This window comes from Budorcas taxicolor, chromosome 21 (assembly GCF_023091745.1).
Source record: "Budorcas taxicolor isolate Tak-1 chromosome 21, Takin1.1, whole genome shotgun sequence".
Taxonomy (NCBI): Eukaryota; Metazoa; Chordata; class Mammalia; order Artiodactyla; family Bovidae; genus Budorcas; species Budorcas taxicolor.
The window spans coordinates 72,546,098-72,688,409 of NC_068930.1; positions in this window are offsets into that span (position 1 = coordinate 72,546,098).

The following is a 142,312-nucleotide window of genomic DNA, read 5'->3' on the forward strand; positions in this document are numbered from 1 at the left end:
GGAGCTGAGATGTGTAAATTACATTCAAATCAGGATTAAATATAGTTCTCAGAGGAAGAGTGTATGATTTAAGTTGCCTAATTATTTGGGGGAAAATCTGTTCTCCAATAATTAGGAGAATGAGGATGCTTGGTTTGTTGGAGAGAAACAGAGATGAGAAATGAATATTCCTGGCCTTGAGGCTGGCGGTGCAGTCTCGGGAAGGGTCGTGTCCACACAGGCCAGGAGTGGGGTCTACACCAGGGCAGGGCAGGAGTGGTGCTCAGAACCAAGCAGCGTGGGGGCAGGGGCGTGGAGCCAGGAGCCCAGCGGCCCTGCCAAGTGGGGAGCAGGCGCCAGCTCCTCCTGGCAGGGCTGGCCAGCATATGAGAGCACCCAGGCAGTGGCCAGACGCCACGGGAGGGAATTTGGCAGCGCTGAAAGCCAGCGATCCATTAATTAGGTGATATTTCTTAAAAGTCACATGGGGGGAGGGGTGTAGACGGCAGGCAGCCTTCAGGAAAATATCCAAACTGTAGCAGGGCCTCCTTCTAGGATGAAGAAATGGTGGGGGTGGGGGACACAGGAGTAGGGGCTAGGCGGCTTCAGTTGGGGGGGGCCTCCGGGCCCCCATTGACAGGAGGCATGTGACCCCGGGCCGCTGCAGAGGGTTCTGACCCCCTGCTTCCTCATCTGTAAGGTGGGAACATTATCCACGTCTCTCTGGTCAGCACTGAGGGTTAGGTGTAGACGGCACGCAGCGTGGGAGTCAGAGTCTGGAGGCAGACCCCTGGCCAAGGGTCTCTGCTGTGTGCCCTTCACAAGCTGCTTACCCTCTCTGAGCCTCAGTTCGCCACCTGGAGAGCAGAGGTGGTACCTGCAGCTACCTCTCAGGCTGCCAGGACCGCTTCCACCAGACACTCCTCTCCCGGGGCTTGCGCTGTGTCTGGCACGCGCCAGGCGCTCTGCTCCGGCGTCTCACAAATACTTACCGCGCACCTGGGACTTTCCAGGAGACGATCGCGGTGCCAGGCGTCCTCAGGGAATGGCGGAGGAAAGACTCCTGTCTCATTCCAGTGCAGGCATCAGAGCACAAGGAGGAAGCGGAAAGTGGCGTGGGTTCTTGAAACAAAGGGTCCCAGGAAGGCCCGAGGGAGTCTGGGTGGGAGGGCTGCCTGCAGGTTGGGGGTCTGCAGGAGCCTCTTGGGGTGAGAAGGAGCCGTTCTGAGGGTGCGGGTGGGCTCGGGGCCGCGGGGGCTGCAGGGCAATCTGTGCTGTGTGGGCGCCCCCCTCCCCCTAGAACTGGACAGAACACAGGCCTGAGGGTGGGGGCCCTGGCCAGGGGCTCAGGCCTGAGGACACCGTCCCTCCTCTGCAGGCAAGGGTCCAGCGTCTGGGCCAGGCCTGGTGCAGTGATGGCTGCAGGGGAGCAGAGGGCAGCTGGCCCTGGGCACCTGCCTGTGGTTCCTGGAGAAGAGACTCGAAGCCCTCCGCCCCCTGCCCCCCCTTGACATGGTTGCCCCTCTGGGACCCTCACGTTCAGGTAGGATTCCTGTCCCACCCAACGCTGCCTCCCGGGGGCTCTGAAAGGGTGGTGGTCCGGGTCGCCCCAGGCAGGGTGTGGGTGGGTACAATATCCTGCCCCAGGGCCCGCTTTGGAGCTGCTGCCACTGGTGGGCCTTCTTGGGAGGAAGAGGTCAGTGTGAGTTTCTGGGCATGGAGGGGGGCTGCCCAGACCCCCCTCACAGAGGCCCTGAGGCTGAACTTCGAGGCTGGTTGGGGGCCCGGTCCTCTGTCTCAGACCCTGCCGGGCACACAGGCTGGGGGCAGCCGCTGTCCCGGGCTCTCCCTGGTCATGTGTCCAGAAGGTCAGTAGACAGATGTCCCTGGGACTTGGGACGCCTCGCCGGTCCTCCTGGTGCCTGCGGTCAAGGCCCGGGGGTCCCTGTGGGGCTCCTGCGGGAAGGAGCTGGTGAGGCAGCCATCCTCCACTCTGCTGAGGGGTAGGGAGGAGCCAGCCAGCATCCACAGTGACGGGAATGAGAGCCCGATGCCCAGGCCTGGGCCTGGTGGGCCTGCGTGTCCCTGTCCCAGGCCGCGCCCCGTGGGGCACCTCTGGGAGGGAGGCCAGGCACCAGGCCGCTTCCTGGGAGTCCTGACCCTGGGCAGGACTCGGACGGGGCCTCGGGCACAGCTCGGGGCGGGCCCCTGGCTGGCCCGGCTTCCATGGTTCTGTCCGTCTGCCCTCTGGGGTCCGGCTTGGACTCAGACCAGCCCCGCCAGCTCCACGGAAACCCCCAGTCACCTTCCAGTCTGGGCTGGAGTGGAACGCAACTCTTCCTGCCATCTCGCGGGTTGTGGGTCCTCTCAGGGACAGTCAGCTTCGGCCACAGGGGCGGCGTGTGTGTGCCAAGGCCCGCAGCCCCAGGACGGCAGGGCTGGCCGTGAGCAGAGGCACCATGAGTGTGGGTGAGGTGCAGCCTCCCAAATGCCCTGTTGCACAACAGGGGCGGTGGGCAGAGGTCTCCCCACTGCTGCTGGTGTGCAGTCTGGCCCGGCGGCCCGGGTCTGGGCGCAGAGCAGGTCCGGGATCCTGGCTGGGAACGCACTCACTCTTGGTTCAGAGCCCTTCGAGGACTTCCAGAAACCCCTGATCCGTCTTTGTTCTGGTTCTGCAGCTGAGTGTCAGCCACACACCTGCGTTTCCGAGCCCCGGAAAAGGCGGAAAAGGCCCCAGAGGTAACCTTGGCGTCGGGCCCTCCCCAGTGCCCCCTCCCCATTCACAGGGGAGACAGGGGTGGGCAGGGAGCCCGCAGCCAGCTGGCGCAGGTCACATTGTTCTGTGGAGCGCCTGGGCTTGTAAACCCCGGATGGTAATTGAATCTGGTCAGGAGTCCTTGACAGGGGTCGTTAAGTGCGCATGGCTTTTCGGCTCTCGGTCCCCAGCTCCTCTCCAGGAAGGCCAGCGCTGCGCTTTCCCTGGGACAGTGTGGGGGCTGGGGAACGGAACCTGGGCTCTCTCCATGTGTGGGTGGTCACTGGGCTGGGGAGCCTGCCTGGTACTGGCAGGGGGGTGCCCAGGTGGCTCGGACCCTGTGCCCACCTAGTGCACTGGTGAGCGAGGGGGGAGGGGTGTCCAGCCCCAGACCTTGCTGAACGCAGCAAGGATGGGGGTCTGGGGAGGACAGCAGAGGCCTCCGGGCGGGGGACAGGCCTGCACTGAGGCTGGAGGGCTGGGCGGCCTACTGCCCCCGAGACCGCGGCGATGAGGGCAGTGCCGGCAAGGGGGCTCGCACTAGGCCCAGGGAGGTTGGGAGACATCCCCGGGGGCCCCGTGCGCCCGTGGAGGGATGACAGGAAGGCAGGCATGCTTGCCTTGAGGACCGGTAGCCTGTGTCCCGCCCAGGGCCTCTGCTCCCGTGACCGGCCGCCCAGTGTCCTGCACGGGGCCCCTGCTTCTGAGACCGTGTGTCTATGGCCCAGCGTCCCGGCCAAGCCATCGAGGGGGATGCACTTGGCCCACCGGGCTGGGATGGCGGGTCGGGGGGCTGGTGACTTGTTTAGTCTTGCCAGAGGTGATGAGTTAGAAGCTAATTAAAAAAGCTATCTGCAGAGACATGCAATAAAAAAAGCGTAAAATTCCAATCTCATTTGTTCCACTCGGCTTCCCCGGGTGCGGGACGCCCGCATGCACGCCCCAGATCTGCGGGCAGCTCGGCAGGCAGGGGCCCAGAAGCCCAAGGCGGGCCTTCCGTGGGCTTCCGCCGGGCAGGTCACTCAGGCAGCCACCTCGCTGTCTGGTGACGGGGAGGGTCCTAATGAGCGGGGCAGGGGCCGACGGGCTGGGCTGTTGGTGGTGGTGGCTGTGGGGGCCCCAGGGATGCCTAGGCGGCTTCACAGCAGGGGAGTGGGCAGGTGACTCGTTCAGAGTGGGACCGAGTCCCGTGTTTTGCTTACGGGGCTTTGCTAGCCTGCAGGCAGGTGCTCCGGCTGAGGTTGCCGTGTCCTGCCTGATGGGCTTGGGCAGAGGTAGGACCCCCCCACCCCGGGGCAGGGGAAGGGCTGGGCTCACCCAAGAAGGGGCGGGGGCTCACCCCACTGGCTGAGAAGCGCGGCCCTGGCCTTGTCGGCACTCCCTGTACCCTCACATGCCTCCACTGTGCCTACTGTGTGTGGCTCTGTGCAGCCTCCTCTCCCTGCTGGGGGAGACCTCCTGGGAGGAGGGGTCTGAGGTGGGAATGCCTGCGTTCGCCCGTGTCAGCCCTGGTCACCCTCTGGACCGGGCCAGGCTGTGTGCCTGCCACCGAGGGGCTGAGAGCAGCCCCCTTTGTGCAGGTCCCAGCAGAATGTGGTGCAGTGGTCAGGGGGTGCCTTTGGGGAAACCGCTTTAGCTCAGAAGGATAGGCCCTGCCCTCTGGACCCAGACGCGGGCTTGGTCCTGGCTCTTCCCTCTGTTGGCTGCAGGCCTCAGTTTCTTCACCTGCAGAATGGGTTACAAAGAGCCACAGCCTCGATGGGCCATGGGGAGGGCGCAGTGAACTGGTTACCTGCCTGGTGCTGAGCACGGGCTCCCTAAGTGCCTTGGAAGCTGGGGCCTGTCCCCTGACTGCAGGTCACAGTGCCTGTGTCCTGGGGGCTGTGAGCCCTAACCACTCCAACAGGACGTGGTAGCTCAGAGAAGTGGGCCCCAGTGCCATTTGCCCTGCGGCCACAGGACATGAGGAGCCGCAGCCTGGCCATGTCCCTGTGAGGGGACGCAGGCTGCAGAGATCTCCCAAGCAGGACAGGAGGACAGCCAGGGGCAGACAGGCCATCTCCCGGGCGCTCCTGAGCAGCTTGGAGCCACGGTGGAGTGGGGGGTGGCCCTGGGTCAGTTGCACCTGGCCTTAGCTTCACCCACTCACAGGCGTGATGCACCTGCTGGTCACCGGGGTATGAGGGCAGCCAGTCACATCGAGAGGCAGGAGAACCCAGCGACTCCCAAACCCAGGAGCCCAGGAGCCCAGACTACTCTGCGGCTCCGGAGGCCTCGGTGGCGATGTGAGCGATGGCTGGTGTCTGGGGCTCACCTGGGCCCACTGTCCAGCTGATAACATCCCTCGTCAGCCAGCAGCTCGGGCCCTGTCTCGGATAACAGAAATGGCACGTGCCAGCCGAGACTGCAAGCTTCAGTCTGACCCCATCTCAGCGTGGAGGCTGGGCTTCCCGAGCCTACCGGCCTGAGTGTGCGGGGTCGCTGCCCATCAGGCCCAGCCCGCGCCTTTGTCTCCCAGCTGGGAGGCTTGGATGTTCCTCATTTGACCAAACTGTGCAGACACGAGGGGGTGGGAGCAGAGAAGCGACATGCTTGGAAGGGCCATTCCGTACTATAGGCGTCCCGGAGGGGCGGGCTGGCCCCCTCTGTCTATCCCCAGACCACTGGAGACCCAGCCCGGGGCAGGTCTACGGGGTGGGCCCTGGAGGAAGGCTGCTGTCACCTTGGAGTCTGTGGCCAGTGTGTGGGGGAGCAGTGAGGGCAGGTGCTGTCAGGAGAGCAGAGGGCGTCTCCCTGGACGGACACAGACGCGCCTGTGTGCCTCATGGTACTGCTGCCGGTGGGGTGGTTTCAGAGGAGCTTCCTTGGAAGGGGGCCACTGTTTCTTGTGCGGTTACCTGGGGCCCCAGGTCCTTCCAGCCTGGGCTCTGCCAGGCCGAGGGCCTCACTTCTGCCCATGAAGGGAAGGGGAAGTGTCGGGAGCCCCTGAAAATGCACTCCAGGGGCAGAGGGGCAGGTCATGAGGCGGGACGTGCAGCTGGAAGCAGGGGCTGTGGGCTCTTGGGGGGTAGTCTCCTCCTTAGGGACACCCATGGACAGGTGGCTGGGATGGGAGGAGGGCAGCACCCCAGTTTGTGCAGAGTGTGGCCAGGCTGCGCATCCCACACCGCCCCCCCCCCCCCCCGCCATGTACATGCCAGCACATAGAGAATGTTCCGGAACAACAGGCACCCAATACCCCAGGGAGGCCACTCGAATGGGAGGAGGTCACCCAGACTGACCCCTGTGCCTCTGCAGTTTGAATTTCCACAAGTTATTTGCATAATTAACCAACTGAAGTGGAGAGGATTCAATCACTGCACTGCGATGCAGCCTCAGGGCCGTGCTGGGGGCGCTGGTCCATCGCCTCCTGGGCCACCGCTCGGCCCCCAGGCTGGGAACGGTCCTCACAGATGTATTGTGATGATGCAGCACGGATTTTACAAAATTTGGAAATTCCAAACATGCCCAAGTGTGTCGCCTTTGTTACCCCATCCCGGGGCCGCCGGCCGTGGATGCTCGGGGTCGGAGGTTCGGGGGTGTCGTCCTGGGGCCACCAGCCATGGACACTCGGGGTCGGAGGTTCGGGGTGTTTTCCATGCACTCGGTTGAGATCGAGTCCCACACACAGTTTTTCAAATCGTGATCTTTTATTGAGAACAAGTATCTGCGCCAAACAGTCTAACGCCTGTACAGACGCTCCACTGATGTGACCACCTGTCCCTGGGTGGCCGTCTCTGGTGCCTCCAGGCCTCCCCAGCTGTGACAGCTGTCCTCTGCCGCCTCCTCAAGCATGGGTCCCAGCCTCTCCCCTCTCAGCCACCTCCTCCTGGCACTGCTTCCCTAGATGCCCCAAGCCCATTCCCAGCTCAGGACCTTCGCATGTCCCAGGAATGCTGGTGTGTCCCCTCCAGTCCCCACCGAATCCTGTCCTAATTGATCCATCACTCTCCTGGGGTCTTGGTCAGTTATCATTTCATCAGAGCATCCTCCTGACCCCAGCCTGTCCAGAGGCACACCCCGTCCTACCCTAACTAGGCTGAGTCCCATTCCTCCAGCCCCATTTTCGTCTTCATAGCTCTTCTCACCCTTGCTGTTTCCCTTGCTCCCTGCTGGAACTCAGGTCCCGAGTGTCTGACCCCTGCGTGCTATTCACGCAGACAGCAGTGTGCCAGAAATGCCGGTTCAGTGGACGAATGACGCCTCCTGGAATCCCTGCTGGGAGCTCCCCCACAGCTGCATCCTTGGAAGTAGGACTGGAGCCCAGTGGCACACACGAGCCTCCAGAGCAGGTGCTCCCTGCCCTCTCACCTGTGCCCTTCCCCCAGGCAGCGACCAGCGCAGGGGACGGGAGGGGGGGGGAGGGGGGAGTGTCTCCGCCTTCTTCATCTTTGTTGCCAGCTTTGTGAGCGATTGCTTCTTGTACTGGGATTCGTCTGGCTGGATGCGATTGTGCGTTTTCCACGCTTTGTGGTCATTTGTCCTTCTTTGGTGAATTGCCGCTCTGAGCTCTTTGCCCGTCTTTCTGCCCAGATGCCCATTTGTTCTCACTGATTTCTGGTTCCTAGCCCAGTGCGTGAGCTGTGGTTGCTGTGTCTGGAGGTTTGTGGGGTGTGTGAGCAGGTTCGGGGCATTCAGGAGGAGGTGGTCCTGGGGCTACAGGCAGGAGTAGGGGTCTTCCAGGTTGAGTCAGATGTTTGGGGGATGTCCGTGTGACAGCCTGCGTGAGGTGGGGGCTGGAGTTTTGGAGGGTCAGGGGAGGGGCTGCCAGGCCTCCCTGAGAGGCAGACGTGCAGGGCAGGAGGCTCTCTCTGTACTGCCCTGGGAGCCCAGCCACCCCCTCTTTGAAGTGGTTCCGGGACAGCCCCATGGCCCCTCTGCCTGGGGTGGCTGGTGTGCCTGCGGCTGCCAGTGGACCACTCTGCCTGCACACACATCACTTCTTTCCTAAACGGCACCCAACCTCCTGCGGTTCCCTAATAGCCCGGCTGTTTTAATTACTGATAATTGGTGTTTACCCAAAGCCTTCACAAACAGTTCCCGCTGAGCTTGGCTTCCTTATGCAGGCAGACCATGCAGGAGAGGCCCCGGCTTCGAGCTGCCCCTTTGGCCCATGGTCATTCCACCCTCCAGGCATCGTCGCAGGACCCCTTGGGCCACAGGAGTGCCGGACCCCTGTCCGTGCAGAATCCTCCAGGGGGCCCCTCCCTCCTTATCTGCAGAGCCTGGGTGGCTGGGGACTGGCAGCACCTGCCTGACCTGGACTGTCTCAGTGCCTCCCGAGCACTTTGTGAGCCGGCTCTGTCCAGGTTCTCCCCCTCCAGGCCCCGCCCTCTACAGGCCCCGCCCTCTACAGGCCCCGCCCTGTCCCTGGCCCCGCCCTCTCCAGGCCCCGCCCCTCAAACAGGCCCCGCCCTGTCCCGGGCCCCACCCTCTACAGGCCCCGCCCTGTCCCCTAGCTCTGCCCTCCATACTCGGCAGCGGTCAGGGACCCCAGAGTGTTACAGAGCCGGTCACAGGGCTGTTCCCTCTCCCACGACGGGATGAGGGGCCCTCCTGCTGCTGGTCTTGGGGTCTTTGAGCATCCTTTGGGCGATGGGTCCTGGGGGGGAGGAGGCAGGAAGGAACAGAAGGACACAGGGTGTGTGTGTGGGGGGAGGGGTCTGGGGTTCTGAGGCCAGGAGGCCCCCAGCCGCCCTCTGCAGCCTCGCCCTTCCATGCCGTTCCCTGCAGCGTGCAGAAGGTGCACTGCTTCTGGAGTCACCTCCGAGGGGCGAAGCAGGTGCTGCCCTGCTGCTCCGGGGAGAGCCTTCCCGACAAGCCAGGGTGCCCCAGGGATTCCTGCCGAGTCTCTGGCAGGGGATCTCTGGCCTGGCCTCTCCTGTCCCCCAGGCGCAAGGCCCCTGGTGTGGCCATGCCCTTTCTCAGGGGTCCTGGGACAGGGAGCTCCTAGCTGGGTGCCTCCAGGACCTGGGTGCCCTGTCGTCACTGTGGCCCGATGTCCTGGACCAGCTCAGGGCCCTTGAGGGGCGAGCCCAGCTCTCTGTATCTGCGGGCAGGGGTAGCCTGGCCGGCTGTTTCACCGGCCACCCCACTGGAGTCAGACACGCACAGCAGATGTGCGATGTCAACAGACGTTGACACTACTTGGAAGTCCCTTCAAGGGCCTCCTCAGAGCTACTTCGGGAGGGGTCTGTGGGGTTGGGATGGGGCCCTGCAGGCAGAGAGGGGAAGGGATCTCCCTGCCCTTCCCCAGGGTGGGGAACTGGGGCATCAGATGTCGGGGCCCAGGAGAAGCATCTGACATTCGCACAGCCTCTCCTATGATCTGCTGTCTCTTTCTGAAAATGGGGTTTTGTTCTAGCCAGCATCTGTGGTTTTTGATGGATTCTGAAACATTTAATAAATATTTGGCTTCCCGTTTCAAAATGTTCTGTGTTCTTTTTCATTTTCCTTATGGAAAGAGACTGGGATATGATTGCCTCGACTTCCGGGATCCTGCAAACCAGGGCGGGCAGGCTGGGTGTCTTGGACCCCTTGCCCCCAAACTGCCCAGTTGCCTGGTTCGGGGGTGAAGGCTCCAGATCAGAGCTGCTGATTCAGTTTCCTGAGCCTCGGAGGGGAATGGAGTCTGGGGTGGGGGGATTGTCTAATGCTGCTTTTTCCCTTGAAAAATGAACCAGTGCAGGGATGGGGTGAAGAGGGAAATGGGGGGTTTAGAAAGGAGGGGACATATGCCTATGGCCAATTCATGTTGATGCATGGCAAAAGCCCTCACAATATTGTAATTATCTTCCAATTAAAATGAAAAAAATGAACCCAGTGTTTGTGTTGATTCTTTTAGCAGTGAGTGAGCTGGGAGGGGTCTTGGAGCATGGGAAACCCCAGCCTGGGGGCAGGGCAGGTGAGGCCAGGTCTCTCTGACTCCCCTGCCCCTGCCTTTGTCCAGGGGCTCTTCTGGGACTGGTGGTTAGGTCCGAGAAGCCCAGCACCCAGGTCTGAATCTTGAGCCCCATTTTCTCACCTCTAAACGGCTCACGGAACAGCTGGGCACTGCAGGGTCCAGTGTTTCGGGTGTGGACTTGGCAGAGCCGACTGCTGGGGAGCAGCGCTGCTGTCGCCTCCCTGGGTGACCCTGAGCCGGGCAGCTACCCCTGCAGTCCCTGTCTGGGCTCCAGGCACCGAGGGACAGAGGAAGGTCCTGGCCATGGTCCCTCCCGGCCTGGGGGTCTCAGCCCTCTCTTCCTGAATCCCCCCTTTAAGGCAAAGGCACCCCACAGGGCACCACAAAGTACCCTGGTGTCCCGGGAGAGGCATGGGGCAGCTGGGCACGCTGGTCCTGCGAGAAGGCCCCCCCGTCCACAGCCATGTCCAGTTCCCGCGGGTCCCTGGACAGAGCCTGCCTCGTGCCCCAGAGCCGGGTGGGGTACAAGGGTGAGCAGAGAAGCCTGCAGAAGCGCCCTGCTGAGTCTGGTCACCAGGAGCGTGGGGCGTTTTCGGAGGCTTGGAAAGTTGCGGGGGGCGGGGGGGCGGCTCTGGCATTGTCCAGCGCCCAATGTCTCACCAGGGGCCGACTTGAGGTTGGAGGGAGGAAAATGAGGGCACTCACTTCCCCCAGGAAGCCTGCAGTTGTCCTGGGGAGCATTAAAGAAAAGTCTGCTCTGACTAGGGTGCCTGGGACACACCACTGGGGGACATGTTACTGGCAGGGGGACGGTAGGCAGCTTACGTAGCTGCATGTTTCTGGGCCAGAAGGAGAGGTGTCGATACGGTTAATTATGTGTTGATCCGACTGGGCCACGGGGTCCCCAGATGTTTGCTTAGTGATCCGGACGTGTCTGGATGAGATGAACGTTTAGCTCATGAACAGGGCAGAGCAGAGGGCCCTGCCCAGTGTGGATGGGCCTTGTCCAATCAGTCGAAGGCCCGACTAGCTCAGGGAGGCTGACAGTCCCCCAGGTAAGGGGAAGTCCGTCCTGCCTGGCTGCCTGTGAACTGGGACGGTGGCTTTTCCTCCTCCTTCGAACTTGAACTGAAACACCGGCTTTCCTGACTGCAGGTGGAGGGACTTCTCTGCCTCCAAAGTTAAGCCAGCTCCTTATTCTAAACCTCTTTGAATATATGTATCTCCATCCATCACATTGGTTCTGCTTCTCTGGGGAACCCTAACACAGGTAAGGAACTCTGGGCTCTGAGTCAGAGCCGAGGATCACTCTAATGGAAACGCAGGGTCTGGAGTGCAGGAGGTGGCTTCCCCCAGCTTCCTCCCAGGTCCACGACAGGTGGAGATGTGCCCGGTTCCCAAACTGGACTGTGAGAGACATCGGCTAGCGGAGTGACTGCCCCTGATGGAGCTGGGGCAGGGTGACAGGTGGGGACAGGTGTTTCGAGGTCATCCAAGCAAACATCCGGGAGAGGCTGTCCCTGGAGCCCAAGGGCTGCGATGAGGAGGAGGGCTGATCTGAGACGGCCCTGGGGTGGGTAGACCCCCACCCCAAGTCGGGGGCTCACAGCTCCCAGGGAGTGCTGAGAGGGAGGGAGGAGCCCCGTCTCGGGAAAGGGGGAGGGAGCAGAGAGCCTGCTACTGGGGGACACATGGTGAGGGGCACCCAGAGGGGTCCTTCCCAGGCCTCCGTGGTCACTTCGGGACCCCAGAAGCAGGCAGAGCTGGGCTCAACAAGGCCTCACACGGGCAGACCCAGCCTCTGGAGGTCCGGGTCCTAAGGGACAGGGCCTCCCTGCGCCAGGCTGCTGACGACTGCCCAGCAGGATGTGGTCCTGGCCTGTCTTGTAAATCTCGCCATTTACAGCTATTGACGGCGGCGTGCTCGGGGCAGCCCCGCGTGATGAATTGGCAGAACACCGACCAGGCTGTCTGACAAGCGATTGTTGCAGCTAAAATGAGAAATAACGATCAGGGCCAGAAGCAGATTATTAAGAAAGACTTCCAGCAACTTCGTACACTGTCTTAGCTGCTCTAATAATCAGGGCCTCACCAAGAGACACGTGCTTTTGGTGGCAGTATTTTTACTGGACAAGACGGGCCGGCCGTGTGGTTTACACGGACATGCCTGTGGAAGGGTGGGAGCTGGGCAGGGGCCCTGGCCAGGCGTTGGCGGGATTCTTCCTGACCACGCTCACAGCCCGGGCATGTGGGTGGGGTGCACGCTGCAGGGACTCACTGTGTTCGGCTTCTGGGGGTGTCCCTGAACCCTGATAGGCTTGCAGAAGTGGGGCCATCTGTGTGGTTGAGCTCCAGGAGAGGAGGTCATTCCTAGAGCTGGCATCCACTTGCCCTGGGGCCCCCAGGCCCAGCATTTTCTGTCTTCTCTCTTTTACTAAGATGGAAAGAGGGCAGGCGTCAGTGGGGATGAAGCCTCTGGACCCCAGGCTGCAGACAGACAGCAGTGGTGGGGTTGAGGGGGGGCGGCCCTGCTGGTCCCTGGGGAGGCCATGTGGGGATGGGATAACGGGGAAAAGAATCTGGGCCAAATGAGTGAATGAATGTATACAGGAAGGAGCCATCTGGACTAAATGAGTGAATATGTACAGGAAGGAGCCAGGGGAAGACCCCCAGACACATAGCCAGCCCCCTTCCTTCCTCCCATCCTCCCCGTGTTCCTGGAGCCCCAGGAAGGGTTGAGCCCGCAGCTGCAGGTCCTGCCAGGGATGCTTGACGCCTGAGAACCACCTGCTGTTGAAGGGCTCCAAGGCCGGGGAGGGTGTCTGCAGGAGAGGCCTGGGCAGTGGTCCCCCGGTGGCCCCTGGGCTGAGGCAGGAGTGCAGAGGGGTCACGGCAGCCCTGGCTCTGGGTCGTTCACGCCTGGGGACTGAGACACGGCCAGGGGAGGGTTAAGGCAGCAAGCAGGCTCGTCCAGCCCTGTTAAGAAAACGATGCTCTGCCGCTTGACGTCATTTTAATTCCATTTCAAGGGCATTTAATCTCATTTGCCGATGACTGATCCTTGGCTGCCGATGGATTAGCTCATGGCCCCTCCTCCGAGGGCAAGTGGACCCTTGCAGCCGAGACATGGCGCCATCACGTCCTGCTGCGCCCCGAGTGGGCGGGGGCGGCGAGGAGGACCTGACCCACGGCCTGGCATCTGCTCAGCCCTTGGAAGTTTCCAGAAGGGTGCTGGCCGGCCGTTTCTCCCCAGCCTCACCCTGGTGGGTGGAAGGTGCTCATTCCTCAGGTTCAGGGCCGAGTGTTGATAGGTGCCGGTGTCCAGGACGCGGCCCTTGCGGGCAAGAGTGGGGACAGCCCTCCAGACAGGGCTCCTTTGTTTCGGGGAAACTGTCACGGTGCCTGAGGTCTTTCCTTCCGTCCAGGCCTCCCCAGAGGCAGAGGCAGAGGCAGGCCACAGTGCCAGGAGGCCGCAGGCCCAGGGAGGAGCGGGGGCCGGGGGGTGGTGGTGGACGTGGCCTCCGGGAACCTTGCCCTCTTCATCTGGTTTTCCTCCTGCTGGTCACTCCGCACATCACAGAAACTTCTTCAGATTGCTCTAACGGCTCACCCTGGCCAGGACATAGCTGAGCTTTGGGGACCTGAGCCGGGGCTGTGTCCAAGCTTACAGGTGGTGGCATCCAAGTGAGGCCCACAGGCCTCGTGGTGCAGGGGCCCAGGGCTTTCCCTTGTGGTCTGGCAGAGGCCCATGGCCCCAGCACCCAGGCCAGGCCTTGTTCCCATCCGGATGAGCCTCTTGAGATCGGCACACTTGAGGGTGTGAGTGGGGGGCACGGCGTTGGACCTGGGGACTGAAGGACAGTGTGGTTCCCCAGGCTGGAGATGTTGGGACGTTGGGTTATGCTGAGAACGATGGATTGTAACATTTCAGACCCCAAAGCGTGGCCGATGTGGATGGCATGGGGTTGACCTCCAGCTTCTGGGCACCCTGGTGATGCCCCAGGCTGGGCGTAACGGTCCCTTCCTTGTCATCAGCTCAGGGATGCGAGGCCTGTTTGCTCGGATGCCTGGGAGAGTGGCACCAGGGGGGCTCGCCCTCAGCCGGTGGGGTGTGACTGGGCCTGGGAGCTTGTGTCTCGTGGCTGCTGTGGCCAAGGTCCACTCAGAGCGGCCCCCGCCTGAGGCTGACGCCAGTTCACGTGTCTGTCCACCCACCCACTAGCTCTTCCTCCCATCCATCCACCCCTCCCTCCTTCCGACATTTATTTGGGTCCTGCTGCATTCTGACCAGCATCTCTAGCACCCTGGGCTGTGGCAGAGGGTAGTTTAGGGGTGGGCATGGAGTGGGCAGCTTTGAGGAGGCCCCTGGACCCAGAGAGCTAATAACAACATTCTTCTCAAATGAATCCAATCATGAAATGTGCCATTTACCTGACATGCCAATCTTTCATGACTTTTCAGGTGAGTCACATTTACCAAGTAAGAAATAATCCTCTGCCAGAATCTTCATTTCAGTCTGGAAAGTAGCGATTGCGCAGCTCTAGGAATTTCTTAGAAGGTTCTTTGGAAGTTCTGACAACCATAACTGGGTCCCCAGAGATGGTCGGAAGCCGGAGAGATGGGAGCTCCATACTCACAAGAATTTAAAAAAAAACAACCACAAAAATGTTGTGAATCAGAACAGGTGTCCTGGTCCCGGAGGCGTGCTATGCCAAGCAACAGAGTACAGAGCCCAGAGCCCCCTGCTGCCTTCCTCTCTCAGCCCACCTTCCAGCTGTGTGACTTTGGGCAAGTGACTTGACCTCTCTGAGCCTCAGCTGTCTTTTTGGCAAAGGGGGATGCTAATTCTAGCTTGCAGGTGGCCCGGCCCAACAGGTGCTTCTACAGTGTAGCCGTGAGAGGCCCTCAGTCACCTGCTCCCTACTCTGGGGTCGCTCTGCCTGCAGGGGTCCCAGGAGACCCACCATCCCTCAGGGGGCCCCAGGTCCTCCCGGCTCAGGCCAGGAGCTGGCTCCCTTCCTTATTGGATTATCTCATTTGCAAACAATAAATGTCAACACCAGGAGACCTTGTCAGACTTCCCTTCCAGGATGCAAATGTAGCCTTTATCTGACTGTGCCCTTTATTAAGACAACCACCGAGCGGCGGCGGATAAACAAGCCAATTAAATGTAAATGAGGTCATCTCCCCCCTCCCACCGCATTCAGGAGGCGCCCAGGCCCTGGCCAGGCGCTGGCGGGAAGCCGGAAGAGGCCGAATCCGAATCCGATTACAGCTCAACTGAGAGGCAACGGTGACCTTTCGCTTTTAACGACTGACCCAGCACCCGAGCGAGTGTGACAGCTGGGACTCGCCCGCTCTGATTTTTACTGCGATTGCATTTAGAGAGTGAAGATTTACTGTCTCCTTGTAACGAGCCGGTGCTGATTGCACTGTGAAGAGCCCCGTGTGCTTGGGGGCCCGCGGTCCCCTCACCCTCTGCTCAGTGCTGGCGCGTCTGCAGGCCTGGACGGGGTGCCACCCGCGGTGGGGACCCAGCGAGGCGCCACTGGTGTCGCATAGGCAGGAGGGATGCTGAAGGCCGTGGGCAGGCCCAAGGGATCGCAGGGTCCTGGGAGGAAGGGCCGGGACGGAGCGCGGAGCCGAGGTGCGTCCTGAGACCCCGAGGGGCCGAGAGGACCAGCGGCTGCCAACTCACCCTGGGACCTCCCTGGCACGAGGACGGACGCCAATGATGTCACTACGTGGTGGGGGGAGTACAGCCCCACCCCCGAGTTTCTGCGGGGCAGGGGAGAGACCACCGCCCCTTCGGTCACTGCTGCTACTACGGCCACTACTGTTCTTACCCCGAGCACCTGGGGAGAGGCGGAGGCCTTAGCCCGCCGGCTGGGGGAGAGGCAAAGTGCGTGCACGTGGGCGTGCGCTCCATGGCTGTGCCCGGAGCAGAGTGCCTGCTCGTGCCCGGCGGTGGAGTCCCAGCCCTGTGGGCCTGTGCACTGTGGGGGGCTCCCACGCCTCCAGCGCGCTCGCCCCGAGCCCCAGTGGAGCTTTAGCGACTGAGACAGAGCGCTCTGTCTATGAAGCTTCTGGCTTTTGTGAGGCAAAGAGGAGCCCAGTGCAGGCAGGCAATGGCAGGTCCCTGGTGGGGTGGGGTGCCCACAGGCATCCTGGTCTCGCTCCTTGCCTCCCTCTTCCGACTCTGTCCCAACCGAGAGCCGTCACCCTGGCCGATCGGGCGGGCCCAGGACAAGCACTGGTTAGCAGACTGGTGCTCTGTACTCAGACGCCCAGGCTCCAACCCCGGCTCCGTGTCGGGCCAGCTGTGTGACGTCTGGCACGTCCCTTAACCTCTCTGGGCTTCCGTTTAGGCGTCTGTAAAGTGAGGGCTGTGCAAGGCCCTCAGGAGCTTGGTTCGAGGGTGTGTGCGCTGCAGCTCGAGGACAGGGCCAGCGGGCACACGGCAAGGGTTGGCATTTCTATTACATTACAGCAGACAAATGGGCCAGGATTTCAGTAACTGACATTAGATTGCAGTCAATTAAGCCTTCCCAGAGCTCCAGAAACACTCCAGCAGCACCAGGGAGAAGCAGTTCCATGTACCGTCAGGTGCTGCTAACAAGGAAGTGGAAGCTGGGCTTTCTGGAACGTCCTGTGCAACGCCCCCCACCCTACACACACACACACACACTGTGCTGTGGCCCAGTGGTCACGTTCCTGGTCAGATCATGAGCCCTGCAGGCTGGCTGTGCTTCATCCCATCCCTGGCCCTGACAGCCAACGGCCAGCCCCAGCTCGGCCCAAGGGGCCAGGAGGGTAGGCAGGTGGAGCCAGGCTGTATGTGGGGTGAGGCTGCAGGACATACAGGGGGTGTTGCTGCCAGACCCAGGCCGGTGAGTGCTGGGCTGGGAAAACCCATGGGGTGTGGGAGGGGAGCTGCTGGCAGGGTCCTGCTGGCCCAGGACCAGGGGAGGGGGAGCAGGACCTCTGAGCCTGGGCCCTGTGGGCTCTCTGCCTCCCTGGGAAATACTCGCCCTTCTGCAGGCTCGCTGCATGGAGCCTGACACTGATTTGCAGGAACGCAATTTCACATCAGACTTCTGGCTGCAGCTCTAGACTGCAGGCCAGCCCAGCACGGGACATGCGGACACCAGTCACCCCGCGCCGCACAGCCGCGCCCCGAGCTGGGAGAGTGTGTAGTCCAAATACCTGTCAGGAACTAAAAGGGGGCAGGGAGACCTTTCCAGAGAGCCACCCCTCCCCCCTCCCCCGACCGGAGGATCGTTCTCTGAGAGCCGCCACAAAGCAGGACCGCAGGCCGGTGGGCTTACGCACAGAAGCTGTTCTCCGGGTTCTGGAGTGGGGCCCACAGTCAGGGTATCATGGGGCCGGTCCTTCTGAAGGCCTTGGGGGAGTCTGTGCATCTTTCCCAGCTCCCTGTGGCAGCCTCGGGGACCCCTGGGCATGTGGGTCCACCACTCGGGTCTCTGCCTCTGTCTCCACACGGCTCTCCCTGTCTGGATCCAGATTTACCCTTCTTACAAGGACACGGTCATCCTGGATTAGCGCCCACTCTAATGACATCATTTTAACTCAATCACCTCTTCCGCAAATACAGTCACCTAACAGTGTATTAAAAAGCAGAGACATCACTTTGCCAACAAAGTTCCCTATAGCCAAAGCTATGGTTTTTCCAGTTCAGTTCAGTTGCTCAGTCGTGTCTGACTCTTTGCGACCCCATGGACTGCAGCACACCAGGCCTCCCTGTCCGTCACCAACTCCCGGAGTTTACTCAAATTCATGTCCATTGAGTCGGTGATGCCATCCAACCATCTCATCCTCTGTCGTCCCCTTCTCCTCCTGCCTTCAATCTTTTCCAGTATCAGGGTCTTTTCCAATGAGTCAGTTTTTTGCATCAGATGGCCAAAATATTGGAGTTTCAGCATCAGTTCTTCCAAAGAATATTTAGGACTTATTTCCTTTAGGATGGACTAGTTGGATCTCCTTGCTGTCCAAGGGACTCTCAAGAGTCTTCTCCAACAGCACAGTTCGAAAGCATCAATTCTTTGATGTTTAGCTTTCTTTACGGTCCAACTCTCACATCCATACATGGCTACTGGAAAAACCATGGCTTTGATTATGCGGACCTTTGTCAGTAATGTCTCTGCTTTTAGATAAACTGTCTAGGTTGGTCATAACTCTTCTTCCAAGGAGCAAGTGGGTTTTAATTTCATGGCTGTAGTCACCATCTGCAGTGATTTTGGAGCCCCCCAAAATAAAGTCTGTCACTGTTTCCACTGCTTCCCCACAGATGTGAGAGTTGGACCATAAAGAAGGCTGAGCACTGAAAAATTGATACTTTCGAACTGTGGTGTTGGAGAAGACTCTTGAGAGTCCCTTGGACAGTAAGGAGATCAAATCAGTCAATCCCCCTGAATATTCATTGGAAGGACTGATGCTGAAGCTGAAGCTCCAATACTTGGACCACCTGATGTGAAGAGCTGACCCACTGGAAAAGACCCTGATGCTGGGAAAAATTGAGGGCAGGAGGAGAAGGGGACGGCAGAGGATGAGATGGCTGGATGGCATCACTGACTCAATGGACATGAGTTTGAGCAAATTCTGGGAGATGGTGAAGGACAGGCAAGTCTGGTGTGCTGCAGTCCCTGGGGTCGCAGAGTCGGATGTAACTCAGTGATTGAACAATAATAACTGTGGCCCCAGCAGCAGGGGGTGAGGGAGCCCAGGGTTCCCGTGCTTTGGGGTCTCGTGGTGCCGAGGTCACCGTGGCACACCCCACCTCTGACGGTGCTGTCAGGCCCTGCCTGGACCGGATCCCTCGCACCTGACGCACGGAGAAGCCGGCACCCCAGCCCCGCCTCAGCCCTGCCTGCCGTCTCCTGTCCCCACCCCTCCTCTTAAGTTCTGCCCCCCGCCCCGCCGGTGCTTCGGCTGGAGCCGCCACTCAGGCATCGTCGTCCCCTGACGATGCCGGTTAGAGCCCCTTGGGGTCTCACCTGCCGTGGTCTGGCCGTGAACGCTGCAGGCGTGTGCCGGGGTCCTGAGTGTGAGGGCACCTCCATACTAACTGTCATGAGCGTTGGTTCCCAAGCTCCAGGCCGGCTCCTTGCAGCCTGGATCCTGGGGCTCCAAGCTCGTCAGTCCACCCTCACCCCACACCCCAGCTTCTGGGCTTCGCTGCCCCACATGCCACCCCCCAGTGTGAATCCAGAACAAGAAGGGGGGCCGAGGGTCTGGACGGGGGGAGGTTTCTATGTGAGGCGGGCGATGAGCGCAGAGGCCCAGGGCCAGGGCGTCAGCAGTGGGAAGGCCGCTCCTGGGAGATATGGGGAGACCCCAGCCCGCCCCGCGCCCAGACACTTGGCCTTCGTCAGCTCCAGCTGGCTGGGCGCCTCCGGCCGCCGTGGGGGGCACTTCCACAAGGCTCTGTGACTGTCCGCGCCACCCCTCGTGTGGGCAGAGCTGCCGCAGACCGCCGGCCACTCTCCGGGTGATGTCACCTGGAGGCCGGTCTCAGTTGGCCGACTGTGTGGGCAGCGGCCCCAAGACTTGCTCCCAGAAGCAGAGCAGGGGCTTCTGACCTCTCCCCACGGCTCGGGGTGCTGGAGTGGGGCCGGGCCAGCCAGGGGACGGCACCGGCTCCCGTGCCCCTCGTCCACATCCCTTCTGATAGAAGGCAGGGCGTGCCCTCGGTACCTTAGGACGGAGCGTCGGTGGGGGCCTGGGTTTCCAGACCTGGGTTGGTGGGGACTTCTGGGGGTTTTCATCATGGCGGTGCTGTGGGCAGGATGTGGGCCTCAGCTCTGGGCCGACATGGGTGCTCCTGACGCGGGAAGGCTGAATGCCTGGCCCCTCAGATGTGACGCCCAGAACAGTCTGGTCCATGCCAGTGGAGACCCCTGTGAGGTAGAAGGTGCTAGAAGCACTGGTAGGGAGGTACGTTTGGGATGGGCAGGCAGAGGCCCAGTGAAGGAGCGGCCCCCAGGAGGTCCTGGGGTGCAGACGGGTCAGAGAACAGCCAAGTTGCTGGAGGATGGGCACCCATGTCCCCTGGCAGTCCTGGCAACCTGGCGGAGCCCCGACAAGGCTGCCGGCCACTGGGGAGTGCATCAGGCCGGGGGGGAGGCCTGACAGGAGGCGGTGAGGCCCTGCAGTGAGGTGACCCCATCCGGCAGAGGGCTCACCAGCAGGGTGGGCTGTGGCATCTGGGTGGAGTGGGCCTGGGGGCTTCTCGCGGGACCCTGGAGGATGTGAACGGCCTCGCGGCCCTCAGTCTGCTCCTCTCTGAAATGGGGCCGTGACCAGGGCATCTGAGCAGGGCCAGAACGAGATGAATGGGCGGGAGTTGCAGCCGTCATGAGCAGATGGATGCTGCTGCAGGGGGCATGCGGGGTCTGGGGCAGTTGAGGGGGCTCAAAGCTGGAACTCCACCCTGGTATGGGGAGTGTGGGGCCGGGGGCTGCCCTCTGCACCCGGAGGCCTCACACTGGGTGGTTCCTGGACAGGGGCCCTGGCGGACACCCGGCCCGACACCTCGGGTTTCCATTCCGGCCTCTCCCTGGCTTCCTGGCCGCACCGCCTGCCTCTGCCCGCCCTTCCGTTGGCCTATCGGGGCTGGACCTGTTTATCCAGCTGGGCCAGAGGAAGCAGCTCCTCCGAGACCAGACAGGAGCGGCCGGTAGTCAGGGTGGAAACTGGAAATTACCCGAATGAGGGGACGGCCTCGGGGAAACACAGGCGTGAGGGCGGAGCGGATGGATCGGGGGCGCTTCCGGCAGCCGCTGGCACTGCCCCGGGACACGGGGCAAAGAATGTGGTCATCCACAAACGCACCTCCCACCTCGACCCAGGCTGACCTCTCTGGAGAGCTGGGAGCCACGTGCGCTCCTGTGGGGTCCAGGGTGGGTGGGTCTGGGTGCAGCCCCAGAGTGTGGGGACCCGGCCCCGCTGGGCATCATGAGGGTGGACATTTGCCAGGATCTTGATGGATGAGCAAGAGTTTGCCATTTGGGTGGGAAAGCCACTTTGGGGTGGAACTGCCCTGAGCAGAGACCCCTAAAGGAGGGGTCCAGGGTTCACGATGACATGGGCTGGGGCTCAGGACAAGCCTCAGATGAGCAGCCAATCCTGAGAAGAGCTGCTGATGGCCGCTGTTTACAGCCATGGGCCAGCAGCTGAGTCTCACCAGCCTGGGAGACCCCTGCCAGGCCCCGGCCACGTCCGTCACGGCCCTCAGTGGGGGCCTTTACCTGGGCCTGCCCTCCTGTGACTCTGCCCTCAAGCTGGCTCTTTCTGCCACCTGGCATGGGGACCCTAAGTCACACAGTGGCTCGTTCAGGCCACGTTCTGACTGAGGTTTGCCTGCCCAGGGAGGGCCCCCTGCTCCAGCAGAGAGAAGGAGAGACCTCAGGCTGGGCCTGGTGGCTGGGGCACCCCCTTGGGCACCTGCACGAAGGGGAGCAGAGGGCTGATGGGCTGGGCCTGCCACTTCCTGGGGAGGGACACCAGCCCTGGAGCCCTGCTGGCCGGGGGCTGGCCCCCTGTGGGGCTGCCCGTGTTACCACAGGGACACAGGGGCCGGCACCATCATTGCCACTCAGGGCACCTACCCAGTGGGCACTTCAGAGGGGCAGAGGCTGCTGTTGCTAATTGGTGATTCCATCCATTAGACATGGGACAGCTGCTGTGAGTGCTGGAAAAACATTGTCAAATAATTGGGTTATTCTCCTAACAGCACAGGCCATTTGCTGCCTGTCACATGGCGTTCTGGTTCCTGCCTTTATCCTGCCTGGTTGGCTAGAGGCTGGCTTGGGGGTGCTGGGCATAGAAGACCAGGGGGCACAGAACCCTCTGCGTCCCCAATAACGGGGCACCAACAGTCCGAGTGAAGACATCCCTGCTGGCCTGGAAAGCCTGGGCTTCCCCAAACCCAGACAGTCCTTGTCCATCCCCCGCCAGGCCAGTCTCCCCTGTGTCCCACCTGGGCCACGGCTGTCCAGCCCCCAAGGCCCACCCTACAACCCCCCTGCCCGGGAGCTCTCAGGCCCTCTGTGCACCGCTTGGCCACAGCCGGCAGGAACTGGCGGGCCAGCATAGGCTCTGCCATGTGGCATTCCTGGAGGCCAGAATCACATCTGCCTGTCTCCGTGGCCTCATCCTGCCTTTCCTGGGCCGCCCCGACCCCATGGGGAAATGCAGTCCTGGTTGAGAAGGTGCCTCATGCATGGGGTTTTGTGCACTGTGCTGGGGGCGCCCACAGGCCAGCAGCAGCCCGCACCTATGCTGGCAACCCACTCCAGTATTATTGCCTGGAAAAGTCCACGGTCAGAGGAGGCTGGTGGGTTACAGTCCACGGAGTTACAAAGAGCTGGACACAACTAAGCCAACCAGATGGGGTTTATTCTAGGGGTGCAGGGCTGGTTGATTTAAAAATCAACCAATGTGACTCCCTATACTAAGAGGCAAGGAAGAACTATCACGTGACGATACTAATCTACGGAGAAAAACAGCTTGGCAAAATTCAGTATCTATTCATAATAAACTCTCAGCAAACTGGGACGAGGGGGAAATTCCTCAGCTTGATAAACAACATTTACAGAAAACGACTGTGATCATGATACCTGATGTTATAACTAAATACGGGCTGAGGGTGGCCCTAGTGGTAAGAAACTTCCTGCCAGTTCAGGAGACATAAGAGGCTGGGGTTCAATCCCTGGGTCAGAAATATCTCCTGGAGGAGGAAATGGCAACCATGCCAGTAATCTTGCCTGAAAAATCCCTTTGGCAGAGGAGCCCTGTGGGCTACAGTCCATGGGGTCACAGAGCTGGACAGGACTGAAGCAACTCAGCACACACACTCGTGTAGCTAAATATATGGTCAACACTGAATCATCTCCCTCGAGGTCGAGAACAAATCAAGGATGCCCACTCTCACCACTCTGTTTACCATAGAGCTGGATTTACCCTACAGTGCCATTTACTCTATTTAACACCACTCTATTTAGCATCCTAGCCAGTGTAATAAGGCAAGAAAATGGAATAAGAGGCACAGACATCTGAAAGAAAGAAATAAGACTGCCCCTGTTTGCAGATGGCATTTGTCTGCATAAATAACCCCAGTGAATCTATGAAAAACTCACTGGACTAATACAGGGATTAAGCAAGACTGTAGGGTACAAGACAACCTACGGAAATCAGTTTTATTTCTACATCACTGCAATGAAACGTGTGGACACTGATGTTAAAAACGTGCTGCCAGAGCCTCCCTGGTGCCTAAGTGGTAGAGAATCCACCTGCCAACGCAGGGGAGGCAAGCGCGATCCCTGGTCTGGGAAGATCCCACATGTTCTGGAAGAACAAAGCCTGTGCGTCACAACCACCGAGCCTGTGCTCCAGAGCTGCGCCTGCTGAGCCCGTGTGCACAGCTACTAAGCCCCAGGGCCCTAGAGCCCGCGCTCTGCAACGAGGGGGGCACTGGCGTGAGCAGCCCGTGCTTGGCGGCTAGACGGCAGCCCTGCTCGCTGCACCTGGAGGAGGCCCGTGAGCAGCAAGAAAGGTCTGGTGCAGCCATGAAGAAATAAAATAGATTAAAAATACACTGCCATTCACGATCATTAAAAAATGAAACACTTAGGTGTAAACCTAATAAAACATTCACATGATATGTGTTAAATGCCACACAGCACTGATGGAGGAAACAGAGAGAGACCTAGATGAATGGAGAAAATAACTGCGTTCATGGATTGGGAGACTCAGCATAGCAGAGACGCCCATTCTTCCCAAATTGATGCACAGATTGAATGCTCTCCCTATCCATCTCAGCAGTGTTTTTTGTGGATAGAGACAAGATAATCACAAGACGTAGGTGAGAAGACAAAGGACCTGGAAGAGCTGAAGTGATTCGGAAAAGAAGAATAAAGGGGTCAGTCTCCCTGATTTTAAGACTGATCATAACTCTCTCCGACCCCGTGGACTGTAGCCCGCCAGGCTCCTCTGCCCACGGGATTCTCCAGGCAAGAATGCGGGAGCGGGTAGCTATTCTCTCCTCCAGGGGATCTTCCCAAACCTGGGTCTCCTGCACTGCAGGCAGACTCTTTACCGTCTGAGCCAAGACTGATTAGGTAGCCACATTAACAAAGACTTGAGATGCTTGGGGAGGGATGAACACACAGATCAGTGGAACAGACAGAGAACCTAGAAACAGACGCACACCAAAGTGCCTGCTGGGTTTTGACAGATGTGCAAAAGCACTTCAAGAGAGGAAAACGAGCCTTCAAACCAATGTTGCTAGAGCAACTGGACATTCATAAGTGAAAAAGAAAAAAAAAAAAAGGAAAGAAAGAAACAGAACCTTGACCTGAGTTTATAACTTTTCCAAACATTAACTCAAAGTAGACCTTAGATCTAAATTGTAAAACTGAAACTTTAAAAAAATTACTTCTTCCACTTTATTTTTTATTTTCTTACTTACTTTTGGTTGTGTTGGGCCTTAGTTGGGGTGAGCAGACTTAGCTGCCCTGAGGCATGTGGGATCTAGCTCCCCGACCAGATATCAACCCACCTCCTCTGCCCTGGAAGGCAGACGCTTAACCACTGCACCACCAGGGAAGTCCCTGAAACGGAACTGTTAGAAAAAGACATAGGAGAAAACCTCTGGGACTTAGGGATAGGCAACGAGTTGGAAGATCTGACATCAAAAACGTGGTCCTTAAAAGGAACCATTTATATTTGAGCTTCATCAAAATTGAAAACTTCTGCTCTGTGAAGAGCGTTGTTAAGAGGATAAATTATAAGCTACAGAGGAGAAGATATTAGAAACGCCTTATCTGACAAGTGACAGGATCTAACGTATATATAAAATTATCAAAGCTCAACAGTTAAAAGCAATCCAGTTCAAAAATGAGCAAAGGACGTGAGAAGATATTTCATTGAGGAGGATTTACAGATGGCGATAAGCAGATGAAAAAGTGTCTAACCTTGTTAGCCATTAGGGAGATGCAAATTCAAACCACAATGAGGTGTCCCTGCACCTCATCGGAACAAGTGAAACAAAACAGAGTGACAAAACCACATGCTGGTGGAGCTGTCGAGAAACTGGAGCCCACTCACACATCGCTGGAGGGAGTACAGGACGGCACCACCACTCTGGAAAAGCGTTTGGCAGTTCCTTAAAAGCTAAACACGCCACTGCCTTCAGCAGCAGTGACTGCGCACCTGGTCAGGGATCCCAGAGACACAAAGACGTGGGCTTATCCAGACACCTGTGCCTGAGTGATTATAGCAGCTTCGCTTATAATAGCCCCAGACTGGAGGCAATGCAGGAAACCCCGGGTTGGGAAGGTCCCCTGGAGGAGGGACGGCAGCCCGCTCCAGTGTTCCTCCTGGAGAGCCCCATGGCCGAGGAGCCTGGCGGGCCACAGTTTATGGGGTTGCAAAGAGTCGGACACGACTGAGCGACTAACACTCTCACTTTCTCAAACTGGAGGCAACCCAGATGTCCTTCAGGGGGTGGTCTGAAACTGTGCACTCACACCGCGGCACACTCCTCAGTCACAAGCAGGAGGAAGCTGGCTTCGTCCACCTCCGCTTCTTGGGGCCGCTGGCTGCCTGGCTGCCACCCCAGGGTGGGTGTGGGGTCTCTGAGGTTTCTGACCAAGACGCATAAGCGGTCCTCAGGGTCGCTCCCATGGCCTGTCCCAGCATTGCCCGCAGGTGGACCTCCAGTGGGGGCAGGAAAGGGGGTTGCAGAGAGAGGAGACTGCAGCCCTCTTCCGCCAGTGCCCAGGGCCTCTGAGACCCTGGGTCTCCCTAGACAGGCACAGGGTGGCTTCTGTGAGCACCCCGACCCCCCGGCGTCCAAGAGGGCACTGCGGCTATACCCAGCTTTTCTACTCGTGGTGGGGGTGGTCTGATGTATCAGGCTGCTGGGCACGGACGCCAGGCACTCGGTGTCCAGGTCAGCCTTCAGGCCCTGAGGCCTTGCCTGCTGGCCGCTGCCCTCTCCTGGGGCATTCTGTGCCTGCCCAGACCCAGCTGAGTGCAGAACCCCACCTCAGGGCCAGAACCGAGCGTCCTGTGGGGCAGTCTGGGTGAACACACCAGAGCGGCGGCCAGTGTGGTCTGAGCTGCCCACTGGAAGCCCACCTTGTCTAGTGGCCACCCGCTCACCTGGCCCCGGCCGCTAGGGTCTCTACCTGCTGTGGAACCGCCTGGCCACGCTGCAACGCCCGCCCTGGACGTTTTAATTGGAATGCCCTATCAAGGGCTTAAATTAAAAATCAAATACTCAAAGCGCCAGTGCCTTTTAGATGACTAAAATTAAAACCTAATTGAATTTTCCTAGGGAAAAATATCTTGTGGAAATTTAATTAAGGGAGTAAAGGACCAGGTTTTTAAAAATAGATATATATGGTTTTTAATTCAGGGTTATTTGCAAAGCAAATTAAAAAATAAAAAGAACTCGCTCTGTGAAGAGGTTGGATGCAGACAAAGAGGAGCTTGGGGAGGTCCCCGAGCGCCTGGTGGGCTGGGCGGATGCTGGGTGTCCTGCGAGGCCGCAGTGACTCTCCTGGGACGCTGCCCCCTTGCCCCCGGACCAAGCGTGGACGTCAGACTCGGAGGAGAAGCTCTGCTTGTTTGGTCTGGTTTTCGAACTCTAGAGTCCTTCGAGGACTGTGGACACCCTGCACCCTGAGGTCCCCAGGCTGGGCCCTCCCCACACACCCTGCCCTCGCCCTTCCCCCCACCCCCTGCCCACCCACGACAGGCCTGGGTGCTGCGTCTCTGTCATCCTTTCTTCTATTTGGGAAAGTGCCTTTGAAACACTAGAGCTCTATGCTGAGAACCGGCCTGCAGGATGCTGACTCCAGCGTCCGGCTCCCCCACATCCCGTCTCCCCATAGGCTGACCAGCCGAGCCGTGGTGGCCGGCACCCTGGCCTTGGGCAGCGCAGTGCCCATGTCCTTGGAGACGCAGGGTGGCACGCCCACCCAGAGCCTGGTTGGGATGCTGAGAGCGATGGTGCCACAGTCGCCGAAGGCCACGAGCGGGCCTGTGGCTCACATAACAAGGTGCTCTGGGCCAGCTGGTGGCCCTGCACGGCTCCGGCCGACCCTGGTGTTTCCTGATGGGTGGTGGGCGGTGCACCCTGCTCCTGAGGGGGTCAGCAGAGGGCTTTTCCTGGGCCCACCCCGCGGGGCGGCCCCGTGCTTGGGACTCACCAAGGATGCTTCGCCTCCAGGGCGCTGGAAGTGGCAGCTCCCCTCTCTGTGCTGGGCACCTCGCTGCTCCTGCAGGGAGGCCGCGGCCCCCGCATCCTCGGCAGGCATGGGCTCTGCTCCTGTGGGCCGTGTGACCACTGTGGGCACACGACTGACCTGCTCGGTGCCCTGCCTCACCTGCAAGTGGGCCCAGGGTGACGGCAGGGTTCAGGGGGCAGGGCAGACGCGTGTGAGCCCCGCAAGCCGCTCACTCAGGAGGTGAGCGCTAACAGGCACAAAGGAACGGGCAACAGAGAAACCAGTCTCCTAACGAGCGTTGCGTTGTCTAAAGCACCAACGCTTTCCTGTGAGCCACGAAGGCCCGACCCTGGGGCCATGCACACCGAATCCCTTTCTCAAGAGTCTTCTCCAACACCACAGTTCAGAAGCATCAATGCTGACCGTGTGGGACCCCCTCACCAAGGGTGGAGTGCAGTGGGTCCCCTGAGTTATTACAGGATCGAGCTGCTCCCTGCTCCCCATGGCTCAGTCTGGGCCCCTCCAGGCCCTGATGGAGTGAGACTCCTTCGTCTCCCCGCCCTCCTCCCCACCCCAGGGCGTCACAGCCAAGGCGCAGGGTGAGGCCTCTGGTGGGAAAGGGGCTCTAGTCCCCAGCCTCCCCCTCCCTCTGGGAGCGCGGTTTCCCGGGGCACAGCCGGCCGCCTGCCTGTGGAGCTGCGGGGGCCTGGCCCCTTGGCCCCCGCGCTGGGCTCCTGCCCTGTCGGTGCCTGTCCGCCTCTGTCCTCGCATTTCTGTCCCCCGTTCTTGCTGTGGCATGGGGAAGCCACAGCCACTTTGTCGCCGCCTGTCTGCGGCCAGGCCTTTGTTGGCTCGAACGGGACAGAAGGTGAAAAGCTGACACGCTGTAAGTGGATAGCTGATGTATCAGAAAGGCCTTGAGCGCCCGCAGAGCAGCGCCCATGTCCCCGGGTCCACCCTGCCTGTTGGGGGCCTGCACCCAGGGCCGGGAGCTTCCTCCGGGGTCTGGCGGTCTCTGCCTGCAGTCCTTAGAGCCCAGTGCCTCCAACTCCACGGGCACACAGTGAGCCCCTGTGGGCAGATCCCGGGTCAGAGAGAGAGAGAGCAAGCAATGGGGAGACTGAGGCCTGGGGAGGTGTGGGGCAGCCCATTCTAGGCGTTCTCTGAAGACCCCGGGCCCCCTGGCTTGAGAGCCAAGAGGGCCGCAGGCCGTGCAGGACAGAGGGGCCTGGTGAGCTCTGGCCATCCCCGGCCCCGGCCGTCCCCTCTGGAGTCCTCGGGTCCTCAGCTGGGGCCATCTCGGGCCTGACCTCCCGGCGGGGGAGCCTCCTGGGGTGCCTGGCTGTGGTCACTCTGTGTGAGGCCCCGGGGACACCCAGCTTCTGCTGGAAGGAGAGACGGAGGGCCCCCCTCCTCCTCCAGTGTCCTTGCCAGCCCTGCACCTCTCTGGGCACCTCTCCCCGCCTCCTGCCCAGGACCCCCCTTTCCCTCTCTTGGTAGCAGTTGGGCCTTGCTCCTGGGTGAGGCCACGTGGTGAGGGTTGGGGGGGTGCGTGCCGAGCTGGGCCATCTGAGGGGGCGGTCAGCTGGGGCAGGTGTCACCAGAGCGGGGGCAGCAGGAAACAGTACCCGCCTTGCCCACGCCCCACCGCCACGCTTCCCCGGTTCGCGGGGCGTGGAGACCCCGGGGAGGCCGGCCCCGCCCCCAGGAGGAAGGCGGGGAGGGCGGGGCTTACACCCCTCCACTCCGCCCCCAGGGCCCGTCTTCCTGGGGTCTCCAGCCGGCTCAGGGGCTCTGCTCTGCTGGGTGCGGAGTGAACTGCCCAGCGCTGCCCGCTGTGGTCTCTCCAGGAGAGCCGTGCTGGGCCCTGTGGGGCGAGGGTGGGTCAGAGTCTCGCTGTGGGGGGTGCCCTCCTCCTAGGGGCTGACGTCTCCCTGACCACCCGGCGTGGGTGGGGGGCTCTGCATGCCCTCAGGTCCTCAGCGGGGGTCTCCACGCCCGGGGTTTCTGCTTGCCTGCTGGGGTCCCGGGCTGTGCTGAAATGTGACAGCCAGACCTGTGTGGAGACCCTGGGTGCAGGGAGTCTGGGCGTGGGGAGACAGGTTCCCCCTGGCCAGGAGAATGGGAGACAGACCCCCCACTCCCCGCTGCTGAAGGAGAGTGGCTGCAGATGCTTTAGAATTCATCAGACTCCCCACACTTTAAAACGCACGCACAGGGGAAAGAATGGGTTTTAAATTAGTGAAACCTTTTTACAGGGGACATTTGTCAAGGATAATCTTTAATTGCAAATTAAAAAATAAGAAAAAAAAACCCACTCAGAAAGCTGGCTGTGTGGAGGGCGCTGTGACTGCTCCCGCTTGTAGCAGGAGATGGGCAGGGGATGGGGTGTCCGACTGGACAAGCGTGTCCTCCTCCTCGGCTCAGGGCCTGGCCCCTCAGCACCCAGAGGCCCGCCTTTCTGGGCTGGCTGGGCCTGACCCCAGACTGCTGTGGGTGTCAGGGCTGCCAGAGCCCAGCCCCAGGTGGCTTCCTTGGCAGTAGCGTGCCCAGAATGTAGGAGGTGACTGTCCCATTGGTAGCAGGGCTGCTCAGAGGAGGGAGGCAGGAGGTGAGGCCTGACTGCGTCCAGCGGGAGAGCAGGAGAGAGGTGATGCTGGCCAGGGGGCCTGCAGGAGGAGGAGCTATTGGTCCCCGGGGAAGGAGAGAGCCTCCCGCCACCAGGGGTGTGCGAGCAGAGGCGTCAGGCCTCCCCGGGCAGAGAGGTGGGGTTAAGTGCCCTGCTCTGAGCTGGGTCAGAGAGGTTTTGGGCAGGCCTGGGCAGGCAGGGGGAGGAAGGCCTGTGGCTGAAGGTGGTCCCTGGTCCCCGGCGGGAGGGGGGTGGTCTGTGCCAGTGGAGCAGCGGCTGGGTCTGGAGTGTTTCTCGCAGAGCCTGCCGCAGAGATAATAACACCTCTTAAAACGTGGTAATTAAACTCCTCTGCGCACAGTAATAAATCCACGAAGCACAACTTTCTTGTAAAAATGACCTTGGGAGATGATGTTTCCCAGCCGTGGGTTTTATCAGTATCGCACTTGGACAGCCCCCGGCAGGCCACCCGGGTCTCCCTCCTGTCTCCCTGGCCTGATGCCCGCCTCACTGCTCCCAGGCCTCCTGCCTCCTAGTTGCTGCTCGGAGGCCCGGGTGCCACCTCTGCCCGATGCCAGCTCCCTCTGCCCCCACCCCCTGCCCCGTGTGGGTCATCGGGCTCGAGCTCCTGTCCCCCCCGCTCACTGACCCATCCTGGGCTCTCAGCCCAGCCCCGGGACCTCCCAGGCTGTCTGGGGTCGAGGCATGAAGATTCCTCGGCAGGGAGCTCGGGGCCATGGACGCTGGTCCTCTGCTGACCGTGTCGGGGGAGAGAGGGCAGGACTGCCTGCCTAGCGAGGGAGCAACGATGTGTGTGCATCCTTCCGCCTGTCCCGATGGTGGTCACAGTTGCCGGGGATCGTCACCAGGAAGTGGGGGGCATGACTCCTCACAATGCCGTGCTGACTGTGGCTTCTCTCCCGTGGGCAGGCTCTGCACGGCCCTACTTCCTAATAACCTTTCTGGCAGGACCATGGGAACCCCCATGGCAGGCGGGGGGCCCGGGGCTCTGTGGGGCTCACAGACACATGGGTCATGTGGTGGAAGGGGGGGTCATGGGGGGGGTCACAGGGGTGGATGGTAGAGGTGGGAGTCTGCGTGGCCAGGGGTCCAGAGATTAGCCCCGCCGGCCCCTGGGGCTGCCCTGGAGGGCAAGGGCTGCCTCCGCGTACAGGACGCATCACTGCTATCAAGGTGGGGCCCGAGGACCCCCTTCTGAAGGAGGACTCTGCCTCCTGATTGCTCCCTGACCACCTGGAGCTCCCTGACCACCTGCCGCTCCGACCTCCCTGCTCTGTGCGCCCGAAGGCCTGTGAGCGGGAGGCTCCCAGACAGGACGAGAGGAGGCTCAGCAGGCACCGTCCCTGCACGTCCTCTCCCACCTCCAGACCGCCTCTTCTGCACCCTAAATCCTGTGCACCCCACACCGCCCTTCAGCCCTTCTTTAGAAACGGCTTTATTCAGGTGAAATCCCTGTACCGTGATGTTCGCCCAGGCACAGCGTGTGCGCATCAGTGGTTTTCAGTGGGTTCCCAGGCAGGTCCGACGCTCAGCTGTCCACCCAGACCCCTCTCTCTGTCCCCTCCCAGTCCGTGGCGGCCACCCCTCTGCATCTGCCTCTGTGGGTCTGCCGGGCCCACTCTGAGGTGAGTGGGGTCGCGCTCCGTGACCTGCTGCACCTGGTGTGAGGCTGTGCGCAGGCGGGGCTGTGTCTCTTCCGGGGCCGTGTCCCGTCCCAAGTGAGGACGACCACGTGGTGTGTATGCGCTGTCCTCCACGACACCAGGTTGTCCCCACTTGGGCGTGGCCGTGAGCAGCTCGTGCCCCACGTGGGGAATGACGTGCATGGACGCTGTGGGCCACGTGCCCCCGTGCCTGTGTGTTTGCCCCTTCCTGGGTGCACTCGGGACGAGGAATCCTGGGTGTGAAGCTCCCTGCTCCCCCCATGCAGAGCTCTCCCTCCTGCCAAGTCCTCGAGACAGACTCCACCATCCCGGGGGTGGGAGTGGGTAGCAGCCCCCCAGCCCAACAGCCGTGTCTGAGGCCCAGCGTTTGGGAAGCTCCCCCGCCCGGTCCCTCTTTGTCTTCTCTGCCTGGAGAACCCCTGCGGGCTTTTCAAGTGCAGTAAGAAAGCACGGGAGTTTAATGTCTTACAGGAACATAATTGTATTTTTATTGCTCATTACATTTCAAGTTAATTACATAGCAACCAGGTTTTTGCTTTATGATACCACAGCTAAATCAGTGTGCTCCAGCCTGGGCCTCGAGCAGGCTTCCCACCCCGGCACCTGGCGTTTGTCCCTGTCGCCGCCCATGGCATCAGGACCACCCATCTCGGTCCCCTCGGTCCTCTTCCTTCAGTGGGTCCTGGGTCTTGGGGGGGAAGTTGTATTCAGGATCCACCTCCACCTCATTCTGGAGGTTCTGCCCGGGGAGGTTCAGTGGGAATCGGAGCCCCACCCCCAGGTTTTTCGCCTAAGCCTGGACTCCCCACTGTGGCCCAGCCAAGGGGTCTTCCCTGGGTGAGCCCATATGTGCTGACTGCCCCCGCGGGGCTCAGCTGGGAAGCCTTCCAGGAGACAGGGCCTGCAGTGGGGCCGGGAGATGGAGACAGGACGGTGTCGGCCCAGGGGAGCAGCGGTTTAGGCTCCGAGTGCCACGGGGTTGCGGAACCCCCCCACCCCACCGTGGTCCATCCATTTAATTCTTGGCACAACCCCCAGCAGGTGGGCGCCTACTCGGTGCCCCAAGAGCAGTGCAGAAGAGTGGGTGCCTTCCTGGGCACGGAGCTGCCTCCAGAAGTCCCTTGTAAGAACAGAGCCAGTGACAGAGGACGCGCCTGGGATTTATCCCGAGGCCCTGATCAGAAAAACCAGCAAAAATGTACCTCCCGGGATGCCGCCTGGCTCGCTGATTAGAGAGCCCCGGTCCAAGGGGGCTGGTGAGGCTGGGCCTCTTTCTGGAAACCCACAGCCAGTACAGTTTCTGCCCTGGACGGGGGACAGCACCGCCCCAGCACGGGCGGAAATAAGGGGCTCTAATTCCCCCCGAAGCATCATCTGTTTCATCAAGAGTGTACACAGGTGACTCGGGGGGTCTCCCATCTGAGACCCCTGCCCTCCCTGTACCCCGAAGGCCAGCACCAGGGGGCTCCTGCCTCCAGCTGCTGTGGGGTCAGCGCTGTGGAGGCCCCCGGAGGGGGAGGCCTGTCCCTCTCGTGCTCCCATTCTGGCCGTGACCGTGGGTGTGAAGGTTGATGCTGGTGGCACTGGTGGCTGGAGCTGGGTGTCCTGCCCCAGGCCAGGGCTCTTGAGCAGAGCCGGTCCTCTCCTCCTCCCTTTAGGCTCGGGGGTGCCCATGGCTCCTGCTGTCACCCGGGGGTGTCGACAGCTGCTGCCCTACCTCGCGGCCCCTCCCAGGGATGTCTCCTTCACCCCTCCCCCTGGTGAACTGCATGTGCGCTGCTGTGTCCCGTGGGGGCCTGACACCAGACCCCTGTGTGGAGCATGAGTGTGCACCTGAGGCACGGTGTGTGTGAGTGTGCATGAGTGTGTGTGCACACACGTGGGAACATGCATGGGAGGAGACACACCCAGCGGTCGCTCGGTCCCCTGGAGTACATGGAGGAGTCCCGGGGTGCTCTCGCCTGTCCACATCGTGGGCGGTGAGACGGGCTCTTCTAGAAGCAGGCGAAGCCCCAGATGCCAGGCCTTCTGAGCCATGCGGTTCACGCCTCTGAGCAGCTTCTCTGGCCCAGAGCCTGGCTTAGCAGAGCCCTGCGCTCAGCACTGTGTGGGAGCCTGCTGCTGGGTTAGAAATCTCCAGAGTGCCTGCACGGGCATCTCCAGCTGCAGCTCCGGTAAGTCAGCTCTGCTCCGTAGCTGGAGGGTGTTGTTTTACAACATATCTCGTTTTTATTTATTTTTTTGAGCACTCTCTTATTTTATTAGCGCTTCAGGGGAGGCTTACACATGTGTGCGCAGAAGCGCTTTCTCTAGAGAGTTGAGCTCAGCAACGCTTAGCCCCCATCTCCTAGCTCCGATAATTCCCAACAAGAGGCCAGATTTGTTTCATCTGCACCTTTGACCCTGATCCCCAACTTGGTTACTGTAAAGCAAGCTGTTTCATATTTAAATTCCTCATTGTGCACTGCTAAGAGATGTGAAGTCTTTTGAAACATAAAACCGACTCTTTGCGACTCCATGGACTGAGGTCTGCTAGGCTCCTCCAACCATGGGACGTCCCAGGCAAGAATACTGGAGTGGGTTGCCATTTCCTTCTCCAGGGGATCTTCCCGACCCAGAGACCGAACCCTGGTCCCCCGCACCACAGGCAGACTCTTTACCGTCTAAGCCACCAGGGAAGTTCAATATTGGCTGACTCCAGGCTCCCTTCCAGCACACCAGCACCCTCCCATTAAAGAGATTTTCCTTGACAATGACTTAGCTTTCTTGAAAAATGGTTTGTCTAGAAAGGCAGGATCAACACCTGATTCTTTCCACTTAGCATAGTTCATGATATGAGATGGTGCCTTCAGTTCAGTTCAGTTCAGTCGCTCAGTTGTGTCCGACTCTTTGTGAGCCCATGAATCGCAGCACGCCAGGCCTCCCTGTCCATCACCAACTCCCGAAGTTCACTCAGATCCACGTTCATTGAGTCAGTGATGCCATCCAGCCATCCTCTGTCGTCCCCTTCTCCTCCTGCCCCCAATCCCTCCCAGCATCAGAGTCTTTTCCAATGAGTCAACTCTCCTCATGAGGTGGCCAAAGTACTGGAGTTTCAGCTTCAGCATCATTCCTTCCAAAGAAATCCCAGGGCTGACCTCCTTCAGAATGGACTGGCTGGATCTCCTTGCAGTCCAAGGGACTCTCAAGAGTCTTCTCCAACACCACAGTTCAAAACCATGGTGCCTTAGCAACTTCTAAAGATGGTCAAGAACTTGCTCTTTCATTTGGTGTCATTATGGGACTACTTGAGTTTGGCATCACTTCATTGCGGTCACATATGCACAGATGTATGTACACATAAAGCTGTAGGTTTCTGCTGTACAATGAAGTGAGTTAGCTGTATGTATCCCCATATCTCCCTCTCTTGGATCTCCCACCCCGCCCCCCGCAGACCACTCATCTTGCTTTCCGATATGACGAGTTGTTCCTGATTCATCTGGTGTATTTCTTTATCAAGATCTCAAGTTGGCCATTTCTCCCAGGATCTCTGGTTCCTTTTCTAGAGAATAGTTTTTTTGTGTGTGACAGTAGTGTGGGGACCAAAGAGGGGTCATAAGTACTGGACAAGTCATTGCTTGTAAACCTTTCTGTGGTCAAAACTGGAAAACACATTTTTTTTTCCCAAGAGAAAAGTACATAATGAGTTGATACCAATATTTCCAACTTAAATGTAAGTTTAGAGTGTTTTCACATAATTCCTCTGATTTTACATTTATTTCTTTCTCCTCTTATGCTGGGAACCTTGATTCCTAGTGACCTTTACATAATTACTTACTAGCTTTCTCTCACTGTACACGGTCTGTATAACTATCATGTATGGGGGTACATTGAGCTTGTACACACATTTTTTGGATCATCAAAAAAGCAAGAGAGTTCCAGAAAAATATCTATTTCTGCTTTATTGACTATGCCAAAGCCTTTGACTGTGTGGATCACAATAAACTGTGGAAAATTCTGAAAGAGATGGGAATACCAGACCACTTGACCTGCCTCTTGAGAAACCTGTATGCAGGTCAGGAAGCAACAGTCAGAACTGGACATGGAACAACAGACTGGTTCCAAATAGGAAAAGGAGTACGTCAAGGCTGTATATTGTCACCTTGCTTATTCAACTTCTATGCAGAGTACATCATGAGAAGTGCTGGGCTGGAAGAAACACAAGCTGGAATCAAGATTGCCAGGAGAAATATCAATAACCTCAGATGTGCAGATGACACCACCCTTATGGCGGAAAAGTGAAGAAGAACTAAAGAGCCTCTTGATGAAAGTGAAAAAGGAGAGTGAAAAAGTTGGCTTAAACCTCAACATTCGGAAAACTAAGATCATGGCATCAGGTCCCAAAACTTCATGGCAAATAGATGGGGAAACAGTGGAAACAGTGGCTGACTTTATTTTTCTGGGCTCCAAAATCACTGCAGATGGTGATTGCAGCCATGAAATTAAAAGACGCTTACTCCTTGGAGGGAAAGTTATGACCAACCTAGACAGCATATTAAAAAGCAGAGACATTACTTTGTCAACAAAGGTCCATCTAGTCAAGGCTATGGTTTTTCAGTAGTCGTGAATGGATGTGAGAGTTGAACTATAAAGAAAGCTGAGCACGAAAGAATTGATGCTTTTGAACTGTGGTGTTGGAGAAGACTCTTGAGAGTCCCTTGGACTGCAAGGAGATCCAACCAGTCCATCCTAAAGGACACCAGTCCTGGGTGTTCATTGGAAAGACTGATGCTGAAGCTGAAACTCCAATACTTTGGCCACCTGATGCGAAGAGCTGACTCCTTTGAAAAGACCCTGATGCAGGGAGAGATTGAGGGCCGGAGGAGAAGGGGACGACAGAGAATGAGATGGCTGGATGGCATCTCGGACCAGATGGACATGGGTTTGTGCGGACTCCGGGGGTTGATGATGGAAAGGGAGGCCTGGTGTGCTGCGGTTCATGGGATTGGAAAGAGTCGGACACGACTGAGCAACTGAACTGAACTGAACTGATCAAGAAGGAGAGTCAGTTTCCCCTGGTTTGAAGCTGGGCTGATCTTGTGATCTGGCCGAGGAAACGCAGTGGAGGTAATGTTGAGTGACTTCCAAGGTGAGCCCTTAAGTCTTACAGCTTTTTGCTCTCCTGGATCCTGGGACCACCATGATGCAAAGAATCCTGAGATGAGCAAGCCCACGTAGGGAGGCAGACCAGCTGCCGTATGCGCTCTAGGTTGGCCTGGCACCCAGCTGAATGCCGTGAGGGAGCCCAGGTGAGCCCAGCACTGTGAGAAGCATGAGTTGTTACTGTTTGACGGCACCACACATTGGGGTGGTTTGTTAGGTAGTAATAAATAAATTAGAAAGCAGAGACATTACTTTGCTGACAAAGGTCTGTCTAGTCAAAGCTATGATTTTTCCAGCAGTCATGTGTGGATATGAGAGTTGGACCATAAAGAAGGCTGAGTGCCAAAGAATTGATGTCTTTGAACTGTGGTTCAAGAAGAAGACTCTTGAGGGTCCCTTGGACTGCAAGGAGACCAGTCAATCCTAAAGGAAATCAACTGAATATTCATTGGAAGGACTGATGCTGAAGCTGAAACGCCAATACTTTGGCCACCTGATGCGAAGAGCTGACTGCTTGGAAAAGACCTGATGCTGGGAGGGATTGAAGGTAAAAGGAGAAGGCGGCGGTGGCAGATGTTGAGATGGTTAGATAGCATCACTGACTCAATAAGCATGAACTTGAGCAGACTCTGGAAGAGAGTGAGGGACATGGGAGCCTGCCGGGCATGGGCCGTGGTCGCAGAGTCAGACACGAGTCAGTGACAGAACGCCAGCAACAACAGTAAAGGACCCAGGTGTTGGCCCTGGGAGTCCAGTGGAACCTTAACAAAACCTGAAGTGCGACGTTGGCTTTGGAGGGGGCGCAAGCTGGGAAGGCAGTGAAGAGAAATGCTGGAGGCTGGAGGAACGGTGACCCTTGCCACTTAGGAATAAATGACGAATTATCACCTATGGTAGCTGCGAAGGAGAAACAGACTTGAGGCATGCGGCTAAGGAAATCTCTAAACAGAACGTTGACAGTACCAGCTGGCTTCTTTCCGCTGCAAGCGACAAGGTGCAGAAAGAGAGACGAGCCAGAGCGGGGGTTGTTCAGTTTGGAGACAGAATTTAAAGGCAGAAGGCTCAGGATTTGCTTGGCTAGAAAATGATTCTGTCCCTTATGCTCAGTATTTGTAGCTGGTAAAAAACATTCAAAGTGCAATGAAGGCCAAAGATAAAATCAAGTTAGTGTCTGCAGGTTGCCCATTAAGATTTTTCTAAGAGCTAAGGTAATGCTGAACAGACCCATTCATCCAGACAGAAGGGATTTGGAGAACCGCAAGGGTTTCATTTCACAACAGCTTCCCGTATGGTTCAAAACGGAAATCAGTGTCAGAAAAGGACTATGAATGTAGCTGTTGGAATATGGAGCAAATTTCAATTAGATTCATAGGAAATCCACAAAGTTTTAAACGGAGTTGTATTGCTGAAAACACCACCTGCTTAGATAAAGAAGACAGTTCAAAGTGAAAAGAGGTTTTTGGGAAGGAAGCAGGTTGAGAACAGACATTCAGCTGCCTATATGAGTCATTTCTTATGTACAAGAAGAGGTATCTCAGAGGGTTTAGCCAGGAGCAAAGGAGAACAATGATTAGACAAAACATCCTCAGAAAGGAAAACTGGACGCGATCAAGGAACTTTCTTAGTCCCTCGAGTCAGGGAAAGGGGATTTCATAACTGCCTTGGAGCAGAGACTACATGGGCTTCTTGTCACTTTCCTTTTGAAGGGGAGGGCCTATTGCCTTTGATTTTCCTGTTCCTGCCTCGCAGCTATATACTGGGTGTGTGGAGGACAGACAATGCTCAGAGTTTGCTCACAAGTTCCTGCATTAAGAGGAGCCACACTCCAGTCACTGCACACCCAGAAGAGCCGGATCCACATATGCGCCTCGATGCAACAGTCGGATGAGAGTTTGGAGGTCATGGGAGGGACATGGATCCCTGGGACCAGAGGGAGGACTATAGGAGGCTGTCATAGTTAGTGGCCCCAAAGAACCATATTTCCCTGGCCAAGTTTCTTTGAGGTATGACATTAACCTTCCCCAGCCTGAAAAGGAGATGACAAGGCTGAACATCAACATCTTAGGAATCAGTGAACTAAAATGGATGGAAATGGGTGAATTTAACTCAGATGACCATTGTATCTACTACTGTGGGCAAGAATTCCTTAGAAGAAATGGAGTAGACATCATAGTCAACAAAGGAGTTCAAAACGCAGTACTTAGGTGCCATCTCAAAATCAACAGAATGATCTTGGTTCATCTCCAAGGAAAACCATTCAACATCATAGCAATGCAAGGCTATACCCCAGCCACTGATGTCAAAGAAGCTGAAGTTGACTGGATATATGAAGACCTATGGCACTTTCTAGAGCTAACACCAAAAAAGATGTCCTTATCATCACAGGGGCTTGGAATGCAAAAGTAGGAAGTCAAGAGACACCTGGAGTAACAGGCCCTGGAGGACAAAATGAAGCAGGACAAAGGCTAACAGAGTTTTGCCAAGAGAATACACTAGTCTCAGCAAACATCCTTTCCCAACAACACAAGAGACAGCTCGACACGTGGGCGTCACGAAGTGGTCAGTACTGAAATCAGACTGATTGTATTGTTTGCAGCCAAAGATGGAGAAACTCTATACAGCCAGCAAAAACAAGACCTGGAGCTTTCTGTGGCTCAGATCATCAGCTCCTTGTTCCAAAATTCAGGCTTAAATTGAAGAAAGTAGGGAAAACCACTAGGCCATTCAGATACGACCTAAATCAAATTCCTTATGATTATACAGCAGAGGTGGCAAATGGAGCCAAGAGGTCAGATCTGGTGGACAAAGTGCCTGAAGAACTATGCACAGAGGTTTGTGACATTGTACAGACGGCAGTGACCAGAACCACCCCAGAGAAAAAGAAGTGCAAGAAGGCAAAGTGGTCGTCTGAAGAAGCTTTAACAAATGGCTGAAAAAAGAAAAGAAGTGAAAGGCAAAGGAGAAAGGGAAAGATACACCCAACTGAATGCAGAGTTCCAGAGAATAGCAAGGAGAGACAAGAAGGTCTTCTTAAATGAACAATGGAAAGAAATAGAGGGAAAAAATAGAATGGAAAGACTAGAGATCCCTTCAAGAAAATTGGAGATATCAAAGGAACGTTTCATGCAAGGATGAGCACAATGAAGAACAGAAACGGTCAGGACCTAACGGAAGCACAGAAGAATAAGAAGAGGTGGCAAGAATGCACAGAAGAGCCGTACGGAAAGGCCTCACTGACCTGGATGACCACGATGGTGTGGTCCCTCACCTAGGACCAGACATCCTGGAGAGTGAGGTCAAGAGGGCCTTAGCAAGCATCACTACAAACAAAGCGAGTGGAGGTGATGGAACTCCAGTTGAGCTGTTTCAAATTCTAAAAGACGATGCTGTGAAAGTGCTGCACTCAAAATGCCAGCAAATCTGGGAAACTCAGCAGTGGCTACAGAACTGGAAAAGGTCAGTTTCCACTCCAGTCCCAAAGAAGGGCAATGCCAAAAATGTTCTAACTACTGTACAACCGTGCTCATTTCACATGCCAGCAAGGCAATGCTCAAACTCCTTCAAGCTAGGCTTCAGCAGTATGTGAACTGAGAGCATCCAGATGTACAAGCTGGATTTAGAAAAGGCAGAGGAACCAGAGAGAAAATTGCCCACACCTGTTGGATCATAGAGAAAGCAAGGGAATTCCAGAAAAATATCGACTTCTGCTTCATTGACTATGCCAAAGCCTTTGATTATGTGGATCACAACACACTGGAAAATTCTGAAAGAGCTGGGAATACCAGACCGATGCAACAGTCAGAACTGGACATGGAACATTGGGTGAGCCCAAAACTGGGAAAGGAGCACGTCAAGGCTGTACGTTGTCACCCTGGTTATTTAACATCTGTGCAGAGTACATCATGTGAAATGCCAGGCTGGATGAATCGCAAGCTGGAATCAAGACTGCCTAGAGAAATATCAAAACCTCAGATAACCAGATGATACCACCTTAATGGCAGAAAGTGAAGAGGAACTAAAGAGCCTCTTGATGAGGGTGAAAGAAGAGAGTGAAAAAGTTGGCTTAAAACTCAGTATTAAAAAAGAGAAAGATCATGGCATCCAGTCCCATCACTTCATGGCAAATAGATGGGGAAAAAAATTCAAGCAGTGACAGATTTAATTTTCTTGGGCTTCAAAATCACTGTGGATGGTGACCGCAGCCATGAAATTCAAAGATGCCTTCTCATTGGAAGGAATGCTATGACAAGCCTAGACAGTGTATTAAAAAGCAGAGGCATCAGTTTGCTGAAGAAGGTCCATATAGTCAAAAACTATGGCAACCCACTCCAGTACTCTTGCCTGGAAACTCCCGTGGATGGAAGAGCCTGGTAGGCTGCAGTCCATGGGGTCGCTAAGAGTCGGACACGACTGAGCAACTTCACTTTCACTTTTCCTTTCATGCATTGGAGAAGTAAATGGCAACCCACTCCAGTGTTCTTGCCTGGAGAATCCCAGGGATGGGGAAGCCTGATGGGCTGCCGTCTGTGGGGTCGCACAGAGTCGGACACGACTGACGCGACTTAGCAGCAGCTTAGTAGCAGCATGGTTTCTTCAGTAGTTATGTATAGATGTGAGAGTTGGACCATAAAGAAGGTTGAGTGCCAAAGAATTGATGCTTTTGAATTGTGGTATTGGAGAAGACTCTTGTAAGTTCCTTGGCTTGCAAGGAGAGCAAACCAGTCAATCCTAAAGAAAATCAGTCCTGAATATTCATTGGAAGGACTGATACTGAAGCTGAAACTCTAATATTTTGGCCACCTGGTGCGAAGAGCAGAATCACTGGAAAAGACCCTGATGCTGGGAAGACTGAAGGCAAGAGGAGAAGGGAGGGTGGGCAGAGGGTGAGATGGCTGGATGGCATCACCGACTCAATGGACGTGGATTTGAAGAAACTCCAGGAGACAGTGGAGGACAGAGGAGCCTGGTGTGTTGCAGTCCACGGGGTTGCAAGAGTCAGACGCTACTTGGCGACTGAACAACAAGCCTGAACAGAAGAGGGATGGATCCTCATTTCCTGAATTTGGGCTGGCCTTGTGACTTGCGTTGACCAATATTACATAGTGGAAGGACAATGTGCGCTTTTGAGGCCAAACCCTAAGAGGCCTTGAAGCTGCCACCTTCGCTTTCTTGGGACACTGCTGTGTGGCTTAATGTGGGGACCTGACTCAAGCCCACTGCAGGGTAAGAGAGGCCCTGCTCCTGGTGGGCACCGGAGTGTAAGAGGCTGCTTGGAGTGTCCCCTCAACAGCCACCCCTTATTAGACGTGTAGAGTAGGCCATCCTGGGCCTTCCAGCCCAGCTGGGCTTGTAGGCGACCACAGCCACACAAGAGTCCAAGTCCAAGAGGAGGAGAACGGGCCATGCAACCCCCAGAATCGTGAGAGATAATAAATCACTGCTTTAATCCATAAAGCTCTGGGGTAGTTTGTTACACAGTAATAGATAGCTGACTCGTCTATCTATCTTACCATATATATATATGTATATATATACGAATATATATATATGAATGTACTTCCCTGGTGGCTCAGACGGTAAAGCGTCTGCCTACAATGCAGGAGACACAGCTTCAGTCCCTGGGTTGGGAAGATCTTCTGCAGGAGGAAATGGCAACCCACTCCAATATTCTTGCCTGGAAAATCCCATGGACAGAGGAGCCTGGTAGGCTACAGACCATGGGGTCGCAAAGAGTCGGAATATATATGAATATTTCTTTATTGCTATTTTTGTCCTTAGGGTATGTCCCAATTGGGATAGTCAAATGACCGTGTCTTAAAGTCACTCAGAATAAATCTCCTCTGTACGGTACAGCTACTGACTTGATACACAGATTCATTTCGTTTTCATTTTGATTTCTAGAGATTGCTTTATTATTACAATTTAATTTTTTGCATTTCTTCATTTTATTGATTTTTTTCTAACTAATAGACTTAAAAAAAAAGCTGTTTTAGGTTTACAGAGAAACTGATGAGAAAATACAGAATTCCCATGTACCCTTCCCCAGCCCCCATGATTCCCTGTTACTAACGTCTGCGTCAGTGTGGTTCATTTGTTATGAAAGGCAAACCTATCCTGACTCGTCACCGTTGCCCAAGGGGCAGAGTCTACAGTCGGGCTCGCTCGGAGCGGTCCGTTCTGCGGGCTCTGACAAATGTATGGTGGCAGGCGGCCGGTCTCATGGAATCCCACAGAACAGCTCCCCTTCCCCCAGACCCCCTGTGCACGGCCTCGGCACCCCCCTCAGCCGCAGCCCCAGTGCGACCTTTTCCCTGACTCTCTAGGTCTGCCTTTCCCAGAATGTCCGAGCTGGAATCGCAGAGCATGGAGCCTTTTCCGATTGGCGTCTTTCACTTGGCCACGTGCAGTGACTTTTCACGGCCTGATAGTTCATTCGTTTCGGGGCTGGACCATGTTCCATTGTTTGGAGGTTTCAGTCTGCGTATTCATTCACCTACTGCAGGCATCTTGGTTGTTCCAAAGGTCTGGCAATTAAGAAGAAAGCTGCTGTAAACACTGGTGCTGGTTTTTGTGTTAATGTGCGCGTTCACCTCCTTTGTGTAAACGCCGAGGAGCGTAGCTGCTGGATTGCACGGTACGAGTAAGTTTAGCTCCTCACAAAATCCGTGATTTGCCCTCCAGAGCAGCATTGAGCCCACAGCAGATGAAAGTTCCAGTTGCCCCGCGGCCTCGCCAGCGTCCGACGCTGCTGGTGTGGCGGGCGTTCGCCACTTTCGTAGGGGTGGAGTGGCGGCTCCTTGCCGTTTTACTTTGCAGTCACCTCACGACATAATATCAAGCATTTTCTCACGTGCTTACTTGCCACCTGTATATCTTCTGAGGAGGTGTCTACGTAGGGCTTTAGCCCCTGTTTTAATTGGGCTCTGTTTCCTTATTTTTATTAGGTTTTAAGTATTTTTTTCCTCTATTGGCTCTGCTGTGTGGCCTGCAGGATCTTATTTCCCTGATCAGGGCTTGAACCCGTGCCCTGTGCAGTGAAAGCATGGAGTCTTAACCACTGGACCGCCGGAAGAGTTCGCAGGTTTTAAGTATTTTTGTAAACAGTCATCGAAGATATCCACAGGGAGCTGGTTCCAGAACTGTCCCCCAGCCCCACCTCCAGATGCCTAAATGCATGGCCACTCAAATCCCTTCTATAAAGTGGTATCATATTTGTGCGCAACCTGTGACCTCTCCCCAAAGATGTGCAAATGATATGCACATAGGTGTTGGTGAGGAGCAGATTCATTCTTTTGCTTTTCAGAATTTTATGGAATTAAAACAACGAGTTTCCGATCCTGGGTTTGGGGTTGAATCCTCGGATGCAGGCCCTGTGGATGCCAAGGCCAGGCTGTATTTCTGACCGCAGTCTTTCTCGGGTGTTTTGCAAAGATTTCCTGTGACTTGACGTCTCTCTGAATGGCGTCTGTCACAGAGCGAAGTTCTGTGATTTGACTTTGGTCTTACAGTTATTTGAAATATTTACAAGATTCTGAAGTCCAAACGACAAGGAAGGGCACGTTTGGAGAAGCTGGGTTTCCCTGCCTACCCCCGCCTCCCCTTATCTGTGACTGTTTCCATTCAGTTTGGGTTTATTCTCCTGTTTTCTTGAATAAAGGAGACACAGGAATCTCACAGTTCTGCACCTTGCTTTTGAACAGACCTCAGCGGGATGCAGAGACCCTTCTCATTTCACATTTCTGGGGACGCTGTTCCATCCCGGGACACATTCTATTCAGCCACCAGTCAGCTCCCGATGCCGGGCGCGCGGGTGACCGCAGTCCTCTGCTGTCGCTAACGGCCCCTCAGAGTGTTGCTAACAGTCCCACGGCTCTGTGTGCCCCCCTGTGTATGTCTGAGGCAGATTCCTTGGAGCAGGTGGCTGTCAGAAAGGGTAATTGCATTTCGCAGCTTTGTCCGTCTCCCTGGGTGGGAGCTGGACCTTTTTGCTTCTCCAGCTTTGTCTAAGGGCGCCCCTCCCCACAGCCTCGCCAGCAGAGCGCTGTCAGCCTTGTGAATTTCCGCCGATCTGATAGGTGGGGAATGGTGTCCCGTCTGGCCTGCACTTGCTTTTCTCTTATTGTGGGGAAGTCACAGGGCCATTTGCATTTCTGTCTGTGCACCGTGTTCATATCTCTGACGCAGCAGATGTGTGAACCCAGAGGTGATATGAAGGCGAGAAGCCCCTGTCCAACTCCCAGGCCTGACAAACCGCTTTCAGGCCAGGACCTCCTGCATCTGAAGGAAATATAAGTCCTGAATGTGGTGGGGACGGGTTGGGGCGTGGGTGTGTGTGTGGGGGGGGGTAGGGGGTGGGGAGGATGGGGGGGTGTTCCTGAAAGCTGTTCTGATGGCCAAAGGGCAGAGTCTGGAGATGTGGGAGAAGCCTGGATTCCTTCCATAGTGGGTGCGGGGTGGGGGGTGAGTTTTGTCTCGTTGAATAAGAGAGAAAATAAGCAAGGCCATCGCGGCCCCTGGTGGGGGCAGAGGGCTGTTTCGTCCAGTCTCCACAGCCTCCTCTCTGACAGCGGGAACTGACTCCTCCGGGAACGCACAGCCACCCCGGAAGCTGGCTTGCTGATTTCGGGCCAGGCCAGAAGGGATTCCTTCATAGAACTTTCTGGGTGTTCAGACCACCATTGCTGGTGCCGAGGCAAGGGCCCTGCCCCAAGGGGCTCAGGCTTCCATGGCAGCAGGAGCAGGATGTGGGATATTTATCTCTGGAGCATCAGTTGGTGGGGGCCCGGGGTCAGCAAGGACTCTGGGAGGCCCACACACCAGGGGAGGCGAGGCCGTGCTGGGAGGTCAGAGGGGCGGCAGGGGGTGGAAAGGGGCCCTCAGTGCCGGTGCTGGTGGCCCGGGATTTGGGAAAAACAAGACAGAGGACGGACGGGTGGAGCGGCGGAACGTCTTCCGGGAGGCAGGCAGGCTCTGCAGCGGGGCGGCTGGGGCGGACAGGGAGGGGGGCCTGCTGGCCCGGGACCTGGCTCTGGCTCACTCTGCAGAGGGCAGTGCGGTCTAGGCCCCGGGACGCTCAGCCCGAGCGGAGCACGCTCAGCCCGAGCGGAGGTGCAGGACGAAGCCTGCAGCCGGGAGGCTTGGTGGTGCCGCTGGCTCAGTTGTGGGGACTGGGCAGGTGCTGGGGTCCAGGGGCTTGCAGCCGAATCGGTAGGACCTGCTCATGGATCAGAAGTGGGTGGGGGGCGGGGCGGGGAGAGGGCACGGGTGAGCCAGGGCTGGCAGAGTCAGTGGGTCACGGTGCCGTGAACTGCTGCTGAGAAAGTGCGCGGGGTGTGTGGTGTGTGTGTGTGTGTGTGCGCGCGGGTTGGACCATTTCGTAAGCGTGCCAGTAGGGATGTGGAGAAGGCAGTGGGGCAATGGTCAGAGGCCCGCAGCCCCTGGGTGAGCCCTCTGGGGTCCCGGAGCAGGTGGGGGCGGGGTCAGGCAGGTGGCTGCAAGGAGGAGCAGCCAGCTGCAGGGAATGCAGGGGAGGCATGACCTGGGATGGGGGACCCGGGAGCCAGGTGAGCCCCCCAGGCCTGGCCTGGGCCGCCCCTCCCTTCCGTCTGCTCCCACTGTCCCGGAGGTGCTCTCTGTTCTGGGGGCCAGCGAGCTCTGAGGATGTGGGGTCTCTGCCCCTCACGTCTCTGTCACCGTCCTCACCAGCACCCCCTGCACCCCACCCGGGCCTCTGTGGGCCCCACACCTTGCTGCCTCCGGGAGTGCTCCAACCTGACGCCTGACCCCTGCTGGTGTTCGGAAGGCCTGGCCTGGGGGGCACAGGGGCCCCTCCTTCTCTGGGCCCTGTCATCTCACCTGTGCCTTGAGGCCGGGACAGGTGAGCTCAGGACAGGTGACTCCAGCGGGGTGAGAGAGTGCCGGGGGCGCGGTCTGGGGATGCCTGGGCCTCTCTGTAGAGAAGAGGAGCTTGAGGAGGCCCGGCTGCCCCAGACCCGGCTGCCCCAGACCCGAGCAGCGGTACAAGGGCGGAGTCTCATATGGGCGGAGCCTCGCATGGGCGGGGCCTCGCATGGGCGGAGCCTCGGAGCAGAGGTCAGTGCTTCTGATGAGCCCTGTGAGGAAGGCGATGTGCAGCCCCAGAGAGAACATTCCAGGCAGAACTTCCATAAGCTGGCTCTGCACGGGTCCCGCCTCTTTTGTCGTCCACACCCATATGGTCAGAGGGGTGGGCGGGACCCCCCCAGGCCTCAGATTCCCAGGCCTCAGCCCCCCAGCTCAGCTGCAGGAGAAGCCCCTTGCTCTCCTGTGTCAACATGAGCGCTTGGCGGGAGCCCCAGATGCCCTCTCTGCGTGGGTCCTGGTACTCGTGGGAGCCGAGCTACTTGATTCTGGAAGGAGAGCTGCATGGCCAGCCTTCCTGGGGCAGCAGGGTGTCCTCTTCCTTCCCTGGCAGTTTGGGTGGCCCGCGGTGGGCCTCTCATGGATGGAAGACTCACAGGAAGCAGGTGCAGCTGAGGCCGGTGGGAAGGACGAGGGCTGCTGGTTGTGGGGCTTGTGCTTCTGAACCCCTGATCAGTGGTGGGCCTCCCGGGCAGCTCCTTCCCAAAAGAGGGCAGCACCTAACCCGGCTAAATGTCACCCAGAGCGAGGGCCTCCCCGGCCGCCCTCCCCAGACACCCAGGAACATGCTTACCTGTGCCCTTGTTCGGGTCACGTGATCTCTCCGTGCCCCCATTTGACCCTGCCATCACCTCGGCTCCTCTCACCTTTCCTTTCCGATGGCAGCCCGAAGCTTCTCTTGACGGAGACAGAGCCTGCTGCCGCAGACATAGCTGCTTTCTCTCATGGGGTGCGGACTTCGCCAGGCCCCACGGACAGCTGGTCTCTGTGTCTGTGGTGGTGTCTGCGGGGCTTCCTCCCTCCGCACTGGGGCGGGCATAGGGCCGCAGCTCCACCGCCTTGTCTGCCCGGGGTCTTGGCGCTTTCTGTTCCTCACTTGTGTTCCCCCTGGCCCCAGCGCCTCTTCCTCGCTCTCCTTACGGCTCCTCCAGGTGGCCTTTCCACGTGGCCCCAGATCGAAGGGGATGGAGACGTGAACTCTGCCTCCCCATGGACAGTGGCAGGAAGTTTGCAGCCACCTCTGACGCACTGAGGCAAATCCAGCATCTGAGGCGCAGGGCCCGGTGCCCGGCACGCAGGCACGCTTGAGCGGCAGCCGCGGCTTGAGCTGAGCCGCCTTTCCACGGCGGCCTTTGAACTCACCGGAAGCGCGACCAGAGCCTCCGGGGATGTCCCTCCTGTCCTCTTAATGGCCACCAGCCTGGAGACCCCGAGCTGTGCCGGGGCCCCCTGCGCGCGAGGGGCTTCGGCACCAAGGCGGGTGCGGGTGGGCTTGCTGTTCAGTGGCTGCACCTTGTGGGCTAAAGAAGCACTGAGAAGAGAGGCGGGGGGGCGGGCTGGCTCGTATCCCCCCGGAGCCCCCCTGACCTCCTGGAGCCCGGCCCCCTTCACCAGCCCCTCCGCAGGCTCCAGTTTCAACGTGGGAGACCCCAGGGTCCTGGGAGCCGAACTGAAGTTTCAGGATGGTCTGCACTCGATCAAGGATTCCACCCTGGTCCCTGCTGCGGCCGACCACCTGAGTGCTCCGTGACGAAGGACAGAGAAATCTAGGATGAAGTAGGTGGTGGCCCCTCATCGCACACTTGCCAGGGGCTGGGGAAGTTTCGTTTCCTTTTTTCGTCAATAATTCAGATTTGTTTGTAAGAGGAAACTCAAAGGGAAGAGTATCTGGGTTTAAAATTCCGGAGGTCCTGTTGTTTCTGGAGACGGACACATTCTCACCCCGTGGACAGGCCCAGAGTTGCTTTGTCCTTTCCTTCCTATCCTGGAAGAAGGGTTTAGGAATCTTCTTTAGGCTCTAAAATGGGGCCACCCAGATCGAGACATTCTCTGAAGCAAAACCAGGGAGGAACCCACATTTTTTTTGTGTGTGCCCAGGAAAGAAACATTACAGAAAAGCAAAATGCTTCAGTTTCATTGAAAGAAATTTGAAGGCACGGACAGCTGGTTCAGATTTTGTTACCTGGACATGAAATTCATAAAGCCGCCTTGTTATAACGAATCGGGGCTAGCGCTAGGTCAGATGTCACGCTTCTTTCAAAAGCATGATGCTGTATTTCATGCCTCCATTAATGTCTCCCTGGGTAGGCAGCGCTCCCTCGCTGGCGGCCTCCAGGCTGCAGAGAGTCAGGCAGCAGGAGAAACGAGGCAGTGTGCCGCCCAAGACCTCGCCAGGGTCCCGGCCAGCTGTGCCAGAGGGGGTCACCTGCCTCTCAGGGCTGGCCTCAGCCCGAGGGTGAGGAGGGCACAGGGGTCCCCTCCAGGGATGCGCCTGTCAAGGCTCCTTAGAGGCCCGGGCCCCGCCCGCCAGCCCCGCCCGGAGGACAGGCCCGGGTCAGACGACTCAGATGTTGAGGCGACGGCGTTATCTCCCTGCAAACGGCCTGTCTCCGCGCGGCCAGGCAGAGCCCTGGCTGCCGTGTAATTGGACCATTCAAAAGTAAATTATCTGCAGCTGGAAACAAGACACTGCCTTTTAACTCAGGCATTATAAGGTCAGGACTCGAGCCATCATGGGGAAAAGCATTTATTGAAAAGCGATGGGAAAATGAAATTTAAAATTCAAAGCCTCCACGTGCAGCGGGGGCGGCCGGCGCTGCGTTCCTCCTCGGTGGCCCCGGGAGCGGGTCAGGGGGGTTATTTGCATCTTTATTTTGCTGACGCGGGAGAGCACCACGTGAAGAGACTCTGATATCTGTCTGATGGAAAAATAAATCCTGGGACAAAAGCCTCTGGTGTCAGAGAGACTGGGCAGTGCCGGCTGAGCCTTGCAGCAGAGTGTGCCAAGGGGGTAAGGCAGGGTGGGCCCTGGCGCCCAGCTGGCATGGGGGGCCATGTCCAGGCTGGTCACTCGGTTTCCTTGACCCCTCTCCTCCCGTTGGGGCAGTCTCACCCAGTGCCCCTCCAGAGTCAGCCACACACGTGTGGTCCCATCCCGCGTCCTCCCTGTGGCCCGGCTGTACTCCTCCACTTCCTCGGGTCACGCAGCCTGGGCACCTCCTCTGCGTGTCCCGTGCTCCACTGCGACCGCTGCCAGGCCCTTGCCCTCTGCCAGGTCCCCACGCTGTGCACACAGTGCTGGGCACTAACCCAGGCTTCTCCACGGGGCTGCCATTTATAGAATGCTTCAAGGGCCCATGGTCTGTTTCCCGTGCCCGCAAACAGGCACAGAGTCTTAAATGGACTTGCCCAGCATCAGACAGCCAGTTGGTGTGCTGGTGATGGAAGGGACCCCAGTCTGCCCAGTACATCAGGCTCCTCCAGGTTCTCCACCCCTCAGGTTCCCCAGGCTCCCCCAGGCTCCTCCAAGTTCCCCAGAAACCACCCCCGCCAGGTTCCTCAGGCTCGCCCAGGTACCACCAGGCTCCCCAGGCACCCTCAGGCTGCCCAGGCTCCAGCCCTGGGCTCTATGTACCCGGCTCCTCTTCCCTTCCTCCCCACTGAGCCCTCCTGGTGCCTGGCACAGAGCCCAGCCCGGGCTGGAGTACACAGAAGCTGCAGGAGCCCTAGAATGAGGGATGTGCAGCCCCATCCCTGCAGTGAGGAAAGGGAGGCTGACCCCGCCCCGCCCGCCCGGACAGGGAGGCGCACAAAGGCACACAGCGAGTGGGACGCTGCTCTCTTCCGTTCAGCCCCTCTCTCCCAGGCCCTGAGCCAAACTTCTCCACCCCAGGCCAGCCCCCCAGGGCCCTCCACTACCAACCAGAAGTGGTCATGGGCCAAGCTTTGTCCCCAGCTCTGGACGTGAGCCTGTGGAGAGCCGTCCTGAGGGATGAGACTTGGCCTGGGGTCACTTGGAGAGTTAGTCTGGCGCGGGCGGGGCCTGAGGCTGGAACCAGCCTAGCTCTGGGTCTTCACTGCCTTCCATTCCCAGGTGCCTGGGCCACAGGGGCAGACACACCCTCGCAGGTCCACCAGGGTCCCAGAGATGTCCCCGTGTCAGCTGCTGCCTTCTGCTGGGCCCTGAGCTTCTGGCGCATGGAAGGAAAGCATCTGTTTGGAGAAAAATGAGAGGATCGCCCGGGGTGCACGGTGTGTAATGCCAAGCCAGCCACATACTTTCTGTGGGGCTTGGTTTCCCCTTCTGATTCAGGGGAGACATGTGCCCCCACAGGGCTTCTCTGAAGACCAAACAGCAGATGAACGCAGAGCCCCACAGCTGAGGGAGGGGGAGTAGCGACCTTAAGTTCTGCTCTGATTTCAGAGAACTTTCTGCTGCGTCTCACTCTTACGCCGGAGTGGGATTAGGCTTGCCCGGATACAGCAGAATGGTCGTCACTTCAGCAGGGCACACTCCCCCTCCTGTCGTGAGGTCTGCAAGGCCAGCCCGGGGCCGTCATGGTGGGCCCTGTGTTGGGCCCCAGGATACTTCGGCCTCCACTGTGCTCCACGTGTACGACTTTCATCCCTGAGGTCACACCATGGTCCAAGATGGCTGCTGGTGCTCCAGCCATCACATCACATCTCAACCAACAGGGAGGAAGAGATAAAGAACGGCACACCTTCCCTTTCCGCATTAAGAACACTTCCAAGGAGTTATACACACAAATTCCTCTTATTTCCATTGTAAGAGGAACATGGCTGAACTGATTGTGTTGCAAATAGGACTGGGAAATTCAGTCTTTATTCTGGTGGCCACGTGCTCAGCTAAAAACTGAGGGTTCTATTACTTGAGAAGAAAGGGAGTGCAGATATTCGTGGCAGCTAGAACCTATGCATGGGGCTTCCCAGGTGGCACAGTTGGTAAAGAATCTGCCTGCCAGCGCAGGAGACACGAGAGATGTGGGTTCAATGCCTGCATGGTGAAGATCCCCTGGAGTGGGAATACCCCAGTATTCTTGCCTAGAGAGTCCCATGGACAAAGGAGCCTGGGGGGCTACAGTCCATGGGGTCGCAAGAGTTGGATATGACTGAACACACACGTGCGTGCGTGCACACACACACACACACACACAGAATCTATGCATGCCCTAGAATTATACCCCTGAGAAAAAATATTTTAAAGAGTAATAAGAATGACAACAATTATAAAAATAATTATAATGTGAGCTCCTGTGTAGCCACCATGCAGGGTGAAGAGAAAATCTCCCTTCATGCACAGGTTGCTCAAGACTACTCACACTGCCTTCCACGCCCTCCACCCCTCCCCCAGGTAATACTAGCTTGAATTTATATCCGTCTTTCCCTTGCTTCTCTATATCATGTTTGCCATTTATACTTGCAGTCCCCCGAAATACATAGTTCAGTTTTAGCTGCCTTTTTAACTTTATGTAAATACAGTCTTCCCTCACAGGTGCCCTTTGTATCTTGCTTCTTCCGGTCAGTATCACGCGCATGAGATCCATCCGTTTTCATGCCGTGGTGTCTTCGACAGTCTGGCCTGCCGTTCGGTGTTCCGGTGTGTGGCCCCATCACGGTGTGCTGGTCAGCGCTGTTGTTCGTGGACGCTTATGTCGTCTCGGGGCTATTCGCCATCACAGGCCTGCGGTAATCAGCCTGGTTTAGGAGCACGCGTGTGCGCCTCTCTCTGGAGGAGCCCGCTGGCTGCGGTGATTGGGCTGGAGATGGGTCTGAGTGATGGAGCCCCGCCGGTGCTTGAGCAGCTGAGCGGGGCCTGGGGCAGTCTGGGCTGCCCTCCTGGCTGGCCCGGAGTCCTGGAGCCGCTTGGCCCACCTACGGCACAGTGCCACGCAAGGATAATACTGTCCCTTTCTGCACAAGTGGAAAAGGTTAGGGAGCACTGCCCTAGACACCAGGCGTGGAATTATGTGCTGCTGCTGCTGCTAAGTTGCATCAGTCGTGTCCGACTCCGTGTGACCCCACAGACAGCAGCCCACCAGGCTCCCCTGTCCCTGAGATTCTCCAGGCAAGAACACTGGAGTGGGTTGCCATTTCCTTCTCCAATGCATGAAAGTGAAAAGTGAAAGTGAAGTCGCTCAGTCATGTCTGACCCTCAGCAACCCCATGGACTGCAGCCTTCCAGGCTCCTCCGTCCATGGGATTTTCCAGGCAAGAGGACTGGAGTGGGGTGCCATTGCCTTCTCTGCAGATCACCTTTGCTCAGAATGGTGAACGGTTTTCCGAAGTATCTGTGACTCCAGCTCCCACAGCTGAGAGCTCCTGTTGACCCTCATCCTTTCCAGTACCTGGAATCCGCCTACTTTTTAACTCAAGCAAATATTGTTATAGTAAAACGGAATTTTGTTGCTTTGTTTTAAATTAACACACAAATGCAAGTTAAATACAGTACAATCAATTGGATACTGTAGAACTTGCCTGTGGTGAAGGAAATAAAGTGGCAAACTCGTGTACAGAGCTTCCTTTACCATGGGGTTTGTTGTTTTCAGTCGCTCAGTCGCGTCCGACTCTGCAACCCCGTGAACTGCAGCATGCCAGGCCTCCCTGTCCTTCGCTATCTCCTGCAGTTTGCTCAGACCCATGTCCCTTGAGTTGATGTTGCCATCCAACCCTCTTATCCTCTGTCACTCCCTTTGTCGTGATAAACCCACCCCAAGTTGAAAATACAAGTCAAAAATGCACCTCACTTTCTGTACATCATAGCTTAGCCTCAGTTCAGTTCAGTTCAGTTCAGTCGCTCAGTCGTGTCCGACTCTTTGCGACCCCATGAATCGCAGCACGCCAGGCCTCCCTGTCCATCACCATCTCCCGGAGTTCACCCAGACTCACGTCCATCGAGTCAGTGATGCCATCCAACCATCTCATCCTCTGTCGTCCCCTTCTCCTCCTGCCCCCAATCCCTCCCAGCATCAGAGTCTTTTCCAATGAGTCAACTCTTCGCATGAGGTGGCCAAAGTACTGGAGCTTCAGCTTTAGCATCATTCCTTTCAAAGAAATCCCAGGGTTGATCTCCTTCAGAATGGACTGGTTGGATCTCCTTGCAGTCCAAGGGACTCCCAAGAGTCTTCTCCAACACCACAGTTCAAAAGCATCAATTCTTCGGCGCTCAGCCTTCTTCACGGTCCAACTCTCACATCCATACATGACCACAGGAAAAATCATAGCCTTGACTAGACGGACCTTAGTCGGCAAAGTAATGTCTCTGCTTTTGAACATGCTATCTAGGTTGGTCATAACTTTTCTTCCAAGGAGGAAGCGTCTTTTAATTTCATGCCTGCAATCACCATCTGCAGTAATTTTGGAGCCCCCAAAAATAAAGTCTGACACTGTTTCTGCTGTTTCCCCATCTATTTCCCATGAAGTGATGGGACCAGATGCCATGATCTTCGTTTTCTGAATGTTGAGCTTTAAGCCAACTTTTTCGCTCTCCTCTTTCACTTTCATCAAGAGGCTTTTTAGTTCCTCTTCACTTTCTGCCATAAGGGTGGTGTCATCTGCATATCTGAGGTTCTTGATATTTCTCCCGGCAATCTTGATTCCAGCTTACGTTTCTTCCAGTCCAGCGTTTCTCATGATGTACTCTGCATATAAGTGAAATAAGCAAGGTGACAATATACAGCCTTGACGTACACCTTTTCCTATTTGGAACCAGTCTGTTGTTCCATGTCCAGTTCTGACTGTTGCTTCCTGACCTGCATACAGATTTCTCAAGAGGCAGGTTAGGTGGTCTGGTATTCCCATCTCTTTCAGAATGTTCCACAGTTTATTGTGATCCACACAGTCAAAGGCTTTGGCATAGTCAAGAAAGCAGAAATAGATGTTTTTCTGGAACTCTTTTGCTTTTTCCATGATCCAGCGGATGTTGGCAATTTGATCTCTGGTTCCTCTGCCTTTTCTAAAACCAGCTTGAACATCAGGAAGTTCACGGTTCACATATTGCTGAAGCCTGACCTGGAGAATTTTGAGCATTACTTTACTAGTGTGTGAGATGAGTGCAATTGTGCGGTAGTTTGAGCATTCTTTGGCATTGCCTTTCTTTGGGATTGGAATGAAAACTGACCTTTTCCAGTCCTGTGGCCACTGCTGAGTTTTCCAAATTTGCTGGCATATTGAATGCAGCACTTTCACAGCATCATCTTTCAGGATTTGAAATAGCTCAACTGGAATTCCATCACCTCCACTAGCTTTGTTTGTAGTGATGCTTTCTAAGGCCCACTTGACTTCACATTCCAGGATGTCTGGCTCTAGATTAGTGATCACATCATCATGATTATCTGGGTCCTGAAGATCTTTTTTGTACAGTTCTTCTGTGTATTCTTGCCATCTCTTAATATCTTCTGCTTCTGTTAGGTCCATACCATTTCTGTCCTTTATCGAGCCCATCTTTGCATGAAATGTTCCCTTGGTATCTCTAATTTTCTCAAAGAGATCTCTAGTCTTTCCCATTCTGTTGTTTTCCTCTATTTCTTTGCATTGATCACTGAGGAAGGCTTTCTTATCTCTTCTTGCTATTCTTTGGAACTCTGCATTCAGATGCTTATATCTTTCCTTTTCTCCTTGGCTTTTCGCCTCTCTTCTTTTCACAGCTATTCGTAAGGCCTCCCCAGACAGCCATTTTGCTTTTTTGCATTTCTTTTCCATGGGGATGGTCTTGATCCCTGTCTCCTGTGCAATGTCACGAACCTCATTCCATAGTTCATCAGGCACTCTATCTATCAGATCTAGGCCCTTAAATCTATTTCTCACTTCCACTGTATAATCATAAGGGATTTGATTTAGGTCATACCTGAATGGTCTAGCGGCTTTCCCTGCTTTCTTCAATATAAGTCTGAATTTGGTAATAAGGAGTTCATGATCTGAGCCGCAGTCAGCTCCTGGTTTTGTTTTTGTTGACTGTATGGAGCTTCTCCATCTTTGGCTGCAAAGAATATAATCAATCTGATTTCGGTGTTGACCATCTGGTGATGTCCATGTGTAGAGTCTTCTCTTGTGTTGTTGGAAGAGGGTGGTTGCTATGACCAGTGCATTTTCTTGGCAAAACTCTATTATTCTTTGCCCTGCTTCATTCCGCATTCCAAGGCCAAATTTGCCTGTTACTCCAGGTGTTTCTTGACTTCCTACTTTTGCATTCCAGTCTCCTATAATGAAAAGGACATCTTTTTTGGGTGTTAGTTCTGAAAAGTTTTGTAGGTCTTCATAAAACTGTTCAACTTCAGCTTCTTCAGCATTACTGGTCGGGGCATAGACTTGGATTACTGTGATATTAAATGGTTTGCCTTGGAGACAAACAGAGATCATTCTGTCGTTTTTGAGATTGCATCCAAGTACTGCATTTCGGACTCTTTTGTTGACCATGATGGCTACTCCATTTCTTCTGAGGGATTCCTGCCCACAGTAGTAGATGTAATGGTCATCTGAGTTAAATTCACCCATTCCAGTCCATTTTAGTTCGCTGATTCCTAGAATGTCGATGTTCACTCTTGTCATCTCCTGTTTGACCACTTCCAATTTGCCTTGATTCATGGCCCTGACATTCCAGGTTCCTATGCAATATTGCTCTTTACAGCATCGGACCTTGCTTCTATCACCAGTCACATCCACAGCTGGGTATTGTTTTTGCTTTGGCTCCATCCCCTCATTCTTTCTGGAGTTATTTCTCCACTGATCTCCAGTAGCATATTGGGCACCTACTGACCTGGGGAGTTCCTGTTTTAGTATCCTACCATTTTGCCTTTTCCTACTGTTCATGGGGTTCTCAAGGCAAGAATACTGAAGTGGTTTGCCATTGCCTTCTCCAGTGGACCACATTCTGTCTGATCTCTCCACCATGACCCATCCATCTTGGGTTGCCCCGCGGGCATGGCTTAGTTTCATTGAGTTAGACAAGGCTGTCGTCCTAATGTGATTAGATTGACTAGTTTTCTGTGAGTATGGTTTCAGTGTGTCTGCCCTCGGATGCCCTCTTGCAACACCTACCATCTTACTTGGGTTTCTCTTACCTTGGGCGTGGGGTATCTCTTCACGGCTGCTCCAGCAAAGCACAGCCACTGCTCCTTACCTTGGATAGCTTAGCCTAACCTACCTTAAACGTGCTCAGAACACTTGCCTACAGTTGGGCAAAATCATCTGACATGAAGGCTATTTTTATAATAAAGTTTGGGTTTCTTCAAGCTTCCCTGGTAGCTCAGCTGGTAAAGAATCTGCCTGCAATGGAGGAGACCCTGGCTTGATTCCTGGGTTGGGAAGATTCCCTGGAGAAGGCATAGTTTACCCACTCCAGTATTCTTGGGCTTCCCTGGTGGCGCAGACGTTAAAGAACCCACCTGCAATGCAAATCCTCTGGAGGAGGGCAGGGCAACCCCCTCCAGTATTCTTGCTTGGAGAATCCCCATAGACAGAGGAGGCTGGCGGGCTATATGGGCTAAGCGGTCGCACAGGGTCAGACAGGACTGAGTGGCTAAGCACAGCACAGAACGTTGGGTTTCTCATGTAATTCATTAGACACTATACTGAGTGTGATAAGCAGAAGGGCTGTGAGTGCATCCGCTGTTTACCCAGTGACTGCATAGCCGCCTGGGAGCTCCAGCTCACGGCCCGGCACTGTATCATGCTGCCTATTACGCTCCCAGGAAAGGGTGAAAATTCAAACTCAGGGGCTGCGGTAGTGAAACATCTTAGACGAAGCACGGTAGTTCACTGATCCTCCTTTCCTTGACCCTTCCAGACTCAACCATCATCAGCTTTTAAAATAACGTTTCTCGCTTTCACGGTCCACTTCTTTCTGTATTTTAATCTACCTATCAATCCTTCTGCCTTTTGATTAATCAATTTGAGAGATAAATTTTTAAGATTCCCTATTCATGGCAGGCTACGGAAAGACCATAGTGTTGCAAAAGGGTCAGACACGGCTAAGTGACTAACACTCTCGGAGCATGACTTTTCATTGTGACGGGTCAGCCCTCAAATTCTGACACCCCCTGTTTCCCCTCTCTACTCTTCCCGAGACAGTTATATGACAATTCTTGGTGGAACCGAGTGGAATCTGTTGGTGTGGATAGCACTCTACCTGCACAATCACAGCCTATCTGAGCATTGTAGCGAACCTCAGCTGCTTCCCTTCGCACTCTTTTTGTCTCCTAAAGTTATTAGTTGCCTTGCTTTTTCATTTGCTGAATATTTGTTACTCATTCTTCCTATGCTTCCCAATACCCTTTCGATGCCCTTTCCCGTGTTAGTTGCTCCTGGAGGCTCTCTGCTTAGAGCTCTCTTTCTCCTCTGATCCGCCTGCCCGTTCTCTGGGCAGAGGAGAGTGGCACCCTGGCACTGGCTTCTGCTGGCGTCTTGCCTTTCTCCTGGGTGGAAGCCTGTTTCCTGAATCCCATTTGTGCCTTGCTGGTTTACTGCCTTGTTTTGGTGTGAACCATTCTCCTGTGGTTATAAGTGAAGATAAAAAGTTGGTTCACCCATAGAAATCCTAATGAGAACAACTCTCAATGTGTTAGTCTCCTGAAAATGCTCCTCTGATCCAGACTGGTTGCCTTGAGAGTGGTTGTCCTGAGAGTGCTTTCACTTCTGTTTTCTGGATCTTGTGGTTTCCTTGTTTACTCTCATATCCATGTGCGATTTATTGAGGAAAGACACACAGGGGCTAAGTTGTTTGAGACGTGTGTCTCTCTTGTTGCTGTTCAGGCATGAAGTCGTGTCTGACTGTTAGCGGCCTCATGGACCGCAGCACGGCAGTCTCCCCTCTCCTCCACTGTCTCCCGGAGTTTGCTCAAATTCATGTCCATGAGTTGGTGATGCTATATAGCCATCTCATTCTCTGTCACCCTCTTCTCCTTTTGCCTTCAGTCTTTCCAGACATCAGAGTCTGTTCCAGTCAGATGGATCTTCACATCAGATGGCCAAAGTATTGAACCCTCAGCTTCAGCATCGGCTCTTCCATTATTCAGGGTTGATTTCCTTTAGGATGGACCGGTTTGATCTCCTTGCAGTCCAAGGGACTCTCAAGAGTCTTCTCCAAAAAAAAAAAAAAGAGAGAGAGAGAGAGTCTTCTCTAGCGCCACAATTCAAAGCATCAGTTTTTGGCGGTCAGCCTTCTTTATACTGTATCTCTGAAAATTTATTCCATCCATACAGTTGATTGCCAGTGGGTTTGGATATGGAAAGGTGGGTTGGAAATCAATTTCCTTCAGAATTATGAAGGCATTGCTCCACTGTTTTCCTGTATCCACGCTGCTGTTCTAAAGGCTGAGGTCATAGTTTTCTTGATCTCCAAACGTGCCCTTCACTGCACCATCATCAAGATACTGACTTGTCCCTTACCATGAAATCTCCCTCATGTCACCTCTTTAAAGTCAAGCCTTCCATCCACCCCACCCCCACGACCATCCCTGACTCCTGGCAACCAACTGTCTACTTCTCATCGATATGATTTTGTCATTTCTGCAATACTACATAAATGGAATCGGACAGCAAGTGAACTCTGAAGCTGGCCTTTCCTCACTCGGCGTAACTGAGAACTGTTCAGATTGCTCCATGTGTCAATAGCCGGCTCCTTTCTGGTGCTCTTCCATGGCGTACCATTTTGTTTAACCATTCACCTGTTGGGGGTCATTTAGTTTGTTCTAGTTGTTGGCTATGAAGCATACAGCTGCTGAGAACAATTATGAACCGATTGTTTTGCACAAACATCAATTTTCATTCATCCGGGACAAATGCCCAAGAGCGCAACTGCTAGGTCATATGGTGAGTGTGTGTTTGTTTGTGTAAGAAACCGCAAATGACTTTCCAGAGTGTTTTTACCATTTCATATTCCCATCAGCAGTGTGTGAGAGAGACCCGGTGTCCAGCAGTCTTGCCCGCGTTTGGGCATTGTTTTCTGTTTCAGACGTCCTTCTGCACGTGCGGTGATCTCTCTGTGTGGCCTTGACTTGCATTTCCCCATGGCTTTGGTGCCACATCCTTAATTTCTGTGCCCTGGCACTGCCTTTCCCTCACTTTGGTCGGGTTCTGCCACCCCCTCTGCATCCCCAGCCCCAGAAACACCTGCTACCACCACTTCCTGAATATTTGAACAGTCTTGGGAACAAACCAGGTGAAGTCACAGTTTTTTCCCTTGTTCGGCTAGAATTTATCTTCCTCTAGTCCGCTAAGGCAGTTGCCACTTGTTCACATGCTTTCCAGCTTCCAGAATCTGGTTGTTTTTCTCTCCTGTTCTGTCCTTCTGTCCCTAATGATTTATGTCATAAGAAATGCTCATTGCTATAGTTTTAGGGGGAGTTTAGGGGAAAAATAATGAGACGCACAGGCTCAGCCTGTGATTCGACACAGAATCCCCTGCAGGATTTAGAGAAGCGTATCCGTAGCTGCTGGTGATGCTGGGCTTCTCCAGACACTCATGAGCCCGCGTGTTTCTGTGTCTGGGAGACGCTTGTTCCTGCGTCTTGACCATTTTTTTCTGTGAGACTGTTTGCCGTGTCATATTGATTCATAGGAGTCCCTCACCCGTTTTGGGTGCTGCCTCTTGTCAGTTAGACGTGTTGCAAATATTTTATGCCAGTCTGTGACTCTCTTTTCACGTTCTTTATGGTTTCTCTTAAGGAATTGTTTTTCTTAACTTTAATATAGTTAAATTAAGTTCCTTAATTTTAATATAGTTTAAAATTTTAATAATAATTTTAATATAGTCAGATTTTTCCTTTGTTGTTTGCTCTTGCTTGAGAAATAATTTTATATTCCATAGCTTTCTCAGTTGTGCTTTTCATCTTTCGTCTTTGATCACGGGGAATTTACTTCTAACGATGATGTGAGGTAGGGGTTGGTTTGGCCAGTTCCCCAGCATCTCATGGAAGCTCCGTCTCTTCATCGATCTGCACTGCTTACTACCTCGCAAGCTGCGCTGCAAGTTTCCACAAACATGTACTCACCTGTGCTCTTGTTCTCGTCTGTTGCCCTCTTTGTCCACCCCGGAATCTATGCCAAATGGCCTAATGGCTTCAGCTTTATCATAATTATTGGTGTTTGGTGGGGCCAGCGCCCCAGCTTCTGTCTCTCCTCCAGGACTGTCTTAGCTGCTCCCAGTCATATGCTCATACGGAAAACTGAAAACTGGGTTCCAAGTTCCATGAAAAACTTGTTGGGATTCTTTTGTGTGTGTGTGATTGTATTAAATCTTCTTATCAGGTTTGGGAAATTTGACATCTTTAACAAATATACAGCATATCTTTCCTTTTACTTAGGTTTTCTGTAATGTCTTAAAAAAAGAGTTAATAATTTTCCTGTAAAGTGTTTACATATTTCTTCTCAGTTTTATTCCTGGGTATATATATATATATATATATATATATATATATATATATACATATATATATATACTGATATTATAAATAGCATTTAAACTTTATATTTTCTTACTGATTGTAGTTGATGTCAGTGTATGGAAATGCAATTGAGTTTGGAATATTGATTTTTGTATCCAGCAAATCTGCTAAATGTCCTTATTAAATATATATATATACGTTTTTGCTTTGTTTTGCTTGCTTTTGAGCAGTGACACCAGCTATAAACAGTGCTGAGCGTCTCTCTCTTGTGCCTTTGCCTCTCTTCTCCATGGGATGTCTGAGAGCCTTGGTCCACTTCTGACTTATTGTGCTGAGATACACATATCATGCACTCTACCGCTTGAGCCACATCGAGTGTAAAGTTCAGCACTTTATCTGTGTTCACACCAGTGTGTAACCATCGCCACTGTCCCCCAGAACTTCTCGTCTCCCCAAACTGCGACTCCATGCCCATCATATGCAAACGCCCCATTTGCCCCTCCCTCAACTCCTGGCAACCATGGTTATACTTTGTGTCTCTATGAATTTAGCTCCTCTAGGGACCTCCTTCAGGGGCTTCTCATGTGGCTCAGTGGTAAAGAATCCACCTGCAAAGCAGAAGCCACAGGAGACCCTTGTTTGATCCCTGGGTTGGGAAGATCCTCTGGAGTAGGAAACGGCAAGCCACTCCAGTGTTCTTGGCTGAAAAATTCCATGGACAGAGGAATGTGGCAGCCTACAGTCCGTGGGTTCACAAAGAGTTGGACATGACTGAGCATGCACACAGGGACCTCATTCATATGAGTGGCATCATACAGAATCTGTCCTTTGGGCAGTCCCTGTCTTTGTATATAAGCATGTTAAACATGGACAGCCACTAAAAGAATGCAAGTGGTATGCACAGCTTCCAAATCAGTAGGGGAGGAAACTAAGCAACGTGTGTGTGCGCTTAGTCACTCGCTCGTGTCCTACTCTTTGTGGCTGCGTGGAGTAGATATAGCCTGCCAGGCTCCCCCGTTCACTGGGATTCTCCAGGCCAGAATACTGGAGTGGGTTGCTATGCCCTCCTCCAGATCTTCCCAACCCAGGGATCAAACCCAGGTCTGCCGCATTGCAGGCGGACTCTTTGCCATCTGAGCAACAAGAATACTGGAGTGGGAAGCCTATCCCTTCTCCAGGGGATATTCCCAACCCAGGAATCAGACCGTGGTCTCCTCCATTGCAGGCCAATTCTTTACCAGCTGAGCTACCAGGGAAGTCCAAAATAAGCAACCAAAAAAGCTTAGTTCTTAAGAAGGCCACCAAGGAGGAGGGACACAGAACAAGACAAACACAGAGGCAAAGTACTAATTAGGAACTTTATGAGGGGGAAGTCAGGGGGAAATTGCCTGCAGCGCCACCTACAGGCTGGAGAAACCCATGACACCAGCTCAGCTCCCTGGACCTTGCGTCCCAGATTGTGCTTCCCAGGGACTAAGTCTTACAGAGACCTCGCTGCCCACATGACCAGGGTCCAGGCCTAGAGGAGCTGCCTGCCTGCGAAGGACTCTGCCAAGAATTCCAAGAGGTGCAGTGGTCCCATCGTAAAGTAACACGAAAAGTTATAAAAAAGAGTTTAATCGTACACACACGGCAGGCATTGCATTTAATTTATTGCTCTGCAAAGTTAAAGCCATCCCAGGGTTTGCCATCACTCATGCAGCACAGAGTTATTTATTGGACACTGTCAGAGCTGAGGAGATCTGAAAATCAGGTCAGGAAAAGTCAAGCTTTACAAAGGCTTGTCTGAGGCCCCAGGGGCCCAGCCAGCTTGGGGTGATGCTTCCTGGGCTGTTTTGCTGCAGAGACTGGAAGGGCAGAAGCTACCGTGTGCGTTTCCTAGATGAGAAATTGGAGGCTCCGTGCCGGGGTCTGGAATGCAGCCTCTCCTGCGCTCCATGCTGTGACCCCCTGGACTAACTTCTGGGCTTCTCATGGGCTGTCTCCTGTCCTTGCCCTTGGACAGCGCACCAGGTCACAGGGGCTTGAAGGGCATGCTTCCGCTGTGCCCAGCCTGTGAGGGGGGCCTTATCACCCCACAGGACAAATTCCAACCCAGGCTCAGAGAGACGGATTCCAGGCCTGGCGCTGTCCACCCAGGCAAGTGCTGAACCTGTGACTTCTGAGAGGCCGCCAGGCAGAGGGCCTGACCCTAGGAGGAGCGCCAGCATGGAAGGGAGCCTCTCTTGGAGGAACGATAGAAGCTGGTGTGAAATACAAGGAACTGCCTGGTGGTCCAGTGGTTAAGAGGCCTCCCAGGAGGCGCTGGTGGTAAAGAACCTGCCTACCAAGGTAGGACACATAAGAGACGTGGGTTTGATCCCTGGGTCTGGAAGACCCCCTGGAGGCGGGCGTGGCAGCCTGCTCCAGGATTCTTGCCTGAAGAATCCCATGGACAGAGGAACCTGGCGGGCTACAGTCCATGGGGTTGCTTAGAGTCGGACACGACTGAAGTGACTTAGCATGCATGCCAGTGCTTAGGACTTGGTGCTTTCAACGTTGTGGACTGGGTTCCATCCCCACTGGCCGGGGGACTAAGATGCTGCAAGCCATGTGGTGTGGGGAAAAAAATTAAAAATACATCTGGGCAAGTACTATGGCAGACACCACGGGGTTCTCCCTTCAAAGCATTGACGCAAGCAGCTACACACCGGGGCTGAGTAGGGGGTGCCTGTGGCCCGGCCCCTGGGCTCCTATTCGCCGGCTGATAAGGCTGTGTGTGTCACTTTGCTGAGGCAGGTGGAGTGGCTGCTCAGTTGCTGCCTAACGAGGCGGAGAGTCGGGGTGCATGGCCCTGGTGAGGCCCATTGAGGAGCCGACGGGCCGTGGCAGCCTCTTTACTTTTTTGTCTTCAGGGCCCAGGAAAAGCACGTGGAGGCTGGGGGAGCCCAAGGCAGGAGGCCCATGGCTGTCATTTGCCCCCAGACCAGCAAGGCGCTGCCTGTCCCCCTGGAGGTGCTCCGCCACCCCGGGAAGGGCCACTCACGGCCCAGGGTCGCCAGGCAACATGGCAGGGGTCAGGGCACCCACAGCTCCAAGCCTGCAGCTCCACCTCAGTCCCTCTGAGAAGGGAGGTGAGAGAGGGCCTGCATGGAGCAGGGTGAGTCCTGGAAGTGCTTGCCTACGTCCTCTCCTTTCGGCGCCACCAGCACCCAAGTGACGCCCACTCCCCTGAATCAGCTGATGCCTGTCCCGGGGAAGCGGCTTGGCCTCAGACACGCAGGAGGGGTGGTGTTGAGCCACGGGTTCAGACGGTGGGCTTGCTGTGTGACCTCAGGCGAGAGCCGTCCCTCTCTGAGGCTGAGTTTCCTCTCTGTGGAAAGATCTGGATCTTCAGCTTGGACTTTGTTCCCTTGGACACTTGGCAGCTAGGTGGCCGTGGGGCTTGGGAGTGGGAGGAGCCGGGCAAAGGGGTGGAGTCTCCGTGCCTCCGTGCCTCCGTGCCTCCGTGCCTCCGTGCAGAGTTCTGCCTTCTCCCCAGTCTGCCACATTCAGGGACCTCCTCCAGCCACGCTGAGTCACACGAAGGAACCCTGTGACCTACCGTGGGAAGACACACCCTCATTCCACGCATTTCTGGAGCATGCGCTAGGTGCCAGATGCCTGATGGAGCCCATGGGAGCTCCCCAAGCTCAGGCCAGGTAGGGGCAGGTGTCCGCCCGTCACACAGGCAACTGTCAGGTAGGGCTGTGGCCAGACCTGACTTCGGGTGGGGCTTGCAGGGCAAGGTCAAAGTCGGCGGGCGCCTGCTGCAGGCTCTGTCGGTCCCTGAGGGCCCCTGGGCTGGGTCGGGCCTGCTGTCTGTCCTCTGCAAGCACCTTGTGTCCTGGCTCTCACCTGGAGAGCTGCCCTTTCCCACACACACACCACGCCCCATCCAGCCACCCCCATCCCTGCAGAGCTTTCCCACCTCCTTCAACTCCAGGCTCCGGCAGACTCCCACCTATGAACCAGCAGGCAGGTGCCCAGGTGTCCAAGGCCCAGGTTCCACCCTCAGAAGCAATGGCACTGCTGTGCATGCTCCGAGGTAGACAGGCAGGTGCCAGGTGCCCGGACGGTCCCGCAGCTCAGGGCCGCGGGCTAAGCGTGCTCCCGGAGGACGACCACAGCCAGCGACCTCAGACAGCTTTGGTGACGCTACCAGACTGCGCCTGTGTCCCTGGAGCGGGGTCCCTGCGGTGGATGCCACCCTCTTGGGAAGCTCGCTCTGTTCCCCACCCCTCCCTGCCTCTCACCCGCTCTTTACTTCCCTTGGCAGCTTGATCGTCACCTGGAAAAAATTTCATTTACGAGTAAATTTTCTGCTGTCCCCACTAAGATGCAAGCTCCATGTAAGCGGAAGACCTCGTCAGTATTTCTTTCCGTGCTGCACCCTTGGCGTACAGAGCGGCGCCTGGCGCATGGAAGGTGCTCGATGAGCACCTGCTGAATAGAGCAGTGAGGGGCTCGCCCGTGCACCCTCTTTCAGGACGTCTGCGGGCAGCTACGTTGAGCTCAGGGTGCAGGTGGCCTCCTGCGTCCCAGCTTGCCCGTCTCGTGTAACTCTTGCACACATTTCTGTGGAACCTGCAGAGTTTCTGCGGGGGTCGCCCGCGTGCAGTTCAGCGAGACGGGTGTGCGCTCCTTCTTCCACTCTCCTGAGCGAGGGTTGCACGTGAGGGCATCCCCAGCACCTTGCTGCTCCAGCCTTGGCTTGAGGTGCATCTTAGGGACAAACTTTGCCCGCTCGGTTGAGCGATATTTTCAGGATGAGTCGCTGTGAGTTGAGACCACCCGGCCTGGGAGCCCTCACTGCTCTGGCAAGTTGTGGCCTGGGAGCTGTGTGCCAGGCCACAGGGCCACCACCAGGCGGGGGTCTTGGGTGAGGCCAGGCTGCACCTGGCCGTGGGGAGAGCTGGCTGGGCCCTGGCTCTCAGGACGGAGCAATGGAGAGACATCGACGACCTGCCTGCCCAGGAGATGCGCCATTGGGGCCCTCACTGATGGATGCTGGGCACCTGAGTGCAGGATGGAAGGGGCAGGGGCAGAGGACTGGCGGCGGGTGAGGGGAGCCCGTGGGGCCTGCAGAATGGAAGCCCTGTGCAGAGAAACGTTACTACATCCCTGATGGAGAAGCTCGGTGACGAGCTCACCTGATGATAAAGGGTAGGACATGACCGGGGGGCTGGCAGGCCCGGTCACTGGGCAGCCACATACGGACTCGTGGGCCTGGCACCCTGTCGTCCTGAGTGCGACGGCAGCTCCATGCAGGTCCCCAGTCTCAGGGCTGGCTCTCTGTCCCCCACCCCAACCCCTGGTGGGAGGATCAGACTCCAGGCCAGCTGCCCAAAGCGCAGGACGTATTACCAGGTACACCTGGGGCGGATGGGCACTGGGAAAAGGAGAAAGAAGAGTTTACAGAGGGCAGGGACACCCCGGGCCTGGGAGCCCCAGCAAGGGCTCAGCGCGTGAGCGTCCAGGAGCGCCAGGCCAGCTGGAGGCTCCTCCACCCGCAGGACTGGTGAATGACAGGTTCCCACGCAAGCCACCAGGCCCTGCCTGACTCACTGTCTGGTGCCGAGCCAGAGGAGGCTGGCCTTGAGTTTGTTTTGAAGGGAGAAAAACTGTAGTTTGAAAAGTTGTCAGTCAAACCCCACTTCTTTTACCCAGCACAGCTCCAGCTGGACGGATCCTGCAATAGTTACAGTGATACACTCTGGGCAAAATATAAAAATAAATAAAGAGCAGGATTTCAGGTTCAGCTCCAACACGTAAAGAGCTTGGAACTCATCACTGCTGTCTTTGCAACAGGGGAGAAAAAAGCAGACAAACTGGAAATCGATGACTTTTCTCAGAAGAGAAGGGAGGTTACAAAGCAAACTGCTGCCCTGAAGTCTGGAGAGAAAGCCAAACACGGAGGAAGAAGGCTGAGAACTGCCTACCTGGAGCAGATGCCGCTGGAGCCACGAGCTGGGGGAAACGCTTCTTGGAGACTTTGACGAACTGCTAGAAGCTGAGTGGGGACCCACACGACAACGAGGGATTCCCGGGAGCCACAGTCGTAGGGGGTCCCCAGCACCTCCCTGGACGTCTCCTCCAGAAACCTGGCCGGGTTCTCGGGAGATCTGAGAACGATCCCGCAGTGGGTGCAGAAGCGTGAGGGTGTGAACACGCCGAGCCTTCCCCACAGTGACGGCCCAGGGGAAGACGGTGCCGGAGGCCGTGTCCTCAGCCAGGGTCGCCTGGGGAACCGGCTTCCTCGCACTCCAGTCCCCTCCAGCCTCCCCGTTCCACCTTGGGAGAGAAAAGAAGCAAGCAAACGGCAGGCGAGGGGCCGGCGCTTCAAGGACACAGACCGAGACGGTTGCATCAGGAAAGCACTGGGGCCGAGGAAGCAAACGACACCTCAGAGAAACACGGGGGAGGACACACCCTCAGCCACAGGGCCGGGCAGAGACTGGCCTCGTTTGGAAGGTTCCAGAGGGCTCCCCGTCCCCGAAAAGACCCGCTGGAATAACGGTGGACTCTGGAGAAGATACGGGGTCTCCCTAAGGAGCAGGACTCAGAGAGGCCAAGTCAACAGGGGAAGCGAGAACAAGGATGCTAGAGAACTGGGAGCGCCTCTTGCCCACGGCCAAGGCCAGCATTAGTCCCAGCCCCGCTGCTGAGCTCGAGCGCCGAGCCTCGCTCTGAGGCCTGGCTACTTCAGGCCCTATTACCCACTCCAAACAGGTCAGGCTTTCAGCAGAAGACTGCGAAGAACGCTCCAAGGTTTTTTTCTAAAACTTGCTGTCTGAAGAGACCATGTGACCTTCAGAAACAGACTCAGCTATAACAGACGGCAGAATTATTCAGACATCGGGGGATTCAAAATGACTATGGTTAATGCGTTAAAGGCTCTAACGAGAAAGGGCAATACGCAAACATGGGTGAGTAAGCAGAGAAAAGATGTTAAGAAAGCACCAGGGCTATGCTGGAAACAAGACCGCTGTAAGAGAGGTGACCGCAGGCCTCCTCTGGACGTCGGACCCTGCCCGAGACAGCCGACAGAAGCTCGCTGAGCCCTTCTCCGCGCCTCTTAACCCCTCTTTTACGTTTCCCGCCTCTTTCTCCCTGAGCTGCATTCTGAGGGATGCCTTCATTTCTGTGGTCTGACTTAGTAATTTTCTCTTTGGCTACATCTAACCTGTTCTTGTAAACTTCAGTTGAATTTTTAATTTCAGCCATTTTTATTTCTTGAAGTTCGGTTTTTAAACATTTGCCTGACCATTTTTTTTTTTTTTTAACTATTCTCTCTTTACAAATTTGCCTTTATTTTCCCCAACAACTTCCTTCAGAAGTTGAATGTCCTCCTGAAGATTTCATATTGGACCATGCCAATGTCTGTTTCGGCCGCTTGCCTTTCTGCTGATGCTTACTCGGGATGCCATACTTCATGGATGGTTTTGAATCTTGTTTGTGAGGTCATACTCACTGAAGTCCATTTATAGAAATTCTTTGAGTTTGTGTTTGAAGTGTGGTTTTCTGAAAAAGGCTTTGTGGGCGGAGCCCCAAGTGTCTGGGAATACTCCCAACCCAGGAACACTTTAAATAAATTATTTTTAGTGCACACAAGTATAAATCCCAACCCCCAAACCTTCACAAATGAGAGATTATGAGTGGGAATCCTTAGCAGGAAGCTCCCCCTACTCCCCACCAACACACACAGCCCTTTCCGTATCCACCGAGACCTCAGGCCCAGGCAGGTGTGTCTCCTGGGTCTTTTCCAGCCTGTCTGCTGGGCGTGTTGATCTTGGGACCCTGGATGTGTGGAGAGCATTATGGAGGAGACCCACCATCCTGCAGGCTCGCCTCCCTTGCCTGCACCCCCATCTCGACTCCCTGACCCCAGCTCCTGGTCCCGGAAGCCCAGGCCGAAGGCCACCCCGGGCCAGCGGGTGCCTGGGGGCTGACGCCAGTGCCCGCCCTGACTTCCGTCTTGGAGTCATGTTTTCCTGACTCTGGCGTTCTCACTTCCTTGTGAGCTCAAGCAAGCTTTAAAAACATTTCTTATCTTGTAGGTCTCTGCACGCCCAGTCTGACGTGTCGCTAGAATGGTCGGTCTCTGCATGTCACCCTCTTCTCTTCAGCAGAGCTCCCAGCAGCTGAGCCTTGGGGCTCCCTGCCCTAGACGCAGGTTGTGGGCACCACCCAGAGGCAAGTGTGAAAGACCTTGGCAGGCAGGTGCTGGCTCACGACACTCTTGAAAATGACCGAGATGAAATTCACACACCGTGAAACTCACCATCCGCTCACCTCTCCTCTGCGAGAGACCACCCATCGTTGTCACAGCTGACAGCCAACATTCCTGTTGCCCGTGACTCTGTGGGTGGTCTCGCCTGGTCTCAGCTGGGCCGCTCATGCCCATAGACGTGTCTATGGTCAGTGGTAGGCCAGGTCCGGGCCGGACGGTCTGGATGGGTCACAGGGTCACTCAGCGGGTGTCGGCTGGGGTGACTGAGGCTGGAGTCTCCACATCCACACCAAGGGTCTGAACGCTCCTCCCGACTCCACGTAGAGAGTCTCATTCTCCAGGTCCTCCCGTGCAGCTTCGTGTCTTTCAGCTGGTTCATCTCAGGGCAGCAGGAAGCCCTACATGGCGGCCGGTTTCCCCAGAGTGAGTGCTCCTCTGAGCAAGGCGGAGCTGTGAGAGCGCGTGTGACTTGGTCCCCAGGTCCCAGCTCATCACGCCTGCGGGAGTCTGGCCATGGTGAGCTGGCCAGTGCGGACCCCAGGCTGGGGTGGGCGGGCCCAAGGCTGGGGTGGGCAGGACCCAAGGCTGGGGTGGGCGGGCCCCAAGGCTGGGGTGGGCAGGCCCAAGGCTGGGGTGGGCGGGACCCCAGCTTGCGATGGGCGGGGAGCCAAGGACGGCCTTCCGTGTCCCCCGGCTGCCCTGCGGGCTCAAAGTGTGCACACTCCTTTCAAGTACCAAACACACCCAGCCTCGCTCGGCACTCCCCCCAGACACTGAGCCCCATTCCTGCCTCCACTGGCCTCTCCTTGGCTGGGCTTCCTTGAGGTCCAAGACCACCTCGTCAGGTCAACTCTGCCTGCCCATGGGGGTCTGCAGTGTGGCTCCTCAGGGCAGGCCTCTGACCTGAAGACCTGAGGTCCTGAGTCTGATCGTCTGACCGCCCCCCCCCACACACACACAACCAGCATCCACGCAGAGACCCAGGACGCTTCAACAAGGCAGAAAATGCCAGTTCACGTGGTCTGTCTCCAGCAATATGGAAGTCCACGCTGGCCCCAGGGCCAGATCCCGCTTCCAGCTTCCCCGGGCTCCCGGTTTGCCCAAGTCACTCTTCCTTTCCCATAGAAACGTCCCTTGTCCAGCCCTCCTGACCAGGGCGGGTGGAACGTGCTGGTGCAGCTTCTCAGCAAGCTCCGTGGGTTCTTGTGCGTTAATGAGTGGTCGGCTTGACTGGACCACAGCCGCCCGCTCCACCTTCCAAGGAAGCCTCTCCCTAACCCCGGGCAGCAGGCTTGTTCCTGGCAGCCTGTTGTTTTCCTGGGAGGGTTAGGGCCCACCTGCGGGACTTCGAGAGGCCCCTTTGTTGGCCTGGGGGAGTAGCTGAGACATCACTTTAAATCTCTCTGAGGTTTTCGGCCACACACCTCCTGCCTGAGGTCGCCTCTCGTGTGGGTGTGGGGGGTGGTCTCTGGGGAGGCTTGGAGGTGACCTGTTTTTGAGCACAGCAAGCCCTGGATCCTGGATGCTTCCTCTAAATTCTGCTCAGAAGTACATCCATGCCTGGGTGAACTCATCTCTCCTTCCTGGGTGAGCTCATCTCTCTTTCCTGGGTGAGCTCATCTCTCTTTTCATGTTTAATCCCAGGCAGCTAGAGGAAGCCAGCTGGCTCTTCTGAATCCTGCCTGGAAGATTCTGCAGCCAGACTCACGCCTGCCTGAGCGTCTTCCAAGCTGAGTATTGGCGAGCTTGCTGCCGCTGTGTAGCAGGGTGCCTTTCCTCCAGCCTCCAGGGACACCCCCGTGGCTCCGAGAGCCTTCACCAGGTCTGACCTTGATGCCCTTCCAGCCCCACCCCTACCTGGTATCCGAGCCCTTGACCCTGCCCGAGGCTTCTCCTGCAGCAGCGCCCGCTCGCAGGTCCCACCCTGGGTCTCGGTGCCTGCTGGGAAGGGATAAACCACCCCAAACGCAGGGGCGCACACCACCCCTTCTATTTCGCTCCTGGTTCCGTGGTCAGACTTTGGAAAGGGCTCGGTGGGGCGGTTTTCCTTGCAGACCTGTGGCATGGGCTGTGGCTGCCTCTCCCCAGATGGCGAGCTCGCCCTCATGCCTGGCCCCTGGCCCCCGCATAGACCTGGGCTTCTCACAGGGAGGCCAGGGAGGCGGGGTCCTTCGTGTAGCTGGTCCCCTAGGGTGGGCTTCCAGAGCAAACAGAAGTGCTGATCCTCAGAAGCCCCCAGAAACCACCTCTGCCGCATCCTGTTGGTGACGCCAGTGGCTGAGGCTTCAGACCCCAGGGCACTGGGGTGTCAAAGCCTTCTCTGTAGGAGGAGAAGCAAGGGGTCGCCTGTGTCTTGACTTGGTCACGGTCCCTGAAACCTGTCTCCTGCTGGCTCTCTGCTTCCCTGCTCCTCCCAGGATGCCAGCAGCTCAAGGCTCTCTTTGCTTCTGGGGCCTAAATCCCCATCAGGAAAACAATGCCGGTGGCCCCCAGGTCTCTGTGTCTGGATCTAGGGGATCCCAACCTGGGCAGCTCTGGGCCCTGGGTGTCCACACAGCATCCTGTGGGCAGGGGGACCGAGGGGCAAGGGCCGGGGAGGCTGAGGACCTGTAGAAGGGCAGACAGCTTCAGGAGGAGGTTGGGAGGTGGGGGGGTTGGTCTCAGTTGGAGGGGGAAGGGCAGGGCTCAGGGATGGGGCGTGAACAGAGCAGGGGCTTCTGCAGGACCCCTCCTCCTGCAGACCCCTAGGCCCACCCTCGTGGGCTCCAGCATGTCGCGGGCCCGTCTGTGTCCTGCTGCATCCTCTGTCCAAACTCCTGCACCTGCAGAACCACGAAGCTCTGGACACCCTCTCTCCAAACTCCTGCACCTGCAGAGCCACGAAGCTCTGGACACCCTCTCTCCAAACTCCTGCACCTGCAGAGCCACGAAGCTCTGGACACCCTCTCTCCAAACTCCTGCACCTGCAGAACCACGAACTTCTGGAGTACCCCAACAGCAGGCCCGCCCGAGCTGGAAACGACAGGGCGCTCCCTTGGATGCTCAGCGCTCAGGCAGGGAAGACGTCATGCAGTCCATCACAGGCCTCGGGGGCGTGAGAGCTGCTCGGGGGCAGGACCCTGGTGGATGAGGAGCCCAGTTTCCGCTGCTGGTCAGCGGCAGGCGTGGGGGTGTGGGCGTTCAACGAGCCCGAGGCGCGGAAAGGAGGCTCCAGGGCAGGACTGGGGGGAGCAGTTTATCAGCAGCAGCTCACTCACCTGTAAACTGGACCGAAGTGCCGCGCCTGCCGCCAGGAGGCTGTCGTGAGGGGCCTAAGTCTGAAGGGCTTGGTCAGAGCAGCTTTGGGGGAGGAGTTAGACAGTATTCATTTTGGTGACAAGTTTTCCCAGCAGACAGAGGGGAGCCACAGAGCCAGAGATGAGGCAGAGGACCTGGAGCCCCGCTTGGGGTGGGCAGAGCGAGCGGCGAGGCTGAGGGGGCGCCAGGCTGTGCTGGGAGCAGTGGGGAAACCCAGGGAGACCCTCATGCAGCTTGGAGAGCCCCCCTGTTTTCTCAGAAGTCACAGAGCAGGGAGGGCAGTGGGCTGAGGACCCAGGCCTCACTTCACCGCCGCAGGAGGGGGCGGAGAGACAGGGCTGCTGAGGGTCGCAGTGCTGGGGCCCAGGCGGCCGCCCCGGCTGGGCCCCTGGGGCTCTGTGAGTGCTGGCCACCTGGCTGGGGGGCGTCACACGTGCCTGGCCACGGCTCCCCCCTGCCCTCCCGCTGGCGCTGCCTGCCAGGAAGTGCTGGCGTGGGGAGCAGGATGGGGTGGGGTTCAGGGCAGTGGGCTCCATCACTGCCCGGGAGACTGCCCGGCCCTGGTAGCGATGCTGTGCTGGCTCTGGGGAGGCTGAGACATTCAGCGTCCAGGAAATTCATGGTTATTGCCACCCACTGAATGTCAAATGCATCCATAACAGTGCCGGAGCAAAGCCAAAATGCTATTCGTGTTTCAAATGCCTTTGGAGTATTGAAACCGTCCACGGGCGGGTGGCGCGGTGGGCGGTGGCGGTGCGGAGGCCGCTCGAGCAGACGTGTGTCGGAGACTCAGCGGGAGGACGGGGACTCGGGGCAACAGGTCCCTGCGGCGGGGCAGACGGAGCGCCAGGCTCTGCAGGGGGACGCGGGGGCTGCAGGGCCTGGAGGGGCACAGCCTTGCCCTCCTGGCTCATGAACCCCCACCCTGGGTCTGCCCCAGGGAGCCCATGTCACGAGAGGCCGGGCTAAGATGACCACAGAGTGGGCGAGGTGCCCACCCCAGCTCATGCCATGCCCACAGCAGGACCGAGCTGGCTGGGGGACTCTTGACCCCCACCCTCCATGATGCTTTGTGGAGGAACCAAGGGCAAGGCTCCTGCCATCCACTTCCCCGAGGCCCACCCCTAGGTCCAGCACCCGCAGGTCACCCAGCCCCAGCCGCCAACCTTGGAGACCGCTCCCTCAAACCCCGACTCATTTGTACCTGCTGCAGGCTTGACCTCACCCCCTGGCTAGGATGGGCTCCCCCTGGTCATGCCTGGATTCCTGGACCCCTAATGCTGACCAGGCACGCACCCACCTCCTCCGACCTGCCAGGGGCCCCTTGGACGAAGGCTCTGGGAGGAATGAGGGGTCCTCAGCATTCTGCAGGGACCAAGGGGGAGGGGAGGCCAGGGAAAGGGGGCGGGGCGGCCCCCTGCGCCGTGTTGGCTGCCCCACGGGGTTTGCTGTGGTCACTGTCCCGGGGTCACCTGTCCCTGCAGTCAGACGGCACCTGCCCACCCAGCGTGGCATAGCTGCCGAGGCTGCCCCCGCCGCGGGAGTGCCAGCCGGGGCCAGGGCTCTTTCTCTCCGCCCTGCTCTTTGTTTTCTTCTAGTGCCACTCGAGAAGAGAAGAAAAGGGGGTAAAAAAAGCAAGAAATTGCTCAGAGATGATTCAGAGCTTTTTGCAAAAGTGCCTTTTATCGTCATGCAGAGAGGGCACCCCTCCCCACTGGGTAGAAAAGATTTCCAGCGCGTTCTCGGGCCCTGCCTGGCCGCGGCTCTCTCCCGGGTCCCCCACCCCAGGGCGCTGCCGAGGGGAGACGTACCTCGTCCTTGTGGTCGCCGGCCACCCGGAGGCCCTTCCGCCAGCCCCCCCGCATGCTGGTTGTGAGGGGCTTGGAGAGCAGGATGGGGCCTCTTGGGGGCAGGGTGTGGGTGGGAAGAGGTGCGCGGCACCCTGGCTTTGGCGGGATGCCCTGGGTGGCCAGGGCTCAGTTGGGGACAGTCCCCTCCTGCCGGCCGGACCTCACGGGAGGGCTCTATGCCCTCCTCCTGCTTGTCCCCCTCGGGGGCAACTGCCAGGTCTTACGCTGAAAGTCCTGCAGCGGCTACCTTGCCAACTGCGGGGCATCCATCCTTCCTGGCGCTCACCGCGTGGGGACCTGTCCGACTTGGCCACTGGACGCTCTGCATGTGCGGCAGGGCGGCCCTGCAGCTCCAGGGCAGACGAGAAATGGCCAGCTTTCCCTGGTACCCGAGACCCCTTTCGTCGCTGGGTGGGCAGCGCCGACATGGACCAGACCTGCCAGAGGGGCACCTTCTGCCACCATCCTCCCCGAAGGTATGGCTGGAAAGCCCGGCCCGCAGTGTGGCCGCTAGGAGACCTGCAGCCAGACGTGTGCCCGGCGCCCAGCTGGCACAGCTGTGCTTTGATGTTGCGGTTGGGCGAGTGGTGACCCCAGTACGGTCTGTCTACACCCTGACCCCTGCACCCTGTGGATACGACCCGAATTAGAAAAAGGGCCTTTGGAGATATAATAAAGGGTTTTAAGATCATCTTGGATTATTGAAATGGGCCCCAAATCCTTGCGAGAGAGGCAGAGGGGTTTGAGACGAGAAGGGCAGGAGGTCGCGTGGGGACCAAGGTGGAGACAGGGGACGTGGCCACAAGCCCAGGGAGGCCTGGAGTCCCCAGATGCTGGACGAGGCAGGAAGCATCCTCCCCTGGAGCCTCGGGAGGGACAGAGGCCCGGCTGACACCTTGACTTTGGACTCCCAGCCGCTAGAGCCGAGAGAGAAGCGACCTCTGTGGTTGGAAGTCCGCAGCCATCTGTTGTGGCAGTTCCCCGACCCAGGACCCTGTGGCCGCCTCCCTGCGGGCTCTTCCTCCCAGGCCATGCCGCCTGTCCCCTCGGGTCCCACGCCTCCTGTGGCTCCAGACACGAGGGCCCATGTCACCTCTGGACACCCTCAGTGGAACAGGGCATCTCAAACCACAGGGCTCTGGGGCCCACACAGGCCCTGAGCCCCCAGAGCCTTTCCTCGGTGCCCAGCCCCGCCCCAGGGTAACCGTCCCCAGTCAGCCCCGGGCCCTGGCTGCCCAGGACTGGGAGACTGATCACGGGGTGTCCAAGTGCGTCTCCTGCTCAGGGGTCTGCACAGCCCCCACGCAAAGCTGATGAGCTCAGCTGCCCTCCTGATCCCTGGCCTCCTTGTGGGTCTCAGCAGATTCCTGCCCCGCCCTCAGTGGGGGCTCTGGGTCCCCAAGGGAGGAGCTTCAGGCCCCAGCCTGCTCCTTGCTCTCCGTCTTCTCCCCTCTGGGCCCCAAGTGGTCTTCTCAGGAAAAATGGGCTTTACCATCACATCTCCTAAAATCACAGAAACCAGGCCTTTCAACATGCAGATGGGGAAACTGAGGCCCAGGGCGGGGAGGAGATCTGACACCCTCCCCTCCCAGGGACCAGGGGAGCTGCCTGGACCCCATCCTTGCCCTCAGCTCGGCCTCCTGGCTCCACGGCATGGCCCCCACCCCATCTGGGCCCCTGCTGGTCTATCTGAACTGATGGACACCTTGGCATTTCCTGGCATTTGACTTTGACCTGAGGGAGTGCTGACTTCAGCTAGGACATGGGCCAGCAGTCGCAGGGTCTGGAGAGGGGTTTTCCTGTGTGCCCCTACCCCTAAAGCCCCAGGCTGCCTTCTCAGCTCTCCTGGGGGCGCCTGGCCTGGAGCAAGCTCCTGGGACCGGCACACGCACTCGGTTCTCACCAGCCCTCAGCGGAGGCTCCTCCACGATACCCAGAACCGTGGGAAGCAGGTAACCCGGGCATCCACCAAGGGTACAGGGGGTCAGCAGATGGGTCAGCGCCAGGCCCCCACCAGGCCTGCGGACAGAAGCCCCTCCAGAAGCAGCTCGAGGAGGAGCAAAGCCTATGCCCTCACCAGAGGTTGGACTGGGACCAGAGCCTCTGACGGGCTCACCAGGGCCTGCTGGTGGCGGCTGAGCTGCCTCGGAAGGGAGTGGGGGCCGGCAGACGTGGGACAGACACGTCTGAGCCCAGAGGATGCTGCGGTCCTGGAAGGAGCATGTCCCCTCCTGGGTCAAAGCGGTCAACCAAGGCCTCGCCTCCTCCAGGAAGCCCTCCATGATCCACGTGACCACGTGCAGAAGAAAGGAAACTATCGGTATATTCCTGACTTCTGTCCCTAATTCATCCGAAATCATGAGCTCTGAAGGAAGTTCTGGTGTCTCCGCTGTGGCTTCTGGTGTCCAAGAGGAACTGACCGCGACAAATGGACACCAGCTGGGACAAGGGCTGAGTGTTGGGAAGATCCGGGCTCGGCAGAAATTGTTCTGAGAACGAACTGTCTGATGAGAGGTTTGTGCTGCCCTTTTGACCACACCCTGCGTTCATGGCCAGAAGGCTGGGTGGGCCCCATTTTGTGAAGGGGCCCAGGCCAGGGACACTCAGCAACAGGCCTGAGTCCCCAGAGCCACTTGCGAGCCAGGAGGGAGCCTGGGTCAATCTCTCGGGTCAGCCTGCAGACTGGCCAGGAGTCAGGGCGCATGCCCCGGAGCCTTGGGGCATCAGTAGATCCTGCCCAGAGCCTGTACCCCAGCCTTGCCCTGGAGGCCCTGCCAGACCCACTGCCCCTAGGGGAACCCATTCTCAGAGGACCCCCAGGGAAGCCCACTGGTGCACAGGAGGAGGGCCCGCCCCCCAGGGTGTTGCAGCCCCTGACCATCCATGCTCTCCCTTCTCACAGCTGGGGTCCTGTCCTCCAGCCTCCGGAGAAGCTGCTGGGTGTTTTATAAGGGCCAGATTTCATGGTGCAGAACGCAGCACCATAAAGGCCACAGTTACTTATCAGGGGCAATTGTTTGGAGCCCCCAGGGGCAGGGAGGGCTGGTCTGGGCTGGGCCTGGTTGGGGGGTTGGGGATAGAGTGGTCCAGACGGGGCCCTAGGTCACCTGTACTTGGCTCAGCCTCAGGAGAGATGGGGGGGCTTGCCGTGTAACCCTAGGCTGGAGCTGACCAGGAGCGGGTGATGCCCGGGGAGGAGGGACCTCCTGACTATGATTCTAATTCCCTCCAGAACCAACCTGATCCCTTCCCCTCGTGCCGGGGTCCAGCCCCGGTGGATCCAGGGTGATTTGAAGGTGGGGACGGAGTCGGCGTCCTTGGAAACAACTTATTTAATTACAGATAGGGATTAGAAAATTAGCAGAGAAAAAGAGGCTGAATAACTTGGTTCACATGGAATACCAATCACCACCTACATAGGCCACAGGCGTCTTCCCGTTCTCCCGAAGGAGAGGAGCCACTGAGGCCCCCCCGTCCGGTCTTAGAAGCCCAGGCAAAATTAGCAGGCTTGGTGGGTACCCATGCACCAGATGGGAATTCGGGCAGAAAATAGTAGGAGAGAAAAAGAGGCTGAATAACTTGGTTTACGTGGGATACCAATAAAATTCCAAGACAAGGAGTTTGCACCATCTACGCTGGGCCACCGGCGCCACTTGAATATCGGAAGGTGCCCCTCCTTGGGCTCCTTCTCGCGTGGGCTTGAAAACCGGGGCAAGTAAGCAGACATGGCGAGCACCCACGCTCCAGATGGCAATTCAGCCAGAAAAACGGGGAGCAAGAAAGAAACGACATGAGGGAATCAGTCTTTCCGGAAACTGATCCGATTTCTTTATTTTTGGGTTTGCTTATATACCTTTTGTTACACATAGGGATAAATACAGAGTCACGTGGGGGTCAGCAGTCCTGACCTTTATCAAAATCAGGTGCTTCACATAAATGTATTAAAAAAAGGTCTTAGGGGTTTTACATCATCTTCTGGCCATGAGACCTGCTTACATTTTACGACCCTTTCTTTCTGATAACCAAAAAACTTATTTTTTCCAAGGGTGTTTTTTCTTAAGCCAGGCACCACCCTCCAAATAAAGTTGCATTCCTATAGGGTGAGGGTGTAGTGAGTTACAATCAAGAAAAGAATTTATTTAACCCAAGGTTAACATGATTCATCTTAAAGGTTACTACTTATTTCTCCTATATGTTAGGTATATTCATTATAAGGGCAGGGAACATGGAGATTTAGCAGCAAACATCAGACCAACAAATGAAAATCCTTTCCCCAATGTTCCCCTTAAGATCTATTTAGTCTTAAGATAGTGATAGAGTTACATTTTTATATAGCAAGGACACAGTGATTTATAACAAAGTACAGTGATCTATTACAAAAGAGAAAATTCATTAACTCAAAAAGTCTAGTATTGCTAATCTTAAAAACTACTATATTTCCTTTTCTATATTCCAAATACATTGATTAATATATTCCCAGGTGCCTAAGGATATGGAGGCCTGGCAGCAATCATTAACTCAACAATGAGAAAAGCCCTATGCTAATTAAGACTTTCAAAATATTCCAAACTCTCTGTGCTGTTTATGGTTGAGAGGTAGTAAACAATTATATGTGTAGTGGCAGGAGTATGGATAATCCTGTCACACAAGCTAGTCTGTCAGCAGAGAGGTTTGACCTAAGACACCCTTGTCCCACCCAAGGCAGGGAATTAGCAGCAATTATTGGTACAACAAATGAAAAACCCTTCACCAATATAATTTCTAACCAACCCACTATACTAATAATTTCCAACTCCCCAAAGGAATTTGCCTTTAGTAAGTCTAAAACATCTCATGCCTCTCAGGTTGGGAGGCTGTAAACAATCACATGTGGCCGGACGAACCTATACAGGCGGGCTAGATAACCTTCAGAGGAGTCCGTAAGCTGAAACACTCTTGTCACGCCCAGGAATTTTTATTGCCTTGGAGCTGCACGTTTACTTCTTCTCTGAGAGAACCGGTGGGGAACAGCCCCCCATAAAGTCAGAGGCGTAGGTGAGAACATAAAACAGACTCTGGTTTGGGGGGTGGATGCTTGGGAACAGGGGGTTTCCTGAGGCTTGATCACGCCTTTGCGTATGCCAAGCCTCCTTCCTCATGACCTTTGCCATGGGCGGAGTTCCTCACGCTGGCCCCTGGAACCCTCGGGGCCCTCAACTGTCAGAGGAGGTGGTTCGGTTGGGGGAGCTCCGGTGTTGAACCCTCGTTCCTGGGTGTAGCCCTGGGGAGCGACTTCAGCAGATCCTGGTGGGTCAGCACCGCCCTGGGGTCTGTGCAGCTGGCGGGACTGCTGAGCAGACCCCAGAGCAATCCTGGGAGGGCACTCCCGGGGTGCGCCTGGGGCGGGGCGGGCTGGTGCAGCTCACTGGACGCAGCGGGTCACCCTGGGTGGGCGGCGGGTTCAGCTGTGCAGCCCCGTGGGTCTTCTCACTCCCGATCAGACCCGTCCACCAGGACCCCAGCTGCCCTCGGCAACGGGGCTGAGTCCGTGTTCCTGGAGGTGACTGAATGCTCTCTTTTCGGGCGGGAAAGGAGCACAGTGACCCCCCTCCTTCCTCCACCTCCAGCTCCCACCTTCCCCCCTTTCTGGGTCATGTGGGGACTGAGACTGCGGTCAGTAGGAGCCGGGAGGCCCCAGGCTCATCAGAAATCCACTCAGAAAACACTGGCTTTTTCCTTTGGCTTTGTGCCCACAGGTGGCATGAACCCTCAGAGGTGGATGTCGGGGAGGGCTGCGGAGTTGCCAGAGCTGAGAAGCAAGATCAAGGCACTGAAACAGCGCCCAGAACATTCTCTAACCACAGTGCAACTGCTAGAAATCATGGAAAAAGACAGAACACCCAGGCTCGTGGGAATTAAACAAAAACCCATCAGTCGAAGAAGAAACCATAATTAATACGCTAAGCATTCAGCTGAATAAATCAGAAAAAAGGAGATGATTTAAAAAGAAGAGCAGAAACTAGTGGAATAAGAATATAAATACACCAAAAAAAAGGCTCAGTAATGCCCAAACTTTGATCTCTGAAAGGGTTTATGGAACTTACAAAGCTCTGGTAGGTCTGACAAGCAAGAGAGAGTGTCTGAGATTCTGAGTGAGAGAGAGGGAGTCTCTGCAGTGTTTACAGACCCCAAGATTCATGAAGAGGAAGAGCGAAACGGAGTGTACAAACCAGCTTATGTCAGTGTGTTGGAAACATTTAATGAAATGGGCGACTTCTGGGAAAATGCAGCTAACAAATCTGACGCATAGAGAGGGCCTGAAAAGCCCTCACCCCTGACTATGAGAGAAGTCAGCTTGATAATCGGAAGCCTTCCACCAGAGAAAACCCCTGGACTAGGCAGCCATCATGCATGAGTTTTGCTTAACGTTTGAGGAGGAACTGATGACAGTTTTATACGTTTTTTAACAAGTAAACTCTTCCAAGTGACAGTAAAAGAGGGAGCTCTTCCCAACCTATTTTATCCGGTGAGTGTAACTTTAATGCAGAGATACAAACAAGAAAGCATGATGAAGGAGGATCTCACTTATTGATACAGATGCACGTTAAATAAAACATCAGCGAATTGGACTTTTGCAAAAGGTCATCCATCACGTGCAAGTCCGTCTATCTCAGCGTCATAAAGTGAAACAGAAAATCGATCAGTGTAATTACCCATAAAAAGATATTAAAGAAGAAAAACTATGTGATCATCTCAAACGCACCAAAAATGTTTGATAAAATCCAATACTAATTAATAATAAAAATATCTATTAGTGAACTTGGAATAAAAGAGATCTCTTTAATACGATGAAGAATATGTTTATAAGACATGCAAAAGCTTAATTCTTACTGGTGAAACAGAAAGGCTTTCTCTTTATGATTGGATATCAGAAAAGAGCGCCCGCTGAGCCCAGTTCTGGAGGCCCTGGATGAATCTGTCAGAGAGGAAATAGAAAGGGGATAAGTATCTGAAAGACAGAAGCAAAACTTTCATCGTTTAAAGATGAAATTGTTGAGAATACTAAATATAATACCTTATCGTTATTAGAATCGATAGTTTAGCAAGGTTATTGGATTAAAAAATAGTACCCACAATTCAATTATGCTTCTATAATCCTCCATTTAACAGAGAATAAAGCTTAAAACAAAGATGCTATCTGTAAAACATCAGAAAACACAGTCACCCCTCTGCATCTGCGGGTTCTGCATCCGTGGAGCCAACTAACCACTGATAAATTTTGCTTGAAACTGCAGACTTGGAATCCTCAGACACGGAGAGCCGATGGTGCCTCAGCGCTTTGTACGATGCACTGAGCACCTGGGACTCTGGGACTCGGGAGCAAGGAGCGGGAAGCCTAGCACCGGTCCCCGAGGGCGCAGAGGGGAGGACTGCGCTAAGTACCTAGGAACGCGCCTGACAAACGGGGCTAACATATCCGCCCAAAGGTCTATTAGCATTATTTGGAGAAATCTTTAAAAACTTAAAGCTTCATTTTGAAAAAGACCATGAAAATGACGGTCATGGATATTGAGATTCAGTATTTTTAAGATTTAAAATTTCTCCAAATCAATTTAATATTTCAATACAGTAGCATTCAGTATCTCAATAGATCTGTTCCCCAGAGTGAGTGAGTGTGTGTGTGTGTGTGTGTGTGTGTGTGTGTGTGTGTGTGTGTGTTGTGATCAGGAGATTCTACAATACAAAAGACCAAGAATAACCAGGACACAAAAGAAGGAGGAGAAGGGACCTGATTTTGACATTTGCTGTGATGTTATTAATAAAACTGAGGCAGTATGTCGCTGGCAAAGCAACAGATGTGAATAGTTTTAAACGAATAACCTTGGAACAGACCTGTGCATAGATAAACACCCGGCTCGTGAGAAATGTACCACCAAAGAGCACTGAAGAATTAACGGAGTGCGGGGACGATCAGACACCCAAGGGGATCCAAGTGAACTTGAACTCTACCTTACACCACACTCTGGAATTAGTTCCAGGCTGGCTGGAAAGCTATGTGTGAAAGGCAGGATAATAGGCTTGAGAAGTTAACGTAGAAGAAAAGCTTCACGCTGCTGGGATAGGAAACATTTTATCATCACTAACCCTAAAGGAAAATACTGATGCATTCAACTACATTAAAACTAAGAACTTCTGTTCACCAGAAGACATCATTCATAGAGGACAAATACAAGCCACAAAACAGGAAACCGTATTTAAAAAAATAAAGGGCTTAGACTCAGAATTTAAAACAGCCTCCTAGAAACAGTAAGAAAAACTGATGGACAACAGATAAAAAGCAAGAGACACAAACACTTCACCGGAGAGGACACCCAGAGGCCCAAAAACGTGGGAAATGTCTTCCAGAATTGTCGTTATGAAAACGGAAATTAAAACCTCAGAGATCCATCATTACCTAGGCACCAGAATGGATTAAAAAAAAGACCGACAATGAAAAGGCTCAAGCAATGGGTCTCATTGCTGCAGCCGGGTGTGTGAGTTGTCACCATCAATTTAGTGGCTGCTGCTGCTGCTGCTAAGTCACTGCAGTCGTGTCCGACTCTGTGCGACCCCATAGACGGCAGCCCACCAGGCTCCCCTGCCCCTGGGATTATCCAGGCAAGAACACTGGAGTGGGTTGCCATTTCCTGCTCCAATGCAGGAAAGTGAAAAGGGAAAGTGAAGTCGCTCAGTCGTGTCCGACCCTCATCGACCCCATGCACTGCAGCCCACCAGGCTCCTCCGCCCATGGGACTCTCCAGGCAGGAGTACTGGAGTGGGTGCCATCGCCTTCTCCGCAATTTAGTGGACTGCTTGCCAATACCTGGGTAAGTAGGAGATGTCCAGAGCTCAGACTTAAAAACTCCACCCCAGGAACTCAGTTCAGGGAAACACACACAGCTGTGTACACGAGACACATGTGAGGATAGGACATACAGTAAGACATCCGTACCTGGGAAAACCAGTGATGGCAAAATGGACACGTTTTACTCCTTTTGCCAGAAAAGTGGTAAAATGCAGCAACATCCAATGCGACGAATCTTCAGACGTCGCGTCAGGCGAAAGGAATCAGAGGTGGAAAAATGCACGAAGTGAAACTGGAGCGATGGATAACAGGCTGTAATGAGACTGCGGCAGTGACCTTGGGCTGTGCCCTCAGGGTCCCAGGGCCACGCTCTTGGTGGGTCTCAACACCTTCCTGGGGGCAGAGGGACTCGTGGCTGGAAGGCAACTGGGCAGCCAGAGCGTAGAGAAGCAGGCTGTGAGCTGTGGACCCGGCCAGGACGGCTGCACCTGCGGGAAATGTCTGGGTAAGACCCGAAGAGCCAGGGAGTACGCACCAGCTGGCGGCCCAGCCAAGGAACGCAGACCCCCGTGAGCCAGGACTGGGGAGGGGGGCTGCAGGAGCACTGCCTTTACAGCGCCACAAGGAAACCATCAGACGGGCGGAAACCGGCTCCCTTTCCTTCCCTCCTTCTCGCCCCTCGCCCCTCTCTTGCTCACGTGGCCCCACCTCAGGGCACAGCGATGCATGGGGCCCAGGGACAGAGCAGGCCTCCTGGAGCAGGACGTCCAGACCATCCCCAGAACGGGGGCCTCCTGGAGCCCCACCTTCCCTCTCCCCGCTCCAGGGCCAGGGGGTGGACAGGCTGGCTGGAAACTGGTGGGAAACACGGTGGCATCCCCCACCCACCACCCCGCCAATGTGGCAGGATTAGGTGTGTGTCCAGTGCCCAGGGGTCAGGGCCAAGGAGGAGGTCACTGCTGTTGAGTCACTTCAGTCGAGTCCGACTCTTTGTGACCCTGTGGACTATTGCCAGCCGGGCTCCTTCTGCCCATGGAATTTTCCAGGGAAGAATACTGAGGTGGGTTGCCATTTGCTTCTCCAGAGGATCTTCTCGACCCAGGGACTGAACCGGCGTTTCCTGGATCGGCAGGCAGACTCTTCACCATGCAGCTACCGGGGAAGCCCCGAGGAGGAAGGCCTGGAGCAGAGACGGCCTCCCCAGGACAGCGCCCTGGGTCAGCGCTCTGCAGACAGGCCCCCGCTGGAGTCTCGGTGGCTGTGGGGGTGATGGTGGTGGTGATGGTGCGGGCTGGGGGGTGCTCAGGTGTGGAATGCCTTTATGTAGATGGCTGGCTCCTCCCACCTGCGTACTGGTGAGCCCCATGCCGCTGTGTCCTTGACCCCTGATGGCGGCCTCAGGGCACGGAATCTGGAGTGAATCCTGGGAGAGCTGGACAAGGACTTGTTAAGGGGGGACGGGGTGCCCAGGCCCCCAGGGAGGAGAGGATTCCCCATGCATGGTCCTAGGGCTTCCAGGCCCCCACCAATCGCCCCTTCTGCTGCTGGAGGCTGTGACCACCAGCCCACCAGGACCTTGGCTCCTCTCCATGGGCCTCGGGCCCCACCACACGCATTCCTCCAACATTTGCCCAGCAAATGCCTGCCAGGCTCCTGCCCTGCCTCGGGCCTGGGTGAGGGGCTTGAGGGAGCAGGACCCTCTGTGCAAACTCTGTGGGGCTCCTGGGCCCATGCCCAGGAAGCACCCCCCTCCCAGAGAAGGACTCAATGTGAGCCAGCCCCTTGGGAGACAGGCACTCGTGGGAGGGGCCTGGCCGCTGGCCCATGAGCATTCATGAACCTCCTCGACAAAGGTCCTTCCCTGGCCCAGCAGAAAGCCCGGCTGCCCGTGTTTCCCCAAAGGCAGTGAGGATGGCCGGGCCCGGGGGCAGTCAACGGTGGTAGAATGGGTGGCCACTCCTGCAGATGGGACAGAGGCACAGGCGTGCGTGAGCCAGGGAGAGCGCAGGTGGGGGGCGGGGGGGGGGGGCGTCCAGGGCCTCATCGCAGCATGCGCCCGGCTGCAGTCCCCACCCGAGGACACCAGGGCCCTCGTCAGCCCCGCCTGACGCATGCCCTTCCTTGGCGGGCTGCTCACTTCTGGAGGGAGGGGGCTTCTGTCCCCAGGAGGGCTCACAGGGGCTCTCACACCGTGACACCCGTGGGCCCCCAGCCGCAGCCCCTGCTGGGAGGTCTCGCCCAGCAGCTCCAGGGCTCCCGCGCTGCCCACCACGTCTACCCCCACTGTGATTCACGCTGGGGGCCCTGCTCCCCCTCTGGGCCCAACAGTTCAGACTACTGAGGTTCTCTGGACCTCACGGCTGGGAGTGCCCAGAATGTCCGGCTGAGGCTTGTCCCGGCTCTTGGCAGGGGTGCAGGAGGCTGGGGGGCTCTCTGGGTTGCAGGGGTGTCAGAAGGCCCCCCTCCACTGGATGCTAGCGTTGGGACCAATGGCGGGGAGCCAGGGGCGGTGGTAAACGAAGGGGCCGTTTCTTTCATTCCCAGAGTTTCAGGCTCTCTCTTGATCCCGATGGGGATTGGGGCCTGCTGGCCCAACATGGCCCCCTGGTGCAGCCCCTCATCCTCTGGGGGCCGGGGGGACCCTGACTTGAAGGTCACACCCTTTTCCGAAGCACACAGGCACTGCGGGCCTCCCTGGACACCGTTGTTCTCTCTGAAGCTCTTCCTGGAGCTGGAAGGACAGCTTCCCAGTGGAACCTTCTGAGGACGGGCGCCCTGCCAGCTCCGTGGGCCCCGGGGCAGCTGGCGGACCACCCTCAGGTTCCTGACCCACGGACACTGGGTGGGGGGTAGCGTTGTTCTCAGCTGTTCAGCATCGGCTCATCCGGTGACCGGTCCCAGGCTGCAGGCTGCGTCTGCCTCGGGGAGGCCCCACCCCTCGGGGTCCCTGGGTCAGGCCAGAGGAGCCCAGGTTCTGCTCTGGGCAGCCCTGCCTGTCCAGTAACCTGGGCAGAACTGCCCGCTCCCCAGCGGGTCTTGGTGTCCTCGTCTGGGGCCGGGCAGTGGGCTGCATGGTCCGTCTGGGCCTTTCCAGACCCGTCAGGCAATGGCTTGACACCTAGGGGTCCAACATCCATTTGCTCTCATCGCTGAGCCTCCATCCTGGGTGCTGGGTGCCTCCCCACCGCTGCCCAGGCTCCGGGGGAATCAGGTGCTGGGTCCACCCTGGGCAGCACGGGGCCTCTCCCCCAGCGGCTGAGCGGGGATTTGCTTAATCCGAGCTAACAAGCCAGACACAGCTCGCCGTGCAGTAACGATGCGATTACACAGCTCATCAGCCCAGCCGCCCTCCACCACTGAGGGGGAATCTGCACGGTCTGTGGGGCACCGGTCTTGTCCCCAGTATTTCGTCCCTAATGAGCGGGGCTCCATTCTCCTGGAGGGAGCCTGGAGTGAGGCCCAGGACCCGGCTGGGCTGTTCGGGGTGAGGACCTCTGCCCACCCACCCCGTCCTGTGGTGAGGCTGTTTCCCCACAGCCTGTGGACAAAGGCAACACTCCTGGTTTCCGTGGTGACGGCCTGTGAACGCCCTCCCCGCCAAGGCTCTGAGCACCTGCCTGGAGGTGTGGGATCTGGTAGCTGAGAGGAGGTGGGGTAAGGTTTCCTGCTTCCCCTCCCCCAAGGCCCAGCGCGTTCGGTTTGCAAGATGAGCTCACGCTCTGAAACGCGCCGGCGCCTGGCTCTGACCTGGGACCATTATGAGCAGCAATTTCTCAGCAAGAAATTGACGTGTAACCAGGAGGACTCAGTGGAGAAGCGGTGCTGGGCTCGAGGCTCCGGCAAAGGAGGGAACTGCGCGGGCGTGGACGCCACCGGCAGAGGGGGGACAGCCTGCAATGGCCTCCTGAGCAAGGGCCCCATCATGGCCCTGGTGGGCGGCACGTCGGGGCGGCAGCCCCCAGTCTGGGCCCCGGTAGAGACCTGCCGCCTGTGTCTGTGGGGGCTGGTTCCTGGGCTCGGCGGCTCAGCACCAGCATCTCCAGCCTCTCTGCCTTGCAGGGACGCAGATCTGCAAGACCAGGGCCTGGGTCCCACCTGCCCCCCGCAGCCGGGCACGCAGTCCCACGCCAAGGGTGAGGTGCGCCCTCCCGCCCTCAGCTCCCCCAGGTGCTCGGGGGGGCTCCCGGACCACCTGCCTGCGAGAGGCTGCCAGCTCCTCTGCCAGCGGCAGGGCGAGCAGTCGCCCCCAGACTCAGCCGCTAAAAGCCACACACTTGCCCCTCACAGGCTCTGTGGGTCGCGGGCTCTCTGGGTCAGTGTCTCTCAGGGCCGTGGGCTGGGTGTCGGCCAGGCTGGGGGTGGCGGCTGCCCCAAACCCGAGGCGCCACGGGGAGGTGGTGCGGGGCTCAGGCGGGGCCCGGGACAGGAGGGGTGCTTCCGTGTCGCCTGGCGCCGTCTCCTCCGGGCACAGGTGTCCTCCCCGAGGACAGGGCTCTGCCAGCCCCAGCTCGGCGTCACCCTGAGCCCTGGGGAGGCTGGGGGAGGCGGGGGCTTCTCCCTGGGCACCCCAGCGTGCCCGGTCAGACGCTCACAGTGGACCGCCCCTCCTCCTCCTCTCCACGCCCCCTCACGCCCTCCCCAGGCACCCCCTTCCTCCCCCGGCCCTTCCCGAGGGTCCAGGCGTGGGGCCTGGGCTGGAGCCCACCACTGCACGAAGTGGACAGAGCACTGTCCTGATCCTGCCCGCTCCTCAGTGGGCAGAGTGACCTTGAGCCAGTCACACCGCTTCAAGGAGCCTGTTTCCCTGTCTCCTGTGGGTGATGGGACTAGATTTTTCTCCTTCTTTTCTTTAATCTTGGAGCCATAGAAACCCAGGGCTGGGCGATCAGCCCCTCACCAAGCATGTATCTGCTCACTCATCAGAGTCATGCACCTCTCCCGCAGAGGGGGGATGGTGGCCCCCCAACTGACCATGTGGCCCAAGCCTCAGAACCCGTACATGTGAGCTCCCTTGGAGAAAGGATCTTTGCAGAGGCAATTAAGGCAAGGCTCTCGTGGTGAGACCATTCACACGCCCAATCCAACGCCAAGCGTGCTAACGAGAGACACACCGGAGGAGGGAGTCACGGAAAGACAGGAGCAGAGACGGGAGGGGTCCAGCCCGAAGCCGAAGAGGCTGGAAGTGGCAGGAGACGCCTCCCCTGGAGCCTCTGGGGGAGTACGGCCCCCTCCCCGGCACCTGGACTTGGGCCTCCTGATTCCGGGACTGTGAAGGATCACGTTTCTGCTGTTTCCCACCTCCTGGCAGCCCCAGGAGACACAGCTCCCGTGAGCGCGGCTACGGAAGGGGATAGAGAGTACAGGGCCCATTATCCGGGGGGAGGAGGGCCGGGGCGGGACACATGGAGTGGGGGCCTCTCTGCCCTCGTCCTCTCCCCGCCTTTCGAGGCCCTGCAGGACCAGCAATCCCCCAGCCCACTGCAGTTATAAACAGCATCCAGAGTCCTTAACCCTCAGGGAGGATGACCTCGCATCTCAATAATGATCTGCTCTCGGGCATTACAGCGAGTGGGCTGACCAGCCCGGGAAATGTCCTCCGATGGACGCAGGATCTGCTCTAACGGATGCATGACCGCGTGTCCCTCCAGAGTCTCTCAAAGTTTGCGCATGGCAAGGAATTCAAGCGCGACCCCAGTTAGTGGCTTACGGTAAAAATAGTTACTATGTTCTGATCGCAGGACGTGAGCTCATCAATGAGCGAGGCACTTAATTCTCTTTGAGAAGAAATAACCGCAGCGTCAGATTTAACTACCAAGCTACTTAATATAACTTCCGCCCAATTTTGCAAATCATTATTTCCACAGTTAACGGGCCGGAGGGGACGAATGGAGCGAGGCTGCTGGGAGGCTCAATGAGGTTGGTGATGAAGCCACGGGTGGGGGGCGTGGGGCTCGTGGTGGGACCTTCAGGCTGACCCCAGGAGGAAGGTGCTGCAGGGGAAGGACCCACTTTGGGAGCTTCACCAGGAAGGGTTTCTCCACCCTAGATGGAGGTGGTGGCTTCAGGGGGTGTGGGGCAAGGACCGCAGAGGCTGAGTCCAGGGACGCATTCGGGCCACCTGCCCTCCCAGTGCCTGCCATGTGTCTCCCCGCCTCAGCTTGTCAGTCTCCCGAGAATCCATGCACCCCAGCTTTCCAGGATGTTACTTTTGCCAGAGTCTTCTTCTGCCTTTTCTTTTATTTGCTCCCCACACATCCAGGGAGAGAGGGCCTGTTCTGTCCTTCCTGCAGAAGGACTCTAGTGACAGCTTCCGAGAACAGAAAACCAGACCAACGTGTCACCGAGAGTGGAGGTCCGGCTGCTTGCTGCTCTAAAGCCAGCCTCGAGAGGCACGCGGGGTGGAAAGGAAAACTTACTTTATTTCCTAGGCCAGTAAACCGGGAGGAAGGCAGACTCGTGTTCAAAGGCCGACACCCACCTGCCAGTCAGTGGGCAGGAGCTTTTAAAGGTGGGGTTTCGGGGGAATATGGGGGGAGGGGCCGCATGTAGAAACAGGGCGGGCAGCTCCAAGGCTCGTCTTCAAACTGGTCATCGGTGGTCTGATCAGCGTCCTCTTGGTTAAGTACAATTAGTCTTCAGTTTCAGGGTCAGTTTGTTTGCGTTTCCTTGAGGTCACTTTTCAGAATTGTGGCAGCTTATGTTGTGGCCAGGAGCTTCCCAGGTGGAGGGGGTGTTAAAGAATCTGCCTGCCAGTGCAGGAGACGCAGGAGAGGGGGACTCGATCCCTGGGTCTGGAAGATCCCCCAGAGGGGAAAATGGCAACCCACTCCAGTATTCTTGCTTGGGAAATCCCAAGGACAGAGGAGCCTGGCGGGCTGCAGTCCATGGGGTCACAAAGAGTCAGCCGCGGCTAAGTATGTGTGTGCACGCACGCACACACACACACACACACACACACACGCACGCCATGGGTACAGTTTGGTCATCATACAGTTAACTTCTCCACCTGGTGGGGTTTCGGTATCTACAAGGCAGCTCACAGGATATGGCTCAGAATATTATGTGTAGCCCTTGAGAACGAGCTAGAGGTCCCTGACTGTGCTTCATGACTAAGCTATTATTATCCTGTCCTGACTGTTTTCCTTCGCTTCTGCATTTTCTCACTTCACTGAATAGACTTATTCTTTGACTAAAAGGCAAGTGGAGGACCTGGGGGCTCGCTGGGAGGACCACAAGGTCCTATTTCAGATGGAGGACTCAGCAGGGCAGTTCACTGCTTCACAGTAGCAGACTGCTGCAGACGCTTCCTAAAGACACCCAGTTCTGCATCCTCGGAGCCCATGAATGCAAGCTTCCCTAGAACGGGACTTGGTGGATGCGAGCAAGTCGAGGATCTTGAGATGAGAAGGTTATCCTGGGGGACTCGGGGGAGCCTTAAATGCAATCATGCGTCTCCTTACAAGTGGGAGGAGAGGAGAGCTGATGAGAGGATGAAGGGGCAGTGGAGGGGACCACAGAGGCCGAGGTGGGAGTGATGCTGCTGGGAGCCAGGCCGTGAAGGTGGGACGGGAGCTGGAAAAACACAGAGAACGGATTATCCCCAAGAGCCTCGGGAGGGAGCACAGCCTTGCCAACACTTGAGTTCAACCTAATGAAACCCATTTCAGATGGGTTTTCCAATGTCCAGACTTCTAAGATAATACATTTCTGCTGTTTTAAGCCATCAATTTAGTGGTAACTTCTTTAGCCCCTGGGAAATCCATGGATGGAGGAGCCTGGTGGGCTGCAGTCCATGGGGTCGCTGAGGGTCAGACACGACTGAGCAACTTCACTTTCACTTTTCACTTTCATGCATTGGAGAAGGAAACGGCAACCCACTCCAGTGTTCTTGCCTGGAGAAGCCCAGGGACAGGGGAGCCTGGTGGGCTGCCGTCTATGGGGTCGCACAGGGTCGGACACGACTGAAGCGACTTAGCAGCAGCAGCAGGGCTTCCTCGGTGCCTCAGATAGTAAAGCATCCGCCTGAAATGCCAGAGACCCAGGTTCGATCCCTGGGTGGGGCAGATCCCCTGGAGGAGGTCATGGAAACACACTCTAGTATTCTTGTGTGGACAGAGGAACCTGGCGAGCTATAGTCCAAGGGTCATAAAGTGTTGGACACAACTGAGTGACTAACATTTTCATTTTCAGGAATATGCTCCTGAAACAAGAAGTCTGGAGGCAGTTGTCACAGGCATTGAGAAGGAGGAAATGATGCGATCGAGGACTTGGGCTCCTCTCCTCTCCCTCACCCATCCTTGAATGCTGACTTCTCGTCCTTTGGCTCGTCGCCTCATGGATGTAAACTGGCTGCCACAGCTCCAGGCATCACATCCTCACACGACATCTAAAGCAGGAAGGGATGAAGGGCGGGGTGGGAGGAGTTACTTCTCCTTATGTGATTCTTTCTTTCATCAAAAAGGAAGAATTTTCCAGAGGCCACACGGTGTACTTCCTAGGCTGGCCCGGCCCAGGGCATATGGCTACTCTGGGCCAGTCGATTGAAAGGGAATAGGCCCCTCTGACTGGCTTAGACCAACCCCAAGTCTCGTCCAGGCTGGGCACAGGCTCCCCCCCCACACGGCTCTGTGACAAGCTGTCAAGGGGATGGCCTCACCCATGGACACTGCGGTCCAGCCCTCCTCAGCCTGAAGACTCTCGTTCATTTGTCCCCGACCCCTGCGGCCCAGAAAACACAGACAGCCCCGGGGACCCGGTGCTCACAGGCTGTGGGACGAGGGAGGGTGCTTGGCGGGCCTCAGGGCCGGCTTCCGGGAGGAGGCGGAAGTAACCTGGGGGTGTGGTGGGGAGAGCCCTGGCCGAGTTCCCTGGGGCTGGGGGGCAGCAGCTCCTGGGACACTTGGCGCCCCAGGTCCTGCGGCAGCGGGGATGGGGCCCTTTCCTGCTGCTTCATGTCCCCCCAGAGCCCCCAGATCCCAACCTGGCCCTGCAGTCGTGTCCCTGGAGACCCCGATGGCTTGCCCCACCCTGGGAAGTCCCTCTGGGCCTCCCCCTGGGGCCTGCAGTGCCCACCCACACAGGACTCGCACGCTGGGTAGCCTGCGCCCTCCTCACCATACCCCTGTCCCAAGAGCCCCCCTGGAAGGGCGGGGCCCTTTGTTGAACAAATGAGCAAGTGATGAGTGTATCCCACACCTGTCGGCGGACCCTCTGGCCTCTGCACACCCAGCATCCCGTTCCCTCAGCCTGCCTTGCCTGTCCAGGAAGACCCCCAGGCTGGTGGGGGCCGGGCTGGAGGCCCAGGAAGACCCCTGGCTGGTGGGGGCCAGGGTGGAGGCCCAGGAAGACCCCTGGATGGTGGGGGCCAGGGTAGGGGCCCAGGAAGACCCCTGGGGGGTGGGGGCTGTGGTGGAGGCCTGCTCCCCTGGTGGGAGCTCCCTTACCGCCCGCGTGTGCGTGTCCTCAAAGGCCCTTTGACGTGAGCGGGCACTGGCTCTGGTGAAGCTCCGCCAAGCCTGAAACTCTGGAGCGGGCTGACCCCAAACCTTCCTCTCCTCCATTGACACCCCGGCCTCTCACGGCCACTGCTACAAAGGTGTCCCGTGACCCTGGAGTTCCTCCAGGGGCCTTGGTGCCCGTTCGTCTGCTGGTCCAGTCTGGCTGGAGTCCAAACGTCTGGCGAAGCTAGTGGGGGCCCTTGGACTTGACCTGGCAGCAGTGACCACAGCTGGCTCTGGACAGGGCTTCTGGGTCCCCCAGGGCAGGCTGTCCTGGGGCACCCTCGGCTCTTCACCTTGGGGGGCATTTCCTATTCTCAGGTCTGGGGGGGGGACTCTGAGAACACTGTGGGGGCGGGAGGGGAGGCGAGGCTGCCCCACACCCCTCCCGGCGCCCCCACCATGCCTTCCTCCGGAAGCCGGTCCCCACCCCCACGAGGCCACCAGCCCTGGCCCCTCCCTTTCTCCCCTGTGGGTTCTGCCCCGCCCCGCCCCGTGCGCAGCAGCAGTTGGGTGAGCCTGGAGCCCTCCTGATGTTGTTTTTATTTATATACCTGAATACTCTAAACAGCTGCTTTATTGAGACTCATCCATCACAAGGCTTAATTAAAACAACGCTGAGCATCTAACAGCGTGGATCACCAAAGCAAATGTTTGTTTTGCTGCTGTCAATTAGGGCTGTGTGCGTGGAGCCGCAGCCTGGCAAGGAAGCCGCGTGTGGCCCTGACCCCCAGCAGCCCCTGGAAGCTGGAGGCAGGGCTGCTAAGAGGGCAAGAGGGAGCGGGTGGGGAGGGCGGGCGGGGGCGGGCCCTCCGGGTTCAGTGCCTGGAGGGCAGAGGAAGGGCCCTCGCCCTGACACAGATCCACACCCCCACCCCCACCCCCACCCATCCTCACCCTCTGAGCCGGAAATCTGAGTCCCACTCCCGCGGGGTGGGTAGAGGCTTCTGCTGTCCTCTAGCAGTGACGCAGGTGGATTCCCCAAGATTGGCATGGGACGGGCTTGGAGAGACCCTGTGGAGGAGGACGGTCCAGGGGGAGGGGCCTGGCCAGCAAGGGTTCCCCCACCCCCATCCCCCCAGAGGGTCCCCCTAGGAGATTCCTGCACCGGGGCTGCAGATGAATTAGCACAAACTGCCTGCCTTAAAGCAACACGACCTTATTACCTCCTAATCTGGAGGTCAGAGGTCTGACTCGGGTCTCACCAGGCTGAGGTCAGGGTTGTGGACAGGGCCGGCTCCTTCCAGAGGCTCCAGGGGAGAGGGTTTGGGGCCTCGGCCGCTGCGAGAGGCCGAAGACATCCCTGGGTGAAGGCCAGGCCTCCCCCGGCACAATCAGCCTCGGGGCACCAGGCCCCGGCTCTCCATCTGTCCTGGCCTCTTCCCCGTGAGGGCCCCGTGCACACCTTGGACCCAGGCCCACAATCCAGGACAGTCCACACCTGCGTGCCCCACAGCCACAAGCGCAGGGTGACGATGGGGCCGTCTTGAGGGCAAGATGTCGGAAGAGGGCGCAGACTCAGGGACGCGGGTGGCACCGCACCCAGGCCCCTGTTCCTGACGCAGTGGCGGAGCTGGATGGGGGCGGGCAGTGCCAGGACCACTGCGTCACAGTCAAGCTTGGGGAGGCCCGGTGGGCGCTGACAAGGCTCCCAGTTCCTGGTCCGTGCGTGCTGCCCGCGATGGCCAGGGGCTGGCACCCGTCCAAGCCTCCAGCCCGTCCCAGTTCATCCCATGTCGGGTGCCCAGCCCCTGAGAATCAGGAGCAGTTATGGGGCAGAGGGGCCTGGGGGTCCCCCGCTTTACAGGACGGGGGGACAGGTGAGCAGCTGCTGGAGTGGCAGGGGCCAAGGAGGCCAGAGGGCGCTCGGGCCATGGGTGACCCAGAACCCTGGGCGGGGGGCGGGGCAGGGGCAGCCCATCCACGGGGTGCAGTGTGGCCTCAGGTGACCTTGGAGGCTGGGAGGATGCCTTCCTAGGGAAAGAGCTGGGCTGGCCCAGGGGCAGTGAGGAGGAAAGAGGGACGTGAGCTCCGCCCGAGTGGATGGGGCACCGGGGCTGGCTTGGGGTCAGCTGGGGGTCCAGAGCAGGAGTCCCCCTCCCCCAGGAGCCGGGAGCAGGGACAGTGGCTGGTGCAGCCTTTAGGAGCGTGGGGTGTGGCTGTGCTTGTGTTAACGACGCTCCTGTGATTGGCCCCAGATGTCCCGTGACTTCGTGTGCTGGCCTCTCCGATCTCCATCCCGCCCCCAGCCTGCAGGACGGGCCCCTAGTGAGGCTCAGGCCTTCCCAGGGAGACCCCTGAAGTTGGTCCTTCCGGGGGGTCCACCTCCCCAGCAAGGCACCCCTTTTCACCCAGACTCGAGGAGCCCACCGTCTCACCCAGGTGACCCTGTTCTGTGACCAACACAGCCCCTCTGAGACAGACTAGCTGTTTTGTGCTGTTCCACGGGGTGGGGTGGGGGCCACAGGAAGCTCACCTCCCCACCACCTGCCGTCTTGGGAGCTCAGACTCCCCTTTGCTGGAAGCCCTCCCCTCTCACCCAGAGGTCACTTCCTGTGTGCTCTCCTGTCCTAAGGGAACCTCTGACCATGAGACCCCGTCTCTCTCCCTGGGACGCTGCAGGCCAGGCCCCCAGCCCAGCCCAGCCGCTCACCATCTCTCCCCAGAGCCGGGTGACCTGGTTAGAGGCAGTCAGAGCGCTCAGTGAGGCAGGGGACACAGCTGACCCTCCGCATCCCTATCTTCCCGTTAGGACCAGGACCGGTCCTCCTCACAAGGCTGCTGAGGGACCCAGTGGAAGTGGACACAGAGCCCAGAGCGGGCTGGGTGGGTGAGGATGGACACGGAGCCCAGAGCGGGCTGGGTGGGTGAGGATGGACACGGAGCCCAGAGCGGGCTGGGTGGGTGAGGATGGACACGGAGCCCAGAGCCGGGTGGGTGGGTGGGGGTGGACACGGAGCCCAGAGCCGGGTGGGTGGGTGGGGGTGGACACGGAGCCCAGAGCCGGGTGGGTGGGTGGGGGTGGACACGGAGCCCAGAGCGGGGTGGGTGGGTGGGTGAGGATGGACACGGAGCCCAGAGCGGGCTGGGTGGGTGAGGATGGACACGGAGCCCAGAGCGGGGTGGGTGGGTGCGGGTGGACACGGAGCCCAGAGCCGGGTGGGTGGGTGAGGATGGACACGGAGCCCAGAGCGGGGTGGGTGGGTGGGGGTGGACACGGAGCCCAGAGCGGGGTGGGTGGGTGGGTGAGGATGGACACGGAGCCCAGAGCGGGCTGGGTGGGTGAGGATGGACACGGAGCCCAGAGCGGGCTGGGTGGGTGAGGATGGACACGGAGCCCAGAGCGGGCTGGGTGGGTGAGGATGGACAGAGTCCAGAGCGGGCTGGGTGGGTGGGGGTGGACACGGAGCCCAGAGCCGGGTGGGTGGGCGGGGGCAGGGGTCTAGGACCCCTGGGCTGCCCTCGTTGTAGAAACCCCCTCATTCACCGTCACCGTGGGCCCTGGGGAGTGACTGAGGAGCCCTCGGGGACTGCTCCGGCCGGCTGGGGTGCGTGGTGGCCTTTCAGCTCCTTGGGGCGTCTTTCCCCAGTGGAGGGGATGTCCTCCCAGGACGCCCTTCCTCTCTTCCAGCCTCACCCGTGTGGCTGTGGTTCCTGCTCCCGCCTTCGGGCCCCCACTGTTGGAATGCTGCCTGTAGCCCTGCACACCCCTGTTCCCACTTGCCTCTCAGGGCCCTTGGGCCCCTCCTCCCACCTCCAAGCCCTCCTCCACCTCCGCTGGGGCCAATCACGGTCCACCTCCCCCAGGGGCCTTCCCTGCCTGCACTGACCGGCCCCAGGGACCCTTCCCTCCTCTGTCTGGGAGGACCACCCAGGGACCCTCACAGCCCTGGTCTTGGTGCCCGGACGGCGGGTGATGACATCATAGGAGGAGGTTACTAGGCAACCAGCCTTTGCAGTCAGGGGAGCCTGCTCTGTGAGCTGAAGGGCCCTGCCAGTTTCTTAAAATACCAAAATCAGAGCACATGTAGTCCCCGAGAAGAGAGGGAAGCGCAGCCAGGTCCATGTCGCTGGCGAGCCCCGCGTCCCCACCCTCTGACTACATGGGTTTTCCAAGTGGCGACCGTGTGAGACTGACCTCGCCTTTTCCTCCTGTCGCGGCCCTTAGCCTGGCGGCCGAGGGGCCCGTTATCGTGGTGATTCTAGCAGGCCCTTGCGGAGTCTGCCGCGTTATCCTTGAGGATGAAATGGGACACGCAGCCCACATGAACTGTTAGGGCCGCTCTGTCTGTTGCAGGGAATTGCAGACAAGGGGGCTGACTAGTGGCCTGGCACCACCCTGGAGGGAGGGAGCCGCTGAGCTCCCACCGGGCCTGGCAGCCTGGAGGGAGGGTGCCACTGAGTTCCCACCGGGCTTGGCAGCCTGGAGGGAGGGAGCCGCTGAGCTCCCACTGGGCCCGGCATCAGTCCTGTGGTGTCCAGCACTCTTATCAACGACTCGTCAGATCGGTGCTGAAACAAAAGATGGGAGCACGTCACAGGGAAGAGTCACGACTCAGAATCTTCTCGGGGGGAGGTGATTTAAGATTGAAAGAGAAATTTTAAACAGGGCGCAAACAGCGCTGTCCGTAAAGAATAAAACTGATCAATTGGACCACGTTAAAACTGAGAATTTCTGTTCATCAGCGGCACCTAAGGGTGTCAGAAGACCAGACAAAAGGTGATGTTTGCAACACGCGTCTCTGACTGAAGACTCGTCCAGATGAAGAACGCTCACTTTTAAAGAAGAGGCTGAGTCAGAGGGAGCAAAAATAGGCAAAGTATTTGAACTGATGCTTCACAAAACAGAATGTCCAAATGCCCACAAAGTGTAGGAAGAAAGAGATGCTCTCTTCTGTCTGCAGGGAGAAGCCAGCCCCAGCTGCGGTGGGACACCTCTTCCAAATGAATTTCAGCCATAATAAAGCCACACACACATCGTGGCACCCTGGGTGGGTTCCACTCCTCGGAAACGACCCAACGGAAACGCACACGTGCTTTCACCAGAAGATGTGTGTGTCTTTGTGACCCTAGGGATGATAGCCCGGGGCTCCTCTGTCTATGGGACTCTCCAGGCAAGAATACTGGAGAGGATAGCCATTCCTTTCTCCAGGGGATCTTCCTGAGCCAGAGAGCGAACCCGGCTCTCCTGCATTGCAGGCAGATTCTTTACTGTCTGAGCCACCTGGGACGCCCAAGAACACTGACAGCAGTTTTCAATGGCCAGAAACTGGAAATAGCCAGGATGTCCACAGCCAGGTGACGGGACACAAAGCTGGGGCGTGTGCAAGATGGAGAGCGGGAAGCAGTGACCACGGGGCCCCCTGCTGTGCTCCCCAGTGTGGCTGAAGGTCCCCGACAAAGGAAGGAGTGAAAGAAAGCAGCCAGGAGAAAGCGCCCACTGCACGACCCCATCACAGGAACATCGCCTCCACGAGGAACTGGTCTGTGGGGCTGGAAGTCACGACGGGTTGCCTTTGGAGCTGGCCTCGAGGAGCGTCTGGAGGTGGAGGTGTTTTCTTTCCCATCAGGGTTCTGGCTACTAGGGGGCTCTGTCCTGGGCAAAGCCACTGCACGTCTCATCTGTGGTGTGTGCTTCCACTCTGAGAAGTTCAGTGAAGGTCTATATGGACACGTGGTTCAACCACGACAGATGAATCAGCAGGGGCTTCGCTCCAAGGCGTGGACAAATCCAGAGCTGAATGCAAAGCATGGAAAGACTGCTTTTAGACATCAGACCGCAGACAGTGTCAGCTGTGAGTCTGAGGGAGGGCAGCTTGGCGAACGCCCTGTTTGGGGCTCCGAGAAACTCTCTGGAATGCAGGTAGGATGGAGATCCAAGCCCACATGGCCATGCTGAGCTGGGAATGCAGGACTGGGGTTCGGGGAGGTTAAGAGGCTGGAATTCATGGGGATGCTGCCAGAAACACCGTGGGGCCTCTCTGAAAATCTCTCTGGGGGGCGTTGGAGCTCTGACCAGCCAGAGGAGGAAACCTTCTAAAAACATCGGTATTCATGAGCTCAGGCTTCCCAGGCGGCTCAGTGGCAAAGAATCTGCTGCCAAGGCAGGAGACTCAGGAAACACAAGTTTAATCCCTGGGTCGGGAAAATCCCCAGAGGAAATGGCATGGCATCCCTCTCCAGTATTCTTTCCTGAGAAACCCTTGGACAGAGGAGCCTGGCGAGCTATAGTCCATGGGGTCACAAAGAGTCAGACACGACTGAGACGCATGCATGTATTCATCAGCTCAGGTCACCACAACAGAACTCCATGGACTGGGTGGCTTACACCAGAGCCATTTACTGGTCACAGTTCTAGAGGCGGGAAGTCTGAGATCAAGCTCTCTAGTTCTCCTCTAGAAAGGCCACAGTCCTACTGGATGAGGTTCCCCACCCTATGACTTCATTTAATTTTGATTACTGCTAAAGGCCCTATCCCCAGATACATCATATTGCGGCTTCAATCTATGACTGTTGGTGAGAAGACCAGCTCAGCCCATAACAACACCGCAGGCATTGAACGGAAACTCCAGAAGGGCCACAACCTCAGTAGGGGACTAACCAGCCCCGGAGTAAAGGCCACTTTGACTCATCACTAACAAAGTTCTAAAACAAGCCTCAAAGCTCTGAGTCCTGCAGTGGCCACATAAGTTCCTACCAGACTGACTCTTCCAAAGGTAACAACTATAAACACTGGATTTAAGAAAAAGAAACGGCCGGCTGAAGACCCTGGAGAACAAGCCAAAGCAGGCAGGCTCTGGAAGGGAGTCAGTTGTAGACTAGACTGAGGAAGCTCTCCGTTTCGATAGCACTCAGCCTGAGCAGAGCCCGGAAACTGCACCGTGCAGCTCATGGAAATAACCCAGAGTCCAATACAAACGCACCGTCTTTGTGGCCTGAAGACCAGAGCACGGGGCGTAGGGCAAACTCAGCCACAGAAAGGTTACGGAGGATTCCAGTAAGGAGTGGATCCCAAAGTCTGCGTATAGATTCTGTGCCAATCTCTGCCTGAGCCCTGAGCAGGGGAGACTCCAAACAGCCAGCCCAGGTCTAAAACCTCAACTGAGGTTTGAGATGCATCCCAAATGAAGATTTTTCAGTTTGAACCATATCAGATTAACTGCCTATCAAAACACTGAAGATCAAAGCACCTGAATCCAGAGTCTCCACAGATTACCTTTACAAAGTCTAAGATACAATCTCAAATTACTCAGTATCTGGAGAAAGAAGAAAATATGGCCCATTCTCAATTCACAGAATCTAACCCCAAGATGACCAAGATGTGGAAGCAGGCAGGGATTTCAAAGTTGCTGTGGCTACTACGCCCAGTGAAATAAAAGAAAGTATCCTCACAATGAATAAATGGATTGGGTGCTGCGGTAGAAAAACAGAAATTGTAAGAAAGGACCACAGAGAGAATTTCTAGAACTGAAAAATGTAAATCTGAAATGTAAAAGCTCACAAGGGACTTAACAGTAGAACAGAACTACAAAGAAAAGTTAGTGAACTTGAAGAGAAATCAATAGAAATTACCCATTTTGAAGACACGGGAAGGAAGGAAGGAAAAAAAAAAACAATAAAAGAAAGGGCTTCAGGGACGCATGGAATGGTATGAACAGTCTGAGAGATGTGATATTGGCGCGCCAGAAGGAGAAGAGAGAAAATAAAGGAGACATTACAATTTTAAATACATTTTTAGAAGGTATGGCTAAAAATTACCTGAATTTGATGAAATATATCAATTTATAGTTTTCGAGAGCTCAGAAAGCCCACATCAATGAGTAGAGGGAAAATACGCCCAAACACACTGCGGTCAAATGTTGTCAATGCGAGAGCTCAGAAACCCCACATCAATGAGAGTAGAGGGAAAATACGCCCAAACACACTGCAGTCAAATGCTGTCAATGCGAGAGCTCCAGCATCCTTGCTTGGAGAGTTCCATGGACAGAGGAGCCTGGCGGGCTGCAGGCCACGGGCTCGCAAAGAGTCGGACGCGACTGAGTGACACCCAGGCACCGCATGGAAGGCCGGATCTGCCTTCTCCCCACCCCAGCTGTGGTCCCTGTGCTAGGGGTGGGTCTCTGGGGTCCTGGGCACATGGGCTCTGCCCCGAGGCCAGTGGGCGAGGCTCCTTTGCTCCGCGTACACCTGGCTCACGGCATGGCCGCTCGAGCTCTGGCCAGAGGCTGTTCTTCCAGAACATGCTCTTCCGCAGCCCGGCCTTCCTTCCTTCCATTTCCTGACTTCTGGTGCACTTAGGCCTTATGTCCAGGGCCCGGCCCACCTGAGGGCATCCACCCACAGGAAGCGCTGGGGCATGGCCACCCCATAGCAAGGCCCAGCACAGAGAAGAGGGGACTCGGCGGCCACCCCGCAGGGCACCCCCGGACCGGACACAGCTCTGCAGCCTCCCTCCGGGGCGGGTGCCCCCCACCTCCCCACCGCGGGGCTGCTGAGCAGGGCCTCCGTCTGCGGCAGGGAGTTGACAGCCGGGGCTGGTGGCCAGGAGTTGGTGGGGGCGGGGTGGGGGGACACGCACGGGGGTCCAGTCTCCGCCCCTTGCACAGGAAGGCCCCCGCCCAGCGCCTGAATATGGATTTGTGCCTCAGGACAGGAGGGGCGGCTCGGCCCTAATTAGCGGCGACGGCGGCCTCCCCCGGCCCGGGGCGCTGCGGGCCCCATCAAAGAGCGGCAGCCGCTAATCCCCGCCTTCCAAGGGCAGCATCTGCGCCCTCCCCTCCCCCAGCGCGGCTCTCTGACAGCAGGCCGCGAGAGTCCCGGCTATTTAATTAGGACGGAAGGTTCCCCCAGCCCTGGGAAATGATTTAATTTCAATATTTCCTTTGCTGAGCCAGAGGCCCTCCGCCCCCCCTCCTCTAAGGCCTTTCATCTGCGGCTTGGCCCATCCCCCCAGGAGCCCGGTCCTCCCCTCTCATTCCGAGCCAGTCTGTGTTCAAGGGACCCCACGGAGTTGGAGGTGCATCAGCCCCGCCAGCCTGCCCTCCCACCGGGAGCCCTCGGTCCTGCCCTGAGCCAGGCTGCTCCCCCTCCTGGCAGCCGAGTGGGCTCCGCTGACCTTGGCCTCGGACAGCGCCTCCCTCCCAAGGACATGGCGGCCTTGGCTCCACCCGCCTCATTACCGACTCTAAGCCGCCTGCCTTATTCTGCTCCCAGGGCACGGGGTGTGTGTGTGTGTGTGTGTATGTGTGTGTGTGTATGTCAGTGCGCACACATGGGCGGGTGTGTGCCTGCGTGTGTGTGGAGGAGTGCGTGCCAGTGTTCCTGTGTGTGCACACGTGTGAGTGCGCTCTGTGTGAAGTTGTATGTCTTCATGTGTGCACACACGAGCACCTGCCTCCGTGCACGGGTGTCTGTGGGTGCTCACAGGGATTGCACACAGGTGTGTGTGTGTAATGGTGCGTGCAGGACTGTGCATGTGAGTGAGCTTGAGCACATGCTCGTGGGTTTGAGCGTGTGCGGGTGCGCCTGCGTTCGCGCCTGTGGCCTGTGAGCACACCGGTGTGTGGTGTGTGTCCGCTGGGCGGGGAGCTCCCTAAGGCCTGGGCCTGCTCTCACCCACTTCCATTAAAGAGCCGGTGCTCGGTGCTCGCGAGCTCACCGACCCCTCCCGGGGCGGCCCCAGGCAGGCCCCAGCTCTGGTTGCTCTGTCCCTGGCTCAGTCCAGACTCTGTTCTCCTGTCTGTACAAACCCGGTGGTTCCAGCGCCAGGGGCACCCGGCAGAGTGGAGGCTGGGTACGCTTCGCAGACCTGGAGAGGCAGCCCAGCCCCCACCCCGGCCGAAGGCCCCGCTTTGCTCCAGCCGCGCCCCCTCACCCCCTGCGGCCTCCTCCCCAGACCTCTAATGAGAGGTGTCAGCTGGGCGGCTCTTCCAGGCAAACCGCCGCCCTGAGCAGTTTCTTAAAAGGGCCATTCTAACCTCACAGAATCCTTTGAACACGTCGAGAATGAACGAGGAAGGTGGAGAGGCGGCTTCTTCTGTGTCGAGGAGCTGGAGACGGAGAAAAGAGAAGGCTGAGTCCCGCGGGGCCCCTACCGTGGCCCTGCTCTCCAGGGGCCGCTCATCAGCCATCCTGGCGAGAGGCGGGTCCTCGCCCACAAACGATGGGCCTTGCGATTTCCACCCCCAACCCCCGCCCAGCCCCACACCACGATTTATACCTTTTCCAGACAAAACGCTTGTCCGGCAGGCGCCCTCACCATCCTCACAGCCTCCGGTAGTGACGGTATTGATCACGGCCTCCCCCAGAACACATGCCAACAGAGGACCACTCCCCATGGGGTGACACACTCAGGGAGCCAGGGACCCCTCGGGCTCCCCCACGGGGCCCCCAGGCTCCCCCACGGGGCCCCCAGGCTCAGCCGGGCACCTGTGTCCCCCGGGCTCTGCCGGGCACCTGTGTCCCCCGGGCTCAGCCGGGCACCTGTGTCCCCCCGGGCTCAGCCGGGCACCTGTGTCCCCCGGGCTCAGCCGGGTACCTGTGTGCCCCTGGGCTCAGCCGGGCACCTGTGTCCCCCGGGCTGGCACACGGTGGTCACTTAGTGTGTGAACTCGTAACGTCTAACGAGGGAAAAAACAGCGGCCAGGAGCTGCGGGGACAGGTGCCTCCCCCAGCCCCTCTGGTTCTCTGGGTTAGAATCCTGCGACGTCGGCTGGGCGGGGGGGGCCCCCTCCAGTGACCGCCTGGAAGGCCTTGGGGTCCCTGGAGATCCATGATCCCCCGGCCCGGAGGAGGGCCGAGGAGCTTGGCAAGCAAATGTGCACAGAACTTGGCGAATTGCTTTCTTTCCTGTTTTATGAAATACTTCTCTAAATGCCTCCATATTGCTCTCTTGAGGGCTGGAGGGAGAAAAATAGCAATTAAAGTCTTGTCATCCGACTTGTTCAGGCCGTTAAGTTGTTCAATCTTGCATAAAAAATCGGCGCATGTACTTACCGTGGAGGGAGCACCTGGCCAGGAGGCAGTAACTGTAAATCAGCGCGGAATGGCGCGCTCCTGCCCAGGCCGCGAGTCTCGCCCGGCGCGATGCGGGCCTCCTGTGCTAGGGGAGCCCCACAGGCCCACTGCCCACGGTGGTCCCAGGCAGAGGGGGACGCAGCGGCCCACCTGGGCTCTGAGGATACCTCCAAACCACCTCTCCTTCTTGGAAGCTGGAATCACGTCTGGGGAGGCTGCTCGCTGGGCCGTCTGCTCAGACAGACGCGACGCCTCCGTAGGGCTGGGCTGCTGTGGCATTGGGCCACACCCAAGTGCCAGGCGGCCAGCCCGAACCCCACAGGGCTGGACGGTGCTGAGATCAGGCCGTGCTCCGGTGGGAGATGGTGTGGGGAGATGGTGGTCGCCACAGGCTGGCCGTGTTTGTGCCCTGGGTCCTTCCTCCCCACCGACCAGCCTGAGCCAGTGTGCAGCATCTCATTCTCCAGGTGAGGGCGGCGGGGTCCCTCAGTCACCCCGGGGATTCGCTCCTAGTAGCTGCGGCCAGTCCGCGGCCGACCCTCCCCTGCACTTGCGGTGGGAGCCGGGCCTGTCCCCACGTTATGTCCCCATTTTATGGCATCTCGGGAGAAAGATAGCTCGAGCTCCAGAGATTCACGCCTGCCTGCGAGAGGTTCATGTATTTTGACACATGTGGTTTAGTTTCAATTATTTATCATAACACTGGAGAGGGCACCGATTAAAGCGCCAAAGCGCGTTTACCCAGAGCCACGCGAGGGTGGCAGGTGGCATGCGCTCTGGGGAGGGGCGGGGGGCAGAGGCGGGGTGGGAGGCAGCTCCTCACCAGGGAAGGGGGAGTGGGCCCGGACGGCTGGGGTGGGCCAGGGGCCGGGGGCCCGCACGGGCCGTGAAGGGAATGCTCTGTCGCCCTCGGGAATGACATCTTGTTCCAGCGCCGGAGAGGAAACCAGAGTTGGGGACGGGGATGTGACTTTAAGAGGGTGGCGCTGGCTTCTCTTCAGTAGCCGCAGCCTTTAGGTCAGCTGGAGACAGAGGAGAAACCAGGGCGGCCGGGCTTCTCAGCTTTGCTGAGATTCCCCAGCCTTGCAATCCACCCTCCAGCCGTCCCTGCCATCTGTCTGTCCATCCGCCTGTCTGTTGGTGACCCCCACCCGCAACCCAGCAGATCCTGTGGTAGGGGGAGGGGGCAGGGACCCTGGTGACACAGAGGCACGGCAGGCCTGGCACTGCCCCGGGGGGCTCTGGCCTTAGGGAGAGACGGGCCCAGTTAATTACAAAGCTCTGCGGCCCGTGCTGGGTCCTTGGCGCTGTTCTAGGACCCACTGAGCGGGAGGGCCCCTGAGAGCTGGTGGAGGAGAAGTGACGACCCGGAAGGCTGCCAGCCGAAGGCGTGGAGGCTGGAGACGCTGACCAGCCTGGGCTGCAGGTCCAGGCGGGTGGCAGGGGCGGGTGCCAGCAACCTGGGCCCTGGTCCTCTGGCTCAGAGCCGGCCCCCTTGACCTCCACCCCGGCTCCGTGTTGCCTGGCCCCTGGCCTGCAGCGCCAGCCTGCCTGCGTGGTGTGGAAGGGTGCAGCCCCCAGCCGCAGGCTGCCCCTCCCTGGGCCCCACCCATCCACTCCTGTGGACGCGGGGTGGGACCACAAGCCGGCATGCCCCATTGCACAGCCGGGTACTCGGGGCTCTGCTTCCCAGACAGGGCAGCTCAGAGGGAGGCAGGCCTGTGGGACTGTCAGATCCGGGAGCCTGCCCTGGAGAGCGGGACATGGGGGTCCACGGGAGAGAGCCGGCCTGGGGCGCACGGGAGGATCTGGCTCCAGAAGGGCCACGTCTCTGGTGTGGCCGGGGGAGCGGGGAGGGCCCCACGCCTCTTGACCCACCGGAGTCCGCCAAGATGAGCCAAGACGAATGCTCTCCCAGACGGCGATTTTAATTCTCCAGAAATTGGCCGCGTCCTGACGGGCCGGCCGAGGTGGCCCCTGCCAGCCTCTCTGACTTACGATGGAGAGAACTGGTCCCTGAATTGCTGCCAGTTCCGGTTCGGGATTCTGCGTGATTCTCCGTGGACCGCAGCCCGCCTTTTATTGACACCACTGGAGTGTGAATTCCATGAATAAATTGTCTTATCTCGGGGGCTTCGGGATGACAAAAACAGGGAAGCCGCTGCAGTCCTGAAGTGCCCCTCTCCCCTCATCACACCGACAGAGGCTGGGGGAGCGGGCCCTCCCGGGAGGCACATTTAGATTTTAATTAAACTGGCTTTCCCAAACAGTTTGCAATAAATTAGCCAAAAACAGGGCTATGGCATCCAGGCAGGAGGCATCAAAGGCTCTCATCTGGGGTTGCCCACAGGCAAGGTTGCACACTCCTCTGGACAGACTCGAGAGCTCCAGGCCAGCTGTGGTCCCCAGGAGAGGGGCCACCTCCCTCTCCGCAGGGCTGTGTGTTCCCGGGGCCTGCAGGAATGCAGGGGCAATGGGCAGCTGTAGGCCCCAACACCTCATGACTGCCAGACACCCAGCCTGGCCCCCACTCCAGCACCCCAACCCACAGATCTTGCTGCAGGTGAATCAAAGGAGGCCAGAGAGCAGGAACCGCATGCTTCGTGCGTGTCCGTGGCTGTCCTCCCAAGGCCCCTGCCCAGGGGATGGTCCCTGGCTGACCGGTGGCTCGGGCACGCTGTCCTTGGAGCCGTGACTAGGCTGCCATCCTCGGACCCGGCCAGTGGGTGGGTCACTCCACCGAGTGCTGGGTCACTCTCCAGAGGCTACTTGGGGTCTGGGCTGTGAACTCACTTCCTGGGGGTTGTGGGGAGAAGAGATCCAGGCAGCAGGGCTCAGGGCCTGTGGTGTGGACAGCTGGAGATCAGATGCCGGGTGGGTGGGGGTCAGATGCCGGCTGGGGTGTCCTGCCAGGTGCAGAAGGAATTCTGGGCTCCAGGCACTGAGGCCCCCAGGCCCCACACTCCTTCCAGGCTGCAGACGCAGCCTCGGGCGGGCAGGAGGCTCTGGCTGAAGCAAGTCCTGGCTGCCGCTAACCAGCCGTGTGTCCTGGGTGAGTGACCTCGGCTCCCTCCTCCCCTCCCTCCCCCAAAGCGAGGGGCCCGGCACTGCCACCTCGCAGCATGAGCTTGGGGTGGGAGCACTGTGGTCAGCCAGGTTTCTAGAGACTTCCATGTCACCTGGGTCTGTGTTTCTAACACCCTGAGCCTGGGCTCCCAAGGACAGCAGCTCCAAGGTTACCCAGTACTGGTTCTGGGCTCTGCTGAGTCTGAGTCAGGGTTCATGGATCCCCCGCGGGAATCTGGGCCTCCCCGGGCCTGGGGGTCAGGGAGAGCCTCCCACACCGCCGTCTCAGCCCTGGACCCCTCACGCCAGCTGCTGGAGAGGGTTGCTGCCCCAGAGGCCACCAGCTCCCACTGCCACCACGAGGCCGCGCCCGGCTGTCGGGGGCAGACCTCATGTGTGGCTTTGAAATAACGAAGCCCAGGAAGGGAGCTGGAGGCGTGGCGTGGCCGCTGCATCCTTGTCTGCCGGCTGGCAGTGCCGCCGAGCGGGGCGGGCACACCTGTTCCCGCAGCTGGCCACCGGCCACAGCCGGCCCAGCCTCTGCAGGAGCAGCATTTATGGGCGGTTGGAGGGCGAGGAGTCATGGTCCGCTAGTTTTACGGAGGTGTCTCCAGGTTCACTTCCGCGCGGGGGGCGAGCAGCTGTTCTACACGCACTCCAAGGACCACCTCAAGGGTTTTGGTGCTAATTAAGTCGGCAGGACTGTTCTCAACAAGCACCGTCATTAGGGAGAGTGCAAATGAAGCGCCCACCTTGCAATGATGCAGGAAAGGAGGTGTGTGGGCCCCGATGGCTGGTCTGCGCCACCCAGTGCCAGGCGTAGGCGTGTAGACATCTATCCAAGCTGGTAAAGCAGCTTCCTGGAATGATCCAGAAGGTTTCAGAGCAATCAGAGAGGACCATAAAGGACACCAGCTGGAGGGGAACTGGGAGGCTCTGAATGACGGGGCTGGAGGGGAGGCAGCGGCTGGGGGCTTCCAGCGCAGGGTGGGGGTAGGGGGGTGGGGGAGGCATACAGCTTGTCACCCGCTCCCCAATGTGCTACCAGGGCAGGCACACAGGGACCTGCCCTCACACACTGGGTGTCGGCTTGGAATTCTCAATAAATTCATCCCTGGATTTGGATTTGGTACGTGAGTCTGAAAGGACTACAGCGCCTGTGGGGGTACAGTGGCGGGGGGCACTGGAGCCCCAGCCTGCTACCCGCTTTTCAGCCACCTGCTCCCTGCCCTGGTGTCCGAGGCCTGTCCGGCTCCTCTCCCGTCCCCACGCCTGGAAGTCAGTCATGTAGAGGGTAGGGGGTAGGCTCCATGCTTCACGTTCACGTCTGTGCTGGGCACTGAGGCTGCCTGTGGGGGCAAGGCAGTCCAGCCCCTGCCCTTGGTGAGGTTTACAGTGTATAGGCGGCAAGTGAGCAAATGCTCACACACACGTGCACTGAGGGCACGGCTGGCATCTTGGAAGAGGAGTGACGGATGGATTTGAGCAGGCCTGACACCAGGCAGCTGCGAGCCAGCGCACTGAGTGCAGGCGGCTGCGAGCTGGCAAGGCCGAGAGGAACTACCCCATGACCGAGGTCAGGGGCAGCAGCCTACAGTGCCAGGCTACGACGGCGCAGGAATGGCCAAGAGGAGCTACCCCACGTCCGAGGTCAGTGGTGGCCGGAAGGAGACACTGCATGTCCGAGGTCAGGGGCGGCTGGGAGAAGCCACCTCGCACCTGAGGCCAGGGGCGGTGACCTTGAGGAGCCACCCACCCCTGACGCCAGGGGCGGCGGCCGGGAGGAGCAACCCGAGGAGCGGTGGCTGCGCAGGCACAGGAGGGCCTAGAGGAGCTATCCCACGTTGAAGGTCAGGATCGTCGGCGGTAAGGAGATACCCCTCGTCCAAGGTAAGGAGCAGCGGCTGTGCTTTGCTGGAGCAGCAGTGAAGAGATACCCCATTATACCCAACGCCCAAGGTAAGAGAAACCCAAGTAAGATGGTAGGTGTTGCAACAGGGCATCAGAGGGCAGACACACTGAAACCATACTCACAGAAAACTAGTCAATCTAATCACACTAGGACCACAGCCTTCTCTAACTCAGTGAAACCAAGCCATGCCTGCAGGGCAACCCAGGGCAGGCGGGTCATGGTGGAGAGGTCTGACAGAATGTGGTCCACTGGAGAAGGGAATGGCAAGCCACTTCAGTATTCTTGCCTTGAGAACCCCATGAACAGTAGGAAAAGGCAAAATGATAGGATACCAAAAGAGGAACTCCAGAGGAACTCCCCAGGTCAGTAGGTGCCCAATATGCTACTGGAGATCGGTGGAGAAATAACTCCAGAAAGAATGAAGGGATGGAGCCAAAGCAAAAACAATACCCAGCTGTGGATGTGACTGGTGATAGAAGCAAGGTCCGATGCTGTAAAGAGCAATATTGCACAGGAACCTGGAATGTTAGGTCCATGAATCAAGGCAAATTGGAAGTGGTCAAACAGGAGATGGCAAGAGTGAACATCGACATTTAGGAATCAGCGAACTAAAATGGACTGGAATGGGTGAATTTAACTCAGATGACCATTATATCTACTATTGCGGGCAGGAATCCCTCAGAAATGGAGTAGCCATCATGGTCAACAAAAGTGTCTGAAATGCAGTACTTGGATGCAATCTCAAAAACAACAGAATGATCTCTGTTCATCTCCAAGGCAAACCATTCAATATCACAGTTATCCAAGGCCATGCCCCAACCAGTAATGCTGAAGAAACTGAAGTTGAACGGTTTTATGAAGACCTACAAGCTTTTATAACTAACACCCAAAAAGACATCCTTTTCATTATAGGGGACTGGAATGCAAAAGTAGGAAGTCAAGAAACACCTGGAGTAACAGGCAAATTTGGCCTTGGAATGCGGAATGAAGCAGGGCAAAGACTAATAGAGTTTTGCCAAGAAAATGCACTGGTCATAGCAAACACCCTCTTCCAACAACACAAGGGAAGACTCTACACATGGACATCACCACATGGTCAACACCGAAATCAGATTGATTATATTCTCTGCAGCAAAAGATGGAGAAGCTCTATACAGTCAGCAAAAACAAGACCGGGAGCTGACTGTGGCTCAGATCATGAACTCCTTATTACCAAATTCAGACTGAAATTGAAGAAAGTAGGGAAAACTGCTAGACCATTCAGGTATGGTCTAAATCAAATCCCTTATGTTTATACAGTGGAAGTGAGAAATAGATTTAAGGCCCTAGATCTGATAGATAGAGTGCCTGATGAACTATGGAATGAGGTTTGTGACATTGTACAGGAGACAGATATCAAGACCATCCCCATGGAAAAGAAATGCAAAAAAGCAAAATGGCTGTCTGGGGAGGCCTTACAAATAACTGTGAAAAGAAGAGAGGAGAAAAGTAAAGGAGAAAAGGAAAGATATAAGCATCTGAATGCAGAGTTCCAAAGAATAGCAAGAAGAGATAAGAAAGCCTTCTTCAGCGATCAATGCAAAGAAATAGAGGAAAACAACAGAACAGGAAAGACTAGAGATCTCTTCAAGAAAATTAGAGATACCAAGGGAACATTTCATGCAAAGATGGGCTCGATAAAGGACAGAAATGGTCTGGACCTAACAGAAGCAGAAGATATTAAGAAGAGGTGGCAAGAATACACGGAAGAACTGTACAAAAATGATCTTCATGACCCGGATAATCACAATGGTGTGATCACTCATCTAGAGCCAGACATCCTGGAATGTGAAGTCAAGTGGGCCTTAGAAAGCATCACTATGAACAAAAATAGTGGAGGTGATGGAATTCCAGTTGAGCTATTTCAAATCCTGAAAGATGATGCTGTGAAAGTGCTGCACTCAATATGCCAGCACATTTGGAAAACTCAGCAGTGGCCACAGGACTGGAAAAGGTCAGTTTTCATTCCAATTCCAAAGAAAGGCAATGCCAAAGAATGTTCAAACTACCGCACATAAGAATTCTCAAACTACCGCACAATTGCACTCATCTCACATGCTAGTAAAGTGATGCTCAAAATTCTCCAAGCCAGGCTTCAGCAATATGTGAACCGTGAACTTCCTGATGTTCAAGCTGGTTTTAGAAAAGGCAGAGGAACCAGAGATCAAATTGCCAACATCCGCTGGATCATGGAAAAAGCAAGAGAGTTCCAGAAAAACATCTATTTCTGCTTTATTGACTATGCCAAAGCCTTTGACTGTGTGGATCACAGTAAACTGTGGAAAATTCTGAAAGAAATGGGAATACCAGAGCACCTGACCTGCCTCTTGAGAAATCTGTATGCAGGTCAGAAAGCAAAAGTTAGAACTGGACATGGAACAACAGACTGGTTCCAAGTAGGAAAAGGAGTACGTCAAGGCTATATATTGTCACCCTGCTTATTCAACTTATATGCAGAGTACATCATGAGAAATGCTGGACTGGAAGAAACACAAGCTGGGATCAAGATTGCCAGGAGAAATATCAAGAACCTCAGATATGCAGATGACACCACCCTTATGGCAGAAAGTGAAGAGGAACTAAAAAGCCTCTTGATGAAAGTGAAAGAGGAGAGCGAAAAAGTTGGCTTAAAGCTCAACATTCAGAAAACAAAGATCATGGCATCTGGTCCCATCACTTCCTGGCAAATAGATGGGGAAACAGTGGAAACAGTGTCAGACTTTATTTTTCTGGGCTCCAAAATCACTGCAGATGGTGACTGCAGCCATGAAATTAAAAGACGCTTCCTCCTTGGAAGAAAAGTTATGACCAACCTAGACAGCATATTCAAAAGCAGAGACATTACCTTCCCGAGTAAGGTCCGTATAGTCAAGGCTATGGTTTTTCCTGTGGTCATGTATGGATGTGAGAGTTGGACTATGAAGAAGGCTGAGCGCCGAAGAAATGATGCTTTTGAACTGTGGTGTTGGAGAAGACTCTTGAGAGTCCCTTGGACTGCAAGGAGATCCAACCAGTCCATTCTGAAGATCAGCTCTGGGATTTCTTTGGAAGGAATGATGCTAAAGCTGAAGCTCCAGTACTTTGGCCACCTCATGCGAAGAGTTGACTCACTGGAAAAGACTCTGATGCTGGGAGGGATTGGGGGCAGGAGGAGAAGGGGATGACAGAGGATGAGATGGCTGGATGACATCACTGACTCGATGGTGGTGAGTCTGAGTGAACTCTGGGAGTTGGTGATAGACAGGGAGGCCTGGCGTGCTGCGATTCATGGGGTCGCAGAGAGTCGGACACGACTGAGCGACTGAACTGAACTGAACTGACACCAGAGCCTGGCGGCCGCACCCAGGGATGGAGCTCGGACCATGAGGGCTCTGGGGGTGGAGCCTGGGCCAAGAGGCCTCTGGGGGTGGAGCCTGGGCCACGGGGGTGGAGCTTGGATCATGAGGGCTCTGGGGGTGGAGCCTGGGCCACGAGGGTGGAGCCTGGACCATGAGCGCTCTGAGGGTGGAGCCTGGGCCACGGGGTTGGAGCCTGGACCATGAGCGCTCTGAGGGTGGAGCCTGGACCATGAGGGCTCTGGGGGTGGAGCCTGGACCATGAGGGCTCTGGGGGTGGAGCCTGGGCCACGGGGGTGGAGCCTGGACTATGAGGGCTCTGGGGGTGGAGCCTGGGCCACGGGGGTGGAGCCTGGGCCAAGAGGCCTCTGGGGGTGGCATGCCGACTCAGAAGCCCTGCTCTTGTTGCACCCAGCGGCAGTGTAACAGGCGCCAGAACTGGGCCAGGGTCAAGAGACCTGAGCCGGGTCCAGCTCTGCCTTGACCCTTGACCAAGGTGGCCTTCAGACCCTCGAGGCTCTGGCCTCTGAATCTCGGACACGAGAAGTTTCTGGCTCTGCAACTGGGAGGTCAGCCTGCGGAAGAGGCAGGAGCTGGGGTGCAGAGTGGGGAGGTGGGGCCCCCGGGGGGCATGGTCCAGAGAGGTGGGGCTCGGGGGCAGGTCTCTGGGAGGCTGGGTGGTCTCCGCAGCCCCCACCTCCCCGCGGCTTGCTGGGCTTGAGGCCCTGGATGGCCCACGGGTGGCCTGGCCCAGCTTTCCAGCCCCCGCTGAGAGCCGCAGACCCAATTCTGACGGCAGCCTGAGCCGCGGAGCTGCCTGAGTGGGCGCCTGGGTTCTGTCTGCAGGACTTCGGAGCCAGTACGTGGCTTCCAGCACAGTCCCCTGGTTCTCGCAACAAGGCCCGGTGGCCCCCAGGCCCGCCGGGGTGACGGCCGGGCCTGGGCTGGCTCTCGGAGCCCTTGTTCTGTCTGTGGCAAGAGCCTGGGGCCGCCGCACCCACCCCCGCCACGGCCCTCTGAGCTGGGTCATCCTTGCAGACGGGGCTGTGTGTAGAGGGCCAGCTCGGCCCGCTGGGTGCCCTCGCACCTCTGCTTCCTGGGCAGCCAGACAGCAGTGACGGAGCCTGAAAACCTGCTGTCCCAAGAGGCATGGCCGGACTGTCGGAACCAACAAGTCCGCCCAGGTAGGGAACCTGAGGCCCAAAGGAGCCCAGCCGGTTGTTCCTGGCTGCCTGGCACGGGGGCCACCGTGAGGCCTCTGATGGGCACCACCCCCAGGCTGGAGCCCTGCCCCCGGCCCACGAGCCGTGCCCTTGGCCTGCCTGCCTGACTCAGGCCTGTCTGCCCCCGCCCTCAGGCAGGCATGGCTGCGGCCACGCACGCTGGCAGCTTTGGTGTCACTGCAGACACTCCGTGAGTGAAAGAGATAGTCGTTCAGTCATGTCTGACTCTTTGGGACCCCATGGACTGTAGCTCACCAGGCTTCTCTGTCCATGGACTCCTCCAGGCAAGAATACTGGGTTGCCTTTCCCTTCTCCAGGCGGTCTTCCTGACCCAGGGACTGAACCTGGGTCTCCTGCATTGCAGGCAAATCCATTACCGTCTGAGCCACCAGGCAAGTCCAGGGACCCTTGAGAAACAGGGGCAGCACCCCAAGACTGGGAGATAAGCCTCTGGGATCCCGACCCTTGCTGCCCTGAGCCCATCATGGTGGTGGCCCCTGGCCTCTGGGCCACTAGGCTGATGGCACGTTCAGGCCCAAGTGACCATCTTGAGTGTGAGAACGGAAGGTCTTCAGGGACCGCACTTCAGAGTAACCTCTGCGCCTCCTTCCCCACGGTCCCCTCCTCCCCACGGTCCCCTCCTGCATCCTCTGCTGGGCCCTGCTGGCCACTCCTCGCTCCAGGTTCTAGGCCCTTCCTTCCTGGCTCTCTGGGGTCGGCCTTCAGGCTCCCAGCTGCTGGGATCACAACTTCCTCCCGGCTTGGTCTGCAGGGAAGGGGCCCTGAGAGACAGCAGAGGGGAGGGGCGATGCTCTCCCCAACACCACCTGGTCGCGGGCGGGCCGGGTCTCAGGTGGGCCAGGTCTCAGGTGGCTGCACCCCCAAGCATCAGAGGCTTCATCCAGGTAGGGGCTGAGCTGGAGGCCGGTCCTGTGACCTGGGCCAGTGCCTCCTTCCACACAGTCCTTGTTCTTCCGTGACTGGCCGAGTGAGGGAAGGTCCTCCCTAGAGATGGGGCTGGGCAGAGGGCACTGGAGGGTCCCTGGAAACATTAGCAGCTGAAATCTGGAAAATTCTTCATCCTAGGTTCCTACTACTGACGCCAGGAAATGGTGCCTGGGCTAAAATGATTAAAGGAAGTCACCACCCCGCGAGACAGAGCTAATTGAGAAGTTTGCTTATTCCTAGTGGAAGAAATGGGATTAGTCTGAAATATCTGAAAATTCACTGGAAAGAGACTGCCAAGTACCTTTTCGAAATCGGTGGCTTTGGAATTAAGTTAAGGACTTAAACTCTGTGATAATTCAACAGGACTGCCTCACATTTTCTGGCTGGGGTGGGGGCTGGACAGAAGAGGGTGGGGCTGGATCTCTTGGAAGATTGGAAAGATCCTGAAACCTCCTCCATGTAGGTTGTCCTACACTGTGTAGGTTCACACGGTGGGGACTGGTCTGGCCTGCCACACCTCCTCCCGTGACCTCCGATTGGTGCCATGACCCCACCAGACCCCCTGGAACTGGGGGTCAGGAGGAACGGTACTTGCAGGACGCAGTGTCATCCCAGATTCTAAGTGTCAGGGCTGAGGCATCACAGCAAGTCGGTGGGGGAGGACCTGGCTCTACAGCAGTCCTGCAACAGTAAGTCACGGTGCGCTCGGCAATGCACTGACTCACCCACTGGGGAGTCTAGAGCCCGTCGTGACAGCAGGTGGCACCCTGCAGGATGCTTGGGGCATGGAGGCTGGTCCAGGGTTCTGCCGAGTCATCTCGAGCAGTTGGCCGAGCCCGGCTTCTGCAGTGGGTGGACAGATGCTGTGTAACGGCTCAGCAGGCACGAATCCCTTTAATTCCCAAAGCAGCCTTCTGAAGAAGGTGGTGGGCGAGCTCTCCACAGGGGCACAGGCAGTCCCCTTGCCCCCTCCTACCTTCCTGTCACCTGCCTCCCCCAAGACTGGCCAAGGACACGGGGGTCATCCATGTGGTCCATGCAGCTCAGCCTCCTGAAAGGCCAGAGACGGGTAGAGAGAGGCAAGGGGGTCTGGAGGGTCAAACGGAAAGTTCTCGCACATCACTCTATTGAAACGCGGCTCCTTTTCCTGCTAAATGTGCATCTGATACGGCCCCACCAGCTCTCTCCCTTGCATGTCACTATTGAAATGCGGCTCCTTTTCCTGATACGGCCCCACCAGCTCTCTCTCCAGCTGCGTCCAGAGGAGGTGTCTATTCTTCCTCACTGTGCTTTTCAGGTCCACTACTGATGCTTCAGACTGTGGTTGGAGAAGAAGACAGGTCGAGAAGGTCGAGAAGACCCTTGGACTTGCAAGGAGATCAAACCAGTCCATCCTAAAGGAAATCAGTCCTGAATATTCTTTGGAAGGACTGATGGTGAAGCTGAAGTTCCAGTACGTTGGTCACCTGATGCAAAGAGCTGACTCACAGAAAAGACTCTGATTCTGGGAAAGATTGAAGGCAGGAGGAGAAGGGGATGACAGAGGATGAGATGGTTGGATGGCATCACCGACTCAATGGGCCTGAGTTTGAGCAATCTCCAGGAGTTGGTGATGGACAGGGAAGCCTGGCGCGCTGAGGTCCGTGGGGTTGCAAAGAGTCGGACACGACTGAGTGACTGAACAGCAAGTGCCAAAGGAGTAGCTCCTGTGGGCTGGGACCTTCCCGGGCCTGGGGGTCAGGGGACATGTGGGCAAGGCTGTGCCTGCCTAAGGGTGTGCTCCAGGCTTGGAGAGAGACAGATGACAAGTCCCCATGAGATAGAGGAAACGAGAGTGCAACAGGAAGGAGAGGGGGGGCAGAGAGTGGAACAGACCAGACTTTCCAGCGCTGACGAACTTGATGAAAAAACGGGGCTGCTTGAGATGCAGCGTCTCTCTTAGGAGATGACGTTTACACGAAGACTAGAGACAGGTCTGGCTGCTTGCGGAGGTCTAGAACAGTGGGGGAGACAGCAAGTGCAAAGGCCCCGGGGTAGCAGCTGGTTGTGTTCGGAGCCCAGGAGGACCGAGGGACAGATGCTTTGCTGGCGCGTTTGGAGATGTCAGTGGTTAGATCTGCCGAGTCCTGTGGAGCATCAGGGAAAGTGGGTTTTATTCTAGATCTAAGGAGGGACGTTGGATCTAACGGCGGGGGAGGTGTCACTCTGACTGCAGAGTGGACTCAACAGAAGTCGGAGCCCAGGGTGGACACCACAGCTTTCACCTGGGGGCGGTGGCGGGGGCAGGGGTGGGGCAGCGAGCACTACTTGGATTCTGGAGGTGCTCCCGAGCACTGGAGCCAAAGGATGTGCCCGAGGGAGTGCGTGAGCCTCCTGGAGGGGTGGTCAGGGCTGCGCTTAGCCTGAGACACCGATCCGGTGCTGTTGGTAGTGGCCGTGGGTGTGGACATCCTGGGCCTGTCGGATGGACGGCCCACACGTGCGTCCGGCGGAGCCCCCGTCCCACCGCTGTTCTCAGTCCTGCACTGGCCTCCCCTCCCTACCATGCACCCTCCCCTCCCCCTGACTCCCGCCCCCCCACCCTCCCTCCCCCGACTCCCACCCCTCCCCCACTCCCGCCCCTCCCCCACACTGCCACGCATCTCAGAGTCTACCTGTGGGCGTTTCAGGTGCAGGCTGGTCCCACGCGTGTCTTTCTGGGACCCACACAGAGGTGGTCCTCATCTGAATAGCACTGACGGAGGAGGGTGGGGCGGGGGCGGGCCCGCAGACCCCTCACACTCACCTCTCCCGCTGTTTTCCTTCGTGCTTTTCTGCATTAAACAAAAAGACTTGTTTGTCAATTATTTGCTCATTAACGGCGGCCTTCCCTCCTGCCCCGACTGTAACGCAGACCCCGGTGGACAGGACGCGTCTGTCTCTCTTAGGCTGCCCTCCAGGGCCTGGTATGAGCTGTGCCCACCTTCCCTAGACGGGGCGCCTGAAAGACTTAACGAAAGAGCAAGTGTCTGAGCTTCTGTAACAGAGTGACACACACCCGGTAGCCTCTGCATTAGACATTTATTTCTCACATTTCTGGAGGCTGGACGCCCAAGATCAAGGTGCTGGCAGGTTTGGGGTCTGGTGCGGGTTCTTCTCCTGGCTTGGAGGTGCCCACTTTCTCCCCGTGTCTTCATGTGGTGGAGGAGCAGTCAGTCCCATCATGGGGTCCCCACCGTCATGCCCTCATCTGACCGAACTCCCCAGAGGCCCACCTCCAAGAACCATCACACTGGGCGCTAGGACTCCAGCCTATGAACTTTAGGGAGACACGAACATTCAGTTCACAGCAGTAAGTGAAGAAATTGCTATGGAGACCGTCGTAATAGGCCACACACGTCTGAGCCGTGAACCCCAGGAAATCATGCGGAGTTACGGAGCTCAGGGCTTTCTTTTATTGTTGTTTTGTTCTAGCAAACAAAGAAGCAAACACCAAGCAAACGAGAAGGATTCCTCATTTGTTAAAATGAAGTTCTAGTAAAGTAGGCTCACTGTTTCCTCCTTGAAGATAAGAAGCAGACATGGGAATTCCATCTTCATGGAGAACAGGAAATACCCGGAGCTCAACCACCCTGCATTGACGACCCTGTGCCCAGTGCCGTTAGGGCAGGAAGAAGTCGGTGGAGGCCCCTGTGTGGGGGCTGCATCCTGAGCCACGGGGGTTTCTGCTCATGCGGACGACAGGCCTCATCCCTGCAAACTGCTGGCTTCGCAAGAGCTCACTTCAAAAAAGGAGCCAAACCAGGACCTGTTAAAAAACATTGTGAGAAAGAGGCAGGAAATAATAGGAAAGGCAAAAATCACAGACACGCGTGAGAAAGACCTCGCTCTGTGAAGGCTAGACACTTCTGGTGTTTAAATCAGAAACTTAAAAGATCTAAATGAAAACATCTTTCCTCGAAAACAAAAGCAGAACAGGCTTCAGTAGGAAACTATCAGACAGCAGCAGATGGTAAATGAGCTCAAGCAAACCTGTGGCTGAACAAGCGGCACCCGAGAGGAGGCCGCCCTAGAGCCCAGAGGCTGACGCGAGGGGCCAGGCTGGAAAAGAGTGAGGAAAGTGAGCCAGAAAAGAGCCGTGAATTTAAAAGGACGAGAGAAAAAGCATGTGAAAGGAGAACCACTCAAATAACAACAGCTGTTAGAATTTAAAAAAAAGATGAACTCAGTGGATTGAAAGGGCACTTAATTCCCATAACATGGATGCATTTAGCCAACATGGAGGCTCCTTCGAAGATGGCGGGTCCAACCCAGGAGTTAGCTTGGGTCCAGGAAAAAGATGGAGGCTCCGATGGGAGGAGGAACGTGCAGGCTCCGTTGCTCTCCTTCGACACCTGGTGTTGGGACAGAGGGAACGTAGAACCCTCATGGACAGAAGGAGGTGCCAGAGCTGTATCAGAGCTAAGATTCCCTAACTGCTCTTCAGACTGACCACTGACGAAGCGCTGCTAAAAACAGCCATGGCTTGGGGACGGCGGACTACCCAAGTTCTCCTTAAAGAAGACGATGGAACGGACTCGGGTCAACCAGAGGTGACACTGTGAGAAGGGCTGGAAGCAGCGAAGAGGGGGATGAAGGCGAGGACGACGTGGGCCTCGTGGCACAGAGCGCGGCAGCCGCTGGGACCACAGCCTCCGGAGGTGTCTGTGAGCACGGCTCAGGATCCGGGACCCTGCAAGGCGCACCCTGTCCCTCCAGGCCCCCCCAGGGTGTACCCCCTCCCCTCCAGGCCCCCCACAAGGTGCATCCCTCCCCTCCATGCTCCCTACCAAGGTGCATCCCCTCTCCTCCAGCTCCCCCAGGGTGCACCCTCTCCCCTCCAGACTCCCCAGGGTGCACCCCCTCCCCTCCAGACCCCCCAGGGTGCACCCCCTCCCCTTCAGGCTCCCTCCCCAGGGTGCACCCCTTCCCCTCCAGGCCCCCCCCAGCCCTGCCCCTTCATGGGCATGCCTGCATGGGTGCTCAGGCATGTCTGACTCTCTCTGACCCCATGGATTGTAGTCCGCCAGGCTCCTCTGTCCATGGGATTCTCCAGACAAGAATACTGGAGTGGGTTGCCGTGCCCTCCTCCAGGGGATCTTCCCAACCCAGGGATTGAACCAAAATCTCTTGCATCTCCTGAATTGGCAGATGGGTTCCACAGCCACCCGGGAAGCCCCAGGCCCTGAAACCCGCCCTGGCTGTAGGGCTTTCTCACCAAGGGGCATCATCATCCAGAGTTCTGAAGCCTGGGGGCATGGAAGCCTCGGTCCTTACTCTCCCAGAGGTGAGGCTCGACACCTGGAGCTTCTACAGCATCAGCCCAGGCCTGAAATCGCCCCGCCGCTTGGCCTCACCATCTCCCAGGGGAGGACCTTCTTTGGAAATTCTGGTTTGGGGTCTACTCAGAACTTGGTCTAAAATGCCGCCTAAGACAGGCACTGGCCCCGGATTCTCTCCACCAGCTCCGGTCCACCACCCCTGGTACCAGACACTGGGACAGCTTGGGGGGACTCCCACCAACTCCCAGACGCAGCCTCGGTGGAGAGAAACTCGTTTCTGCGGTCCTGGCGAGACCCCTGGCCTGGCAGCTGTGAGTGGGCTGCTGACGTGTGAGCACACAGGCCCAGTGGCCCCCACAGCGACCCCGCCCCCGCTGCCGCGGTCCAGGGCCCGCCGCCAGGCTCCTCATCCGTCTCCCAGGCAACCGAGTCGCCCTCGAGGCCCTGGTCTCCTGGGCGGCCGCGGTCTCCCCGCACGTGTCACCATGGCGTCCCACCCTCCGCTGTCAGAAAAAAGGCTCCTGATTCGAAGAATGTGGCCACGGCAATTAGCCCAGCGATGCAGAGACGCATCCCGTGGCCCCGCGGTGACGGGAGACGGGCTGCCCAGGATTCCACAGTCAGCCCGGCTGTCACTCAGGGACACGGAAAGCGGCGTGGGGACTCAGGAACTCGCCACCAGGGCAGTTTTCCGGAGAGGATGGAGCAAAATAGATGCACTCAGAATAGCCGGTCCAGCCTCGCCTCGCCCAGCACTAATCTCTTCCAGCCACCAGCTCATTAATACTGACAATGGATCAATAAAAACACGACCGGGCACTCGCCCAGGGCAGTCGCGGTGAACGTGAGTGAGAGGGCGTGAAGTCTGTCCCTGCTGATGACAGAAAGGGGCTGGAGCTTAAGCAGCCCAAGATCGGGGGCGGGGGGGGGGGGGTGGGGGGTTGTCCTGAAGTGGAAGACAGACTTCACCCCTACGCCCATGGCCAGAGTCCACACGCCACCTGGGGCCACACGGCCAGAGGCCAGTCCACCTGCTGGCCATTGCAGGATGCAGGTCCAGCTGGGGTCAGTAGGCGGGTGAGCTGTGGGGTCACAGGGGTGGAGACAGGTGGGCCCCCCGGGGAGGTCGTGCCTGGTGAGTCTGAGACTCTGCATGGGGTGATGGGGACCTGGTTTCCTTCCAGGGATCACTGTGTGGAACAGGAAGGGAAGATCTGGGACCCAGTGGGGGTCACTGCTGACCGGTGAGCCAGGGGGACGGAGGAGCAGCTGCCGGAAGCAGTGTCAGGAGAGAGGAGCACAGACGTGCCGTCTAAGACACTAGGATGGGGCAGGCTGCAGCCAGACGGCACAGCATCTCAGCTACGGCAGAATTCTGGGTTAAAGAGCTGGGTGAAAGTTGACTAGAAATGTCCAGACTAAAGCAGATAGGGGCATGGGGCCGGAGGGAAGTAAAGAGACCTGAGGCATTCAGTGAAATTGTGGCCCCCAAGGAGAGGGAGAAAGGGACGAAGCTACGTTTGGAGAAATAATGATTGAGAACTTTCTAAAACCACTGAAAACCACCAGCTCACAGACTTAAAGACGCTCTGTAAGTTCCAAACAGTATAAACACAAAGGAAACCACGTCTTGATCTATGAAGGGAAAACCGCAGAAAATGAGAGAAAAGGAAGAAATTGGGCAGAGAAAAGCGATGAGACGGTGGGATGACAGTTTTGCAGAGCTGAAATAAAAAAAGAACTGCAATCTAGAATTCTACATCGCCAAAAATACACTCAGAAAATGAAGACATCTTAGGCAAAGAAACACTGAGAGAACTCAAAACCACAAGGCCTGAACTAAAGAAATTCCAAAATGAGGGATTTCCCTGGTGGTCCAGTGGTTAGGACCCCGCCCGTCCACTGCAGGGGGCGTGGCTTCCTCCCTGATCAGGGCAAGTAAGATACTGCAAACCACTTGGCACAGCCAAAAAAAAAACATAAAATGAATTCTAAGGTGAGTTCTTCAGATGAAAAGAAAATACTCCCAGCAGAATTGTGGAAACATCAGGAAGAACAAAGAGCACAGAATAACGTAAAACTTGGGTAAATACATGCAGGCATTTGTGGTGGTGAGCCCTGGCAGGTGATGCACACGTTGAATTACATGCAATGCAACCATAAGGCAAAAGGCAAGGGGAGGGGTGGAGCTAAAGGCTCCCGAAGAGCAAGCAGGACAGGAAATTGGCAAAGCCTCAATTCATCCTGAACCATCACGAATCAGTCAAGGCTGAATGTTGACGTTGGCAGGATTGGCAACTAAAAATAGTCAAACAATGCATAACTCGTGAGTTAGAGAGGGAAAACAGGATGAGACGAATATTCCACTAATTGAAAAGAAGGCAAGAGATGAGAGGGAAATGGAACAGAAATCAGACGGGCAAAGAGGAAACAAGAAGGCGGACGGCAAATGTGAAGTCCAGCGAGTTACGTAAACGTGAGTTGCGTTTTGTAGAATGGGCCGAATGATCAAACGAAAGATTAGTCACGCCGAACTCCATGTGAAAAATGAAACCCAAGTATACCCCAGTTAAAAGGGACGCTCCTTCGATTGAAGAGCGCAAAACAGTTGCGAGAAAAAACAAAGGGAAGGAAAGGATGGATTGCAGGCACACCCAGAAGGCAGCCCGTGGAATCCTGCGGTCGTCAGACAAAGCCGACGCGAAGGCAAGATGCTTTGGGGAGAGGAGCACAGGCGCACGCTGACCGGATCGGTCCTCCTGGAAGATGGTACAGCCATAGAGAAGCGTCGGCAACATGAAACGCAGGAAAGGAAAGAGACCAAAGGAAAGGACGAGAGAAATCCGAAGTCACAGAGGCAGATTTGACCCACCTCTCTCGATGGCAGATTCAAAAGCATCAATTCTTTGGTGCTCAGCTTTCTTTATAGTCCAACTCTCGCATGCATGCATGACCACTGGAAAAACCATAGCCTTGACTAGATGGACCTTTGTTGGCAAAGTAATGTCCCTGCTTTTTAATATGCTGTCTAGGTTGGTCATAACTTACCTTCCGAGGAGTAAGCATCTTTTAATTACATGGCTGCAGTCACCATCTGCAGTGATTTTGGAGCCCAAGAAAATAAAGTCACCCACTAGACAACCCACATCCCAAATGGTTACGCTGGTATTTAGAAATTTAAGGGAGAAATAACACTGATCTCGCACAAACCAATCTAGGGAGTAGAAAAGGAAAAAAGGTGTCCAAACTCATTTGGGGGACTAGTGTAGCCTTTCTATCAAAACCTCACGTGGACACTAGAAGAAAGGAAAATAAGAGACCAGTTTCTTCCATGAACACATACGGGAAACTATTGGCAGATTGGAACCAGTGACACATAGTGATGATCACATGTCGGAGTCACAGAGGGCCTGATGGACTAAGGACGGAGGCTCCTGACACTCTGCAGGGGACGGGGACCAAGACCATCCCCACGGAAAAGAAATGCAGAAAAGCAAAATGGCTGTCTGGGGAGGCCATAAAATAGCTGTCAAAAGAAGAGAGGCGAAAAGCAGAGGCGAAAAGGAAAGATATAAGCATCTGAATGCAGAGTTCCATAGAATAGCAAGAAGACATAAGAAAGCCTTCTTCAGCGATCAATGCAAAGAAATGGGAAAGAACAGAATGGGAAAGACTAGAGATCTCTTCGAGAAAATTAGAGATACCAAGGGAACATTTCATGCAAAGATGGGCTCGATAAAGGACAGAAATGGTCTGGACCTAACAGAAGCAGAAGATATTAAGAAGAGGTGGCAAGAATACACGGAAGAACTGTACAAAAAAGATCTTCAGGACCCAGAAAATCATGATGGTGTGATCACTCATCTAGAGCCAGACATCCTGGAATGTGAAGTCAAGGGGGCCTTAGAAAGCATCACTACAAACAAAGCTAGTGGAGGTGATGGAATTCCAGTTGAGCTATTTCAAATCCTGAAAGATGATGCTGTGAAAGTGCTGCACTCAATATGCCAGCACATTTGGAAAACTCAGCAGTGGCCACAGGACTGGAAAAGGTCAGTTTTCATTCCAATCCCAAAGAAAGGCAATGCCAAAGAATGCTCAAACTACCGCACAATTGCACTCATCTCACATGCTAGTAAAGTAATGCTCAAAATTCTCCAAGCCAGGCTTCAGCAATACGTGAACCGTGAACTTTCTGATGTTCAAGCTGGTTTTAGAAAAGGCAGAGGAACCAGAGATCAAATTGCCAACATCTGCTGGATCATGGAAAAAGCAAGAGAGTTCCAGAAAAATATCTATTTCTGCTTTCTTGACTATGCCAAAGCCTTTGACTGTGTGGATCACAATAAACTGTGGAACATTCTGAAAGAGATGGGAATACCAGACCACCTGACCTGCCTCTTGAGAAATCTGTATGCAGATCAGGAAGCAACAGTCAGAACTGGACATGGAACAACAGACTGGTTCCAAATAGGAAAAGGAGTATGTCAAGGCTATATATTGTCACCCTGCTTATTTAACTTCTATGCAGAGTACATCATGAGAAACGCTGGGCTGGAAGAAACACAAGCTGGAATCAAGATTGCCAGGAGAAATATCAAGAGCCTCAGATATGCAGATAACACCACCCTTATGGCAGAAAGTGAAGAGGAACTAAAAAGCCTCTTGATGAAAGTGAAAGAGGAGAGCGAAAAAGCTGGCTTAAAGCTCAACATTCAGAAAACGAAGATCATGGCATCCGGTCCCACCACTTCATGGGAAATAGATGGGGAAACATTGGAAACAGTGTCAGACTTTATTTTTGGGGGGCTCCAAAATCACTGCAGATGGTGACTGCAGCCTTGAAATTAAAAGATGGTTATTCCTTGGAAGAAAAGTTATGACCAACCTAGATAGTATATTCAAAAGCAGAGACATTACTTTGCCGACTAAGGTCCGTCTAGTCAAGGCTATGGTTTTTCCTGTGGTCATGTATGGATGTGAGAGTTGGACCGTGAAGAAGGCTGAGCGCCGAAGAATTGATGCTTTTGAACTGTGGTGTTGGAGAAGACTCTTGAGAGTCCCTTGGACTGCAAGGAGATCCAACCAGTCCATTCTGAAGGAGATCAGCTCTGGGATTTCTTTGGAAGGAATGATGCTAAAGCTGAAGCTCCAGTACTTTGGCCACCTCATGTGAAGAGTTGACTCATTGGAAAAGATTCTGATGCTGGGAGGGATTGGGGGCAGGAGGAGAAGGGGACGAGAGAGGATGAGATGGCTGGATGGCATCACCGACTCGATGAACGTGAGTCTGAGTGAACTCTGGGAGTTGGTGATGGACAAGGAGGCCTGGCGTGCTGCGATTCATGGGGTCGCAGAGAGTCGGACATGACTGAGCGACTGAACTGAACTGAACTGAGGTTTATTCTAGGAATGAAAAATCCATTAATGTATTTAAAATTCTCACATATTAAGGAGAGACATCATGGGATCATCTTAATATACAGAGGATTTAATAAAATCAAACAATACACATGAAAAAAACTCCTAGTAATTTGGAACAGATTTGATTGATCTTCCTTAAACTGACAGAGTAAACGTCACGGACAAGAAACAAAGTCACTATTTCTATTCAACATCATATTGCACTTTGTAGCAAACGCCTTCAGGCAAGAAAAATAAGTGAAAAGATAGGAAAGAAAAAAATCAAATGGTCATTATTTATAGATCCCGCGACCGGTACAAAGAAAAGTCATATTAATCTAACCATGAAGTGAAAGTCGCTCAGCCGTGTCCGACTGTTTGCGACCCCATGGGCTATACAGTCCATAGAATCCTCCAGGCCAGAAGACTGGAGTGGGTAGCCTTTCCCTTCTCCAGAGGATCTTCCAAACCCAAGAACTGAAAACTCCTAGAATTAAGAAGTGAATTTAGCAAGATCACCAATTTTATTTTTCATATCAACAAAAAATTGGGGAAATGAACATTTATGTTTTGAATTTCTGGGTCTTCCTTGCTGTGTGGGCTTTCTCTGGTTGTGGCGAGCGGGGGCTGCTCTCTAGCTGGGGGGCCGGCTTCCCGCTGCGGCGCCGGCTTCTCGCTGCGCCAGCTCCTCCTGTTGCGGAGTGTGGGTGCTCAGGCTTCAGTAGTGGCGGTGCATGGGCTTAGCTGCCTCGCAACATGTGAAATCTTCCTGGGCCAGTGATCAAACCCGTGTCCCCTGCATTGGCAGGTGGATTCTTAACCACTGGACCACGTGGGAAGTCCACATGAAAATCCAAAGCCCATACTCTGCAGCAGCAGCATTAAAAAGATCTGACACCTGGGCGAGGCCCTCGTTACTTCTGTAACGAAAGATGCATGAGACTCCTACACTGAAAATTATAAAATACTTTTAAAAGAAATTGACAAAGACCTAGACAAATGGGAAAATACTATGTCCAGAGATGGGAAGACTGGATACTGAGATTTTTATGTCAATTCTCACAGTAATGTTGAGTCAGTACAAATTCTGATTAAAGTCCAAAGGTCTTTTTTTTTTTTCCATAAATTGAAAGGTTATAACAATCTTGAAAAAGAACAAAACTCAAGGATTTGCTCTACCTAATATCATGACGATACTGTAAAGCTAAAGAAGATGATATACATGCATTTAGCACGAGGAACGATTCCTCTGCCATTGTACCAAGCTGCAGAGTCAGAGAGAGGCCTCCACTTAAACAACTGCCTGCAAAGCCCACTGAGTAGGGAAGCGGTAGCCTTTGCAATAAACGCTGCTAGATCAAGTAGTAATTTATATTTTAAAAATCCATTTTGATCCCTGCTTCGCACCATTAAAAAAAAAAATCAATTCCAGATGGATGGCAGATCTAAATGCGAATGGGAAAAAAATGTAGAAGCACAGAATTGTAACCTTGGAGTAAACAAATGTTTCTTGGATAGAAAATACAAAAGCACTAACCACTGAAAAATTGAGAAATTGAATCATATTGAAATAAAAAATTCCTGCTCATCAAAAGACACCATAAGAGAATTAAGAGGCAAATCACAGAACTGGAGATGCTGACTGCGACATATATGTGAGAAAGGCTTGTATCCTGACTCTGTTAAAACTCCTGGAAATCATTAAGAGGAAGACAGATGGCCCAATGTGAAACTGAACAAAAGACTTTGATTAAATAAATTTTCACATATTGAGGTATCAGAAGTCATTCTGGCTCACACACGAGTTAACTTGAATTTTATGCTGACTAGAACAGTCTGCTTCTTGGCCTATCAAATATACGTTGTACATCTGTTTTAATTATTAAAGAAAAGGGCATATTGACCAGGAGTAAAGAATGTCCTTGTTAAAGACAAAGATTCAATGCTTCCCTTTCTGAAACACCAATGCTGGTCCACTTGCAAAGATGAGACTCCCTTCCCAGGTGCCAAGGCCGCACTGACCCACTGTGCACGTGCCGATCTGGTCTATTTGAAACCTTGAAGGAATGTGTCTCTGACTTGTGTGATATTCTTTGTTCTGACCGCACATGAAACCGTGCTGAAAAACAGGCTTCTCAGGGAAGCTGGCTTCTGGGCTATAGTCCTCAGTTTGCTTCAAATAAAACTCTTCTCTATACCTATTATAGATTATTGATTACTTTCATCAACGCTGCTTGGCATTGCCGGCAGGATATCAGGGAAACCCGTCTGAGGTCACCCGGGGTCTACCTCAGGCCGGCACTCGGTGCCAAGCATTGCCTCTTGCATCCCTGCCATTTCACAGCACCCTCAGGCGCCCTGGTGAGTTTCTCCTGATGCCTGCGTCTCCTTGTATTAAGCAGTGATGCACTACTTGTATCTGAGCTTCATCTTAAGACCTGAAGTCTTAAGGGGGCGCTGGTGCATTTTCTAGGTGAAGAGAACCTGGGGGTGGGGGTGGGATTCCCTGGGCAGGGAACCCAGGGGGACTCTGTGTGACCCCATAGACAGCAGCCCACCAGGCACCGCCGTCCCTGGGATTCTCCAGGCAAGAACACTGGAGCGGGTCGCCATTTCCTTCTCCAATGCATGAAAGTGAAAAGTGAAAGTGAGGTCGCTCAGTCGTGCCCAACTCTTCGCGACCCCATGGACTGCAGCCCACCAGGCTCCTCCGTCCATGGGATTCTCCAGGCAAGAGGACTGGAGTGGGCTGCCATCACTTTCTCCATGTATGTCTCTGTGTGTATGTTATAAATGTGATATAGTCAACCTCTGGATGGTGTTATCAAAATTAATTAGTAAAAGAGCTCTACTTATTTGACTTAAAAGTAAGCCCTTACAAATCAAATATTTCTAAACGTAGCAAAAAATCAAGTCAAACGTTTAGAGCATCATGTGATCTAGGATTAGTCTTCAAAAAACGAAAGCAAGCTTAGGTTGTTGGTTTGATCGATACGAACATCTCTTTAGATTCATCAACATTAAGTATAATACTTTTATTTGGTACCTAGTTTTCCTAAAAGTCAGTAAGTTTGTGTTATCTGTTATAATATTCGTCAACAAGAAAATTAACTTGGTGCGATGTGTGTGCAAGCTCGGTCGCTTCAGTCGTGTCTGACTCTTTGTGACCCTATGGGCTGTAGCCCGCCAGGCTCCCCATCCGTGGAATTCTCCAAGCAAGATACCGGAGTGGGCGGCCATGCTCTCCCCCAGGGGATCTTCCTGACCCAGGGATCAAAACTGCGTCTCCTGCATTGTGGGCAGACTCTTTTTTTTTTTTTTTTTTTACCAATAAATCATCTCTTTTTTTTTAACTTTAAAAAATCAGTTTTTATTATATTATTTTTATCAATAATTACATAGGTAAAAAGCCACCCTAGTTATAAACAGTAAATAACAGAAAGTGCTGAAAGGTACCCTTACTCCCTGCCTGCACAGAGGCAGACGTTGCTACACCCCACGTGCATCCTTCCAGAAATATACCTTCACCTTTGTTTATGCATCTTTAAAGACACTGCTGTTGTTTCTGTTCAGTCGCTCTTTGAGACCCTGTGGACTACAGCATGCCAGGCTTCCCTGTCCTTCACTATTTCCAGGAGTTTAGTCTTTAAAAAAAAATTAATTAATTTTAATTGGAGGCTAATAACTTTACAATATTGTGGTGGTTTTTGCCTTACAGCGACATGAATCAGCCATGGGTGTACATGTGTCTCCCATCCTGAACGCCCCTCCTACCTCCCTCCCCATCCCATCCCTCTGGGTTGTCTCAGAGTACCAGCTTTGAGTGCCCGGCTTCGTGCATCAGACTTGCACTGGGCATCTATTTCACGTATGGTAACATGCATGTTTCAACACCACTCTCTCAAGTCATCCCACCCTCGCCTTCTCCCAGAGCCCAGAAGTCTGTTCTTTACATCTGTGTCTCTTTGCTGTCTTCCACATAGAGTTGTCATTACCGTCTTTCTAAGTTCCATACATACGCGTGAATATACTGTATTGGTGTCTCTCTTTCTGACTTACTTCACTCTGTGTAACAGGCTCCAGTTTCATCCATCTTATTAGAACTGACTCAAATACATTACTTATAGCTGAGTAATAGTCCGTTGTGTATACGTACCACAACGTTCATATCCATCTGCCGATGGACATCTAGCTTGCTTCCATGTCCTGGCTGCTGTAAACAGGTGCAGGCAGATTCTTTACCACTGAACCACCAGGGGAGCCCCTGATAGCATGATATTTTCATAGATATTGAAACAGAGATAAATGGGATAAAAGTTTTTAGGTGACCTCTTTAAAAACAATTATGTCCTATAGTATGCCTACCTAAAAATAGCTTCTCTGGATTTTTGGTAACTTAAAGCTTTTAGAGTTTTGCTAAATTAAATGAAGTAATGGGAATTCACTGAATGTCCAGATTATTTCCAATTGAGAAGAAAATGCTGAAACATCAATTGCTAAGCATTAATTGCTTAGCACCAATTGCTAAATTCACCTGCTTTGTCTTATTAGAGAAAATCTAAAGATGTTTGGGTTTATTGAACACGTCTTGTACCGTACTGAGAAAAGAGATTATGCTGTGAGAAAATGTTTGTTTCTAGAATTTATGAAGTGTGTTCATAAGTTTGCTGATCAGGAACTGCTGGCATGACAATCATTTCTCTTGCCGCTTGGTTTTTGCTAGAGATTAAGGTTTCTGAAGGGTTAAAAACTATAATATATATAATTAAATCCTCACAAAATAATTGGAGAAGCATCTCAGTATTCAAGGAAGATAATAAGATGTATGTTTTTAGTAAAATAAAGTTTGAAGAATGGAAATGCATTTTGTTAAGGGAAAGGAGAATGATATTGTCCTAAAGCATCTTAGAGATATTTAACTAACTGTGCTGGCTCGGTGTATTATGTTACATGGGAAGCAAGGTCAAGCAAAAGTAACATTAAGCTTCCTTTCTGTTATGCAGGTATAAGTGTATATTATAAGTATTCCAGAAACGATATGAAATTCCTGGAAATCGTACATGTTCTGACATAAAATGTTATCTGTCATCAAAATTGAGGCTCCCATTAAAGAACTGAACCCGAGTATTTGGGAAATGCCCTCGCTGACTTTCATGCCAAGGCAGCGGCAGCTGACCATAGCAATGATGGCACGTGTAGATAGAGTCCGTCCTGCTTCTACAGAATTAACCCCTCATTGTCAGACTTCTGCCATCCTGAAGTCCTTAGAACAGTCTGCTCCTAAATCAGAGAAATTAGACGGTAAACGACAGCTGTGAGTTGAGCAGTTGGGGCTTTGGGAAACCCAAGGCGGCTGCTTGGCTCCTCCTGGCTCCCTGGCAAACACTGCTTTTCATTTGGTGGGTTAAAGCCTTCCTTTGCTGCAAGGCTAATGCCCTCACAGAGACGAATAAGCTGATAGAAATTGTGTTTTCCACTTAGGGTTATGCTTTCCACAATCTCCAGTGATCCAGGCACCCACTTTATTGGGCAAATCATACTACTCTTGACAAAAGCCTCACAAACTTCTTAAAATGCTCCCTGTGAGTGTGCTCCTCAGTGATCAGGCAGGGTCAACACAGTAATGGAGAAACTGGACTCGAGCGGAACTGAAAATAATTACATGGGACTGAATGAGCTGATAAACGCGATTATAACTTTCATGACTTTTTGTCTGAATGTTACTGTTTTTTTAATCTTTGCTTTCCAGATAAGGGAACCTTTCCCCCTTAAGCTAATTATGACTTACAGCAATTTGGTAAATTATACCTTTGCAAAGTAGAATTGAAAACCCGTATCTTATCTTTCCTCTCTACCTGATCCTTCCAGAATTTGGGAACTCTTGGGTTCCCAGCAGCCTCTCCAGGTGAATAGAGAAGGCTGCTTCCTGGCAAATATAAGAACCTCAAGATATCTGAAATATTCCTCAAGAAGAGAGGAATCCGCCTACATCTGTGGGTGTTGCAGGAGGGGTCTAATGACACGGCTTTCCTGACCTTGAGAGGCCATGCAAAAGTTCACTCTGAGATCCCCGTACAAAGTCACAGTAAAACCAAGTTTAGGAGAACCTAAGTGACCGATAGGGTTCCCCAGGTGGCTCAGTGGTAAAGAACCCGCCTGCCGAGCAGGAGACGCAGGTTCCGTCCCTGGGTCGGGAAGATCCCCTGGAGAAGGAAATGGCAACCCACTCCAGTGTTCCTGCCTGGGAAATCCCAGGGACAGAGGAGGCTGGGGGTCTATAGTCCATGGGGTTGCAAGTAGTCAGACACAGCAACTGAGCAACAGCAACAGACGTGATCAATTACATCGATGCAAATAATCATGCCAACTTATTAAAAATCAGGCTTCTTTTGCAAACCAGCTAGCTTACACTTGACTATATTTGGTGAAAATGAAGATAATTCAAAGACAAAAATCAAGTTTCAATAATATATCTTCATGGATATTGAAGTTTTCTATATTCTGAAGTTTCGTATTTAATACATACACACACGATGTCTGTTTCTAAGCTGACATTATTGTAAGGTGTAATTAAGTTATTAAAAGGATATTCTAGGCTTGTTTCTGAAGCTATCACAGAATCTATCTTTGAAGGAAGATGAGCTGCCCTGGGACCTGCCCTCAGGAGACTGTGCATACTGGAAAAGATACCATTTTAGAGGCTTTCGGTCTGACCTGGAAGGACTCTTATCAGGCACTTATAACTAGCTCTTGCACAGTGACACTGGAGAGAATTGACTCTTGAATTAATATTTTCCACTGAAAAGGGGCCTGTGCATGGAACTGGTCTATAGAGAGACTGCCAACCTCAAACTCACCTTAAAACTACTGTCAAGCCAGGACGAGAAGAAGGTGACAACGGTGGTCGACGGACGGCCCAGGAAGCTGGGCCAGGCCTGTGAGCCCCATCCTCGTAGCTCAGCTGAGCTGTTTATCCAATGCTCGTCTTCCTATCTGAACTGAAAGTTACCGTTTTACTGCTAACGACACTTTCGCCGTCAGCATGCAGGATGGAAAGGAAATTCTCCAGTAAAATGGTTACAGGGCTTCCCTGGTGCCTCAGTGGTAAAGAACCGCCTGTCAATGCAGGAGACGGGGGTTCGATCCCCAGGTTGGAAAGGCCCCTTGGAGAAGGAAATGGCAACTCACTCCCGTATTCTGGCCTGGGAAATTCCAAGGACAGAGGAGCCTGGCAGGCTACACTCATGGGGTTGCAAAGAGCTGGCAACAGAAGCTGTCATAAAGCATAGCTCCTGGGATAAGCTCCTCATAATACCCATCCATGACCGTTCGGATTCTCCTAACATGACCCCTCACCCAGACCACCTGCCCTCTGACCTAACCTTTCAGGTTCAGATTCTCCAACATACTAATCGCCCACCCCTGTCTGATGCCATCCTCTGTTCTCACAGACGGGACATATTTACCGCAGGACACCCTCGCTTTCTTCCTTACTTAACTGAAAAATGTCTTAATGAGAAAAACGCAAGGAAATTGTGTCAACAACTCCCTTGCATCAAGAGTCTAGTTGACTTTTGGAAAGCCTACAAGAAAAATGACCCATAGTTTAATAAGACTGTGTTGACCGAACCCTCAGTTCATGGGGCTATCAATGGGGAGCCCTGGTGGGGATCGCCTGCGCTCCCCAGGTTCTGGCTTCACGCGTGGGGTTGGAACCGACCCAGCTTCCCAGGGATGGGCACACAAATGTCTCAACAGCTGACAAACATTACCCTGCTGTGTGCACACCAGGAAACCGACGAGCCTCTTTGTGTCCTCATTACAGAGTTAAGAGATCCATGTTAGCGAGATAGCAGGAGAGCTGAGACCGAAATCTTTTGGGAGCTGTAGTCCTCATGCAGGAATGTATGTAAGCAGAGGCATGCTCAGAAACCTGTTGCAGCAGCCACCGCGGGCCCAGTAACCGGAAAGATTGCAAACCGCATTGCAGCACCATGCGCATCCCCGTTTCTCAGCCCCGGCCGCGTCAGATAACAGGGCTGCCTGAGGCTGTCTACCAGCTAAACCGGGAAGTGTTTAGATAATACTCATTGACCTCTGGAGAAGTGCAGACGCCCCTAGAAAGAACTTCCCAAAAGGCAGAATACTCAGGTGGAAACGAAAACTGACCCTAAAATTACGCTTTGTGGTCTTCTCTCGGGAACAGACAATTTCCTTTCTACTCTGCTCTTTGCAGATGATTGCTTTTTCCACAGTATGTACTTCGTTCTTCTCTTACCCGTCCAGCTGCTCCTGGCCCGCATCACTGCTGTTAACAGCACATGCAAAATGTTATTATCACTGATAATATGCAGAACCTGCAAAATGCTTCTTTATCAGCATATACCTCTGTTTTTGTCTAGTATATTCATTCAAAAAAAAAAAAAGAAAGGAGCATACTTAGTACCGAGGGACATGAATGACCCAGGTAGCCATCACCCCGGAATCAAGGAGCAGAAGCTTTTGCATTCAAGCGCAGTTTATTTACAACGCCGTGTTAATATCAGGCTCATCGCAAAGTGATTCAGATTATATACATACACAGAACTGACATATATCCTCGTTTGTTTTTCTTGTATTATCCTTATAATATTTACTATGTAAATGTTGCATAGGTGAGTGAAGTCGCTCAGTCGTGTCCGACTCTTTGCGACCCCATGGACTGTAGCCTACCAGGCTCCTCTGTCCATGGGATTTTCCAGGCAACAGTCCTGGAGTGGGGTGCCATTTCCTTCTCCAGGGGATCTTCCCAACCCAGGGCTCGAAGCCGGGTCTCCCACACTGTAGACAGATGCTTTACCATCTGAGCCACCAGGGGATCAACCATTTATGTATAATGTACATGTGTATTCTTTCCCATTATAGGTTATTGTAAGACACTGAGTGTAGCTCTCTGTGCTATGCAGTAGGGCTTTGCTGTCTCTCTGATTTACGTACAGCAGCACACGTGTGCAAAGTCTCTTTAGTCGTGTCTGACTCTTTGCAACCCTTTGGGTAGTAATTAGCCCACCAGAGCCCTCTGTCTCTGGAGTTCTCCAGGCAAGAATAGTGGAGTGGGTTGCCATGCCCTCCTTCAGAGGATCTTCCCAACCCAGGGATCAGACCCACATCTCCTTGGTGGCAGGTGGGTTCTTTCTCACTAGCGCCACCTGGGAAGCCCATAGTGAACACCTGTTAATCCCAGACTCCTAATTTATACCCCTCTCCACTTTCCCCTGGAGAAGGCGATGGCACCCCACTCCAGTACTCTTGCCTGCGAAATCCCTTGGACAGAGGAGCCTGGTGGGCTGCAGTCCATGGGGTCACTGAGGGTCAGACACAACTTAGCGATTTGACTCCCTTTTCACTTTCATGCATTGGAGAAGGAAATGGCAACCCACTCCAGTGTTCTTGCCTGGAGAATCCCAGGGACGGGGGAGCCTGGTGGGCTGCCGTCTATGGGGTCACACAGAGTCGGACACGACTGAAGCGACTTAGCAGCAGCAGCAGCAGCCACTTTCCCCTTTGGTAGTTTATTTTCTGTGTCTGTGAGTCTATTTCTGCTTTGTTTAGATTCCACATATAAGTAAAATCACAGGATATCTGTCTTTCTCTGACTTCACTTAGTATGATCATATTTAGATCCATCCAAGTTGCTACAAATGACTTCATTCCACTCTGGCTTCTCAGGTGGGTCAGTAGTAAAGAATTCGCCTGCCAAACAGGAGACACAGGTTTGATCCCTGGGTTGGGAACAGCCCCTGGAGAAGGACGTGGCAACCCACTCCAGTGTTCTTGCCTAAAGAATCCCGTGGACAGAGAAGCCTGGTGGGCGACAGTGCAAAGGGTCCCAAGGGGTAGGGCACGACTTGGTGACTAAACAGCAGTATCCCATCACACATGTGTGCACGGCGTTTCCTCTATCCATTCACCTGCTGGCGGACATTTAGGCTGCTTTCACGCCTTGGCTGTTATAAACAGAGCTTCAGTGAACGTTGGGGTGTGTGTATCTTATGAACTAGAGTTTCCGTTTTTTTCTAAATGTGTGTCCAGGAATGGGGCCGCTGGATCACATAGTAGCTCTATTTTTTTAGTGTTTTAAGGTCCTGCCACTGTTTCCCATAACGGTCGTATCAATTGACATTCCCACCAACAGCGCAGGAGAGTTCTCTTTGCTCTATACCTTCCCCAGCAATTGCTACTTAAAGACTTTTTGATGATGGCCATTCTGACCAACATGAGCTGAGACTTCCTTGTACTTTTGATTTGGATTTCTCTAATGGTCTGTGATGTTGAGCATAATTTCATGTGCCTCTAGACTACATGTTTTTCTTTGGAGAAATGTCTATTTGGGTCTTCTGCTCATTTGTTGACTGGGTTTTTTCTTTTTTTTTCATTGAACCCTATGAACTGGGTGTATATTTTGGAGATTAAGCTCTTGCTGGTCTCTCCCGTTGCAAATATATTCTGCCATTCTGTAGGTCGTCTTTTCATTTTGTTTATGGTTTCCTTTGCTCTGCAAAACTGTTAAGTTTAATTAAGTAAGGGACAAATATTTTGATCAATGCTTTTGATCAATATATTTCAATGCTTTTCTATTGAAAGATTTATGATTGAAGGAGGAAGTAATTAAAAAATGCTCACATATTGAAGTACAGGGAAGTCATTCTGGCTTATGCTTCTCCAGAGCAGTTTCTCAGAGTGATCTGGGGAGCTGGCTGCTGGTCTATAGGCCTTAGTTTGGCTCAAATGCAACTCTTTTCTACTATTGTAGACTGTGTATTGATTATTCTTGTTGACAGTTTAGATGTCTCAAAAAAGAGGATATCCAAATGGCTAATAAATACGTGAAGACATGCTCAGTGCCCTTGCTGGGTACAGAAATGCACATTAAAACCAACATAGATAGTACTGTGCCCACCAGAATAGCTAAAACAGAAAGCTGAAAAATTCCACCTTTTGATGAGGCTGTGAAGCAGCTGGAACCCTCATACACTCTGTTTAGCTTGGAAATTGGCAAGAAACTTTGGGGAAATATCTCACGAAACTTCTAATGCTTGACACCATGTTTTCACTCCTAGCTATAGATCAACAGAAACGGGTAAAAATTTTCCCGAAAGGCACGGCTAGGGATGAACACAGCAGGGGCTTGCCCGGTAGTCCAGCGGTTAGGACTGCATGCTTCCCCTGCAGGGAATGGGAGTTCAGCCCCCGGTCAGGGACTAAGACCCTGCAAGCTGCACGGCATGGCCGAAACATAGAAAAGAAATGGCTATGGCAGCTCCGTTTATAATAGCCCCGGAAGAGTGGAGGGGCAACGTGTGGAGTGCTCACCCAGTCAGTCGGTCGGTCAGTTCAGTTCAGTCGCTCAAGTCATGTCCGACTCTCAGCGACCCCATGGACTGCAGCACGCCAGGCCTCCCTGTCCATCGCCAGCTCCCAGAGTTCACTCAGACTCATATCCATCGAGTCAGTGATGCCATCCAACCATTTCATCCTCTGTCATCCCCTTCTCCTCCTGCCCTCAATCTTTCCCAGCATCAGGGTGTTTTCTGGTGAGTCAGTTCTTCACATCAGGTGGCCAAAGTATTGGAGTTTCAGCTTCAGCACCAATCCTTCCAGTGACTATTCAGGACTGATTTCCTTTCGGATGGACTGGTTGGATCTCCTTGCAGTCCAAGGAACTCTCGAAAGTCTTCTCCAATACCACAGTTCTGATACACAATTGCTGGGCTGTGCATCAGTGGGATTCACAAACTCCATGGACGCAGAAACATGTGTGGATCTTTCAAGCAAAACAGGGCATGAAAGGAGTCAGACCAGGACCAGTACGTTTTGAATGAGCCCAGTATGTGCAGTGTGAAACAGGCTAAGGAGTCGAATACCTGCTGTTAGAAGTCGAGCTGGCAGCCAGCCAGGCTCGGTCGGGGCGTGACGGGCGTGACGAAATGGAAGAGGCACAGAGGTGTCTGGGCGTGAGGGCACGGCCGCGTCTGTATCTGGAGTTGGGTCGGCGCGCATGACTCCATCCCTTTCCGTGAGACTGGCGTGCTGCAGAGAGGTTTACCAGGGAAGCCTAGTACGTGACCACATGGACGCACGTGAGAAGATGCTCGCTGCGGTCTTTTCTACAGCAGAGGAAACATGGGCACAGCCTGAAGGTCCATTGATGAGGAGAAGGCGTAAATAGGTTGTTGACTATTAATATTCTGAATGGAGCTGGAACAAACCGAGTGGACTTAAATGGGCTGGCGTGAGGCAGATACACAAAGTGCACAGTGAGTGGACAAGCCAGCCTGCAAGGCAGTGCAAGCTGCAGTCAGCACGCAGAGATCCAAGTGCACACCGCCACAGACTACACATTGGGTTGGCCACAGGTTCATTCGAGGCTTTCCATGTGATGGTGTGGACACCTGAACAAACTATTTGTCCAACCCGACATTTCTACGCAAACACATAGAAACGTAGAATAAGCAAAGCACAGCAACTGTCCTAGCGATTTTTTCCCTGGAGACTAGAACTGAGGATGGAGGTCAGAGGTATTTTATGTCTATATGTATATATGTAAACTATATATTAATATGATGCTGCTGCTGCTAAGTCGCTTCAGTCATGTCCGACTCTGTGTAACCCCATAGATGGCAGCCCACCAGGCTCCCCCATGTGTGGGATTCTCCAGGCAAGAATACTGGAGTGGGCTGCCACTTCCTTCTCCAATTAATATAATGACATTGCGTTTTATTGCATTTTACTACAATGACAATGGAATCATGATTACTTGGGTAATTAAAAATAATACTTCAAATGATCAATGGAAGGTTCCAAAGGGACATTTCCTAGGTGAATAAAAAATAAACAAATACTTTCAATATATTCAAAAAGTTGAAATGGTGTTAATACCATGACATTAGCTTATTTTGAAGGATTAAAACTAGAAATTATTAACAAAGGTCTAAATTAGAAATCTCTACCAGCTGCTGATTAAAAAGTACCCCTGTAAACATAACATTTGAGGAAAAAGGAAAAAAGAAATATTACTTAAATTCTAGAATATCAGAAAAATAACGAAATTACAGCAACAAATGGGTTTCTACAAAGCTGTCCTCAAAGATGAAGTCACATCTTTAAATGCTTTCATTATCAAACAAAGAAAAAAAGATCAAAACTTTCGAGTCAATGATTTTTTTTAAGTAGCTGCAAGGAAGTTTAAAACAGTGAAGATAATAGCATAAATTATTAAATTAAAAAAACAGAAAAATGAGAATTGATGAGCAGATTAAGACCTAAGAGATAAGTAAATCAAAGAGCTAAGTCTTTGAAAAATTTAACAGAACAGACCAGACTCTGGCTGATCTAGTAACTACAAAGGAGGAGGGAGTGTGAAATAGCAACGAAGCAAAATTTTAAATCATATAAGTGATAAAAAACAAGCAGACAATTTTTAAAATTGACAAGAAATTGCTTGCACTGTTGTATGTTAATACATCTGAATGAAAACAGATAAATTATCAAAGTTGACATTAAAAGAGCTAAGCAATATGCATAAATAGTTATCCCTGAAAAAAATGTTAAAAATAGAAAAGATTCCAAAAGGGGTTCCAGACTTAGGCAGTCTTGCTGTTGAGATACTGTGAACATTTAAGGCATGATTAATTCCAAAATTGTGTACTCAGTTTTAGAAACTTATAAATTTGGAAGACTTGTCAAGTAATTTTGACAAATATAACTCAGCATATGTTCTTCAAACTTTATTACTTAAGAATTGCATAGAAAGATGCCACTATATCATATAGGGAAAGAACAGTTGGGTTTACCAAGGTCAACATAATTTTTAAATGCAGAACTTTTCAAAATATTTAACTTGCAAATGTGCATTGTGACTTTTAACAAGAGCAATAATAGGATCTCAGTGTTTCCCAATCTTATTTGTCCAGCCAAAGAACCATTTCTACCTGGAGGTATCTCTTGGGGTGGGGTTCCTTTGGGAAAGTCTGCTATAAATATAAAAATTCACATAAAGTAAAAAATGAAATACTAGCAAATAAAATTCAGCTGCATGCTTCATTAACAATCTATCAAGCTGACCATGAGAAAGAATAATTTAACATACTACAATTATTTAGCAGTGTACAATTCATTAATAAGCTTGCAAATATTACCTACATAAATGTCGAAATATCATTCAAAAAAGTTTTAAATATATTTCAATAAAAATAGTAAATGTCAAAAGCTTTTAAATACGTAAAGCACTTTCTATGTAGCTACTTTGGACTGCAAGGAGATCCAACCAGTCCATCCGAAAGGAAATCAGTCCTGAATAGTCACTGGAAGGACTGATGCTGAAGCTGAAACTCCAATACTGTGGCCACCTGACATGAAGAACTGACTCATTAGAAAAGACACTGATGCTGGGAAAGACTGAAGGCAGGAGGAGAAGGGGACGAAAGAGAATGAGATGGCTGGATGGCATCAGTGACTCGATGGACATGAGTTTGAGTAAAGTCCGGGAGTTGGTGACGGACAGGGAGGCCTGGCGTGCTGCAGTCCATGGGGCCTCAGAGTTGGATATGACTGAACAACTGAACTGAACTGAACTGATGTAGCTACTTAATGGAGAAGGACACGGCAACCCACTCCAGTATTCTTCCCTAGAGAATCCCACGGACAGAGGAGCCTGGTTGCTGTCCATGGGGTCGTACAGAGTCGAATACAACTGAAGCGACTTAGCAGCAGCAGCAGCTACTTAATAAATATGTGTACTAAAACACAATAAAATTAAAAAGCAAATGACTTGGTGAGAATATTCACAACAAATACTGTGCACAGAGAACGGTCTATTAAAAGTCTTCAACAAAGACCCTATCATCTCAAATAAAACTGGCAAATGACAACTCATAAAGAAAGGGCTTGTTGCTCAGTCACTGAGTTTTGTCTGACTCTGTGACCCCATCGACTGCAGCACGCCAAGATTCCCTGTCTTTCACTATCTTCTGGAATTTGCTCAAACTCATGTCCATTAAGTCGGTGATGCTATCTAACCATCTTACTCTCTGCCGCTCCCTTCTCCTTTTGCCTTCAGTCTTTTCCAGCATTAGAGTCTTTTCCAACGTGTTGGCTCTTCCCATCAGGTGATCAAAGTATTGGAGCTTCAGTTTCAGCATCAGTCCTTCCAGTGAATATTCAGGGTGGATTTTCTTTAGGATTGACTGGTTTGATCTCCTTGCTGTCTAAGGGACTCTTAAGAGTCTTCTCCAGCATCATAGCTCAAAAATATCAATTTGCTGTCACTCAGCCTTCTTTATGGTTCAACTCTCACATCCATACATGACTACTAGAAAAACCATAGCTTTGACTAGATGAACCTTTGTCAGCCAAGTGATGTCTTTGTTTTTTAATACACTGTCCAGGTTTCTCATAGCTTTCCTTCCAAGGAGCAAGTGTATTTTAATTTCATGGCTGCAGTCACCGTCTGCAGTGATACTGGAGCCAAAGAAAAAATCTGTCACTGCTTCCACTTTTTCCCCATCTATTTGCCTGAAGTGATGGGACTGGATGCCATGATCTTAGGGTTTTGAATGTTGAGTTTTAAGCCAGCTTTTTCACTCTCCTCTTTCATTCTCATCAAGAGGCTCTTTAGTCCCTCTTCACTGTCTGCCATTAGAATGATAAACCTAGACCGTGGGTTCAAAAGCAGAAATATCACTTTGCCAACAAAGGTCTGTAGAGTCAAAGTTGTGGTTTCCCAGTAGTCACGTACAGATGTGAGAATTGGACCATAAGGAAGGCTAAGCACCGAAGAACTGATGCTTTCAAATTGTGGTGCTGGAGAAGACTTGAGAGTCTCTTGAACTGCAAGGAGATCAAACCAGTCAATTCTAAAGGAAATCAACTCTGAATATTCATTGGAAGGGATGATGCTGAAGTTGAAGCTCCAGTACTTTGGCCGCTTGAATCAAAGAGCAGATTCATTGGAAAACACCTTGATCCTGGGAAAGATTGAGTGCAGGAGGAGAAGGGGAAGACAGAGAATGAGACTGTTGGATGGCATCACTGACTAAATGGACATGAGTTTGAGTAAAGTCCAGGACAGTGCAGGACAGGGAAGCCTGGTGTGCTGCAGTCCATGGGGTCCCAAAGTGTCAGATGTGACTGAGCGACCGAACAGCAACAATCTGCCTATCTGAGGTTGTTGATTTCTCTCGGCAATCTTGATTCCAGCTTGTGATTCATCCAGCCTGGCATTTTGCGTGATGCACCCTGCATAGAAATTAAATAAACAGGGTGACAATACAGCCTTGAACTCCTTTCCCAATTTTGAACATTGTTCAAATGTCCATTGTTCCATGTCCAGTTCTAACTGTTGCTTCTTGACCTGCATACAGGTTTCCCAGGAGACAAGTAAGGTGGTCTGGTATTCCCATCTCTTGAAGAATTTTCCTGTTTGTTGTGATCCGCGTAAAGTCTTTAGCATAGTCAGAAGTAGCATGAATCAGGAGTCGATGCTTTTCTCGAATTCTCTTGCTTTCTCTATGATCCAATGGAGGATGGCAGTTTGATCAACAAATTGATCATTTGATATTGGCTCCTCTTCCATTTCTAAACCTAATTTCTACATCTGAAAGTTCCCAGTTCACACACTGCTGAAGCCTAGCTTGAAGAATTTTGAGCCCAACTTAAAGAATTTTGAGCATAGCTTTGCTAGCATGTGTATTGAGCACAATTACACAGTATTTTGAACATTCTTTGACATTGCTCTTCTTTGAGGTTGGAATAAAACCTGACCTTTTCCAGTCCTATAGCCACTGCTAAGTTTTCCAAATCTGCTGGCGTATTGACTGCAGCACTTTAACAGCATCATCTTTTAGAATTTCAAATAGCTCAGCTGGAATGCTGTCACTTCCACCAGCTTTGTTAGTAATAATTCTTCCTAAGGCCCACTTGACTTCACACTCGAGGATGTCTGGCTCTAGGTAAGTGACCACACCATCATGGTTATCTGGGTCATAAAGACATTTTTTTATACAGATGTTCTGTGTATCCTTGCCACCTCTTCTTAATCTCTTCTGCTTCTGTTAGGTCCTTACCATTTCTGTCCTTTATTGTGCCCATTCTTGCATGAAAGATTCCCTTGATATCTCCAATTTTCTTGATGCGCTCTCTAGTCTTTCCCATTCTACTGTTTTCCTCCATTTCTTTGCACTGTTCACTTAAGAAGGCCTTCTTATCTGTTCCTGTTATTCTCTGGAACTTTGCATTCAGTTGAGTATATCTTTCCCTTTCTCCCTTGCCTTTTGCTTCTCTTCTTTTCTCAGCTATTTGTAAAGCCTCCTCAGACAACCACTTTGCCTTCTTGCATTTCCTTTTCTTTGGGATGATTTTTGTCACCGCCTCCTGTACAGTGTTACAAATATCCATACACAGTTCTTCAGAACTACAAACCACTAAAAGTTATGAAAGAGTGTCCAACCACACTTTGCCAAAGAAATGCAAAATTAAAATATTTCTGTTTTTATCTGTCAGGTTGATGATATTGAAAGATATCAGAAGGAACTTGTCTCAGACTTCGCTTCCTGCAGATGACAAATACAGATTCAGAGAAAATATAAAATGCAGCTATATGAAGACATCTGAGGATAAACAGAAGTG